Source organism: Notamacropus eugenii, chromosome 2 (assembly GCF_028372415.1).
Source record: "Notamacropus eugenii isolate mMacEug1 chromosome 2, mMacEug1.pri_v2, whole genome shotgun sequence".
Lineage (NCBI taxonomy): Eukaryota > Metazoa > Chordata > Mammalia > Diprotodontia > Macropodidae > Notamacropus > Notamacropus eugenii.
Window position 1 is genome coordinate 116,400,364 of NC_092873.1, and position 144,179 is coordinate 116,544,542.

The 144,179-nt window shown below is 37.4% G+C and overlaps 1 protein-coding gene across 1 annotated transcript; it reads left to right on the top strand.

Annotated features, from left to right (window-relative positions):
* The first annotated feature begins 10,645 nt into the window (after window positions 1-10,645).
* TFAP2D (transcription factor AP-2 delta) lies at window positions 10,646-94,302 on the top strand. Its single transcript, XM_072638430.1, has 8 exons — window positions 10,646-10,684; window positions 11,768-12,265; window positions 15,712-15,772; window positions 28,520-28,685; window positions 28,869-28,987; window positions 54,437-54,578; window positions 63,725-63,838; window positions 94,083-94,302. Exons 1-8 carry the CDS (start codon window positions 10,646-10,648, stop codon window positions 94,300-94,302), a joined length of 1,359 nt encoding a protein of 452 aa, XP_072494531.1.
* The last annotated feature ends 49,877 nt before the right edge of the window (window positions 94,303-144,179 follow it).

Consider the following 144,179-nt stretch of genomic DNA (forward strand, 5'->3'; position numbering starts at 1 on the left):
AGAGATTCAATTCGAATGCTGCTTCAAGGTGGGCCTCCTATATTTAACTAGAGAAAGAAGTTGCTCAGTCTAACTGCTGGTGCATAAATATATGAAGAGTAGATTGTGTTCAATCATGCTGTATTATTTATTGGAATGTCTGCATTTATTATAGATAATTCTAATATTAGGTACATCTTTAATACATCATAGCCTACAGATGTTTCCAGCTTCCTGTACCAGAGAGGTCTCAGCACTAGATACTGTCTCAAATCCAATGGAGACAGGGAAAATCTTTTTTTTTTTCCACATCTAAGAAATGCCTGGGAGGGAGGGACACCTCCACACCTCTCTTCTTAAAACAATGACCCTGTAGGGTCCATTCTCTGACCTCCACATATTTCTAAGGTAAACCCAATTTGAAGAGTCTAAAAGGCAAGTGGAGATTCTCTTGAGGGTTACCGCTTTATTTCTCCAGCTCCATCTGTCAGCTGAGGTGCTTCCTTAGTGAGTAGACAAAGAGATTTGTTTCATGGAGTTGGCAAGCCAAAAAGAAATTTATAGAAATTATAATTATAACTACAATAGGTAGTATTTATGCTTTAAGGTTTGCAAAGCACTTTACAAACATTATTTCATTTGATCTCAGCAACTACCCAGGGAAGTAAATGTTATTATTATCCTCATTATGTAGATGAGGAAATGGATAGATAGAGATAAAAAGGCTTTCAAAGGGTCAGGTAGACTTTGAACCTAGGTCTTTCTCTGACTCTAGGTCCAGCGGTATTAACTGAGTCACCTCGCTGCCACTGAAGGGTAATGGAGCTGCAGAATGGATGGAAGACATTGAATGATGGAGCTGTTTCTGAAATTCTATCCCTTTTGACATTTTCTGAGGAGGAAGAAAAATGGGGATGGTATGTCACACACTCCAAGTTTGGGTAACACCAAAATAGGAGACAGTGGACACATAAGATGAGAGAAAGAGCCAGCCTAAATTAAAGAGGAAAGACAGTGGATTAGGAGGTCCTTGACATGAGAATCTGCAGGAATACATGTGGCAAAGGAAAGAAAGAGGGAGCAAGCTAGCAATAGAAAGCTGCTATAAGGTAGCAGCTCCATGCTCATCATAGAACACTTTTCTTATTGATTCTTAAGGCTGATGTTGATTAAAGGAAAGCCAGCAGCTCTGGATTAAATATCAGAAAATAATAATAGCAATGATGATGAAAATGATATTAATAGAGATATTCATCTGGAGATGAGCTCATTGACCCCCATTGGCTACAATTAGGACCAAATTGTTCACCTGCTGAAAAGGCCCTCACTTTCAGATGATATATAAACAAGAGACAGAGTAGTACAAACAACTGCACTAGGATCTGAAAAACTGGGTTCTGGCCCTAAATCTGCCACTGCTCTATGATCTTGGTCAAGTCATTTCACTTGAGCCTTGTTTTTTTTCACAAGCCTAGCAAGATTTGACTAGATGATGTCTAAGACCTCTTCCATTTCTAGCATTGTATAATTCTATGGTGGGGCCCAAGTAGGGAATATTTTGGCAGAGGAGAAGGGGGGAAATGAGGTGTGAGATATGATGGGGCATTAGGTAACCCAGAATAAAAAGAATGGTTTCAAAAAGATCTAGTATATTCAGAGGCATTCTGGATAGCAGACAGCAGGAGAGACTTGAAGAAAAAGGTTAAAATGGATGGGCCAAAAAATTTCAAAACACAACTATTCAAGGGTAAGAAAGACAGACGTGAGGTCTAAACAGCATTCACAGAGAGTGAAGATTCGACAAGAGTACATAATGAAGTCAAGAGAGTGTAAAAGAAAATACCAGCACAGCCAAGCTGAAGAATGAAAGGGCAATTGCACCAGAGATTAAGATAAATAAAATAATAGGATATCATACCAGTACACAAAGAAGTAGAGGTCAATGAAAAAAATAAAGGGAACCTCTAAGAAGCTATTAAGATAATTGACTGCAAAGTCAGGAAGAGCATTTTAAATATCAGTATCTATTTATATATATTTGAAACATTGGTTGACCCCTCCCCCAGGTCCCTAAAGAGAGAACAAAAGAGATTTAGAGGCAGGACAATTCTTTAAAAGTATATCAAGGCCCTAATCATAGTGGCAAGCTGTTCTAAGAGTAAACTAAAGAGAAAAGTTTCTAAAGACAGGCAAAATTCACATATATCCCCCTCATGGTTACCTGAGAAGCTTCCAGATGTCCTGAAGCAAAAAACAATAATAATAAATAATAATAAAGATGAAGGGAGTATGGGAGGAAATCATTTGGCCCATCTGATCTAAAGCTCAGTTCAAGATAAGGGAGTAACTCTGTTACCAGAGGGCATGGAAAATCACAAGGGAAACCAGTTATAGACCTGAGGCAGGCTGAGACACAGAATGAAGTTAGGAGAGGAGTGTATGTAAAGTATGGGATGGGGGCTTTCAAATATCATTCTAATATATTCAATCCACTTGAAATAAAACAGACCTCTATTAATTAAAGGAGGAGGGTAGGATTTATCAATCTTATCACTTTCCAAAACAAAGGTTATCACATAGCATTCAATTGTTCTGTCAGATTAGTCACGTGTTTTCAATACCAAGATCACAAGTTTCATCCCCAGAAGGACCAGTGATTTTCTTTCTGGACCACCAGCTACAGACTTCACCCTTAACTCCACCAACTTTCTTATATACATGGATGTATGTATACACACAGTCTTAATTAATTCACTCCATTACCTTGACTGGGGTGAGTTCAAAGCTCACCTCTTGATGAAGGGGACCTTAGATTAAAAATCAACCAAATCCAGACTTTTTCTTTTACACATAAGGAAGCAAAAGAGTAGAGGAGTATGTGAGTCAGGGTAGAATCCCAGATTTCCGGTCAAGGATTGAAATCCTGTCTTCAGCATTTATTAGCTGTTTGACCTTGGGCCACCGTTCATTCTCCTGCAAATGGGAAAGAGGAGATAAAAAAGTGGATTAGATGGACTCTGAGATCCTTTCCAGTTCGAAGTCTGCATATGATCCTAAGGTCTATGACCCTAAGATGAATGACTTTCTCAAAAATCCTAAGGAGAGAAGCTAGAATTTGAAGTCAAAGTCTGCACACACACACACACACACACACACACACACACACACACACACACACACACACTTAGTATTCCAAAGAATTCCACATTCTGGTTTTCCCTAATATAGAAGTAAAGGGGAATGGGAAAAATCATGTTTTAGTCACCTGTGTGTCCCTCAGTGCACATAGTAGGCTTTTTACTAAGTCTCTGTCCTGGTGAATTTACCTGGACCATCCAGGAGGGTCAAAGGAAGATTCCTTCAGAACTAAGGCAATTAAATCCAAACTGACTAAAGCCTGCATCAAATACAGGTCTGGCCAGGAAAAAAGCAGGGTCACAGGGATAAGGTTCTAAAGTTACTTGCTTTCCTCTTTATAGTCATGCTCTGGAAGCAAGAAAGGAGAGGAGGCTTGGACCAAGGAGGCTGGATTTGTATAAGTATTAAGAGAAAGGAGTCCAGATGGCTCTCAGAGCAAGGCTTGGGAAAAAGAGATTGTCCTGAGGTGGAAATCACCAGAAAGCAGAGGAGGCCTCTTAATATGGAAGGGGGAAAGGGGGGGGGGGGAGGGTCAGAGGGCAGAAAGTGGAAGAGAAAGAACTCGTTTGTACAGTTTTCTAGAAACCAGAGGATGAATTTAGCTGACCTCCCTATGCCCAAGGATCTCCCAGGAAGGCAAATTACTTAAAGAAGGCATAGGGGAAGGGGAAGGAGAACGAGAACCCTGAGGACAGTGTCTGTTTGCAGAAAGATATCTACAGAATTTTCCCCTGGAGAACCAACACCCAAGATCAGGGTTACCCCAGCGGGGTTGAATTTCTGGAAAAATGGTCACGAGGGCTTCACACCCCACGTCTTTATTTTAGCCCGCACCTTCTCTTCTCGTTTAAGCAAGCCTGGGAAATACACATGCTAGCTGAAAGGGGAAGGAGGTTGTACACCAGCCCTCTGGGCTTTTCCAACACCCGCGCAGGCCCACCACTGAACCAGACCCTCTTCTGTGCTAGGCCTGCCGACTCCCTTTAGCACCAACCAGCTTTGCTCTGGCACAGCAGGCTTAGACTGGGCCTCGGCGCCTAAAAGTTCTACAGTTATCAAAGAAATTATTTCAGGCACGAGCCTGCCGCCCCCATTTAATTTTCTACTAATATATTCGTAGCTCTTTTTAATTGGTTGCAAATGCATTTTCTTTGGACCATTACTGAACCCGTGTTGCCGCTCGGCTGCAGCGCTAAAGCGGAATACAGATCTAAGTTAGGCTTCTGACAGTCAGACTGGAAAGCAGCATTGGACAGAGCAGGCATGCTTTTTGGAAGGGGGAAGGAGGTGGGAAAAGAAAGGAAAGAGGAATTTAAAAAACCAATGACAACTCAAACAGAAATGACTGGAAAGTCTGTCAGAAATGTTAATTAGCACTAAATACCTTAAAGCTCTTATTAAAAAAAAAAAAGCCATCTACGTTCTTCCATTAGCAATTAAGGGATGCTCTTGTTTCCCCGCAAAGTTCTCTGTCTGTCGCAGAAGAATCGGGATGAGGGCTAAGAAGATGGGGCCTGTCACATTATCAATGGGAGATGGATCATTAATATCCCTTCATATCAGGTGAAGGTTATCGTCTTCGAAAGGGACATCATCAGTCTTTGCTTTAAGTTCCCGGTCTGTTAGAAGAGCGCTGCGCCTTTCCCTAGTCACCTTGAGCACATAAACGTCCACACTTTCTCCTACTCCAAACGCCCTAGCCCAGGGAGCCCTGTTACCTGGATTTCTAGCCCAAATTTACAGACAGACTTCTCGAACTTACAACAAAATTCCGATTTTTAGTAAGATTCAGAATTCGACCCTGACAACTATCCTGACTTGAGAAGGAGGTTTAGGTACAATCAAAAAGGTTCGGCCTGGGTTGGGGTCGGGGGGTGGGAGGAAAAGATGCTGCATACCTACCTAGTTTCCTGAGGGTTGACTTAAAAAAGCGGAGCCAGTGAGTTCCCACTCTTGGAAGAGTGTTGAGAACTGTTTGGGGGCTTTAGAGAACACACATGAAGCCTAGTTGAGAGAATGGATGAAGGAATCCACGATTCTTGGATATCATGGTAGCCAAGGAGAGAGGGAAAACACTTCTCTCATACTGGCCCCAGAAACAAACTCCTGGTTCTTCACGATCATTTCTCCCCAAGGATTTCCCAGCGGGTTGAGATTTCCCCCCTCTAATCTCCTGTTTCGTTTGTGAACTCTAGTCGTCCAACCTGACTTTGTATTCATTTGAGCAATTGACTTATCTCTCTCGCCAAACCACAAACTCCTTGAGGGCAGGGAGTGCCTACCACAGTGGCCTTGCATGTACCAGATATTCAAATTTTGGAATTAATATAGTTCTTTCTGTATAACTGCTTGAGCAAAAATATTTACTTCAACTATTTGTTAATTTTGTATGCTTGTATTTACTTTTCTATACCTGAATGGATTGTGAGAAGTCTTCCAGGGTATTCACTGGTTGATGAGATTACCCTACTGGAACACACATTTATTTACATAATGTGAAAGAAGAAAAAAGATGCTGGAGAAATGTGTTTAGAGTCTTATTTGATATTCCTGTTCCTCAGTTGATTACATGAATATGAAACATCTAGGGCTAATATCCTGAAGCTTATATTTTTAAGGTCTCACTGATCTCCTCAAAATGTCACTAATGTAAGGTTTTGGCGAAATTTTCTTCTCTTATTGTCTAAACTTATGTGTTTAAGTCTGCCTAGGTGATCCCATGTTCACCCCAATACATTAAATTGTCACAAATGACATAGACTCTTGTAAAGTAAAGGCACATGGAGAAATCTTCCAAGAGTTCCAAAAGGAATTCTGAGACACATTTCAGAATATTTCAGAGTGCTAAAGATTGGTATGGGGAGGGTGTTTGATTTTCCTGTATTATCCAAATAATTACCTCATTTCTCTATTTCATCTTGCATGCTTCACATAACCACAGTATGGATGAAACATGTGGGTTTAAACCAAAGTGAAAAATATTTGGAGAAGAAAAAGTGCCTCCAGTAACTAGGAGGGCAAGGAGAAAAAAATGTATGCCTAGTGGAAGTGACTTGAAAGAAGCCAAATGTATTGGTGTGGATTGGACAGCTAGTCCAATCTAAGGGTGGCAGACATTTTTTCTGATAAGGAAAATATGAGTATCTTTAAGACATCATTATGTCTGTCTAAAATAGTTTAGCTATGGTCCTTCCTGGAAGGAAGTGTGAAAATGGGCAAAGAACTGAAGCCTTCCAGCTTTCTCCAAGGTACCTTCTAGCATCAAATCTTATGATTCCCCAAGTGATGAAAATCAGTCGCCCACCAGCTCCATTGACTATGAGATCTGAAAGTTCTTCCAATAACCTGAGCAACCCCAGGTCTAATGGAAGCTGCCCTCCCTAGGGAGGTACTAGTAACAGACCATCTCAGACTAGGAAGATCTCCAGCCCAGCTCTTATCACCCCACTAAAAAAAACCACCAGTCACAACACAGGAGCCATTGCTCCGGAATTAACCAGAGGCTAGCCAAGAAGAGGAGAGTGTCTGGTGAGGGTATTATCCTTGGGGCAGGAAGATTATCAAATGATTTACCTAGTGAATTCAATTACTCCACGTGTTCCCTCCCATCTGAGTGGCCAGTCGCTCACAGGGAGTGAAGAAGAGAAATAGGAATTAACTGCTGAAAAGAAAGGCCTTTGGATTAATTATAAGTGCAACCCAGATTGACTCAGGCTATTAAATGAAGGGGTGGGGGGAATCTGAAAGACACACACACACAACTGTCTAGATGCTTTTGGGGGGGGGGGGGAGGGAAGACCTAAACAAACATAACGACAGATGGAAAGGAGAACTGACCAGTATGTGCATATGGCATGACTGATTTCCTCAACTTTGTTTCAGACAGAAACAGCTTTTTTTTTTTTTGATCAGTGTGGAATGGGGAGGGAGGAGTTGTTGGTGATTAGATCCTATTTCCTCTCAATTTCCACATCGTTTTTATCCTTCTGGAGCTGGCCAGGAAGACGGGGGCAGGAGAGGGAAGTGATGTGTAACTGCAAATGAATTGTGGGTGACCTAGCAAAAGGAAATCCTTATATAACTGTGTCCCCAATTTCAGTTATAACTTCAATTATCTCCCTGTCCTTCAAGCCTTCGTCCCTGCTTCTTATTCCAAAAGCATGAATCCAAGTCGTTGTTTATATTCATTTACCTTAGGTACTCCAGGACCACAGGTTATTCTCCACCATCCTTTGTAAACCTAAGAGCTTCAGAACCCGAGTCAAAATAGAAAGGGGATCTTAAGGAAAAAGTCAAAAGCTAATGGAGACTGTTTGCCTTCCTATCTGAGCACTCACTCTAAAAGGTGTTTTTTTTTTTCACTTTAATTTATGCCAGTGGAGGGAATTTGACTTTATTTTTGTTTCCTATGGTCCAGACAGAAATCTTGAAGGTGAGAACTTAATCACAAAGGTATCACTAAAATGTCTGATTCCTTAACAGAAGACAACATTCACTGTGAGAACACAAGCATGTAGAAGATGCTTAGTTCTTGAAATAAATTGAATTTGATTTAATCAAATAAATTGAATCCAGTCTAAAGAGTTCCATCCTTTTCTTTGTTATAATCCCTGGAAGTCTTTCAATACCAAAGGATTATATTGTAGTGTAAGTAGAACTAGACTGAGAAAAAGAAAACTTGAGTTCTAATACTGGTTCCTTTGCTTAGTGTCTGGTCATTGCTAAATCACTTCATTTCCTTTTTTGCAAAATGAGGAGTGTTGGAGTAAAGATTGTTTTAAGGGTTCTCCCAATCTAAAGTGCTATATGCTAAGAGCAAAATGGTTTGCTGGGGGCCTTCAGTGGGAGTAAGTCTGAGGGGCAGACTGATGTAGTGTAGTTGGGTCTGTGGTCAAGAAACTGGGGTTTGAATCACCTGCTAAGTGACTCTGGAGTCAACCTGTCTCAGTCTCAGTTTCATCATCTATTTAATGGATACATTTATAACACCTGTCACTCAGGATTTGTCATGAGAACTGGAAAAGATAAATGAGGATAAAATTATTTATACATTCAAGGTATAATTATGTTGGGACTATAAAAATGAAGGTGGGTCTAGGAAAAGGGTATATTTTGGCTTAATCTGGTGACTTCTAGAAAGTTCCCTGAGGGGAGAGATTATATTGTCTTTCTCTTTGAATTTTCAGCCTTGACCACATATTAGATAGACTCTTACTAAGTGTTTGTTAAATATGACATTAACTATCTGGCGATTTATCTTCATACACCTAGGAAAGACTCAAAGCAGAGATGTCAAATCTCTTGTTTAGTTATAGTTTTTTCTACCTTTGGAGAGGAGAATAAGTTGACCAGAACATCTCCTTTAGACGGTTTCAATGAACTCAGAATTCTCCTGAATGGAAATGGACAAGAGTCTTCACTCTTCTGTTATTTATTTACTCCTTTGCTTGATGGCTTTGAGTAAGGTATCCATGTAACAACCAAATGTAATCAGCAGAGGAGCTCAGAACCACTTCTGGAGTACAATTCAGACCCTGGCAAACAAAGACCCCTTTGCAAATATTTCAGAAATCATCTGATCACTGTGTAGCCCATAATCCTCACCACCACCATCCCCAATCAGTCTCCCCTTTGCCTTTTGAAAAATGTTCTTCACTCTTCATTCCTTTTTTAAAAAGATAAGAGTTCCCTCTTCCCCTCCCATTCCCGCCCCCCCCCCCCCCCCCCACACACACACACACTTCTCTGTCTTTATTAAGCCAAAATGAAGTGGAGTGGGGACCAGGAGAGGGAAGGGAAGTAGAAACTCTGCCATGATAAGAGGTAGCAAGTGTTTGCTGCTGACCCCTGTGCATGGCTGGATAATCGCAGTTTTCCATTTCAGACAATGCATTTCAATTCTTGCCGTGTGCCTTTGTCCATCTGTATAAAGAAAGGAGTGCTGAGTGACAGCTCCGGTTAGCCTGCATGAACAGATACCAATAAACCCTCCCAACCTGGACCTTTAAAAAAAAAAAAAGCCACATGCCTGCTTGCCCGCGGCTTATTATTAAGACACCTTCACAGCTTAAACACTTAAAAGCAAACCAAATTAAATGGCAATTAAGAGAGTGCTAAACCCTTTCATATCTACCAGATTAGAATTTGGACATAGACAGCTTTTATCAGTTAAACTTGGTCTGAAGATGCAAAGGGAACTAGTTCTCAGTATATAGCATAGATATATTTCCCCTATGATCGTCCCTTTCCCCAGCCCCCACCCCTCAGGGGTGCTAGATAACTCAGTGGAAGAGAAGTTAGGGGGAAGAGAAGTCGAGTTTTGAACGAAATCGAGCTCCAGTGTTGTTTGAAAATAGATAAATCCATCTAGAAGATGGATGTGGACGTGTGTTCTCTCCTCCTTGCCCCTTCTTTGAAAAATGTGACTTCCAGCAGCTTAAAGGTTATTTTGGTTAATGGTGTTCACACACCGTGTGTCAGCGCTAAATGGTCTCTACGAACCCCCCAATTCAGCGATATTTCAAAAAAGGCAAAACAGGAGAACACAAAAGAAAGGGAGAAAATGGGTTGGGTGGGGAGTGGAAGACAACGTTTTACCTAAATTCAGGCTCTTGTCATATGTCTCTATTCTGATTGTATTAAATATATATAGAAAGATAGATCTCACCGGTTACACTATTTTTTTATGATGAGAACTGGGGACTGTCCATCAGGGCTATTTATTTTAAAAGCTGCCTCAAAGTGTAAGCCACTGTACCACGTTGCCTTTCAAAAGGGGGGAAACCACCCAAATTCGATGTAAATAAGGAAATACCAACATTGTCTCCACTTAGGCAGAGCCAGCCACCCCAAAGTGTGTAATATTGGTTTGGGTGCAGCCCGGAAAAGGGAGCTTTCCAGCTCCCAAAGAGTATAACCAATCGGAACGAACACTTACCTATGTAAAAGGACGCTTTAATTAATATATATATATACTTCTATCTCTAATATTCACGTCTCTGGGCTAGATCTCTATCTTCACAATAAAATGTGTGCAAATTCTCTTCGCAGAGATGAGTCCCCACCATAGACTGTATAGAAAAGCATGATAAAGGTTGGAAAAAATGGATAAAAATGTTGAAAGAACCTACAGTTCCTTATTAGGCGAAGATACAATATTTATTCCTTGTCTCCTGGGATAAATCTCTTCTGCCTATTGTCCTCCCAGTACTCAGTGCTGATGCTTAATTTTCAAAACTTCTATATTACCAAGGGACCTACGACATCAGCCAAAGAAATACTCAGCAAGTACAAAATCTGTTCCAGGGAGCTGCTTTTGTGCAGAGGGAAAATTTTGTTCCTACAGGTTTTTAAGTGGGTACAAGGCAAGGAGATATCTGATCCGGGCAAAGCCATTACAATTTAGATCTCTATCTATAGATCATTTTTTTCCTTTAAAAAAATTGGAAAATACAAGAAGTTTGGATTTTTTTTCCTGATTCATTTTTGGAGAGGGAAATTGCATCGTAAGCTTTCGGAGAAACCCAACATGTCAACTACCTTTCCGGGACTAGTCCACGATGCCGAGGTATTATTACTTTTTTTTTCCCCTCCTTTTGCGCGCGTGTGTGTGGCGGCTGCGGCGGGCGGTGGCAGCGGTGGTGGCAGCTTCCCCTGTCTCTAATCTATATTGGACCGTTAAGTTTAATTATAATCTGGCTTTGGGGTGACTTAAAGAAGGAAAGGGGAGAAAGTTCGTTATGACATCTGTCGCCAGGAAGGGCAACTCACGGACACGTTAAGAAACAGTTGCCATAATGAGAAGGAAGGGGGAAAAATAATCCTAATAATAAAAGAATGGGGAGGAGGGGTGGAGGAGAACAAGATAGAGAGAGATAACGGATAGCCAGGAAGGCAAAGTAAAAGGACTGGTAGGGGGGGAGGGGGCGGTAGGTGGACAAGGGGTGGGAAGAACGATCCCCTTTGGAATGGGTTTTTCAAGTAGGGGGAGACAGAAACAGAGGGACTGGTTTTCTCCCCCCCTCCCCACCCCCCCCAAAAAAGGCATAGAAAGTTAAGCGTTTTGCATAGATCTTTTTTTTAAAAAAAGGCATATACATAAATGGTGATTTTTGAGTACCACTAGCCAAATGGCCTTGGAGGGCTCTGCGAGGGCTTTTATCTTTAAGTCTGGTCCGGGAAGGTGAGCTGCCGGCTAGATCAGGTCTGTTGGAGCGGGCCAACCTCGCTTGCCGAGGCCATAAAACTCAGGAGGAATGGACTTGTTCCAGACTCCCGACTTTGCTGCGCTTGAGGCGGAGCGCGTTTAGAAGGGGCTGCGCGCGTGTGTCACCCGCACCTATATAGGGTGGGGTGTGTGTATGTGTGTGTGTCTGTGTCTGTGTGTGGTGTGTTTTTTTTTCCCTCTCGACAGAGGACGTGGCCGCCCACCCCTAGTTCTCCAGCTTTCATGGGCTCGATGGCACAGTCGCCTTGCCCTGGCTCTCCCTCTAATCGTTGGCTAGGTGGCTATATAGATATCTCTCTCTAGCCCCATAATTACATCTAGATTTAGATGGATGGAGAGCGGGGCTAAGGGAGAGTTGCGCTTTGGTTGAAAATGACAAACCTCAAGTTTTTTTGCTCTCCTTTTTCCCCCTCTTCCTTCCAGATACGTCACGACGGATCAAACAGCTACCGTTTGATGCAGCTCGGGTGTCTGGAGTCCGTAGCCAATTCCACTGTCGCCTATTCCTCCTCCTCTCCTCTAACTTACTCCACCACTGGCACTGAGTTCGCTTCCCCGTACTTCTCCACTAACCACCAGTACACCCCGCTCCACCACCAATCCTTTCACTACGAGTTCCAGCACAGTCACCCGGCTGTGAACCCCGACGCCTACTCTCTGAATTCTCTCCACCACTCGCAACAGTACTATCAGCAGATCCACCACGGGGAGCCCACCGATTTTATTAATCTGCACAATGCTCGGGCGCTCAAATCCTCTTGCTTGGACGAGCAGAGGAGAGAGCTGGGCTGCCTCGATGCTTACCGCCGCCACGACCTGTCTCTTATGAGCCATGGATCCCAGTATGGGATGCATCCAGATCAAAGACTCCTGCCAGGACCCAGCCTGGGGCTGGCCGCCTCGGGAGCAGACGATTTGCAGGTAAATACGCATGCAGAGGATTTTTCTTTCCCCTCCCCCCTTATTCCCACCCTCTCCCTACCCCCCCCCCCCCCACCGTCCATTGATGCCTCTTCAGTAACATTAGGATCTCGTTTCTCTCTCTCTCTCTCTCTCTCTCTCTCTCTCTCTCTCTCTCTCTCTCTCTCTCTCTCTCTCTCTCTCTCTCTCTCCTCCCCCCGTCTCTACACACACACACACACACACACACACACACACACACACACACACACACCCAAACACACGCAAACTTACTGAAACTTTTATCTAAACAATTCTAAAAGAAATGAACCCTTCCAGTGCTCCTCATTGGACCAAGACATTTCACCTGAATTTGTGCCCAATTAAACCTGCCCTTCTCTTCAGTACGAGTAGGATGAATTTGTGAACCTACATTTACTCTGAAGCAGGGGCAGAGTGGAAGAAAAGGTCTCACCTGCTTTCCTCCAACAGTACCCAAAGTAAAACTAGATTAATCAACAGTCATCCAAGCTCTAATACCTGTGTGTGTGTGTGTGTGTGTGTGTGTGTGTGTGTGTGTGTGTGTGTGTGTGTAAGACTGTGTGTTTTACAGTAGTCTCTGAAAGCCTTGAGATTTATTTGGAGACTAACACTCTCTGAAAATATATAGGCCAGAAAACAGTATATATGTTCTACTGTAACCTTCAGCTCTGTTGAAACTCTGGTCAAACATTATAAATTACTCTGAAAACTCAAATTTTACAAAGGATACTTTAAGACACAAGACTTTAAAAAAAAAGGATCACACCAGAACCCTTCACAAGTTTGTATAGCTGTAAACATTTTCTCTATTCAGACACCAGGGAAAGGACTTTGTATCTTGACTAGATACATAATTTTTGTCTTTTTTTTTCTAGATGGATGTCGATTTCAATCCAGATATATTGCTATTTCTAATTAAGAAAAAATAATTTTTTTAATTGTGTGTGTCACTCGACCATTCTTCCCTTATTTCTTTTATTCACACATATGGCACATGATATTATACTGTATATCCATTGGAACGCATGTCATCTATCTCTCTATGTATATAGAGAGACAGATAGATAAAATACATGAACATATTAAACCACTCAACAAAAAAAACCCTACAGTTTCAACATCCTTTAATGGATGCAACTACTCTCTCTCGTTTTTGAACATCCGATTTGTTTCTTTCATCCTCACAAAGCTCTCCAAAGTTTCCATATCCAATCCATGGACTGAAAGTGTAAGAACAGAATTTTGGAGACGTAGGAGATCCCTTGTTACGCACTGAATAGCTTTTCCCCTCATTTACCTCGGAGTAAGGGAATATTTTAAAATTAAAGAAAAAGCCCTTGCTGTCATAACAAAAGAATGTTAGCCCTAGGATCAGCACGGTGAAGAAAAGATTTGGCTTCATAAACCTTGACTTTCTACATTTAAATTCACTAAATAATTTTATACGCTCAGGACGTTTTTTACATTTTTCACAAGGATCCCCTTATGTCTCAGGGAGAAAAAAAATCTGCCATTCAGTGCTTAGCTCAACTAAAACCTATTTACTTCTTTTTATAACCACGTCTGCTGCTGATTTTTTTGTATCTGTACAAATTTTTTTTCTGTGACAGGCACAAAGCCTGGCATTTTTCAAAAGAGGGGATTAGAACATTTGCAAGCACCAGACAAAGAGCGAATCCTGTGCAAAAGGACACCGTAGTTTATCCAATTTTCGACTTAGTGCCATTCAACTGGTCATTTATGCAATGTCATCCGACCAAACAACATGTTTTACTGGGAGGGGGGAGTTTGTAAAGCTGAGAGATCCAGATTCGTTTCTTCTAAGAAAATAAACATCTTTAAAGACTCTGTTGGAGACCTTCTATACCCTTATTACCTTATACATTTCGTACACTTGGACTTGTCTTCTTCCCCCTCCCCACCTTTATATATAGATATATGTAGATATATATATATCCTCAATCTCCCTTCACTCATTTCTACTCCAACTGGGACAAACACAGAGATACTAAAAGAAGCATAACCTATATTTCCTTGTTCCCATGGAAGCACGTTTGTGCAATCTGTCTCCTTCCTTCCACCCTCTTGGACTTTGTTGACAGAACAGAAAGAGAGGGAGAAAAAGAGTCATAGCTACTTTTAAAAAGAGAAAGAGAAGGGGGGGGGGGAGACCCAGACTCTCTCTCTTTTTAATTCTTCCTTTTTAAAACGTTCATCAGCATATGCCTCATTTCAAATGCAACAAATGTAAATATACTTTTCCCTGAACAGAATTTTAAGTGAAAGTCCAATAGTTTGCAGGGAGGTTTAAGTCTGCCTAACAGATGCAAACAGTCTTGGGGCTTCAGTTCCATCTTTGAGTCCCCTAAAAAGATTTGCTATGGCCAACAAAGGAAACTGTCACACCTTTTCCCATCACCGCTTTAATTTATGCTCAGTCTCCAAGTTTTTTTTTTCATATTGATTTGATAATCACTTTAAGGCAGAACATTTAAAATAAGAAAGAGCTCGGCAGTGGGTTGAAAAGGGGGTCTTACAGGCTTGCTTCAATATGGTGAAAATGGGAAGGCAAAGAGGGAGCCAGGACTGTAAAGGTTGTTTTGTAAAGTGGGTTTTTATTATGCACCGACTCTCTCCGCATTTACTTAACTCTTCACGGGCTGTTGGGTAGGTTAACACCCTTCAAGGCCTCTTTCATGTCCAATACCTCGTTTGTTTGTAAAGGAAAATGAGCTTTTAACACATTTCCATTGAGCAAAAGTTTTTATTTTATTCTGAACCTAAAATGAGGGGGGGGGGGGGAACCCTTTCCTTATTCCCAAAGCAAAAGGTTTCTCAATCAGGAAGGGATCCCAGACAAATGGGCAGCTCTGGACCATGTGTCTGTGCCTTCTTCCAGAGACACACTTCTGTTGCTTCTCAGGGTTTTCCTGCCTCTGGGGCGACAGAACCAATATGTTCTGAATGATCTGCATGTGATATTTTCCTTTGAATCCCCCAATAAGGGTGCATATTATCAGGACTTGGCATTGCCTGTGTCATTTGCTGAATACAGAAGGTGCATAATATACAAGTTAGGTGTCTGTGTACATGATGTATGCATAGCTAGGACATTCAAATAAAAGAGACCTCAGTGCTGAGATAAAAGAAGGCATTGCTCTTACAAGGCTTAGCTTACATAGAATCATAAAATGAATTCCTTGAGATTTAAAGAATTGTCAGGTCCCCTTTTTTAAAACATGTTTGCTGACACTCATGATTTTGCTACTCTTTTGCTGCTACTGTTAAATGTTGCTGTTAAATGTTCTCCCCTCCTCTAGAAGGGGGGAGAACGCTGATTGGTGGGGGCTGACAAACCACTTGTGATATCTATTTGTGTCTGTATTTGATTTCTTTCTTTGTTTCTTTTTTCTTTCTTTTTTAAGGGATCAGTGGATGCCCAGTGCGGGCTTGTTCTCAATGGCCAAGGTGGGGTGATAAGAAGAGGTAAGGATAAGTCACTCCTTCATGATCTCCACTTAATTATTTTAAATGCCTCTTTCATATCAGATTAAATGATTTTTTTTTAAAGAAAAGAACCCCACTGTGTTTCTGATTGTTTCTGAGGCCAGAAGCCCCTACCCACCAAGAGGAACTAACATTTAAAAAATCTCCTATGTATTTCTTTGAAAATTTTTATTTTATTCAATCAACAAAAATGCTTCTTCTCTCCCTCCCTCGCAACATGAGAAATAACATAAAACAAAACTCTTGTTATCAACATGTATAATCAAGCAAAAAATAACTTCCACATTGGCCATAAACCCCCCTCTCCCCCAAAGTATGTCTCATTCTGCATTTAATCCTTCACCTCCCTAGCAGGAGGTGAGGACACTCCCATGGATTTCAGCTGTTCTCCCTCTCTGAAACTAACAGACAAAATACAATCTGCAGGAAAAACATGAAAACTGAGACTGGGAAGGGGGGTGGTGGTGGTAGAGAAACCCACCATGATGTCCTAATGGTTCGCCAATAACGCATGTCACAGTGACAAAAATCGAAGTTCAAGGCGAAAAAACTTCTCACACCCTCCGCCCCTCTGGAATACCACCTCCCCAAGCAGAATTTCTGGTTTCATTTAGTCCCAAATGTGCCAGCCACCGCCTGTAAGATTTCAAGCAATGGTGTTAAGTTGAAGCTTTGAGGGTTTGTATAAAAGGTGTCCAGGAAAGCTGCAAAGAGGGTAACAAAACGCCAATATTGTAGCCCCCCCTATTTTCCTAAATGTTCTGAACATTTCTTTCGTTAAAGGAGGGAGAAAAGGAGGAGGGGGTGGTGTTAACTGTACCGGATAAAGCTTTCTTGTTCCCATCTGTTAACAAAAACATCTGAATCCAGAGTTACTCAGCTCAAAAAGAAATGGGGTGATGGAGGGGGAGAGAAAGGGAGGTGTAGAATTGAATGTGCCCTTCATGCATTGTTATGGGTTCATATCTCTCCATCACAACAAAAGGGAGTCATATAAACGGTTTCCTTAAGACCCTTAGGATTTGATAGTCAAAGATCATAGCTGACTGTACTAGTGGTCTGAGCTTATCCTTCCAATGATCTGAATAACCCAAGCCACAGACCAGAGAGGGGGACCAGCTGTTATCCCAACTTCATAAGAATTAATAAGACGTAGTCTATTCACCAAGACTAATTCCGCTTCGTGTTGCAGCTCTCTTTAGTAAACCGAATCGCTATTATGTGCTGGCTGTGCCAAAGACTAAGTCATTTCTCCAACTGTCATTAAATGTACTTAAGTCACTTACTAACCCTTTAATGCTCTTTGAAAGACCGGATACTTTTTGTGAAAGGGAAATGAATTGGTAGAAATGAGTTGGGTCTTCAGTGTTTGAACTATAGGCAGCATAGCGCAAGTGGGCTGAGGTCAAGTAAGAAATTTGGTGATTCAGATAGGCCTACACATCGTTACCACGGATAACTTATTTTTAAAACTTTTAGTGGTGACCAAGAAGGTGTGAGGATGAGAGGAGGAAGGAGCAGGATGTCAGCATTTATACACTAATTTGTCAGCTAGGCACAATTCCTTATCTATGTAGTAGTGCGTAAAACTGAAATATGCCGGAGGATAATGACAATTCAAAGATATATGTACACATCCGTAGAACCTACGGAAAAGCTAGGAATTAGTGACAGGTAAAATGTTACGAATAAAGCCAATGGGGACTGCATCATTAAAGGTAAGATAGGCAGTTCAGAGAGACAACCGGCTTGTGGAGGGTGCAGATGGTGCTGAAGGACAGCGCCACTAATTAGACGCCTGTACTCTGTTCCTTGGAGGACTTCTTGTCATTGCTAGTATAGTATTTTAGTTTCCTTCTCTACATTTTTTTTCTAAAATTTATTTCAAAATGCCTTAAATGGGGCCATGGTGAGAGAGAGAGATCAACTTCTGTAATGGCTAGGAAAAGTTACTCAAAAGAAAAAGTGAGTGAGGAAAGGAATTAGGAATACTCGAAAGGGTGAGAGGAAAGGATGTGAGAAAGTTATGTCATTAGTTTGGATTAAGTAAATTTAGATTTAGGAGATCCAGCCTCATCTTCCTAGTAGATAATTTAGTGCTTGGAGGAGAGGAACTGAGCGCAGGCTCCTAAAACTGTGTGCAGAGAAAATGGTTTTCATAGGTGTGTAATTGTGTCTCTGCTGTTAGAATATGGTATTGTTAATTATACCTGGTAAAGGTTGTCAAATCTGAGATTATGAACTCCAATTTGACCCTCCAGGAAACACTTCAGTCTTTAGCAAAGGGAGAGGAAGGAAATACGTTGGGGTTCCTGTACTGGCTAAAATTCATCTCGCGTTTGAGAGGATTCCGAGCTTTCGATTGTCTCCTAGAGACTTTATTTCATCTCTGAAGCTCTGATTAAGCCTTTCTGATTTCTGCCATAACCGATTGTAACCAGAGTGTGTGCGTGTGAGCGTGTTTTCCTTAAGAGCGATCAAGGTTTTTCGAGGATGTAAAGATTGGTCACAAAAGAAATACACTCAAAACTAAGAAACTTTTCCTGCCTTATTCAGCTGCAACCACTAATTTCACCGTAAAGCTAGTGTATCTTTTAAAGCTATTGCTTTAAATTTAAAATGTGGGAGGAAATATGAACATTTTTCCTGTTTTCTGTGGGGGAAAAGACAACCCTTTCTTTCGGTAACTAAGGAGCTGCAGGAGTGCCCCACGTCAAACGTTAGGTTAACTTTTTTTTTTCTTCTCATAGATCAGGTGACAGATGCGAACTACAAGGTGGGTGAAACACTCCAGTATTTGGGGACAATTCATATTTAAATTGCTCTTACTATTTCATCATATACTTTCGCGTTACTTTCCACGTGTAATCCAAAGGTGACATGAATTTGGGCTGCGTAAAAGTGCGCAACTTTTTCCTGATTCGTCCTCGTCGCCCATTAAGTCCCCTCAGATCATCTGACCTTCTTCTTTTCTAAGCTGAAGGAATAATTTTTTAAGCCTAAATTTCTTTCAGAAGACACTAAATATCATTTGACTCTCGGTTTCTAACCTTGGACTTATTGTTCCTCTAAAAGTGTCATTTCTCTGCTCGCCAGGTTTAGCAGTTGTACTTAGTTTTCCTTTCCTTGTCTGTTATCTTCTGTCTCTGTGTGTATTTTATTTCATCTCAATTTCTAAATGGCTTTTTCTACCTCTTTCTGTCTCTGTTCGTCTCTGGCTTTGTCTCTCTGTATCTATCTCTGTGTCTCTGTCTGTCTTTGTCTCTCTGACTCCGTCTGTCTCTGCCAGTGTCTATTTCTCTGTCTTTCTGTCTCTGTCTCTACCTGTGTCTGTCTGTGTCTGTCTTTCTCTGTCTCTGTCTCTGTCTGTCTGTCTGTGTTTCTGTCTCTGTGTGTCTCTCTGTCTCTCTCTGTCTGTCTTTCTCCCTCTTTCCTTCCCTCCCTCCCCCTTTCTTCCCCTCTCTCTCTCTCTCTCTATTCCCCAAGAAAAGAATGACATTTCAGGGTCTAGCTGATACACGGGGCAATTAGTTTGTGTTTGCCTTTAATGAGGGTCGGAAAGTAAAAGAATGTACAAGGAGACAGAGGCAGTAGCGAGGTAATTACTATCTAGATAAAATATTTGCCACCGAATCTGATGCAGCTATCCCTGTGCTATCACTTTCAGTTAATGGTGTGCAAGATTTCGCCCGGAGCTCCGCCATTCTAACCATCACAACCAATAATCTTTACTTTACCCGGGCGCTCTCGTATCGATAGCTTCTCTAGCCTCGGGCGCCTGCTTTGATATGTTAATATTTCTGAGTACCAAACTCTGCAGAGATCATATTAATGTTGTACATACAGAGTGGGGCTTTGCCTTAGTTGAATATTCAGATTCCCAGTTTCAAAAGACAGCTCTTGAAGAAATGAAGCTCCTATTTACAGGAGTCGTCTGTGTTTTTAATCATTAAAAAAAAAATTCAATCTTTTTTTTTCCTCCAAGAATCTTCTCGGTTTCTTCCTTTCTTTTCTTTGTTAGAAAGTCACACCTTTCATCCCCCAGTAGACGCATTTAATAATAAAGGAACTATAATAATCCTAACACTAACTGTAGTGATCTTGATGGGTTCTTTCATTTGAATGGTAGGATAAGGGATCGGCCTCAGTTGGGGAGGTATTGACTAAAATGGAGGTATTGGGGGGAGGGTGGGGGGGAAATGTAGTCTTATCTATAAATATTTGAATTTTTAAAGGCAACATGGTGACATTTGGCCCATGTATCTCTATAAAACTCAGCTGGCAAAATCCAAAAAAAAAAAAAAAAAGAGGTGGGGGTGGGGAAAGAGCTCTTGTTTCACTTTGTGATCCTTCTGCCTTCCTGCCCCAGGCTAATTTCAGAAGCTTAAATACCGCTATAGCCTCTGGGCCACGAAGAGAGAGGGCCCAGGCTACCGGCAATAGCTCTTTCTCGATTGCCCTTGGCAACATAAAATACAAACTACTTTGAATCAAAACATTTTTGGGGAATTAATATGATCTGAACTCTTCACGTTTTAAGAGCTCTTGAGTTTGTCAAATCGCTTAGAGGTGACTGACATGCCAAGGCTGAGGCGTTAATGCTCCGGTACAAACATTGTCAGATCTTATTTAATTAAAAAAAATCCTTTCTTAAAAGCAGTTCAATATCAGTCGCCAAACATCTGCCAATAACGTCGTGTGGTCCAAGCCGCTAGCCTCCTAGGCTCTTTTTTAGGGTGTTGACTAGTGGAGCTAGGGAATATAGGGGGTGGAGGGGTGGTGAATAGGTTCCCACTTTCTAAAATCCTTCTAATTTTGCTCTTGGAAAGAGCGCTTGGAAAGAGCAGTGTGTGTGTGTGTGTGTGTGTGTGTGTGTGTGTGTGTGTGTGTGTGTGTGTGTGTGTGTGTGTGTGTGTATGTGTGTGTGTGTGTGTTGCTCTATGCAACTCCAGGCTGGGCAGAGGTTGGGGGAATGGGGGAGGCGAAGCTTTTACATACCCTGTGAAGCGGATGGGGAGGAGAGTGCAGAATGAAGGGGAGGAAATCTTTCCTTCCTTTTTTCTTTGCAATATGTACCCCAGAAATCAGACTTCTCGAAAAGCATCTCTGCATTAAGTTCCCCGCACAGAGTCAAGTAACTATCTTTCACCTGACAGAATAAAGGACACAACAGAACGAGAGACAATTTTATCTAGGTTAGAAATCCATAGGGATGGTTGCTCTGTTCTAAGGCTCCTAATATACGTGACTCTGTTTGCTGTCTCTTTATCAGAGGATGGATAAATGACCTTAAGTCATTCACTTCTTTCTCTGGGCCTGTTTTCACACTCGCCATTTAAATTGGTTGCATTAGATGGTCTCTAAATTCCTTTCCCGCTCCGAAATTCTATGCCTAATTCTTGCCAGACTCTTCCCACTCAATTTCCCTGTACGACAAAAATCTTCACACCCATAGGTGTGCATAGAGCACGGGCTTGGTAGGCTATGGAGTGCTGATCTTCTCAAGCTGTGTTCGGGTTTCAGCTCACACCAATGGCAATGTAGACCACATGCTCTCCATTGTGGCGTGGCTTCCAACGGGTGGGGAGATTTCAACATCAGCTACACACCCCGCCCCGTAGAGTTGGAGACAACCTTCCATCTCTTGTTTCCCTCCTTTTGTTCTGCTTTTACCCTTCCTTACTAATGAGGAGGAGCTGGAGTGCGGGCAAACACACAGAGCTCTCCTAATCCGGTAATACCTACATTTGCGCACCCCTCACAATTTAGCGCAATTAAAATCGTTGTCGCCTTATCAAGAGCCCATAGGAATCCAATTAACCCACCCCTCCCCCCATTGCTCTTTAATTACAATTAATAATTGCTGCGGTTTCAAGAGAGGGTGTGTGGTGTGTGTGTGTGTGTGTGTGTGTGTGTGTGTGTGTACGCGCGCGCGCGTGCATAGGGAAGAGGGAGGGTTAGTGGGACAGGGGGAGAATGTACGGAGCTGGAGGGAAAGAGAAACTGGGAAGAACCTCATTTGGAGACCCAGCTCATACAGCTGAACCTCCTGCAAATTCAACTGTATAACAAACAGGGACAGGAAACTCCAGTAATCGCTTACACATTTTTAATGTGTCAGAGAAAACGAGCGATCACTGGAGATGAAGGGGGATGGGGGGGCGAAAATCCCTGCCGTTTGTATTTCTTTCATTTGAATTGTAAACATCTGTTTGGCTGTAAGGCGAACAGAACATTTATTTTGCTCTCAAGATTTTCTCTAATTATGTCAACACCGACGCCACCGCGGCACAGACTGTTGGGAGTGGGGCGATTTTTCTTTGCAAATGCTGCACGGAGATCCAAGCTCGCTGGAGCTTCGAAGGAAATATTGATCTTGTCTTGGAAAGGGCGAGGAGTGGGGCTGTTTGTTGGGGAGTTTTCCTTAGAGGTAGAGAGAACCGAGACGCTTGTAGCTCAGGGACAGCTTCAGGAGAATTGGGATCCCATTCCTGGAAGGGAAGGCAAGCCTGCAGTTTCCTGAACCCTAATTGCTGCGGGGAGAGGAAATTTAAAAGGACAGGATCAACTATTCTCTGGGGCCAAAGCTGCAGAAGATGGGGCTGAGGCCGAGGTAGAGACTGAGGAAGGTAGGGTACCACAACTAGAATGTAGTATAGAGTGTATCTGGCAATACATTCAGCCCAATCCTAGCTCCAATTTATACTCCCCACACTCGTCTAAAGGGATCTCATCTATAAACCTTATTTACACTACTCCACAGATTACTAGTTTACAGTCCTAGATTTTTAGCTTTTCCATTTCAAAGGCTTAGTCACAGCTCTTGTAGACGCCAGACCAGGTCTCCCCTAAAGCCTCCTCTAGCCTCCAGGGTATTAAATAGGTTCTTATGACTTCATTCTGGAGGTGATGTCGCATCTTCGCAACTTATTCCCTTAGCGCAGGTCTTCCCTCATCTGTTGGAAAGGCTACTGTTTGTGTATTTCAACCAAGCAAGGAAGGTCAAGGAGAATCAGACTTGAACTAGTCTAGGGGAGGAGAAAGTGAGACGGTGTGTAACAGGTGGGGCTCACCACAAGATTTGAATACTTTGCGCTTCCTTAGAGCTATACTTGAGAATCTGTAATGTAGTTTCAATTATTCAAGAATTATCCAGTGAACAATTGAGCTGATCCTTACAAAGTACACAGCCAAAAGGATACTGGACTTGGAGTCAGGAGATTTGGGTTAGAATCTTCACTTTGACGCCATTTGTGAGACTCTAAACTGGTAGATAATTCATAATCTCTGTGCCACAGTTTTCTCATGTGAAAAAGTGAGAGAGTTGGAAGAGATTATTTTTTATGACTTCCCTCAGTATGAAATAACCCCTTTTTAGTCTCTTTGCATTTCTTATAAATGCAAATAGCACACTGTCTCACAGGATTGCAAGTAAAGCAATTTAAAAATATTAAAGCACTAAATAAACGTGAGTAGTTATTATAAAGGTATGATAACTCACATTTGCATATCACTTTACAGTTGACAGTGCTTTCCTTGAAACAAGTCCGGGACTGTGTAGTAGGTAATGCAAATCCTATTATTTCGGCTTTACATATGAGGAAACTGAGTCTCCGAGAGTTTAAATGACATGCTTGGCTAAAATGCGGCAGAGCCAGAATTAAAAGAACCTTTAATTACAAGTCCAAGTGATCGTTCCCGTGTCCTATACCGCTTTGCCTCTCCTATGTATTGGGACAGTTGAAATATATGATCTCTAAGTTCCCTTCCATCCATAAATGTATGATTTCCTGTTCCTACCTATGTTCCAGTTCACTATACAGTTTAGCACTGTTGTGTATTAGAGAATGCAATGAGATCCACTATATGTCTATGTATGGTCTTTTTAGAAGAACCAGTGTGGAGGAATAATAGAGAGCAGGACTCAAAGCCAGAAAAACATTGTTTCAGATCCTACTTCTAAAATATTGGATCCTGACCCTGGGCAATTGACTTAACCCCTCAGTACTCTGGAAACTGCAGATACCAATGCCAGCATGAAATGGTAGAGGGAATTCCTCACCTTGGAGTTCCCTATATTAATGAATTCACAGGTCTAGTCCCTATTTATTATGCTTTCAGAAAGAATTATTGTATACACCCAGAAGATACTTTTTTCCATCAAGGAACTCAGCTACATATACTGCTGGTGAGTCAGGATTTGTGAATTGTGTTGGGTGTGTAAGCACTGATCTGCAAATGATTGCTTTAGACTCCCTTTTAGGAAGAACTCCTCCTAGCCCAGGTATTCCGGATATTAACAAGCCTTAACACAAGGTTTTTTGTTTTGTTTTGTTTTTTTGTTTTGTTTTGTTTTAAGGAAACCAACAAGCTATTTTCTTCTAGCACCCTAAAAATTGCTGGAAGGAGAGATTTCAGATTCTCTATGTTGCTGCAAACTCTACAAGTTGCCAAATCTTCAGTGGGGGTAGGAGAGATCCCCAAAGACTGAAAGAGTGCCAAGTATCAAAGCAACAGGAATTCCCTTTAAAGATGCTGAGACATTAAAAAAATAAAAGAAAAGAAACTCAAGTTGATGCTAATCCTGAATACAAAGTAAATCCTCAGGCAATATATGTGTGCATAAAAGTATAATCTTAACACAAATATATAGCCCATACAGCCCGCCCAAAAAGTACTAGCTTACAATGAAGTAAAATGTAAGCTTCTATTGGGATGGAATTAGTTTTGTCTTTCATCTCCAGGACCTAACACAGGGTCTAGCACATAACAAATATTTAATAAATACTTGCTGAGCTAAAACTGAATGAACTAATAGCAGGCAACCTGAAGTTGTCACTGTATCCTTTTTAAGGAATAGGTAAACACATATTATAGAGATTTGTGAAATGTTAGCTTTTGCAAGCATAGCGACACACTTGCCAGGTAGTAGGATTTTATTTAACAGAGTTCAGGATGCCCAACAAAGTAAATTTCTAGTAGAAATATGAACTCTTTACACACACACACACACACACACACACGCACACACGTATTTTTTCATTTGAATGGAGAGATGAGAACTATTTGACTTTTCCAAAATTGTACTAATACCTCAAAGAAATTTGGAGGAAATGTTTGAGACTGAAATCTCCTTTTTTAGATGGTAGCTGGGCAAGTTTCATAGAAATTTATCCTCCCCCAACCCACATCAAACTTAACAGGAGCAGTCTTGTTATTAGTTGAGTTCACATCTCTGCACATACATGTAAGCTTGAAAGAAAATGAAGAAGGGTGTGTGCCTATATTTTCCTGTACATATGCACTTGAGCTGTGTTTCTATTGATGTGTAAAATTGTGTGATGCATGTAAATCGATTTACAAATTGTAAAGCATTATGTAATTATCAGGTATTTTTATTAATATGGTATGGAAAGGAAAGGAAAGGAAAGGAAAGGAAAGGAAAGGAAAGGAAAGGAAAGGAAAGGAAAGGAAAGGAAAGGAAAGGAAAGGAAAGGAAAGGAAAGGAAAGGAAAGGAAAGGAAAGGAAAGGAAAGGAAAGGAGAAAGCGAAAGTAGGAAGATAAGGGTCCGTGAAGAAAGGAGAAAGGAGAGAGAAGATGGAAAAGAGAGGAGAGGGAAGTTTAGGGGAGAGAAAGGGAAGAGATAAGGGTGAGAGAGAAAAGAGGAGAAAAAGGTAGGCAAACAGCACTGGAGAGAGACAAGAGGAAGATTATATTTGTGGTTTTAAGATTATTAGATTTTTAAAACTGCAAGACCGGTTCATTTAATAACTAAGTATTCATATCCAAGGATGATTATAAAGACAATGCCAGAGAATGAGTTTAATCTTTTTTTTTTTTTGCTTTGTCTCTGGTATCACTTAAAAAATTAGGTCCATAAAATGCATTTATTGTTCTATAGAAACAAGTGTATAGGATTCTATAGGATTGAGTGAGAGTGCAGAGTAAAGACTTAAAGAACGAACTTCTCTCCAAGGAATTTTGGAACAATTTCCCTCCTTTTTGGGGAAGAATGTATTATAGAGAAAGGATTGAAGACTTCTTCAAGTCAGGCAAGCAGATAGAAAAATCATTGCATTATTCCTAATGTTGGATTCTAAATTAGTCTTTGAATCGAAGACTAATCTAAGTTTGGGAACTAAGGGCAGATCTCCATATATGATCCTGAAACAGGGTGTGTAGGTTCATTTCTTTGAAGAGGAAATAACAGCACTTTGGCCTGAAGAGAAGGTTGCAGTAGGTCCCTCTGGTGCACCTACAGACCCTCTCCGTATCCACTGCACCCAGCTAGCCCTCTCTACTGTCATTCTCCTAGTCCTTGTCCCTAACGATTCTTTAAGTGCCATCCTTTTCAAGGAAACTGAGAGGGAGGACAGGGCCCAGGATACTTATGTATGAATCTCTGAAAATACAATCTTTAAGAGCTTCAGGATTTGATTCCTCCCTGTTAATACAATTTCTCTGCCCCAGATAGGGGTGATTCTCTGGTCTACAAGTCCCTTTTCATGCTCTTTTCTACGTGCTCAACCCCCTACAAGTCTAATCCTTACATCCTCATTCACTTACTCATGCATATTATTGTGAAAGGTTGGGAAGAGAGAGACGGTAGTGAAAAGAACCCAGTTTTAGGATTTTGAGGACTCTGTTTCAAATGCCAGCCCAGAAACTTATAATCTCTGACCTTAGTCAAATCACATAAACTGTCTGGGCATCTTGCATAAATTGAGACGAGTTGGACTGAATGACAGCTAAGGGCTCTTTCAGTCATAAATCTGTTATTTTTGCTATCTGCTGCAATGCTTCTCTTTCTCTTCTCCATCTTATTCTTTTATCTGGCTTCTCTATCCTTCCTCCTGTCCATCTAAGAAAGGGGTTGTAGTGTGTTAAGAACCTCACTGATCCCTGGATCCAGACACTTCGTCAGGATCTTACATGCAGAATTTGAATCCGAGAAGGAATCCCTAAGCTCTGATCTCAGGTGACAACATTTTACTTTGTAAATTTGTGATTAGGATAACCAAGAATCCCAGAAATGGTCCAAGCATTCAGATTTTTTTTCTTTGCTAGCCCCACCTTCACCTTAACCTTCCAATGTTGGGTGTGTGATAAGGATAGAATTATAGTGGTAAGGGCACAAAGCTTTGCCCTCTCACACAGTCTGCTGGACGTTTGTCAGGGGCTAGGGATTGTTGTCTGTGGCCAAAGAAAAGCTAAGTTAAAGAGCAGGCTTTGTAAACCTTGAAAGAAATGGGGTTCAAATCCAAGGAGATTCCTTGGACAGTGTTTAGAATGAGTTACTACAGTCTCTCTCTTATTTTTGCCACCGCAAGTGTGTGCGTGTGTGTGCCAGCTTGCAAGTAGATTTACAGAATTTTCATGAGCGTTGTGCCTGAAAATGGGCAATTGATTCCTTAAGAGAACTATAGCTTTAAAGAACTGAAGAGGGTGGGAGGTAGGTCAGTGATCCCACTAGCACTTGTTATGCTCCTACTATGTGTGAGGTATGTACTGAATGCTGGGAATAAAAAAAAAAAGCAAAAACAAAATGCTGCTTTCAAGGAGGAAAGGAATAAACAAACATTTATGTAAAGCCTACTGTGTGTCAGTGTGTGCTCATCCTTCATTGCTGAAGAAGACACGTTGGGGCAACTAGGTGGTGCAGTGGATAGAGCACCAATGCGGGAGTCAGGAGGACCTGAGTTCAAATCCCACCTCAGACACTTGACACTCACTAGCTGGGTGACTTTAGGCAAGTCACTTAACCCCAACTGCCTCATCCTGGGTCATCTCCAGTCATCCTGATGAATATCTGGTCAATGGATTCAGATGGCTCTGGAGGAGAAGTGAGGCTGGTGACCTGCACAGCCCTCCCTCACTCAAAACAAAGTCAAGTGCAAGTCATTTCACCATTTCTCTGATGGCATGGTCTTCTTTGGCAATGAAGGATGAACACACACTATGTGTCAGACTTTTTTATAAATATATTATCTCATTTGGGTCTCACAACAACCCTCTCAGGTAGGTGCTATTATTATCCCCCTTTTATAGCCAAGGAAACTGAGGTTAGGTGACTTGCCCTGGGTCACAAAACTAGTAAACTCCTGAGATGATTTGAACTCATCTTCCTTGTTCCAGGTCCAGAATCCACTGAGCCATCAGCTACCTCAGGGAAACATATAGTCTAAAGGGGCACACAACAGGAAATAAGCAATTCAGAATCAAAGTAAATGCAAGATATATGGAGGGTGAATAGTCAAGGCTGGAAGGCACTAAGATTAAAAATGACTGGGAAAGATTTTTTAACTAAGGTAGGACTTTAGCTGACACTTGAAGGAACTCAAAGAAACCAGGAGGTAATGAAGGTGAAAATGCTCAGAATTGGGAGATGGTATCTCCCTACTGGAGGAACGGCAAAGGTGAAGGGCAATAAGGTGTATACTTACTCATTATCTAGTCATAGACAGAGAAAGAGAGCTAAAATCAACTAGGGGACTGTTGGGGTTTTAATTTTTAAAAATTTGAAAGTTTTGCAAGTATAGAATGAGAGAAAAGAGTCCTTTCTGGTCCACTGAGTTCTTGGGATGTTAATTTTGTTAAAAATGAACAATGTAACTTGCACCTATGACCTCCGGTGCAACTAACAAAAAATCTGCATGTCACTCATGTGTGCTTCACTTTGACACTAATATATGGATATCTTTTTTTTCCCTTTCTTTCTTTCCAAGGTGGCACTTGTGTGGTTAACCCCACAGACTTGTTTTGTTCTGTCCCTGGTCGCTTGTCACTACTGAGTTCCACTTCCAAATACAAAGTGACCATAGCAGAGGTCAAGAGGCGCCTCTCACCTCCTGAATGCCTCAATGCTTCCCTCCTGGGAGGTATTTTGAGAAGGTAAGACAAAGCTTTTTTTGTGGTATTCAGGGTCTTCAGTCCTATCTGCTCATTTTACACCTCTACTTTATGAACACCTGCTGGGTGAGATTCCTTCCCAAATGAAATTATTTGTAATCAGTTCTTTCTGTGGATTAACTCAGGTGAGTTTCCAGATATTAGTTTTGTTTTGTTTCCTGACAGAGCAAAATCCAAGAATGGGGGAAGATGCTTGAGAGAAAAACTGGACAGGTTGGGCTTGAATCTGCCAGCAGGAAGAAGAAAAGCAGCTAATGTCACCCTCCTAACTTCCTTAGTAGAAGGTAGGATTTTTGGTCCTGAAAGTTAATGGTGTTCTCTGGAGACATAAGTGGTTGACATTTTTTGGTAACATGTTATTATACATTTTTGTGTCTTTTTGGTTGTTTTACTGTCAATTTTGAGTGCCATTTAATTCTATATCCCATTGTCCTTTAACTGTAATTGGGGTGGATTTCCCATTTAGGGCTAAAGTTTTCTTTCAGTCAGTAAAGGGAATGGGGGGAGGAGAGAAGTCATTAAAAGGTCAGTGTATACTGAGCTCCCAAAATAATTCTTTCGGTTGTAGATTTATCACTGTTTATTTGATAGCTTAGATAAAACTAATTTTAAATTATTTTCATTACAAGTAAGCAATCCACATGGTTAAAGTAATGCCTTCTAAAGGATTATCAGGTGCATTGTAGAAAGATTTTTCTTAAATTTCAGTAGTCATCTCTTGCTGCACAGTTGAATTTTATGGCATTATGGAAAAGGAAATAAGAAGTGTTAAATTAATGGAATTCAGTAACAGAATTATAGAATCTCATCTGCCAAATCATTCAATGCCCTGAGATATAATTTGTTGAGGCCTGGTGACTTGAATTCATTGAAGGCAGTTAAGGAACTTTCTTACTATCACTTTACTTGGGTTTCAATTACCCACTACTTTTATTCTCTCTTTTCCAGTCCAAAGATCTTCATTCTTGGCAGAGAAAGCAGAAGCAAAAATAATAATAGCAATCAAGTAGTTTGCCCTCACTTCATCACCCAATAACTACCCTGGTCCTTCTGGGCAGCAATCTTTTATCTTCTATCATCTTCATCTTCCTATGGGGCAGAAAGAAAACTTATTTTATATTCAATTATCATAATCTATTCCCTTCTCATAAAAATCATTGAGACCATTAGAAACAAACAAAAAAGTGTCTTACTCTTGGTGCTGCTTTGGAGTTTGAAAGAACAAGTTAGCACAATATATCATACTCTTGGTCTATGTTGCGCTCTAGAAAGATTACCAAAAATGTATAAGATATAATAGTGGCACAGGTCTTTTCCCAAAACCTAATGCGAAGTCTTTTTTTTTCTCCTTTATTTATATGTTAAGTAGCTATTGAGTCCTCTTATTGCAATGAGTAGATGGGGAAAACACCCAAATCACTTGTTTACATTCTTTTAATTGTTAGCACACGAAATTCACTTTTTAAAAAGCACCTTGGCTTCTTTGGAATGGCAACGAACAATAGTGATCATACTTTGTAAAAAGAAACTCTTGAAGAACAACCATGTTTCACATTTCTTTGATGATTTAACCACTAGGATATTTTGCTATCAAGAATATACACACTGGTACATTCAGAGATGATGTTTTGTGTATGTGTATATATACTGACACTGAAATGGTAAAGGTTAGTGCTATGCAAGAGGGGCTAGGGTCAAAATTAAAGGAGAAGCGGAAACAGGCCTTCTTCTTGTTGCCATCTATGACAAACCCCCCTCCCCCCCAGCTACTCTTAGGCATCAAAGGGATATTCCACAGTTATTCTTATAATTATGTGTGTAGCTCTCTCTGTATAGATATATAGATGCATGCATACAAATATATGTAGACATATACATAGAGATATTTATATAGATATGACACAAAAATATTCTTTAAGGCTGTATTTATGAAATATCGGCCTGTATCCCAAACAAAATTAACATTCAGACCTTTGCCTTTGTCACATTTCCACCATTTCAAGGTACTTCAGGTTGCATACTTTGATTCCTATTTCATGTCCTGGGGTAAGGTTTGTTCTTAGTTACTTATCAAATAAGTCTTAGGTGTTAAAGCTGAGGGGGGTGCTCTTCAGGGGGCACCATTCAAATGAAAATTTTCATGATACAATAGTAGGCTGTCATTCGCCATGTATACCAGGATTGTGGAGGAGATGTCTGATAATGAGGGGACCTTTTTTTAATTGTTATTCTCATCATACCCCACAAGCAGTCACCTATTTTTAAGGTCACACTTTATGTTTCCTGTGGGCCATTTTAGGAAAATGGAAATGCTCTAACATTTGAAGAGCAAGGAGATGACAAGTAAAAATGGGCCAAAATTTGGTAACATATTAGAAGAAAAAACATCCTTCACTCTTGTTGACTGTTCTTTTGGAATCTTTTATGACCTGGGTTGGGGTTCAGTTAATAGTGACAGTGTGTTGCTTCTTTCCAGACAAAGAAGCTGCCCCTCCTTCTACCTTAGGTTTCTTGCTGTTTTTCAGTCATTTGGGGTATCCGTGGCAAAGAAAACCACTGGTTTTCTAGGTTGCCATTTCCTTCTCCAGCTCCTTTTACAGATGAGGAACCTAAAGCAAACAGGTTTAAGTGACTTGCTCAGGGTCACACAGCTAGAATTAAACTCAGATCTTTCTTTTTCCAAGTCCAGTGCTCTATTCATTATAACATCTAGCTGTCTAACTTTATGCTTACAGAATTTAAATTCCTATATATGACTTTGGATATACACAGGATAGCAGTAGAATGGATATGATTTATTGATCTTCTAGGAAGTCAGAATTGTCATCCTTCCCGTGTTATGTGACTGAGACCTAGTTCCTTTCTGAAGTACCTAAATTAGATATCTTTAAATTGTATCTGTTTGATTTCTATCCATTTAAAACTTTCATAATTATTACCCATTTTCAGATGAATCATTTGAGTGCTAAAGACATCCAAAGACATAACTTCTAGAGATAGCTATTGAAATTATCTTGACTTGCTTATGATTGTCTCTCCTTAAAATCATAGTATCTAAAAAATTCAAGGGAATGGTGAGATCAGTAATGAGACTGGCACTGCTTGAATATCTCTCAGCTTATGACCAGTATCCACACATGCCCAAATTTAGAAAGATGCCAAAATTCAAGATATAAGAATATTAGTTTTTAAGACCTGGATGGTTCTATTTTAATTTATAGAGAACAGTTGTTAAGCACTTGTTTTGGGCTTGTTCCCTGGCCCCCATCCTTATTTTTGTCCTTCCATAAGCTTATTGTAAACTCATCTCCACCTTGCCTAGGTCAAAATTTGCTACATTTTTATTATCCTTGCTATTGTGGCAGAATTGCATTATAATATTTGTTCATGGATAATAAAAATAGACTTTATATGGTAAAGTGGAAGAGCTCATGGATGTGCAAGAGACACTATTTGATCTAATTAAACTAAATCCAGAGAATAGCAAAGCACTTTATTAATGCAAATTCATTAATAATAAAATTTTTATCATTTTACTCAGTTTCTCACTCTTTTATCACTTCACTGTTACTTTACTGAAGCTGGGAAGCATGGTGGAGAGAGTATGAAAGAGCTGAGTTCAAGCCCCACCTCTGGCACACAATGACAGTGTGATCTGGGCAAGTCACTTAACTTCCTATTGCCCAGAAAACTCTTTAAGAATAAAAATTACAGAGAAGATGTTAATCTGCATTGGTGAAGAGAATTATCTCATTGCAGGACCCTGTACAAATGAAATCACACATCTGTCCAAATACCTCTGTCCCCCAACCCAAAACTCAATTCATACGAACTTGGTCCTAATCCATTAGAGCAGCACTGATTCACTTAGGAAATCTGTTGTTGGAAGAGCAATTTCTTGAGATAGATAGATGAGAGATAGATAGATAGATAGATAGATAGATAGATAGATAGATAGATAGATAGATAGATAGATGGACAAGTGTGCGGAAGCATCACTTAATTGTAAACTGGTACCAAGCAAGATAGATCCCCATTTCCCTATGATGTCAAATGTTCCTAAAAACCTTTCTGGTTGCTGAGATAATAATTAGCTTTACTTTAATGTTTTTCATCTTTCACATTTGCTGTAAAATTTGTCAGATAAGTAAATATACTTTTAATGTGTCTATTAAGTGGGATTCTTTATTACTAAATTCTATTGTATTGGTATTTTTATCAAGTAGTAATATATTTTCCAGTAGCATTTATTTCCTAAGGGACTTTTAAGTGCCCAGAAAGTTCTTTTAAATCATTTTTGGAGTGCATTAAAATAATTCACAATATCTTTATAAAATAAGGTACTCCAAAAATATTAGTGCAGTTTTAAGTTTTGGTAGATTAAACTGTATTAAGATTTTTGGGACAACCCTTCCTAAGCCATAATAAACACTGAGTCCAAAGGCTATATCTTTATATCTACCAAATACTTAGTACAGTGATCAACAAATATTTTTATCAGATTAAATTCAATATCTGAGTGTTAAATTCAGTTGAATTGGGGGTTTAATTTAATCCTCACTTAGCTTAAATCTATACATATACCCTAACAATCTACATATATAATTAATAATAATGATGGTGTATGTGTTTGTTTAAGATTTGCAAGTGCTTTACATATATTTTATTTGATCCTTGCCACAGCCTTATTAGTTAGCTATTATTTTCCTTATTTTTACAGAGAAGGAACCTGAGGCTGATAGAGGTTGTAACTTCTCCAGGGTCACACCACTAATATGTACTTGAAGCAGGATTTGAACTCAGTACTTTCTGATTTGCACTATTCACTGTACCACCTGGCTGCCCAAACATGTGGTTAAAAAGGAGGAAAAATTTGTAAAATCTGCTTTGTAGATTTTGGTAATAGGATTTTTAGTTTAAGTTATTTATTTCATGAAATTATCAAGTTACTTAAATGAATTGATGAAGCAGACTAGTTAGCTTCATAGAAAACATTAATGAATCAAAACAGAGAGAATAATCAATCAATAAATTAAAAAACACTTTTTAAGTAGCTATTGCCTGACACTGGGTCCTAATATCTATAGTCATCTGAAATCCTCTTTTACTATTATGTCCTACAGCATTTCCTCCCTTGTTGATAAACTGATTCTATCCTGCAAACAGTACTTAAATACTTCTAACCACTGGAACAGGGCAGAGAGTACTTTTAATGATTGTCCTTCTGTAACCCTGAAACTTTAGTCATTTGACCTCTTTCCTCCTCCATCGTATTCCACTGATTCACCCTTTCCAAACTAGAGACTGAAATATCAGGAAGTAGTGCCAGAGTCAAAAGTAAGGCCAGAGAGCAACTGTAAAGATACAGGGATAGAGGTAACACAGAGAGAGTTAAGATATTGGCAGAGTTCAAAATTGGAACCTTGGGAGAAGTTTAATTTTTAAATTTTTAAATCCAAATTTTTAACTTTTAACTTTTCATTTAATTTTTTATTCTAATTAATTTTTTAAGGGAATACGGAAGAGACTGGAAAAGTACTTGATTCTCTCACTTGAACAGAACTGATCGGGGTCTTTAGCCTGAATCCCTCTACTCAGCAACCCCTCCCAGTCCAGAAAACTTGTGTCTCTTCTCCATCCCCAACATTCAAAGCATCGATGACATCTGGGTTCTGGTGATAGCATAATAGTGTTCATGTACTATAGTTCTGCTCTGTCAGTGCCTGCAGTTGCCACCTCTGACTTGGTATAGTAGAAAAAGCATCTGAATTTACATTCAGGGGATTTGCATTCAATTTCCCATTCTTCCTCTTACTAGTGTGACCTTAAGCAACTCACTTAACATCTTTGGTTTTCAGTTTTCTCATTTGTTTAAAAAATAAAAGGGATTAAACTAGATAACTTCTGAGATCCCTTTCAGCTTTAATATGATGTCCTTTTTTTTGAGTTGGTGGTTTTTAAAAATGTGAGTTCATGAGCAGGCATTCCATCTGTAACTCTCCCCTTTCTGAACGCCTTTGTTTACCAAAATATACGTATATACATAGACATGCTCACACACACACACACACACACACACACACACACACACACACACACATACACATCACTGAGATGGGTGAACCATGAAAGAATGTTTGAAAGAGAATCCTCTTCCTGAGTCCCAGCCTCCCAGGAAATATCCAAGAGTATGCTGCAGTCAGCTCTAACTAGCTGTACAGACCATTGTTAAAATGTAAGTGTGAGGATGTATACCTGGAAAAGTAACAAATGCTACAGATTAGGGCACGATTTGTTGCTTTGTTGACTGTAGAGACTTAAACAAATGATGGAGAAAATGTTAATAAGGCAGATTCAATTTTTAAACAGGATACAAATACATTTTCCCCTGAGAGCCCATTGTTAAACATTTACCAGCACATTCCTGGAAGGATATGTCTGTATTTAGAATGACTTTTTTTCATCAGAGGTCAGACACACTGGTCAATTGAGTGATTCCTTATATTAAAGACTAAATTCCTCATGCCTTCAGCTAACTCTCCCATCCCTAGGATCTGAAAGTATACCCTTCAATGAATTGCCACACCTCCACCCCCAGTCCCAGTTTTTGAAGCATAAATTTCTACTGGCTATAATCCTTCGCTCAGACAAACACAACATGTTCTTTTGTTCACTCAGTTTTCAGTTCTGAGTTTTTATGACTCCATTTAAGTTCTAGGCAAAGATATTGGAGTGGTTTGTCATTTTCTTCTCCAGCTCATTTTACAGATGAGGAAACTGAGGCAAAAAGGGTAAAGTGACTTGCCCAGGGTCACACATCTAGGAAATGTCTGAACTCCAATTTGAACTCAGATTCTCCTGACTCCAGGCCTGACATTCTACCACTGCACCACCTAGCTGCCCCACTTCTGGATTATTCCAGTGCAACAGAAGTCATTATTAAGTGCCTATTATGTAGAAGTAATTGTACTAAATACTGGAGATGAAAAAACTAAAATTTAGTGGGTACTTGCCCTTTAGAAAATAAAAGTCAAAAGGGAGAAATAGACATGTGTTTAAATTAGTGTCACTTAAGATAAGAAGGGACGAAGGAGATGTCCAAAAGTTCTATAAGAAAAACTTGAGAGCCAATCAACATGAATTTATTAAGTGCCTATTCTGAGTTGGGCACTGAGTTAAGTATCGAGTATACAATGACAAACATGAAGTAGTCCATACCTTCAAGGAGTTTGTATTCTATCAGGAAAGAGAACATGTATTCACATAAATATATGGAATATATACAAAATAAATGAATGGTTATTTGGGGGCACAAGCATGGTAGGGGCTGGGGGAAGGATTAAGAAAGGTTTCTCATTGGGAACTGGCACATGAAATGAACTTGAGAAAGAAGAGGTCATTTTTCATCTAGGATGAGGGTGGAAGGGTGATCAGGGAGAACTTCTTGGAGGAAGTAGTAACTGACAGGCATTACCATTATTACTTTAAAATAGCATTTCTAGATGACAGCATATTAGCATTTCTGGGTTGCAGAATTTGATCAAGGGAAAAACTAGGGGGAGAGGAAGACGCTAGTGCTTGAGATGTAATCTCTGCCTTTATTCTGGATCACACTTTATCATCAGGAAACCCAGGAGAGCTTTAAATGGCTTTTTGCTCAGCAGAAAGGTAAAGAGACTGCTTTGTTCAGTGGGCCTCTCCAGGTCTGCATCCAACTAGTCAATCCCAGTCATTTTCCCTTTCAGTCAAGAAAAGTGTCTGTCAGTTCATAGACATCCAGAGGAGGGAGAGCTGTCATTCATCCCTGTTTTCTCTGTTTTAGAAGCCTTACCCATTAAGCTGAGTTTAAGCTTATAAAAAGAGAAAAGGCAACGCCTTCAAACCTTTTCTCTCTCCTCCAAATCAGAAATTGGATGGAATCTGAATTAAATGAGGCAGGAAATTTATGTTTATGCAAATTAATAGGTGTCATTCCTCTGAACATTTTAGTAACAATAGCTGATATCTCATGTAGCACTTTAAGATTTAAAAATGATTATTATAAAATTATCTTAAATTATTTTGAAATGATTATTTTTTTAAAAACTATCTCATTTGAGTCTCACAATAATTCTGTGAGAGAAGTATAACAGATAATCGCTATTCCCATTTTACAGATGAAGAAATTAAAACACAGAAAGGTTAAGTGATTCAGTTTAAAAGAACATCAGACTTTAAACTGAGGTCTTCCTATCTCCAGCTTCAGCATATTATCTACTCCCCCCCAGGCTAATGCTCTAAATGTCACTCATTGATTGGATGTGGCCTTCTTTATTTCCATAAAAATTTCCTTTACAAAGGATAACTAGTAACAGATTTAAAAAATAAATTTTTTGACATAAAATTGAGATTATTTTCTAGTAGGCCTCTCCTTCCTCTCAGATTTCTACAAGTTAAGAAAATGACTTTACTGTAAGTTTTATGTTGAATATATCACAGCTATCAATACCAAGAGGAAAAATATATAATATTAATAGCCTATAAACTCAAATAGAAAGGAGGACCACTGAACAATACATGAGAATTCTTCAGGCCAAATCATGGCTAGGAGACCTCATCATCTATGTTCTATTTTATTTTTTATTCGTTAAGTAGTTCCCAATTACATTTCATTCTAGAGCACACCTTAGTGCTATGCACCATGATGAGGCCCAAGGGCCTAGTGTTTGACACCTCTGCTATAGTAACTAGTATTCCAAATGCTGGTTATGTCCTTAGCATTGATGAGTGCATCCTTTCTGGTGCTGCAATCAGTCAACAAGCATTAAGTGTCCTCTTCATAACCAGAACCATGGTAGGTGCTACAGGTACAAGATCAGCAGTGAAACAGAGCATTTCCTCAAGGAACTTATAAAGAGTTTAATGGGAAAGATCACATATCTTTTAAAGGAATGACTACAAGGTAGATTTTGCGAAGAAAGCGTTAGCATTTAAGGAAATGGGGAGGGAAGCTTTCCATAGAAGGTAATGCTTGTTGGTCTAATGAGACAACCAAGGATTCTAAGTGGTGGAGATGAGGAGGAAGTACATTTCAGGAATAGGGGATAACCAATGCAAAGGAACAGAGAGCACGGTGGGTAAGGAACAGGAAGTAGGCCAGTGTGACTGGACAGGAGAGTAAGTGATATGGAAAAAAGTATGCAAAGACTACAAAGGTAGAAAGTAGCCAGATTGTAAAGGACTCCAGGGTTGCATTTAGGATAACTTGGCAGCTAGTGAGGCATCTAAGTGGTGTACACTAGGATAGAGAGCTTTGTTACCTGCCTTCAGGAAAACCTGAATTAAAATCTGGCTTCAAATACTTCCTACTTGACCCTGGACAATCAACTTCTGTTGGCTTCATCTTTCTCATTCGTAAAATGGGAATACCTACCACTGAGAGTGTTTGTAAGGATAAAATGAAATATTTTTAAAGCAATGTATTACATGAATGTTAGCTATTAAGATTAATGAGATTTTAAGCATGCTACAAATCCTACTGTCCAAAAATCTCAACTCCCCCACTCCCATCCTCCAGTTTCTGAAGTTCCTACCTTAACTGAGTTAACATACTAAAATGAAAGTGTTGTAGAGGGGGGAGTAAAACAGAGGACCATTGTCATCACTAACACTTTCAGTGTAGAGTTATCCCTTCTGCACTAGAGACTCTCCTCATGATGGTTTCAATATACATCTCAAGTGTGCATAAAAAATTAAATGGAAATCTTGGGGGAGTTTCTCAGAAGCCCGTAAAGGCCAATAGATGACATAGAAAAAGTTTAGAAACTCAGAAATGCATAAAATATATGTATAGCATTGTAAAATATCAACATATTTTATCTTTTAATACCATAATTCAGACTTCTGTGGTACAAAGGGAGAGCCAAAAATTTTATGCATTTTCTAGATTGAGGGGCTTTATGCATGCCCCTAATACCTTCGACGTGGAAGGGATAATTGTAATTAGTTTTTCATTTTAGCACATTTTCTTGGTGGGCTCTGACAGAAAGGAATGAGTTGACAATTATTTATTGGGAGTTAGAAAGTATACTGCACAAGATGAGAGACTTGCATGATGCACCTAGTATGGGTCGGGGCTCTCGAGAAACACTTAAGGGCCTTACATAGGGAAGGAGGATGAACTTTATTTAAATTGCCTGGTGCCAGCCTTGCCTGGGGGAAAAGAGCTAGCCTCCTCTAATTTTCCTACTAGGAATCTTTTTGATCAGGGACTACCTTTTCTGTTTGTTTGTTTCCTAGGAGACAGCTCTACCTGTGCTTACTTAAGAGTAGGCCTAGGTGCTGATCTTCTCTGGAGTACACAGGAACCTGGCACAATCACTGTTTAAATGCTCCCATTTACTCCTTTTTGCTTTGATTAAAGGCTACTTAGGATCATAGCACTAAAGCTGAAAGGGACCTTGGAAGTCATCTAGAGAACCTCATTTTATGCAAGAGAGAAAGACTGTGGGGTGGGGTGAAGAGACTTGTCCAAGGTCACACAGGTCATAAGCATCCGAAGTGGGATTTGAGCACAAGTCCTCCCCTCACCCCACCGTACCTGGTAGGGATTGGTGTTTAAACCTTTCCCAGCTCATTCCTCTATTGCTCTATAAATTTTGTTTGAACTGGCCAGGTGTAGGATAGAAAATCAAGGAGTCAAGTCATCACCAAACTGGAGATCTAGTGGATGTAGGCTGAATTACAACAACTGCAACTCACATTTACCTAGCTATCGAAGGCTGGCAAAATTTTTTGTTTCCATTCTGTCATTTGAACCGTACTGTACCTCTGCATTTAGTGCAAAATAAGGTAGCAATGTCCCTTCTTGGCTTCAGGGAACATCTACTCTTTGTTCCAAGACTGAGTGCAAGGTGTGACGTCACAAGAGCAGCACTGACTCTGCAGTAAGAGGGCCTGTGTTCAGCTCCAGACTAAAAAAAGGAAATGATTTTTATCATCATTAGTAATCCTGATAATATTAACAGAAAAAAAGGAATTTACCATTTACAGAATAATATGCTCAGTCTTGAGGCAGGTAGTGAAAATATATAGCTAGGTGGCTCCATAGTGCACAGAGTCCTGGGCCTGGAGTCAGGAAAACTCCTCTTCCTGAGTTCAGATCCAGCCTCTGACACTTACTAGGTTTGTGACCCTGGGCTAATTACTTAAACCTGTTTGCTTCAGTTTCCTCATCTATAAAATGAGCTGGAGAAAGAAATGGGAAACCACTCCAGTATCTTTGTCAAGAAAACCCCAAAATGGCGTCACAAAGAGTTAAAAATACTGAACAACCACAAAATGAAATTCTGAATATTTCTTTATTGCATAATAAGAAAACAGCTTAGAGGTGTTAGATTCTCTCAGGCTCATACACCTTGCATGTACAAGAATCAAGACTGAAATCTAGATCTTCTGACTCCTTATTTACCCTTCATTCACTGGAGTCTAAAGGCCTTTTGGCCAGCGTGAAAATTTCGTGAGTCTGACTCAATAATCTTATTGTGATGTTTTGCTTACATAAAATGCTTTATTAATATCATAAAATATATTTTCACAATCCTCTCAAAAGATGGTTTATGTCCATTGTATTATGGACATAAATAGATGCTATTTTGTAGCATCCTATAAATACTCTCTTTATTTGATTTCCTCCCTTCTTTCCACCACGACTGTCAATATGATCTTTCTTTCTTGAATACATGACAGGGAGAAAGGCCTCAAAAATCAGATCCTAACTTAAATTTTCAGTCTTATACTTTCCAGTCAGGCAAGACTACGTGTCAAACCCAGCTGCAGACAGCAACTCTCCTGCATCTTCTTATCTAGCATAACCCTTGTCCATGACCTTCCACAAATTCTTCATAAGGAACCCACCCAAAATTGGGGATATTCCTCTGGGCCTTTTGACATTACTTGAGTACAAGGACAGTATTTGGTTCCATCAGTATACTGCTGCCTTCATTTTCTGTTTCCATGTTTTAGCTCATTATAAATTCCTGAGCTTATCATGATCTGACATCTTACCTTCATAAATTACTTTAGTCTTTTTTTGGTGGAAACCAGTTTTACAATTTCATTAGATGTTACCTTTGAAAAAACTCTCACTACTATAGATCAGCTACTGAAATAAGATTTATAGTCTTAGCAAGTTGTCTGGGACATTAAGAAGCTAAGTGATCTACCCATGATCACACAGCTGGTATTTATATGTAACTAATTTTATACAGCTAGCATTTATAAAGTCCTTTAATGTTTGCAAAGCATCATAACTGTATTATTTCTTTTTATCCTCACAACAATTTTATGAAGGAGTTTGCAACCTTTATCCCACTTTTCAGATGATGAGGCTTAAGTTCAATCACTCACTCAGGATTAGTCAATCAGAAAATATGAACATTAAGTGCTTATGCTATGACATGATAATATAACTAGTGAATGTCTGAGAAAGGAATTGAACTCAGGTTTTAATGACTCCAAGCTGTGCTATTTCACCTAGCTGTCTGAGGTAGAATTTGGAGATGATCCTGACTCCAAAGCCTTTCTCCATCCATCCTACCACCATATATCTTTATACTTGACCATTATTTATATTAGCCTTCACAATGCTCTCATCTCTGTCAATACCCCCTTCTTCTCTTAAAACCTACCTCATCCATGACTCCAACCAGATATAGTCTCTCCAACCTTCAAACTCCCATGATATATGCCTATATCATATTTAATCATGTTCTGTTCTATAGCATAGTTTTTTGTGTACAAGTATAAAAGTTCTTCAGGGCATCTATATGGTACAATGGATATAGAGCCAGGTTTGGGGTCAAGAAGATCTGACTTCAAATCTAATCTCAGACATTTACTAGCTGTGTGATCCTGAGAATGTCACTTAATCCTGTTTGCCATAGTTCCCACATCTATAAAATGAGCTGGAGAAGGAAATGGAAAGTCATTCTAGTATCTTTGCCAAGAAAAACCTAAATGGGGTCACAAAGAGTCAGACACAACTTAAACAATTAAACAGCAAAAAAAAATGTTCCTTGTGGGCAGAAACCATATGTGTGTATGTATTTGTATACATGTACATGCTTATACGTGTATATATATATATACATATACACATGTGCATATATACATACACACATATACATATACATCTTTGTTTCACCAGCAGCACTTTGAAGATAATAGTTGCTCAATAAATGATCAGTTTATTAAAACCTTTCCTTGTAATCTATAAGAAAAGAAACTGAATGGAATATATTTCAATTACGGTGCCTAGGAATACCATCCCTCTTAGACCAGAAGTGGGCAAAGTATAATTGCATTCCAGTTTTTTTTCCTGAAATCTGGTTTTACTACATAATACTTTGTTTGACTGATTCATTACTTCTAGGGAGAGGAAAGTAGGATAAAAACTTTGTAGCATTTTAGTGCTGTTAATAATAAGTAGGGCATAGGCTGACAATAGTGGATAATCCTTAATTTCTCCCAAGTAAATCAGTGTCAGTAGGATCATAGACCTAGAGCTAGAAGGAGTTCGAGAAGCTCTCTAGTCTGACTTCCTCAAAATTGAGATCAAGGAAAGTTAAATCACTTGTCTGAAGTCTCATAGATTGTATCAAAGATGCTGCTTGAACCCAGGTTCTCTGACTCCAGAGTCAGTGTTCTTTCCATTGTGCCACACTGAGGGAACAGAGCAGTGAATGAATGAACCTTTTCTTTTTTTTGAGACAATTGGGGTTAAGTGACTTGCCCAGGGTCTATCCAGTAAGTGTCTGAGGCCATATTTGAACTCAAGTCTTCCTGACTCCTGGGTCTGTGCTCTATCCACTTCATCTTCTAGCTGCCCCTGAATGAATATTTTTAAAATCCTGCTTATGAGCACCAGAATACCTGAGTCACAAAGATGAATGTATATAAGATCATTTAACATGTTAGTAATAGACTAAGGACTAATGCAATTAATACTGCTGTCCCTAGAATATTGCCTACCATCAAGTTCCTTACTATAAAATACTCAACAAAACATAGATTTTCTTTGCTCTCCTGGGGACAAAGATGATTTACATTTTCCTTAATTTTCTTCATTTACAACTTATGCTTCAACAAATCTACTCCCTAAACACACTTACTGTTGTTGTTCAGTCATTTTCAGTCATATGGGTCTCTTTCTGACTGCATTTGGGGTTTTCTTGGCAAAGACACTGGAATGGTTTGTCATTTTCTTCTCCAGTTCATTTTACAGATGAGGAAACTGAGGCAAACAGGGTTAAATGACTTGCCTAGGGTCACACAGCTAATAAGTGTCTGAGGCTAGATTTGCACTCAGAAAGAGGTGTCTTCCTGACTCCACACCCAGCCTTCCATCCAGTGTGTCATCTAGCTGCTTAAATAGGTTTAACACAACTTATCTCAATTTTTGAAATGTTTAGATTTTCCAGAGAAATTGTGGACAAAAGTATTTTAACTTCTCATGTCTAATAGGTAGCATGATGGATAGCGTGCTGGACCTATCTATCTATCTATCATCAAAATACATATATACAGTGTTTATGTTTGTATATGAATATATGTATAAAGCCTAGGAAGACCTTAGTTCAAATCTTGTCTCAGGCACTTGCTTAGGTGCTTAGGTGCAAATCTCTCAACCTGTCTCAACTTCATTTTTTTCTTCTGTAAAAGTGAGGATAATATAATTATCTTTATAAATATGAAACAAACATAATACTTTATTTGCATAACAAAAATAAATATAATCTATTTTATAGTATTAAAATAAATATAATATAGCACCTATCTCCCAGTGTTGTGAGGACATAATCAGATGATATTTGAGAAGTGCTTTGCAAAATATTAAAATACAATATAAATGCTAGTTGCTATTATTATTATTATTATCTTTAGCTAAACAACAATAGAAATCAGTCAATTCTATATTTTTATGCTTACATTAAGGACGTAAGATTATGATCAGATGGGAAAAGTGTGCTTATATTGCTTATTTTTTCCATTTCTTTTCACATTCCATGTCTGTCAGTCCCTTTCTACATTTTTCTAAATTTTTACTCTTCTTGTGAACCCCAGAAACATAGTATATTAAGCAAAGATTAACAGAGCAACAGTTCCTAAATTCTAGTTCTAGCTCTAAAACTAGGTTTTCTTAACCTTGTATTGATCAAAGGTAGAGGTCATGAGAGGTCATCTAAAGGTGATGAGAATCAAATGAAAAAAATTAAAAACCCTCTTTTCCATTTAGGAAGGACTGAGTCATAATGAGATTGAAATGATCTTCAAAATTGATAAATACTACAATGGTAAATTCAAGAAGATTGGAGGACCCCCTTCACTAATTGCATTTAATAAAGTAGGATCCATTCTTATGTGCCCGGGGTAGATTTGATATAGTTTTATCAGAAGGCAGAAGATCAGAGAATCAAGGAGTCTCCCAGGAAGCTGTTAACTTGTTAACTATGCTAGTTAACATTTTTGTTGATGACTAGGACAGAGGCATAGATGATGTTCCTATCAAATTAGCAAATAACACAAAGTTGAAAAGAATAGTTAACACAGTGGATATCATAGAAAGATTAAAAAAGATCTCAAAAGGCTCAAGTATTAGGCCAAATGAAATAAGTTTAAACTTAATTGGGATAAATATAAATCTCATTGTTGTAGTTGTTCAGTACTACTTCATAACTCCATTTGCTGTTTTCTTGGCATATTGGAGTGGTTTGCCATTTCCTCATCCAGCTTCTTTTACCAATGAAGGAAGTGGGGCAAAGAAGGTTAAGTAACTTGCCCATAGTCACATAGTCAGTAAGTCTCTGAGGCCCGATTTGAACTCAGGAAGAGGAGTCTTCCTGACTCCATGCCCAGTGCCCTATCCACAGCAGAATGTAAATCTTACATTTGCATTACAAATCAACTTGATCAATACAAAATGGAGGAGTTAGATGCCTAAATAAGAGTTAGTCTAAAAAAGATCTCGGAGTCTTAATAGACTGCAAGTTCAATATAATCACAAACATGATCCTCATTCAACTGATATATAATATCATATTAATGCAGCTAAACCTGCTGTCATTGCAGGTAACAATTCTCCCTCACCTTCTGATCCAGCTTGACTCTTACCCGTATCCTTCCGTAAATTTTCATAGGGAGTTTACAAAAAGGCTTTCCTCTAGATCTGTTGATATTGAATGGTACCAGCATAATATTTGGTTTGTCCATTGATATATGATAAGTCTACCTCCTTTTCTTTGATGACATCTTTTATATCACTTAATGAGCATTAACTGTCACTGGTAACTTACTATAGAGTATTAACAGCCACAACACATCTTTATTCACTGCCCTTTGGGTGATTCACAATTTTGAATATTTAGAAGATTGATTTCATGATAGATAGTCATAAAACATTCCCAGGAGAAGTTTAGTGTTAATGAAATGGAGTTTACTTTCAAGGGGAAGCTTGGGATTATTGAAAGCACTGTCTGATTTCCCAATGAGATCTGTTTCTCTCATTCCTTCTATTTAATTCTGGACACATCTATCTCTAATGTCTATCTATGTACTGATGAACCAACTCAATATACTATCTATCCAATTACATGTAATAGTCTGGATTCTGGGGTGGTTATGAATCTTTTTTTAGAAGTCTCTGTAGTCTTCTAAAGCTTAATACAATCCTCACAAAGTCATTAGCTATCAGGAGCATCTGAAAGAAGTCTTAACCATGCATAGGGAACCAGTTTGGACTCTGTTGAATATTCTCTATGACACTGACATATTGTAAAGAAACAACCAAAGAAAATAATACAATCTTAGCTTGATTTAGGAGGGGAGGAATGTCCAGAATGAGGGATATAATGGTCTCATTTTACTTAGTATAGTATATACTTTTTACATGTGTGTGTATATGTATATATATATATATATATATATATCGTCAATATATATATAGCATGTGTATATGTGCATATGTATGTATATGCATACACACATATACACACATATGGAGTGGGATCTCTCAGGAGGCAGTCCCCATTAGATGTCTTCAGGCAAAAGCTGAATGACCACTTGAAGAGAGTTTTTGATAGGAGATGAGTCGGAATAAACTAACTATTAGACTAGGTTTCTGTGAACAAGACTGTTCAGATTAACTACTAAAAAATATTTTTAATGCTTGGAAGCATGGATAGCTATTGTTTTGATAAATAATGCATTAATTTAGCTTAGATAAATATAGTGCTGTAAAGCACTTCACTGTAACAGATTTGATTATATTAATTCTGCTATATAATGATATAATGTTATATATAAGCTTTCTGGTTTAGAGACATGTTGGCCTTATGTCCACAAATCAATGTCAAAGTAAGATTTTTCCACATTCTAAGCAATGTCATTTTTATATAACTCATTCAAGATGATAACCTATCAAGGGTAAGAATTTACTTACGATTCTGGTTTCTGATTGCACACTTCAGGAACAATTGGTTACATAAATATGAATTGTTATTTCCCATCTACATCCTTGAAAAATCAAGATCACGAACATATGATTTTTAGAACAAACATTTAAATGAACTCTGCTGATTTTAAGCACATATTAATTTGTACTAATTCTCTTTGGTAGCAGTGGAAAATTGATAAAATTGTCCTATTGAAGTAGCATCACTACCATGACAGTTGTTAAATATCCTAAAATTGTTGCTATTGAGACATTCTCATAGGGTCATGGGATCGTAGAACTGGAATCATCTAGTCAAACTCCCTATTTTTACAGATGAAGAAACTGAGGACTGATTTGGTTAAATGATTTGCCCAGAGTCATATCGATAGCAATTAATGGGGCCTTCCAATGTATATGCTAAATTTGGTTAGGAAGCATTCATCCAAGTCTTTTCTCCCAGTACTTAGAATGAAGTATAAAAACAACACCCCCTCTTAAAAAAACAAACTAAGTGACTATAATTTCGACAACCAAATAAAATTATTATAATTTAGTCTGTGAAAGCATGTGAACATCTATGATCTCAGGACAGTTATCATTAGCTCCATTTCCTTGCTTCTATTTCCTTCCATTCAGTCTTATTATAGTATCTTAGATATCTTACTACTATCTTGTTTGTCTTACTATAGTATCTTAATTTCTAATTAAAATGAGAAATCTTGGTTTCTACATGCAATCATTTACCCAGATTCTTCATATTGGATTTTAGGATATACAATAAGAAAGCCTGTAGCTCCAGAAAGGGGACAAAACTTTCTGCTTAACAGCTTTTCAAGTAGTTTACATTGACTGGGATTCTACCCATCTTGTACCCAGAATCCAGTTAGATAATTTTTATAATACTCTTTGAAAATCTTTAATGTCAGCTGTTATTGAAAGGCAGAATATTATAGCATCTAGAGCACTAGAAGGAGCAGCCAGGTGGTGCAGTGGATAGAGTGCTGGCCTGGAGTCAGGAAGACTCCTCTTCCTGAGTTCATATCTGGACTCAGACACTTACTAGCTCTGTGACCCTGGGCAAACTGTTTGCCTCAGTTTCCTCATCTGGAGAAGGACATGGCAAACCATTCTGTGCCAAGAAAATTCCAAATAGGGTCATGAAGAGTCAGACATGACTGAACAGCAAAGAGTTTTAGAACTGTACCCAAAAAGCATGAGTTGGAATCACCTCTTAGTCACTTACCAGCCCTAAAACCAAGACACTTAGTCTCTTAGAGACTGATTCTTCATCAATACAATGGGGATAAATTACATTTCTACCACCTGCCTCACAGGTTTTAAGGAAAATTCTTGCAAAACTTGTTCAGTTGTTTCAGTTATGTCTTATTCTTCAGGACCCCATTTGGGCAAAAATACTGGAGTGTTTTGCCATTTCCTTCTCCAGATAAAGAAATTGAGTTAAGTGATTTGCCCAAGATCATACAGCTACTAAGTGTCTGAGGCCAGAGTTGAACTCAGAAAGAGGGGTCTTCTTGCTTCCAGGCCCAGTGCTCTGGCCACTATACCACCTACCTGTCCCTCATGCAAAGATTAGAGTGCTTACAAAATATGAATCGCCTGAAATGGCTGATTTCTGTAGCTGTTGAAAACTTTTCCCTAAACTACCTGTTGTCATTTAGGAAAGACTTGAACTAACAAAGATGTGACCAAAAAAAATAAGTATCGTGGCACACATCCATTTATTCTGCCTCCCCAATGTCAGTATTTGAATGAGTAAAAAAGGAAATGAGTTGTGTATTGCATTAGTGGATGATATTAGAAAATGAGATGGCTTATTATCAGGCAGAGCTTTTTTTCAGCAACCCTTACTCTTAGCCTCTCCTAATAAGTGGGAGTGACTCCCCATCTCATCCTTTCCAAACTAATCTATGCATTATCCACTCAAATCAAAGTCAACTACTAGTCATGTCATCATCTCCTCGATGTTATGGTCTTCTTCAAGAATGAAGGACAAACACAACTTGTGAGTAGGCTAAGCTGCCTGGATGGGGGCCCAATCAGCTGGCTAACTCAGCTCATCACCTCTGCTTCCACCTCTGCTTCCGCCTCCACCTCTGCCTATGCCTATGCCTATCCTGTCCAAAGGAAGATGAATTTTGGTGGCCCAAAGCTGCCTAGTTAACTTGGTTTTACTGGCTAAATCTTTCTCAAAGACCAAGACTTAAACCCATTTCACTCTTGAACAGCAATAGGTTACTGCCCAAGTACCACTTAAGGGATATTTCAGAGTGAATGTAAATAGTAGCTGTTTCTCTTTTGGCCAGCCATCCTGAGGATCTTTCCCTCCCAGTTTGATTTTTTTTTTTTTTTTTATCAAAGGGGCCATCCCTTGACTCACTTCTTAAAGAGACCTATTCACTGAATGAGTACTACCTCACTCAAAATGAGAACCTGAAAAGACCTTATCCTGAAAGGGCTAGGTTCTCCCATTGCATCCTGGGTCATCTCCAATCATCCTGATGAATGTCTGGCTACTGGACCCAAATGACTCTGGAGGAGTAAGCGAGGCTGGCAACCTTGCACAGCCCCCTCTCCCTCAAATCAAAGTCAACTGCAAGTCATGTCATTGTCTCCGTGATGTCACAGTTCTCTTCGAGAACAAAGGACAAACACAAGTCTATGCATTCAAACTTATTTCCTTGAGCATATATAAAGGGAGGTATTCTCTCCTCTCCTTGCAAATATGCAGATTTTCCTTTGCATGAGAAAGCTAGAAAGCACAGTAGATAGAGTGCTGGGTCTGGAATCAAGAAAACCTAAGTACATATCCAGCTTCAAACACTATCTGTGTAACCTAGGACAAGTCGCTTAATCTGCCTGCCTCCGTTTTCTAAACTGTAAAATGGGAATAACGATAGCACCTAAGTCTCAGGGGCGTTTTGAGGATTAAATGAAATGATATTCTCAAGTAGCTTGCCACAGTGCTTTGCACATTGTAGGCACTTAATAAAAACCTGTTTCTCTCATTCCTCCTCTATTACTATTTATTGTTTACCCAGTTCATTTTGTCCCATGGTATAAATTAAGATAGAAATTCTCCACATTATCATGCAAGTCAACTCTTGTTCATTTTGCTTCTCTTGGAAGGAGTGCTTTCTAAATCTTTGGGTCAGTCTTTTAAAAATTGGCAGCAGTGGTTTAATCATATCTTTATCTTGAATATCATGGATGACTTTCATTCACTCATTCATCATTCCATTCATTCATTCATCCATCTATCCCTCCTTTCCTCTTTTTTCCCCCTCCCTCTCTCCATTCATTCCTGAGTCCTTATACCCAAAGCTTATGTGGCTTGATATACACATTCTAACTACATATCAGTGTGTCTTCACTTGCCATTCCATTTGATGCAGCATTGCTGAACATCCTATAACAATGTTATCTCACAAGCACAGAAAGCAGTAAACATAATTGGGGGAGGGAAGGATCTGGCTGTCAGTGCAAATGTAAATAGCAGCTGCTCTGTTCAAACTGTTTTAAGAGACACCGCACGGTGAGATTGTTGCATAAAATAGACCAGATCTCCAGGAAGCAGATTTTAGCATGAAATTTAATAAAAATGCTGCTCTCCTCCTGTTTGCACCGTTTTTCTTCTCTCACTATTGAACAGATCAGAATAGGGACAAACAGCAGAGAAAAATCTAATAATCTTCCTGCACTCCCCTCCCCCCCAAACACCTTTAAGTTTTTGTTCTCATGTAACTAATACAATATGTAGCTGTGCATATGGGAATAATTCAATTTATTATTGAAATATTAGTATAATAATACAATAGTAATAGAGCTATCAGGTGGTCCAAAAGATCAATGTGGGACTTGAAGTCTACATGAGTTATAAGGACAATCTGCCTTCTAGATTAAATAAAATTATCATTTTAGAGATGGTTGGGACCTACATTATGTAGTGGAACCCCCTCATTTTATAGATAAGGAAAAGACACCTATAGATATTGTCACATAAGAACTAAATGGCAGAATCTGAATTTGAATCCAGAGTCTTTCACTCGCTTTCTACTGTTTGGCATGCAGTCTGTTAAAAGTTAGTGTCTGCTAGGTTAAGGCAGCTAGGTGGCACAGTAGATAGAGTGGTAGATCTGGAGGCAAGAAGACTTCTCTTCCTGAGCTCAAATCTGGCCTCAGACATTTACTGACTGTGACCCTGGACAAATCATTTAATTTTTGTTTGCCTCAGTTTCCTCATCTGTCAAATAAGCTGGAAAAAGAAATAGTGAACCAGTTCAGTATCTTTGCCAAGAAAACCCCGAATGGGGATCATGAGGAGTCTGAACAGCAAAAGGTGGCACAGTGGATAGAGTGCTAAGCCTGGAGTTAGGAAGACCTGACTTCAAATCTATCCTCAGAGACGTACTAGCTGTGTGACTCTGGACAAGTCACTTCACCCTTTTGCCTCAGTTTCCTCATCTGCAAAATGTGCTGGAGAAAGAATTGGCAAACCACTCTCATATTTCTGCCAAGAAAACTCAGAATGGGGTCACAAAGAGTCGGACACAGCAGAAATGACTGCACAACAACAACATTATGTTTCAGGTGCAGTGCTAAATGCTGAGCGACAAAGAAAGGCAAAAAAAAAAAAAAACCTTTTCTACACTCAAGGAGTTTATTGTCTAATGGGGAAAGGCAGCAAGCTGAGAACTCCATATAAACAAGCTCTATATAGAATGATTGGAAATAAACTCAGAGGGAAGGCATTAGCATTAAGGGAGATGGAGAAAGCTTTTTGTAGAAGGAGGGATTTTAGCTGGGATTTTAAGGAAGCCTAGGCACAAATGAGGAAAGAGTACATAAGGCATTGGGGGAAACTACTGAAAATGCCTGGAGTCAGGAGATGGAGTGACTTACTTGAAGAACAATGTAACTGGATCAAAGAAGAGAGTAAAGTATAAGAAAACTGCAAAGGTAGGAAGGGCCAAGGCTATGAAGAGATTTTTTAAATTAATTTATTTGTTTTCAATTTCCTACAATCACTTCCATAAATCTTAGATTTTTCTCCTCTTCCCTTCTCCCTCCCTCCCTGAGATGACATGCAATCTTAAATGGGTTCTACACATACATTCTTATTAAACACATTTTCACATTAGTCATGTTGCATAGAAGAATTAAAATGAATGGGAAAAACTATGAGAAAAACCCAAACAAAACAAAATATAACACAAGAGAAAATATTCTGCTTCATTCTGCATTATGAAGAGATTTAAAAGCCAAGCAGATGATTTTCTATTTGAAATTGGAAGTCAAGGCAGCCACTGGAGTTTGTTGATTAAGGGGGAGGATAGTACGGTCAGATTTTCGTTTTAGGAAGATCCGTTTGACAGGTGAATGGAGAATGCTCAGTAAAGAACTGAATGTCTTATAACTATGGAGAGCCTAAGAAAGGTTTTTTGTCAGTGACTGTGGCTTTTATGATCTTGCCATTTATGTCTCTTCCTCTTTTCCTTGAAAGCTGCCAGTCATCTGCGCTCACATTAAACTAGCCCCTTTCCAATGGCCCCACACAGTCACTGCACAGCATCAATGGGTACTTACACACAGATTGTGTGTATCATGCTTAATAGTGACCTTGTATTATTTCTTCTGCCAGGCATACTCTAATATATTTTAATTCCAAAACCATGTTACAAGACTCTAGGAAGAATAATTTCTTTTTATATCAATTTATCAAAATGGCAGCTTTATCACAAAGCTTAAACATCTCAGATTAATTTATTGTAGGTAGTTTCCCTTCACCATATAACCCTTTTAGGTAAAATTGTTGGGGGGAGGAGCATTTCATATAATATGTATGTTATGTATTATCTATTAACATCTGCTGCTAATTCCCTATATGAAAGAACAATTAACGAATCCACAAATTAGGGCCCATTTACTATCCTTATTTCCATTTATTTGCTTATATTCCATTTTTTTCTTGCCACATAGAAGTCACAGTATGCCAGTAAATGATAACTTGTGTGATTTGTATAAATAGACTTAAATTTTGTCCTTGAGTTTTGCCCCAGGGAGTCAAGTTCAGTTAGCAATTTCACATACTTAAACATCAAATCTTAAGAACAGAATAAAATATTATTTAAGCTGCAATGATCGATGTTTTTGGTACAATGATAAAGAGAATGTAAATTCACAGTTTTTTACTTTTTTTCTATAAGCATTAGTCCTAAAAGGTACAAATATGATTGTAGCAATAATAATAATTTACAAGATTTTTGCTTACAAGAGGGTTGTGAGGTATTATTTCCATTTTTACACATGGGGAAGCTAAGATTCAGGAAGACAAAGTCACCACAGTCTCACAAGATAGTTTTAAAGGCAAGTCTTCTAAATCTTCTAAATCCAGTTCAATTTCCCCATGAATGAATAAAGGACTCAGCTTAAATGCTGATATTTCTTACAGCTATTTTGAGTGCACAGCCAAAAAATATTCAAATTGAGCTAAAATCACAAGGAAATTATTTTCAAAATGTTAAGAGTTGAGCTGTAGAAAAGGAAATGAGATAATCAAGGACATTTAAAGGGAAAAATCTACTTCCAAATTATCTTTTCTTGGATCCTAAGTTGTTTTCTCATTTGGTGTTTTCTGTAATTAACTTCATCATTCTGCATAGAAATTTATCAAATACTACTCATCCCAATCTGAAACTGTGAGATTTGAGTTGGTTGTTCACTTGTTTATGAAGTTTGTTCCAAAATTTGTTTTAAAACATTCACTCTTCTGTAACGTCTCTCACCTGTCCTATACTATATCTCTTCTGTTTTCTATTTGTATTATTAAGTGTTCCCTACTTCATCCCTGAAATCACTCTCTATTTCAATTTGTTTTTATGGCAAAAAGTAGTAATTTTTAAAAAATCTCTGGTGTGAGATGGTCACCCTTTAATTGACTTGTTTCCATGTGGTTGGTTACATTTGATTACAGCTATTTGCTTTTCTTAATAACCCATAGTAATAATGTCTTCTTTCCCTAACTCTTTTAACCTAAACTATCTGTACTATTTTTTCTTATTCTATGGTTAGTTATCTTTTCATGTGATTGTCCATCACCAACAAGCATTTGTAGACACTAAGCTTCATGTGGTCAAGGATGGTGTTACCCAAAGTGTCAAGTACTGTGCTTTATACATAGCAGATACTGGTTATTGATTATTCAGCTTACATTACCATAAAATGGTTCATTTGATCATATCTTAGAAACATGATTTCTGTCTTCCAGTAGTGTTCCCTTACGATAAAAGTGTATCTTTTTGACATTTCATTCTTACCTGATTTTTAAAAAGAAGAATTTCATATTTTTATTACTTTAGAAGGTTTATAATGAGCTCTATAAAAGCTTTCATAGTTCATTGAAGCTTTCTTGAAAGGAAGACAATTATATGCATAAATAAACACATATTATAATTAAGCCATGTTCTTTCTTTAATGATGTATTATCATCATATTGAAAGTAATTTCATTTATTATCCTTTCCACAGTACATCACATTCTTCCAAAAGTCCTCTGGTACATTTATCAAACATCATTAATAGACTATGTGTTGATATCACTTGGAAATATTAACTGTTTGGAAGTCTAGGGGGAAGGGGAGGTTCAACATGGTCTTAAATGGAATGCAAGTAAGGTAACAAATCTATAGGCCCTCTTCCCAGGGTAAACTTCTGATGAGTACATCAGGAAAGTAATTGGTCCAGTGGCTAGAAACTTTGATGGGACATTGAGAATTTTGGCTTCTGTTCCTGACTCTTTTACAAGTTTGCTGAGTAATTAGGCAAATAAAACAACTTGACAGTGTGGTGAATAGAACTCTGGGCCTTGAATCAGAAAGATCTGAGTTCAAATCCAGCCTCAGACCACTTATAGCTATGTGACCCTGGTCAAGTCACTTAACCTTAGTTTCCTCATTTGTAAAGTGATGATAATAATAACATCTACTTTACAGAATTGCTGTGAGGATAAAAGGAGATAAGAAATGTAAAGGGCTTAGCACATAGCAAGTGTTGTGTAAATGTTAGGACTTAGTATTATTACATTAGAATATAATATCTCAATCTCTTCCCATAAAGAATTTATGGAAATGAATGGGAGAATGCCCACCTGGGCATACCTCAAGATGCATAACATTTTTAAAAATATACGTAAGATACTTCTGTTGAGAATTTATATGAGGATTGATTTTTTTTTTTTCTGTTAACAGGAGAAGCTTTACATTTGGCTCGGGATTTTGGCTACACTTGTGAAACAGAGTTTCCAGCCAAGGCAGTAGGAGAACATCTTGCCAGACAGCATATGGAACAGAAAGAACAGACAGCAAGGAAAAAGATGATTCTAGCTACAAAGTAAGTCAAACGGGGGGGAGACACCTGGCATTTTCATAGTCAGTATTTTAGTGTGTTTGAATGAGGGAAAACACGCTAGGGATGCATCAACTATTTTGAAAGAGATCTTTGTGGGATCAAGTGGAGGCTGAAAAGCAGCATTCAAGCATAAAAGACAAGAAACATAAAAGGAGAAGTGTCCCCTTGACAACATAGACAATATAGCAGCGTTATTAACTGCTTTCAGTGAGCTGTGGAACTACCCTTACCATTGATGAGAGTTTCAGGAAAGATGGTTCCTAAGCAAGCAGGAAGGGTTGAAGAAAGGGATTTTAGGAGAGCTAAATTCTGATAACTATGCCACTGATTCAGTTAGTTGTTTCTTAATAAATGTTGATGTGATTCTCAAAGATTTTTAAAGGTGATCAGAAGTCAGAGGCATTGCGGTAAAATGGAAAGAGCACCACAGTAGGTTGAAATCAACAAGCATTTATTAAGCACCTACTATGTGCTATTGCAGTAGTAAATATTGGAGATATAAAAAAAGGCAAAAATTATATTGCTTTCAAGGAGCTCACAATCTAATGGGAGAGATAACATGCAAACAACTAGGTGGCTAGGCGTCACGTTGAATAGAGCAGTAGACCTGAATTCAGGAAAATCTTAACTTGAATCCTGCTTCAAGGCACTTACTAGCTGTGTAAACTGTAGGCTTACTAGCCTATGTGACCATGGGCAAGTCACTTAACCTTCTCCTGCCTTAGTGTTTCATTGACAAAATGGAGATCATCATAATATCAGTTTCCCAGGATGATTTTAAGGATAAAATGAGATGACATTTGTAAAGCTCCTTGCAAACCTTAGAACATTATACACCAGCTGCCACTATTATTAGCAAGATACAGATAGGGTAAATTGGAGATAATCAACAGAGGGAACAGGATGAGGAGTTTTGCCACTAATTTGGGACAGATTATCTATAACATAATTGCTATAGATTGCTATTTCTTCACCTGCAAAATAGGACTGATAAAAACTATTTTATCAGTCTCAAGAAATGTGAAAACACTTGGATGAAAATATGTTCTGTGAAGGTAAGATGTTGTACTTTGATTCCCCCTTTCCAATTTAGAATGAAAAATATTATGAAAGTAAATGTTCTAATCAGTGGATGACAATTCATTGGCCTGAGAGAGTCAAGAATGTTACTGATAACTAGAGAATAAGAAGATGTAAAGATAAGCCTTTCAGGTTCAGGACCTCCTCTTGTCATTTTGAAATATGGTGGTGACTTTTATAAGTATTCAATAACATTGAAACAAATGTCCTACTTTATATGTGCCTCACCATGACTAAATTAAGATTTACAAATGAGTTTCTCTAGTTTAAAATGAAAGAGAAAAATATAAAAATGAATATGGGTTGCTTAATAACTCCTAATGCGTACTCATATTTGGTCTATATTAAGCTTTAATATGCTCTTGAATATGGATACTATCACTCATTTAAAATAGTTTGGATCTGTGATGTAGATGAAAATGTTGGCCCTTAAATAGAATTACAGTTCTTCTCCAAATAATGTTTTAAATAGCTATAAAAAGTTATAAGGGTGACCCTGAAGATTTGATCGTCATACATAAAAGAAAAGAAACTCAAAGTCACTTTAAAAGAGATACTTTTTAAACATCACCTGGTCTAACTTCCTCATTCTATTGATGAGAAAAGAGAGGTCCAGAGAGTTTAAATGGCTTGTGTAAATTCACACAACTAATAAGGAACAAAGTCAACATCTGAGCCAAGGTCTCTTGCATTCAAACTGTGTACTTTTCTCTACATGGTGCTGTTTGGGTGGAGTATCTGCTGTTGATTATATCATACAGGTTAGGTCAATGGAAGAAAATTTTCATCTAACCAAACTGCCATCTCATCTCAGAGAGAAGCAAAGAGAAAACAGGGACCAAAAGACAGATAAGGAATGGGAATGAAAGAAATGATTAGTAATAACCAAAGATTTGGGGAGATCTAGAGTTCCCCTTTTTCTAAAGTCCTCATTTCAAGACTCAGCCTCTGTGGGACAGGACTGATGATAACATATGGGATTAACATTTTCCTCAGTCTAGATATTACTAATACGTTCAACTTTATAAGAAATTTATTCTAAGGTAAAACTCCAGTCCATTGTCTTCTGTTCAGGTTTGGATGGGGGATAAAGATCCTTTGTCTAGAGTTCTCCAAGTTGGGGGTGATTTGACAGTAAAGAACATGATCAAAATTACATCTCCCAGACACTCATTAGAATAGTTCACCTCTTTGTAATATTACTTCTTTCTCACCAATCAGAGTTGATTGTCGCCCTCAGGAACACCCACTCTTCCAAGGACATACAAGCTTTGAGTGGGTTCTGTAAGGGCTCTTTGACATTCAAGAGTATCACTGATTTGTTTTATTGGTGATACATTAATAATAAATAAAATGATAAATTACCCAGAAATTATGTCTCCCAAACTTTTTAAACATCACAGGAAAAAAAGGGAAGTAGGAAGAGGTTGATAGATATTGGAAAAAAGAAAAAAGAGACAAAAAAGAACAGAAAGGAAGAAGGGAGATATAATATCTGAGCTTATATTGTTGGCACAAAATAATTGTTGTTGAAGCTTCTGAAAAATGTGCTAAAGGAAAGGACCTAAACTATTCCTTAGCAAAGATCCATGAAATGATTTGAATATTGGGTAACTCCACCACCCCTGGCTTTACTTCTACTTCATTCCTTTTCTCATTAAAAAAAAATCTATATCTTTCTAACTTCCCCAGACTGGAAATACAAAAGCTATTCAAGGGCCGATCTACTGATCAGTTTGGCAACTTTGGCTTGTTCCATTTCTAACCTGACCTGGTTTATCCTTCTATAGGCAACCTGGTACTCCCCTCAACCTACTCCCAGGAGTTTCCCATATTAATGCAACACTTAGTATAGGTTTGCAGTTAGCCTACTCTGTGAAAGCTCAGAACTCCCAAACTCAAGCAATCTATCATTCTCAGTCTCTCTAGTGGCTAGGTTTTACAGGTATGTGCCACTACATAGTCTACCACTGTGCCTGTTTTCTATCATTTTGAAACAATCCTTCTGGCATTCTACTTGGAGGAATCATTACAGAATACATCTCATCTTCCTCTAGGAATTAAGCATGGAAGCAAGTGATTTGAATGTACATAATATCACCAGAAAAGAAATAGCAGATACTGTTATTCTACATTGAAGAGAAGGGACATAGTGATGGTTTACTAAAGATCCTAAAAGGAAATTGCTGATCGAGCTACAGGGAAAATATGGACTCAAAACCTACTCTCAGTGAAATCCACTATACTAACTTCCCTCCCAATAGAATTTTAAAAAATAATCTCGAGCAGAATTCAAGTCACCCAGGAGTAATATGGCATATGAAGTATTATACCTGCTAATCTCATTCTAGGGATACCATCAGGAAGTATTCTCTGGACTATTATCAACCCACAGGACCCCTGTGGAAGGATGAGGGGTGACTTTATAACTCATTTTCTTCCACAAGAAGTTCTAATTCTAAAAAAAAAAATTGGTGGGGAAGAGTTATGAGTACTCTGATGATCTCTTTGAATTCTTTCATTCTTAATGTGATCGTCTGCATCACCTTGCAGTTGATCAGAACTTCTAAGAGGAACTTAAAGGTGATTTATTACCTAGAATTGCTCAAAATCTCAAGGTTAACCAGATAAAATAATGAAAGCATTATGATGATCCCAAATTGAAAGAAACTCTACCTGAGTGCCATCATGGGATAGTCCCAGAACCCAAGAGTTCACAGGTACAAGCCTGCAGTATAATACTTATTTAGGGTTGTTCTGTATCCAGATGGCTTGGAGGGACTTGGAGTGCAGCCAATTGACTGGATGCCAGCTTTCATCATTACATTGGTGGGCATTAGATATCCCATTCCAACAGCTGAATTGAACTAAAAATACAAAACTTTAAACAATAGCGTTTTGTTACTGTAAAGCCCCTCTGTGAATTTTCCTAGTCCTAGGAATTCTGTGACTTCTTTCATAAGTTATTGCGTTTTTTTTCAGATTTCAATTTCTAGGTGAATTTTCATGATCATTGAATATTGGATTTTTAGCATCATGACCAGTCACATCATTACAAAAGTTTACCTGAAATTATGCAAGTAATTATTCGGTGATATTAGGATACAAGGAAACTTATTTGTACTAGAAGCCATAAAGAGAGGGTAGGTGGTAATATTAAATTATTAGGTACCGTGTGTATGGCCTATTTAAAGTAAAATACACACAAAGTAGTGTGTCTCTGTGTGTATACATAGGCATACATATACATAGGTATAAATATATATGTAGTATTTGGTTCATGTTTTAGAGTTGATTATATTATATATTAAGATAGAGATAACTAGTCAGGGAAACAACTCCACAGCCAATGAATTTTCTTTGTGATGATTATTTAACATTTCTTTAGGGTCAATAAAGTGTTGGAGAATGTGATATTTATATAGCCCTGACCAAAATTTAGAAAGACCCAGACATTTTAAAGATCAAAAGCAGAGATTCAGAGCTAGAAGTGAGCTCAGAGGTTATTTAGTCCATCCGTATTTTACAAATCGAGAAACTAATGCCCAGTGAAGTAAAATGATTTCTTCAAAGTCACATAGGGAGTAGGGACAGAGATGTGATTTGAACTCTGGTTCTGGGACTATAATCCATGACTCTTGGATACTACTGTATCTGCACTATGCCTGGTCCTTTAATTCCCAACACAAAGAATTAAAGAATCTGAATAATCAAGGCTAAAAAAAATTACACAGCTAGCCTCCCTCCTCTTGTACAAATAGCCTCCGTATACTTACTTCCCCCAATGTGTGCTAAAGGAATGGAGGATGGTCCATCAGTCATAATCCCCTCAAAATGTGTGACTCAGAGCAGAGCAAAGGGCTGAACAGGAGAGCAAGGTCTAATTCTACTTGAGTTGAACATCTGAAATGAGTGCAGCATAGTTGTGATCCACAGTTTCCCAGAGGATTTCTGTAATTTTATTTGGCTTAATCTGTACTATGGAAATAGTCATTCTATTCCAAGCCCTCTAATCAGTTTAGGAAAGATGAATTACTTTATATACGCATGGATTTCTTCATGTGTGTGTTTTCCTTCATTGTCAAAGAAGACCATACCATCAGAGAAATAATGGCATGACTTGTACTTGACTTTGTTTTGAGTGAGGAAGAGCTGTGCAGGTCACCAACCTCACTTCTCCTCCAGAGGCATCTGAATCCAATGACCAGATATTCATCAGGATGACTGGAGATGACCCAGGTTAAGGAAACTGGGGTTAAGTGACTTGCCCAAGGTCACACAGCTAGTGAGTGCCAAGTGTTTATATATGGGAAGAAGGGGGAGTCATGACAACTTGATGACAAAGAGTCATTGAGTTCATTCAGGTTAATAAGAAGGTTATTATAGGACAGGTAGATGTTGAAGAAGATAAGGGAAGTTGTTCTTAAGAAAGTGGCAAAGATGTTCAGGGTGAGCTCACTCAATACAGAGATGTCTAGTAGTAGAAAGATAGATACACACATACATATATAAATATATACACATATGTATATTTATTTACATACATATTCACATATACACATATGTATGTAAATATATACACATATATGTTTATATCTTCTTGGGTCCTAGTAAATGACCTTTGGTTTCCAAATATAGTGTAGCAAATTCTGGTTTAATTAAATGAGCAAGAGCATATAATTTTATGGTCTTCAATCACAACCCAGGTCTGATTTTTTCTTAAGATGAAATTTCAATTTGGACATCATAGCTTAGAGTTTGAAGAAGGTTTTAAAAAGTTCCTTTATTATCCCTTTAGGAAGGTACACACAAATTCCTGTAGACCACAATGATAAAAAAAACGAAGGTACGAAGGTCCATGTATAAGATCTGAGCCTGTATTGTTGGGATAAAATTGACACTGCCAAAGTTTCTGCATACTGTTGGAAGAAAGGACCTAAAACTATTTCTCAGTAAAGATCCATTGAATGGTTTATCTCTTTGTCCCCCAACCTTATCCAAGTTCCTTCCTTGTCTCATTTTTACATAACCCTGGGTCTCTTATTTAAAGAAATTATTACAAGCCAAGTCTCAGTTTCTCCCAGGAATTAAACATGTGTTTAATGTTCACATTCTAGACGAAAAGAGAAATAGTCATGGGTCATCCACTCAATATCAAAATCAATATCTATGATCAACATACATTACATAATATAATCAATAGAAATACATAATAAAATTATGAATGTGTAAAAGTAACATGCAGTTTTTGCAACATATGAATGCATAACACTCGTAGACCCAGCATGTGTTCTCTGAAACACTCTGTTATGAGTAGTTTGCAAAGTCCTTCAAAGGTAGAAATGCTGAATATTTGACCAATTCACATACTCAAAGTTGAACTCAGGAGTTTTTGAAATCCAGCACTTACCTCACCTGTGTTTGTAAGACTGGGGCATTTGAGTCTAAAGTATCATCTCCCAGACTCATTGGCTTGCAGATTCAGCTTCTGATTTGCATTGGTAGCAGATTGGATCACATATTTATTTTTCACCTCAGCAAATAGCAGATTCAGCTTTATACAATTATATTGCCAAGTATATGATTGTATCTAAGGCCCATCGATCTGGGCAGTTAGTCTTGTATTTCCATTTTGTTTCCAGTATGTTGTTGATGAGATAAATATTTTGGTGTAATTAAAACACATTTTTAGGAGGGAAATAGAAGCTGAGTTGTTTTTTTTTTTCTTAATTCTAAAACTGCTCCTAAGAAAACATTTGTATACCAAGTTGCATGAGAGCTGTGTGAAGACACAACTATGCGTGAAGAGCAGGCATGGCCTCTTCTCCATTTAGGACACTGTGATTTTGCACTTTGAGCAAACTAAAGCGGAGTAATTAAATTCTACTCATGGTCCTTCATTAGATGACAGTATGGTATCGAGGACCAAAGCAACAGATCAGATTTTCAATTCAAACATCAGGTAGGAGGCAGTTCAAAGATGTGTTTGTTATGCTATCTTAAGACTTTGCCTCGAATGTTTTTATCCATAAAGACAGATTTACAAACAGTAACATTTCAATTTGTAGTTCCTCAAAGATCATTTTTATCCACAGTATTTCACAATGGAATACTTCATATAGCAAAAAGAAAGAGGGATGTAAAAATAAATCTGACAGCATTATAAATTGTCATAATTAGAAATGATTTTTTAAATACTGTAGGAAGGTCACATTAACTTCCTAAGATAATTGTGTAGTCAAGAAAAGAAAAGGGCAGTTCGATGGTTTGAATATCAAAATAGAACTTCGAAAGTGGCATTCAAGGTGTTGTAATGGATAGAGTCCCAGGCTTACAGACAGGAAGACATGAGTTCAAATTTAACCCCAGACATTTACTAGTTTTGTGAACCTGGGCAAGTCACTTAATTCTATTTGCCTTAGTTTCCTCACCTGTAAAAATGAGTCCGAGAAGGAAATGGCAAACCACTTCAGTATCTTTGCCAAGAAAACCTCAAATGGGGTCACAAAGAATCAGACACGACTGAAAATGACTGAACAACTAGCCCACTCAAGCTTCTTGTGTGTCATGGATAATTTCTTAGAGTTATCAGTTGAGAAGTCTCTATGTGTTTTTTTTTCAAAATATTCCCTTCATAAAATATCTTGATATCCGAAAGCAATAAAATCTGAACTTAAAAGAAAGCTTGAAGATTAAAATAAAGGAATTTGACTGAAGATTTGTATTACTAGGCTATAAAATGTCCACTTGCCTTTCTGGCACTGTTCGATGTTAGGAGCGGGGCATTGTTGCTTTCTGGTGGTTTTCATTAGTAGCCTGAAAGATGATAGTATAAGTTTTCAGGGTCAGGTGTTTCATTTTCACAGAAGTTCTCTGTTGCTCAGAGGCCAATTTCTTTTTGGCCTTGGATTTGAGAGCATGCAATAATCATTTAACTGGATGAATCAACAGGGACAAAACAAGTAGAACAATTTTTAAATCTTTATATTACTCTAAGAAGTTAAAATTCTACCTTGTCAATACAATAAGAACAAAGTAGAGAGTTAATTTAAAACCAGAACCTACTGGGAAAAATAACTATCTCCATTTCCAGGAAACACAAATTTACAAATGCAAATGTAGCATGCTAAGGAAACATTTGGCAAGGGAAAACATTTTAAAAAATAAGATCTCACTTCCTTTACAGTGAATAAGGACTAATTTTTTCCATTTCTCCTCTCTTTATCTACCACCACCACAACTGCTCCCCAAGAGAACTGTAGTGAAGACTCTGTGACATTGCCCCAAATCTAAATGCTGTTACTGACTGTAGTGTGCGAGAGTTTTGATTATACCCAGGTTCTTTATCTGTAAAGTACATCACAGATGTCCTTTAAGGGAATGTTAGTTTTAAAGAATGTAATAAGGGACTTGGTCTGGTTTTTTTAACCTCACAAGAAAATATTTGCATTTTATGATGCTCAATTACTGGTTAGTTCTTTAATATATAAATAAAAATATTGTCTCACTTTAAAATGGTGAGTTTAATTTACAGAAATACCCACAGCACACAGTACACAGCAGCAATTGCTTACAGTGACTTTCCCTGTTTTTCAATTGCCTTTCATACTGTACAGTATTGGCCACAGCTGTAAATACTGTTAATTGCATCACAGTTTACAAATCCATATATTCAGGTACTCTTCAAGTGTATTGGTGATAGAGTCTAGTAGTGTTCTAGACCAGTGATTACCATAGTCATAAATCAAATTAGCCATGAGACCAGAGAACAAGATTTAGTTCGTAGACACAGCTCACATTTGTTGTAGGTTGAATGTCAATACAGCAATGATTTTTTAAATGGAATTAGTACTTAATATACTATAGAGACCAAACTTCATACTTAATATTCCATTGAGCAAGTTGTGATAGCACATGTATGAAAATCAAAGAATTCATAGAATTAATGTGATGTCTATGTAAGTATCTGATTCATTTGGACTCAGACAGGTAAATCAAAGCCTTTTCACTGGGGTCTAATTTCCATTTCTTGCTTTGTTTTATTTTAGACAGATTTGTAAAGAATTCCAGGACCTTTTGAGTCAAGATAGATCACCACTTGGATCATCCAGACCTACTCCAATATTAGACCTCGATATCCAGAGACATTTAACACACTTCAGGTACGGTCTTATTTTCTTTTCCATTGGAGTGACAATGTTGATGCAATTAGATATTCTACCAGTGTCTTTCTACATTATTCATTGCTTCTTACTAACACATCAAATTGTATTCTGCTATTGATGATAAAATCAGGTAATCTTATTTCACTGAGTATATCACTTGTTTATTGACATGATGGCTACCTTTTAAAAATTCCATTCATCCCAGATTGAATTGGAAGAAAAATAATAAGATAATACATTTTAGATGGAAAAGTGAAAATCACTCCATTTTAGTCTTTAGCATAATGGATAATGATGATATTCATAAAAACTAATGTAAAAATTTCAAAGAAGATATAACACCTTTCTATTAATGTTCACAGATCATTTAACAAACTCTCTCTATTTTGTTGTTGTTGTTGGGGAATGATTAAAAAAAAAGAACACTGACTTCAGTTAAGTCACAGTCTTAACAGATATTTAAGACCCCAACACTCCAAGAATAATCTCATTATTATCACCCAATGATATGGTCACAAAAAACCATAATACATTTTATGCATTATGCATCAGAGGCAATGGATGTGTCAGAGGATATTAGATTAGTCACCAAAAATAATTTTCTGGAAACTAAACTCTATAAACCTTAATATGGTTTATTGGGAAATTTTTAAATTCTTTAAGTTAAGATTTATATAGAAAAATAAAATAGAGTTCTCTTTCCCTCCCTTTCCCCCCTTTGTCAATTTGGGTGAGTTCTAGTCTCATAGACAGTGGGTGATTTTTAATTCTCCGGGTCATTCCCAAGGTTAACAGACTTAATATTATAATGGTTCTTATCAACTGAAGAAAAAACTGCTCCATCAAGACATTAATTTTACAATTGTCTTTTGATAAGATTAGTGGTGAAGACTTGTAGCATATTTTGTCAAGGGAGCTGTCCATCCTGCATAGTAACCTATGAAGTAGGTAAGAATAAATCCCATTTTGTAAAACGAGAAAGATACTAGGCTTTGATTTCCCCATGCCAGACAGTGTTATGCAAAAATGGAGAAATAAGTTAAAATCTTACGTAAGAGGTGATGCTATTTAATGGAAAGAGTACCAGGTCTGGTTTCAGGAGACCCGAGTTCAAGCTCAGTTCTACCATTTACTAGCTCTGTGACTCAGTATAATTCACTCACCTTCTCTGAGTTTCACTTTCCTCATTTATGAAATGGAGGTAATGGTGCTTTCACTAACTACCAGAGTTGTGAAGGAAGTATTTTGTGTGCTTTAAAATATTATATAAGCAAATCAAAGCTATTGTTATCATTGTTACCATTTTCTAATGTGCCACATGGTTGATAATGCTTTTTGTGGTATTTGTTAAATTGTGAAATTTAGCCCTGGGGATGGAAATTAATTTTTAAAACTCTGTCAAGAATTCAAGAGAAACTCGAAACACTCAATATTGGTTCTGATAGCTAATAAGATAAACACCAGTGACAACACTCATAAAATTATAAATTAAGTGCTTGAAGGAAACTTAGAGATCAGATAGTCCAATTTCCACATTCTAGAAATAAGAAAACTGCTGCTCAGATGGATTAAATATCTGGTGTAGGTAACACATTTTTTATCAGAAGCAAAGCCAGGATTTGAACCCATGGTCTCTGAGTATGAAGCCATTGTATTGGGTTTGAGATAGCTGATGGAACCACAAATAGCCATTGACTAAAATCCATTGCCAGACTATATTCAGGTACTTGAAATTCAAGCTGGACATGTATTTTGCTTTCACATTTGTGATACATATTTTACACAAATTGTAATTGACAAATTTCAGTTCGAAAGTGTACTGGAGGAATTTTGAAATTAAGTTGTGGAGTCATACACACAACATGACTTTGCTGAGCGCTGCAGAATTTGGAAGCTATGTGTCATAGGTTTGTACCCGCTTCTGCCAGCCAGAAGACTGAGTTCCTTCAATCATATGCGCTATAGTGCTCTCATTAGACAATGAACAATATTTTGTCAGACTGAATTAGGGAGGTCTTGGAAAGAATAACTGATTAGTAAAACACAACAGCACCTTGTTCACCTTAGGCTTGTTCAGAACTGTTACAAGAAATGGACATTTTATTCTTGTCCTTCTGTATTATTATATGACTCCTGAAAAAATGCTCCAATAAAGAGACATGTGGTAGACAAGATAGAGAGCTGGTCAAGTCCTGTCTTTGACACATTCTAGCCATTTGAACCTAAGCAATTCACCTAATCAGCACCCCTAGGCCACTCTCTAAGACTCCATGTGGCAAAGCAGGTACTGGGCGTCTTCCTTTAAATTTAATTCTTTTAATGGTTTGGTCTCTTTTTCTCATTTGGGTTGGAAGTGCAGAGGTTACTCATAAGCACAGACCCCCTCTGATCAGTAGAGAAGTTTTGACTTGCCCTATTTATGACCTGAGCCAATTTGCCTCTTCTTAGGCTATGTGTTCTCTCCCTACCTCCTCTACCAGCTTACCCCTAGCCCTCCGAGGGGCTCATTATATTAATACCAAACTTAGTGCCAAATATTCAATTGGCACAGTGCTCTGCAGCTCAGAACTCTTGGCCTCAAGATGTCTACCAATGTCAGTCTCCCTGGTAGCAGGAATTATAGATTTGGGCCTCAGCTCTCTGGCACTAATCCTGTTAAATAACAGGAGTCATTTCATTTGGGAGTCCTCTCTACCAATGAAATCACAAGTCAGGTCCCATTCCCCATCTCACCCCCAGCAGCTATGAAATTTCCAGATGAACAAATATCAATGTTTTAAGGAACAATTTTATGCTTTAAAAAACTTTAGCACTGAAATTCTATTTTGGACAGTATAAAAAGGAAATGTTCTGGGGCTCATACGTGGCTAAAAATTTAGGTAAAGAGAGCAGCTTGGTGACACAGTGAATACAATGCCAGGCCTGGAGTCAGTAAGACTGAACTTCCTGAGTTCAAATATGGCCTGAAATACTTACCAGCTGTGTGACCCTGGGAAAGTCACTTCACCTATTTGCCTCAGTTTCCTCATCTGTAAAATAAGCTGGTGAAGTAATTGGCAAAATACTCCAGTATCTTTGCCAAGAAAATCCCAAATGGGATCACATGAGTGAGACATGACTGAATAATAACATCACAGGTGATGCTGGCCACAACTTTTTTTTAATAAAATAAGTTCATGAGAATTAAGAGTTAGAAGCATTTTTATCATTGTATCTTAGCTCAATAACCTCAATAATAATTATTATCTCATTTTTCAGAGACTATTCTGTTGATTTCTTTAGGGTATAGGGAAGAAAATAGAATGGAAAGCTTAGTGGAGAGAGGTCTAAAACAAAATGAATCTGAGTTTGCCCTTCCTTTAAGCACTCAGATGAACTTTCCAGTAACTGCTTCTTCATTTTGATTGTTGAGGTCTAGAAGTAGGTGATAGAATTATAGATTTAGAGTTGAAAGGATCTTTAGAGATCAAGTCCAACAGTCCCATCTTAGAGGTAAGTAAAATGAGACTCAGAGAGGATGTGACCTACCCAAGATCACATAGATAGTGACAGAGCCAGAATTTGAACCCAAGAGCAAATCACTTTCTACAATACCACACTGTCTTCATTTGGATATTTTTTGTGGTTGTTCAGTTGTATTTTATTTATGTCCATCTCTTTATGACCTCATTTGGGGTTTTCTTGGCAAAGATATGGAAGCGATTTGTCATACCCCTCTCCAGCTCATTTTACAGATGAAGAAACTAAGGCAAACAAGGTTAAGTGACTTTTCCAAGGTCACATAGCTGGTAAGTGTCTGATGTCAGATTTGAAGCCATCTTCCTTACTCCAGGTCCAGTGCTCTAGCCACTGGATCAACCAGCTGCCCTAGATTTGTTTATGTAGGTGAGTATTTTGAATGACTCTAAAGAAGAAATAGTTTAGTAGTAGTAGTGATATTGCAATGGGAATAGGGAAAGAGGATAGGGAATGAATGGACTTGTGATTTTATTAGTGTAAAGAAGTTCCAGACGAAGAAACGTCTTCCAACTGTAAACAGCAGAGCAGTAATCAACATGCACTGATAATTAATCATAGGATCATAGATCTAGAGCTTGAAGGGACCTGAGTGGACATTGGGTCCAGGTGTAACCCTCTAATTGTACTGATGAGGAAAGTGAGATTGAGAAGTTTTAAGTGATTTACCCAAGGTCCTAGGCAAGACTTGAACCCAGGCTTTCCTGACTCCAAAGCTAATTCATTATTCACTGTGGCATTCTGTTTTGCCAATTCTCTCTCTCCCTCTCCCTCTCTCTCTCTCTCTCTCTCTCTCTCTCTCTCTCTCTCTCTCTCTCTCTCTCTCTCTCTCTCTCACACACACACACACACACACACAGTCTCAAAAGTCTTAGTGCAGTTTAATTTTCTATCAATAAGCATTTATTAAATACATACTATCCATGTCTGAGGCTCTATACTGCAAACACACACACATACATGCAAGCACACATGCACATGCACACACCACATCCCAGATATACATTAAAATAGTAAGAGGTGATATTTATATAATATAATATTATAGAGGATAGGGACTGGACTTTTGAATCCATTGGTATAGGGAACTCCCAGAGGAAAGCCCTTCTGCCCAAGCGAGTTGACTGGGTCACTGAGAAGTGTCTTGGCCAGGGTCTTACAGACAGTAGGTGTCAGAAACAGGACCTGAACCTTTGTCTTCCCAGCTTTGAAACTGACTCTGTACCCAATACACCATGCTGCTTCAATGTAATAGTACATAGAAGTGCAATATTAATGATTTGGATATGATAATAGGTGACATTTAGATAGGACTTAATAGCATTTAACTGCAATGTTTGTAAATTATTTTACACAAATTATCTTACTTGATCATCACAACCATCCTGGGAGGCAGGTTCATAACATCATAGACTCAGAGACAGAAGGAATCTTAGCTGTCCCTTCGTCCAATTCCCTCTCTCTTTTCGTATCTAAGGAAACTGAGACCCAGAGAGTTCCCCAAAGTCATGTAGCTATAAAGTAGCAGATCTGGGATTTGAATCCAGTTTCTCTGCCTCTATAGCTTGAGGTCTTTTCCACTGTACTAGGAATAAATATCATTATTTCAATTTTACAAATGAGGAAATTGAGATTTTATTTACCCAAAACCATACAACTAGGTGGTACAGGGAATAGAGTACTGGATCTGGAGTTAGGCAGGCCTGGGTTTAAATATTGATAATTATTAACTGTGGGATGCTAGATAAGTTATTTAACCTCTGTGTGCCTCAGTTTCCTCAATCGGAAAACATGGATAATGATAGGGTTTTTGTAAGGATCAAATGCAATAGTATTTGTAAAGCATTTAACGCAGTGCCTGGTGCATAATAAGAGCTTAATAAATGCTTGTTTCCTTTTGTCACTCCTTCGTGAAACTAGTAAATGGCGCTATCAAATATAACCACCCAGATGTTCTAATCCGAAATCCAGAGCTTAGAACACTACACCCTGTGGTTTCACAGCTTAAGAATGATTGGGTCTGACAAGCCACCGGTATTACTTCCAGTTGAGTATGCCAGTTGCCATCACAGAGCTTTAACAGAAATAACACGTATCACACCGAACCCCTGATGATCCATAGATAACACAAAAAGCTGCTCATCTCCATCAAAATGACAAGAAACAGATATTCATTATTTATGCTTTGCTGAGCATGGTCAGAAAAAATATATATTGCTCTCCAAAATGCATCAGACCACATCGACCCAAAAAGGAAAATTGACTGGATTGAAATATACAGAAAATGTCACAGGTTCCTAAATCTCAAAAACAATAGTACATATTAGATGGAGAGAATACTGGAACACCAAAACAGACACACAGAGGGAACACATAGCCTTTATTTTCTAGATATAGCTTTTGAAAATTCCATAAAATCATCACAATTATTACATCACCAGCCACCTCCATTTTCTCTCCAGTCTCCTGCAGAGGAGTTGACTGAGAAAGTCCATGGTGAAGAGAACAGTGTTGGACTGAGATCCTGGAAAGTCTGGGTTTGAATGATGCCTTAGATCCTGGCTAGCTGTGTGAACTGAGCAGATTACTTGATCTTCCTGACCCTCAGTTTCCCCATCTGAAAAATGAGGATAATAATAGCATTCAACCGCACAGGATTGTTTTGAAGATCAAATAAAATGATACGGGTCAAGCGCTTTGCAAATTTTTGAGTTCCATATACATGTGACCCATTATTGTGATGACTTGCATTCTCTCTTTTCTCTTTGAGGCACAGAAGAAGTAAAGTTAGGTAGAAGACAGTGTGGTATAAAGAAAAGCACATTGGCTCTGGAGTCAGATGACCTGAGTTCAAATTCTTTCTCTGACACCAGTGGTGGTCTTTTGAAAGTCTCCAAACTTTCACAGGTCTCAGTTTTCTCCTCTGTACAATGAAGGATTTAGACCCAATGGTTTCTGAGATTCCTTCCAAATATATGTTCAGAACTAGCTAGTAAGATGAGTTAAAGTAGTCTTAAGAAAAGAGTTGGGAATTCTAAACTTAGTTGAGATTTTACAGAAAGAATATTAAAACTAATATTTATACAGTGTCCCAAAAAGTCTTAGTGCATGCAGCATCAAGACACTTAGAGATTAAAACTATTTTTACTAGATAACTACTAAATTTTTACATAAACTACTATGAAACTACTTATAGTGGAGCAAAACCACTTTTAAAGCTAGTTTTAAGCTTGTAGAGATTAAAACAATACTAAAAATTTTGGCTCATCTTTTATAGCACTTTAAGGCAGAATGCATGGCAGCTAGGTGGTACAATGGACAGAGCACTGGGCTTGGAATAGGGAGGACTCTTCATGGGTTCAAGTCTGGCCTAAAATACTTACTAGCTGTATGACCCTGGGCAAGTCACTTAACTCAGTTCCTTGTCTGTGAAATGAGTTGGAGAAGGAAATTTCAAGCCACTCCAGTATCTCTACCAAGAAAACTCCCAAATGGGATCATGAAGAGTCAGATAGGACTGAAACAACTGAACAACAACCACAACAAAGAGTTTAAACATTAAACCATTTATTTGTCACAAACAATCCTAGAAGTTCCAAGCGATAGGCAATATTATTCCCATTCTACAGATGAGAAATGGAGGTTTAGTATTGATGGACAGCTTACCAAAGTCACTCAGCTAGTATCAGAGATGGAGATTGCACCCAAGTCTTCTGGGATCAAGGACCAGTAGTGACTCTTCTATTCCTGTTTCATACTAGAATAAACTAGGAGAAATTCGTGAAGACATGCCTTCCCTTCTTCACTTGAGGTGGAATGGCTATACTCTATAGCCTTTCTGCACTTACAGTCCCTAGATCTGTACTAACTTCTGGTGCTTAATAGGGGAGGAGTAAAGGAATGTAAGTAAAGGAGTAAAGTAAAAGGAGCTGAAGTGCTTAATTCCTCTTTTTAAATAAAGGAAGTTATTGGTTCTATACTTTCATCATCTAGAAAGGGAAAAGACTTGCCTTTAACTAAGTCATCTTTCAGGACCAGGGAATACTTACTATCCCCAACAGCTTGATTGGCTGCCAAAAAAGGAAGCTGTATCTACCATTCCCACTTAAAAGTGAGGGTAGTTGTACCTTTCTAAGAAATTTACTTTATGCCTTCCTTATACATTTCTCATTCTCTCATTTGTATTTTAGTTATTTGTATGCAAGTATTATTACCCTTATTAGCTTGTAAGTTTTTCAGGGTTAGAGATGGTATCTCCATTTATATGAATCTCTAAGCAACTTGACTCATGTATGGATAGATTGTCAGGAAGTCTGGGTTAAAGTTCTGCCTCTGATTCAGGCAGGGTGTGACCCTAGACAACTCATTTAACTTCTCAGAGCTCCAGGCAGATCTCTCTTTCTGTTGTAGAAAAACTGGTAACATATTGAAAGAGATTGTTACCCTACCTGGGAATTCCTTATACCATTGAAATCATAGCTCCAGTCCCAATCCCTTTCTCTAATGCCTATGGGTTATACCAAATACAGAACTGGATTTAAAGTAGGAAGACAATGGCTCATGTCTTATCTCTGACATGTACTAGCTGTGAGACTACGAAATAGACACATCAATCAATCATGCAACAAGTCTTTGCTAAGCACCTACTATGTTCCGGACACACTATGAATACAAATAGAAAAACAAATAAATAATACCTGCTCACAATGAACTTATGTTGAAATGTAGGAGATAGCAAGTATGTATGAAATCTGGAACGCATAAATAGAAAGTTAATAAATACAAAGTAGTTTGGGTGCTAGAGCACTAGAATTTGTAGGGATCAGGAAAAGCTTCATGCTCCTAGGAAACTCCCTGTCTCTCAGTTAAAGACCACCATTAGCATCAATAAAGAGGATTTCTATGTTTGGAAGGTGCCTTTGTGGATGAGATCACCGATCCAGATAAACACCTCACATTTCTCCTCTTCCTCTCAGAAAAAAAACCCTTCAGTGCCTAGCCTAGGGCCTAGCACAAAATGCTTGATATTTATTAAATGAATGAACAATGAAATCTCCTTGAGAAGACTGAATATCCCATCCAATATTTTGCCTGGTACATAGCAGGTACTTACAGCCTTGTTAGTTGATTGAACAGGGGAAAAAAGCCCTATCACTATTCCTGGTAATCCCTTTTAGGGCGATATAATCAGAAGACTATAGTGGCAGAAGGAACGTCATCTTTACAACGACCCCCAAAACAGAAATAGGCCAACGGCTTAGCACCTGTATTAAGTGCTTTCTAAGTTCTAACTCAGGTCTTAGCCATATTGAATGATCAACCTGTGTCAGTATTGCATCGGGCAGGGCATAACTAGATTCTAGCCTACCCTGAAGAACATTATGCTGAGAAGGGATCCAGAGGCTTCATCAGACTACCAAGAAAATCAAGAAAAAGTCAAGAACCCGTTACTCTAAGATAAGTTAAAAATGAATTCATGAGTTTTACCAGTAGAGGGAATTTTCACATCATGGGTGTCCAATACAAGCCTACACCTCCAAAATAAAACAGACTTGGACTTTGAGAAAGGAAAATAAATTATTAAATGTCATGAAAAGCTCCCTAACCTAGGCCTCATGAGAAAACACTTTTCTTGTGTTTTTTTTTTAAAAAGACCTAAAAGTGATCATTCTATCCAAATAGAGAAGTAAGATTTTACCCCCAAAAATGAAGTAAAAAATATGACTGTCATCATTCAAGTTTATAGCCAAGGGCCATCTGAGAGAGGAATATTTTGTCAATAAGAATAAGAAAAACTGATTTCTGATTCTTAGCCCCAGACCACACACAGCATTTAAAAAAGTGATCTAATTTTATAAGGAGGAAGGGAGAGAGGGAAAAGACTAAAACACTTTACAAATAGTATCTGATTTGATCCTGACAACAACCATGGGAGGTAATTATTAACAAGTCAGCAGAGAGAGAATCTCAACAGCTCAAATTTAGAAACAAGTAACTGAGCTAGGTGACTTGGTGGAAAGAGTGCTAGACCTGGAGTCAGAAAGACCTGAGTTCAAATCTATTTCAGACATTTACTGAATGTGTGACCCTGGACAAGTTATTTATCTTCCATTTGCCTTAAACCATTGGAGAAGGAAAGGACAAACCACTCTAGTATCTTTGCCAAGAAAACTCCAAATGGAATCCTGAGGAGTCAGACACAACTGAAACAATTGAATAGCAACAAACTACAGATAGGAAATCTGAATAGAACTGCTTTAGGAAAAAAAAATTAGTAAGCCTATCATAAGGCTGAATTGCTCTCTGGGAAATGACTGGGATAAGGGTCTAGGCCAGGCTACAGGTATAAGCCCTAGGAAAGTGATGTGATACAGTGCATAGAGAAATGGGCTTGGAAACAGAAGACTCCAGTGCCTGACTAGACTACTGACCAGCTGTGTGATTTGTGGGCTTGGAGTCAATTATTTGTTTGTCAAATGAGGTTGACACTTTCACTACCCAACTCTTAGAATTGCTCGAAGAGCAAAGATTTGAGAAGCCATAAAACACTTTCTAGACGAAAGCTCATCTTATTCTGATGAGTGGAGTGAACTCTGCTGTGTAAGATGAAACTTCTTTTCTTTATTACAAAGAAGGAAAGAGAAATCATGGAGTAGTAAGGGGAAATAGAACCCACTGGAGCAGACAACTTTCCAGCACACCAACTGCTAGTGACATTGTTCTAACAATAATAAATGTTGTTTCCAAAAAATTATTTAATCCATTGGTCATGTTTTAGAAGAAAAAATGAAAGGACCATGTTAAATAATATCTCTTCACCAAGATAGGATTAAGCCCCTCATTCTAACTCTTTCTCTGGGATCTCTGAGTAGCAAAGTAGATGCTCAATAAATGTTCATTGAATGATAAAAAAAGAATAAGGAAAACCTCCCCCACCTTTAAATGACATCTTAATATAACTAAAGAATATGATGAGACAGAATGCACGGCAGTAAGTCAAGAATACTGAGTGACTACTACATTCGTAAAATGAAGCAATAACTGGGGAAAATACAACTGAAATAAAATATCCCCTAAATGTAACCCCCATTTATTGGTTTTGACTTGTGAGATCAACTCTCAAGAGCCTCTTTCAGCTCAAAAGACCTAAACCTGATGGCAGCTTTGCCCAATTCCAGGCTGCAAACCTAAACTTGTAAAATGTTGCCATACTTCACACCTTGTTATAACTAGACACATGAAATTTTTATTTTATGAAATGTATAAAGTAGGCACAGAGTTGGCTAATAATTCTTTTACATAATTTTCATGTTTCCTCCAGCTCCACAAGTAAGGGTACTTCGAGGGGCAGTTTACTATGGAGGGACAAATACTGCCTGAAAGTCTGGAAAGTCAGGCCTAGTCGCTCTACAAACATTTATTAAGTGTCTATTATGGCCAGACTCTGTGCTAGATTCTGGGGATAAAACAAAAATTAAATCATTGCAGCTTTCAGAAAGTTGACATTCTATTAGGAAAAATAATGTGAATTAGGGGAAATAGCACTGACTCGTGAGTCAAAAGACCTGAGTTCATATCATGGTTCTCCCTTTCCATCAATTTTTCCCTCTGTAAAATGAGTAGGTTGGAGTAGACAATCTATAGAAGTTATTAAGCTCTCCTATTTCTTCATTTATGAAAGCATTTTGAAGGTATCTCAACTGTGTCTTTCTTACCTTTGTGACCTTCAATATTTTCATTGTAAGGAGACAAAACCTTCTAAAAGTGAGAGCCAGAAGCAGAATCGAAACAGAGATGCCCAGGGATGGGGAACCTGCAGCCTCAAGGCCACATGTGATGCTAGATCCTCAAGTGTGGCCCTGTTTGGACTCAGTCAAAGGCCTGCACTTGAGGACCTAGAGGGCCACATGTGACCTCGAGGCTGCAGGTTTCCCACTCCTGTCAGCTAGATTACCATATTAAAATACACGGCTTTCTTTTTTTTTTTTCAACTGCATTGGAGCATTCTGCAAGTATAAACAAGGATTGAAATTTTCTTTCACTGTTCCTGTTGCTGAAGGAAGTAATCATCATCGTCCTCATCATTTTGAGGTCATCAGCATCAACACCATTTAGCAATTATATAGTGATTTAAAATTTACAATTTATATAAATTATCTGATAAATTGCTCACCACTCCCTTCAAGATGAGGGAGCACTTCTTTCCATAAATATGTGAAATAAACATTAAAATTAAATCTATAAAGTAAAAAAAAAAAGTCCTTAAATGCAAATGAACAAACATTTATTAGGCATAGAAATAGGAGCCAGATTTATGATTTCACTGACATAGGGAAGTTGCACATGAGGAAACTCTTTACCAATGCAAGTTGTCTTTGATTGTTGTCTTTATCAATCAGTATATTTGTATTTTGTATTTATGAGAATAAAGAGATGAAAAATGACCTAGCTCTCAGGTAGTTTAAAATGTACTGGGGTAATAAAATGTATTTAAGAAATAAGACTAGTACAGGACAGAATGTGAAAATAGTAAAGCGGAAAGAGGTCTAGATAAAGTTTGACATGAAAAATGAGAATGACAAGATTATTTTCAGCTGCAAGGAACTTGGAAGGTTTCAAAGAGGTACTAGACCTTTAAGGAACAGAATAATTTCAAGAGGGAAAGTTTGGATTGAATCTGTCCTAGTCAAATGCATAGAGATGCTAGAGGACAGAATGAGATTAGAGAAGAGGTAGTAGTCTATTTTCGATGAAAGAGAGAACATGAAGGAAAACAGAATGAAATAAAAGCAGAAGTTAGAGACAGATTTTAGAAATCCTTAAAGGTCAAGCTAAGGAATTTCCATTTGATACTGTAGGCAATGGATAGCTGATGAAAGTTTTTGAGTAGGTTGGTAATCCAGTGACACCTAGGGGCTAGGAAGATTGCTTTATTAGCTCTGTCGTAGATGGAGTAGAGAGGTAAAGTCTAGAAGCAGGAAGGTCAGTGAAGAAACTAGTGTTATAGTCCAAACAAATGGTGATGGGGAACTGAACTAGTGTGATAGTGTAGGCAGAGGGCAGGTGATAACTACAAGCTATCTGGTTATCCCTTCCACATCGCAGAGTAGGAGTACAGTGCCCCCACCAGCTGAAAAATCTAAGTAAAATTTTTGGGTCCTCCCTTCATACCTGTGAAGTTTGACTGTTTTTCTTTTTCTTTTTATGGAATGTTTACAATACCTTATTGTAAAATTTCGGTTAAGCATTTGGTCGTAGGCTCTGTGTCATTTGCTGGCCTTTATGTGTCATCTGTGACTTCTGTAAAACTCCTCCCAAATTCCCATTTAATTTCTTATGCCAACCCACAATATATCGAAACTGCAGTGGGAAAAGTCTCAATGTGGAAGGGATAACAGTATTTTGGAGATGGAATAAATAAAACTTGGCAGCTGATGGGGTGGTTAGAGGAAGAGAGAAGAGTCAGAGATGACTCCAAAGATTTAAGACTAGGCAACTGACACTATAGGGGTGTCATCAAAAAAGCAGAAGAAGAAGGCCTTGGTAGAAAAATGATGAGCTCTATTTGAAACATATTGAACTTGAATTTGTAGAGGGACATCTAACAAACAGGCAGGAGAGAGTAAAGGAGGTCTGGACAGTGATTAGGGATGGACCTATAAGGTATTTTTTTAGGATAGTTATTCTGTTTTCAATTCACATAACAAAACAAGCATTTCCATAACATAGTACAATAGATTAGACGATCGCATGTGAAACTGCAAATCTAGCACATGCAACTTGTTATTTTCCCCAAATATACAACAAAGTTACCATGTATTTTTTTCCTTTTCTTCCCCCCTCCCTTCCTCTCTACCCTAGAGATGGCTATCATTAGACACAAATATATATATATACACACACATATATCTACATATCTACATATATACATGCATGCATATATATGTAAAATTATTCTATACATACTTCTACTTATCAGTTCTTTCTCTGGATGCAGATAGAGCCTTTTTTTCATATGTCCTCTATTTTTAATTTGTGTATTTATAATAGTCAAAATGACTAGATTGTGAGTCAAGTGCATAGAGATAATTATTGAAGCTGAGGGAGTAGATGAGATCACCAAAAGAGGGTATATATAGTTAAGGAGTAAGCCAAGGACAAAGCTTCAGTAAATAACTTCACTCAGCAGGCAAGAGGAGGAAGATTTAAGTAGTGAAAAGAGTCACAGAGGATAAGAGGTCATTGAGATAGGAGAAGAGGGAGAAAATCCTAGGGATTTTCAACAGTAGGTCAACAGTAGGTCACTTTCTTCACAAAGCCCAAGAGGACAAGAATTGAGAAAAGGCCATTTGATATGGCAAGTAGAAGATCACTGGGGTATCTGGTAAAGAAATGATCCTAACAGAATCAGATTGGGTCAGAGAATAGGTTCTGTGTATGGGACCTAAATTGAGGACTATTAATTCTTAAGCCTCCATTTCTTTATTTACAGGACTTAGAGGTCAGGGATAGTAGATCAGTAACTGGAAAGGAGCTTTGATTAAGTTAACCACTATCTTCCCTTGTTTAATAAAATAATTGTATTACTCACCTAAATAAATAAGAAAAGGACTTCATAGGATCTTAGATTCTGGGTTCTTTGGGAGGCAGGGGGGAGGGAAAGAGTGCCATAGAGGGAAAAGTACTGGTAAAGAGGAAGAATGGGTTGGAAACCTGGCTTAAATTGGCATTGATGAAAACAGATTTATTAGCTGTCATTTTGACTTTGATCACTAAAGTCCCATACCTAAATGATATGAACATGTGTAGAGTGGACAGAGTACAGAGTTAGTATATTTGGTTCAAATCCCATCATTGATATTACATCCTTGGTCAAGTCATTTAATGTCCCTGGCTCTCAGCTTCCTATCTGTATAATTAGACCAAATCAGGAATAGGGAACCTACAGCCTTGAGGCCACATGTGGCCTTCTAGGTCCTTGGGTGCAGCCTTTTGACTGAGTCCAAGTTTTACAGAACAAATCCTGTTATTAAGGGGATTTATTCTGTGAAGTTTGGATTTAGTCAAAGGGTAGCACTTGAGGACCTAGAGGGCCACAAGTGGCCTTGAGGCCAGAGGTTCACCACCTCTGGACTAGATGGATGAAGCAAGTGAGCTGGAATTTGAACCCAGGTCCTCTAACTTCCAATCCTTTCTTCTAGCTACACCATGTTACCTCCTTGCATTGGCTATAGGAATGTCTAATCATTTTACATATATGCAAGTTCCATTTCTCGGTGGGTTTATAAAGAAATGGAAAGAAAAGAAAAAACTACCACTATGGGAGAGGGGAACTAATTATGTAGCTTTAAGTGTGTCTAGAGTATACTCAGTCTTGAGTGAGCATTACCACTGGCCCTTTGTCTTGGGGGAAGGGGTAGGTAGGTATTAGGTCTTGAAGGAACAGTTTCCAAGTCTGTAAAATGAAAAGGTTGGATTTCACCAAATGGCCTCTGAGTCCTCTCTAAGCTCTAAATCTTTGGCTGTGTCAACTTAATTAGTCGCTACTTTTTATAATAAGCCAATGTTGCAACTTTGGAGTTATGAAATCCATTCTGTAGTCGTTTTTATTCAAGTCTGACTCTTCATGACCCCATTTGGAGTTTTCTTGGCAGAGATACTAGAGTGGTTTGCCATTTCCTTCTCCAGATCATTTTGCTGATGAGGAAACAGAGAGTTATGTGTCTTGCCCAGGGTTACATAGCTAGCAAGTGTCTGAGTCTGGATTTGAACTCACAAAGAGGAGTCTTCCTGAATCCAGGCCTAACATTCTGTGCACTACCCTACCTAGCTGACTTCATAGAAATCTGTAAGCATTACTTAACCCATTTGTTCTTTGCCCTGCTTTTCTCCCTTCCCCTACTCAGTGTACCAGCATAGACTATGATAAAGCTAAGAGAGCAGCAAGGAAGGAGGGAAGATTTTTTTTTACTCTTTTCCACAGGATAGAGAACATGCCATGGTGACTTATACCTAAGTATTGCGCATCTTCTCAGTGATGAGAGGCCTAACCAAACCCCTGTGCCATTGGTTCTAAAAGAGCGTGGCCTCATAGGAGCTTCTATGTTCCTCCTCACTTTGTACCACTGCATTTTTGGTTTGTTTGTTTTTTTCTTTTTCTTTCCCTTATATTTTATAGTAACAATTTTGCTGACAGTCACTTAAAGCTATGTGGTTTGAGTCTCTAGCTACAGCTGGACATAAGACTAGCTGATCCACTTAGAGAAGTAGAGAATGATTCTCCTGGTATTACATTATTGTGCAGTACTTGAAAGTGAAAGATAGCCAGTGACAAAAATTCATTAGACTGCTGCAAAAATAAGCAGAATTCTATATCAGGATGTTAATAGTGTATGTCAGTTTCATTTACATAAAAGGGAAATTAAAAAAATCAATTGCCAACAGCAAGTAGACACTTTACAAGATAAATTGTTTTAAATATAAAAAATGAACCACATGCTCTTAATTTTTCTCAATTTTGTAGACATTTTTCTTAGCCCAATAACACCACCACCTCCAAAAAAGATTTTAAAAATTTAACCAAATTTGACAAAGATTGCTGTGTGACACAATGTCCAATGGAAAGCATTGGTAGAACTTTCATTTCCTTTTTAACGGATATTAAATTATTAATGTATTCATTAATACATGGCAAAGGGACAAAGTAACTCTGTCAGACCTGTATGAAAGAAATTCAGGTGTGCTGAGGAACCACAGGAATTTGTTGGCTGACATGTTGCAGAAAGTTAATTTAATAGTTTTAATGATTTAATTTAAAGAGCTACGAGACGATTCACTTGGGTGGATAATAAAACTTACCCAACAAGGAAAATCAGCAGTATCCTTGAAAGAGCTTTATAGCATCATGCCATGATCCTTTAACAAATCTCATTAAATATCCAAAAAAAAGTATAGAATAGGGAAAAGGAATAATAATTTTGGCCTCTTCTGCCAAAGGGAAGAGCCTTTCATTATATAAGATGAATTATGTGCTGAATAGCAGGTTTGGAGTTTATAGGTAAACACAAGTTCTGGATCACAGACTCTTTAGTTTTGGGTTGATTAAAAAAGTAAAAGCTCCCAGAAGACCTAAACTGAAAACTACAGTGTCTAAAATTATAAGTTGTTTTTAAGTGGAAGTTTGATAATGTGATGGAATAAGTTGAAGGTAGGAGATAAAGGCATTGGTGCTTTGTTTATAACCTAGCGTTGAATTTAAAGAACAAAATTACAGAACTCTTAGTTGCAAGAACTTATAGGTAAGAGAGGAAAGGAACCCACATTCATGGGTGTGTATAGAGAGAGAATCAGATATGCAAGCATTCTCTGGAGGTGAGCATCACCATTTGCCCTTTCTCTGCTTTGATGGAAAGTTTGGCCATTTCAAGGATTCTTAACCTTAGGTACATGGAACCCCAAGAGGTTTGTGGATAGATTTCAGAGGGTCCATAAGTTTGGTAGAAAAATTACATCTTAATTTTCAATAACTTCTCATTTAAATTTGATATTTCCTTCAATTGTGCATGTAAGCAACAATCTGAGAAAGGGTGGGGGTCCTAGACTTCATGTCATCCAAAAAAGCTGAAGGCATCTTATTTTATGTGGAGCAGCATTTTAACTAACTGTTCTAAAGTTATGCTATTGCTTTGTGATAAAAACAATGCATAATTAAGGCTCACAGAATTGTAGATTTAGAGCTGAAAGGGACCTCAAACATCATGTAGCTAACCTCTTCATCTTATGGATGAGAAAACCATGCCTTCAAAGCCCAGCACATCCATCTTCCTTTCAAGGGAATAGTAATGTTCTCCCCAGGATTTGTTGGCATAGAAGGACACAGCCTCTTCACAGTCTATGGAACACTTGTATGTTGTTATTCGTTTTCTTCTCCTGCAGTCTTCCTCTTTCCATTCTTTTCTAATTCCACTGAGGTGGCAGTTGTAGCTGCATAAACAATATGGTTAAAAACATTTTTAAGAATAGGTTTATTTTCCTTGAATATGAAGTAAATTATCAGATGGCTAATACACCAATTATTCAAATTGGGTATAAACTCATGTAGCACACACATATGTATAATGCTTTAACAATTTTCAAAGTCCTGTGTCCATGAAGATAACATACTAAGTGTCAAAACAGCTCTCCTCACTCCAACACAAATTCAAGGAGGCAGCGTGTTATAGCTGGCAGAAAGCATGTTCAATTTGCAGTGGAAGGATTAGGTTCAAATACCAGCTGTTACTTGCCTCCTGTATAAACTTGCTACCTTTATAAACAAAGTTCTTCCTCCCTCTGGACCTGTTTGCTTTTCCGTAAAATAAGGAGACTGAACTAGATGACTTGTGTCTCTACCAGCTTTAGAACTATGATTCTATGAATTCACTTTGGCCAATCCATCTAAACAGGTAGCAAGGTTCATCACTTGTCACTTGATTTATTCTAAAAGATGAGAATCAGCCTCCAAAGTGACCAAGTTGCTTGTTTCATTGGGTTTACCAATGTAACATCCATGTATAGACATATACAAAAGAGACTGCTATTTCCAGCCTCTCAAAAAACTACAGCTCCACAAGTTAGCCTACAAGAAATCACTTTTTTAAAAGTTCTTTTTCAAATATTTTAGAAATAGACTTGCTTTGCCTGAATCCAAAGAAAAAGTCAAAAGTATTCTTGTGTGATGAATAGTAAATTAATCATTCAAATTGGATATTACCCAATATAGCACTTGTACAGTTTCAAAGTACTTTATAGATGAAGATAAAGTAGCTGGATATGCTGACTACAAAGCCAAAGACTTTTTTACTACAGGAACCATAGTCATAGATTCTTAGTGACTTAAATTTCTGTGTATCTATTTACCTATACATAATGCCTGATGATGAAAGACATTCTGAAACTGAATATACTTTATGTTCTTTGTACCACTATGACACTTTCCCTTTAAAAAAAGGCCAGTCTTATAACTATTACTTTAATAAGTTTAACTAGTCCAAAAGGAGTTAGAGATCCATTTCGCACACAAAAGAGAAATATCTTAAGGGTAAAAAAGAAAGATAGTTGCATAGTAATTTAGATAGAAATTCCTGGTTCAGTCACTTCTCTCCGACATCTTTCTCACTGACAACTTAGGAAAAGGTGCATTCTGTCTTCCTGCAACCACGCAGAAATTAGGAGGTACACCTTTGATTCTAGGCTATCCCGGAACCGCCCAATGAAGCACAGACAAAGGGTGTTTAGGGAATCAAAATTAAACGGATAATTACCATAATAGTTATAAAAGTAATGACTAAAGAAAAAAAGACTAGTGTTAAATGTAAATCATATTTTCTGTAAAAATCATCAGATGTCATAAAGTGTGGTTCATCTCAGCAGGTGATTTTATTGCTTTTCATAATTTCTCAGAGTTTTCCTACTCCTTGGTGTGACATTAATAATAAGAAAACGAAATCAATGAGCTGGAATTCAGAGGAACAGAGAGAGAACAGAAAGGAAAATTAGGGGCAATGGTTTTTTGTATTAAAAACAAAAAGCAAATTTGCTTTCTAGACTTGACTAACCTTAAACTTTGTTTAGTTTAACCAAATTTCACAAATTTGTCAATGTAGAATTATGAGTTTTTCTGTCTATACACCTTGGTCCGGTGCCATGGTTCAGTTGTATCCAGCTCTTCATGACCTCATTTGGGGTTTTCTTGACAAAGATAATGGAGTAGTTTGCTGTTTCCTTTTCTAGGTCATCTTACAGATGAGGAAATGTAGGCTAACATTAATGACTTGCCCAGGGACACACAGCTAGTAAGTGTCTGAGGTTAGATTTGAACTCAGTAAGACGAGTCTTCCTGACTCCAGGCCCATTCTACTCATTGTGCCACCTACCTGTCCATGTACCTTGTTCTATAACTATTTTTATCAGTCTCATCATTCACCAGAGCTACAAACTAAATAGTGGCTTCTCTGTGCAGCTCATGTGACTTTGACTCAGTCTATTCACTTCTCTGAACCTTAGCTCTTAACCTGGGCTGAGAAGGACAGTAATCTGTTTAGTTCTAAGTATGTATTTTGTAGATTTCTGTGTCAAACTCTACATCCCAGGTTGGTTTCCAGGCCTTGCCACCCTCCAAAAAAATCAAGGTATAAAACTGCTTTTCTTATTAATCTATACAATTAAGGGACTGTGACTAGTCTCTGAGGTCCTTTCTAGCTCTAAATCTAGTAAGAATCTATTTGACTCTAGTAAGGCAAACCAACCATATTAAAATTATCTGGGAATTTTCTACTGCTTAATAGGATCATTTGCTTTATGTAAATTCATATTTTGAAAATTTGACTTTATATAAAGAATTCTGAAAAAAATCCAAATTTTAGAAACATCCCTATCTTTTCTTTACTGTGCAGTACTATGCTCTCTCTATCTCTCTCTCTCTGTCTCTCTCTCTCTCTGTCTCTCTCTCTCTGTCTCTCTCTGTCTCTGTCTCTCTGTCTCTCCCTGCTTCTGCCCCTCAACTAGGTTCTCTGCAACCTCCCACCCTATACCACCAAAAAAAAAATGTAAAAAGTGAAAACAGAAGACCAGACTAAGGAAAAGACTGTGTCTCCCAGAGTTGGGGGGCTCTGAGAGAGGAGACCTTTGCCCCACTGTGCCCACTTGGCTACCTCTCAGGTCCCTAGGGATCTGTCTTCCCTCAGGCTGAGCCTGAATATTTGTTCCCCCAGCTCCAATGTGTTCCTCTTCCTGCTTTTTCATTCTCTGTGCATGATCCTCATGAGTCCTTGAACCATGTGCCATTCTCCTTCCTCCCTCCATCTTTCTCTTCCCCCATGTCTGAGGGCAAATTTGCATTTGGTAAAAGTTGTTTTAAGTAGAGGTCTGTAGAACGGTCCACTTACATGAAGTGAAAACTATTTGAACAAAAAGACAGACAGACACAGAGAGAGACAAAGAGATAGAGAGACAGAGACACAGAGAAAAGAGAGGGACAGAGAAAGATATGGAAGGGAAGGGACCATCTTGTATAAGTCCCTCACTTTTACAGATGAGAAAACTGAATTCCAGAGATACAGATTTTTAAATAACTTGCTTAAGGTCACTGAGGTAGTAAATATTGGAGTTGGGAATGAGATTAGCTATACTAATATTTACCTCAATCCATGTGAATATTTGAGAGTTGGTTTTATTATGGAAGTTAGAAGATACCTAAGTTATTCTCTGTTTAAAACTACAATTCTCCTCTCTTGTTTCAGTATATTTAGTTTTCTTTAATGACAGACATGACAGAAAAGATCTTACACATCCAACATGCTCATATGTGGTTTTTCCTCCTGTAAAATGAAGAGAGCTTATGATTTCTAAGGTCCTTTCCAGCTTGAGATCTGTGATCTTGACTCCAGGCATGGTGCTCTATCCACTACATCCTATCTCTCCATCACTGCATGCCATCATCCCACTAAACTTTGCTAAGCAAAGCAATATAACCAAGTAATTCACTTCCCCTTGGATAACTTTCTGATGATGAGGATTTCCAAATGGTTTCAGAAATGTGACGATTTCCTAAATTATCAAGAGAAATCACCTAACAGAAAGAGAAACTTTCATTGAACCTGGACTTGAAGCTGAAAAGTCCTGCCAGAGCTAGCACTCTGTTAACATAGTCTTGCAGAAATCAGAATTACCTTCAGGCCACAAGGAGTAGATGATATTAGTAGCTAAGAAGACTAAATTAGCTGAATTCATATAACATTGTATTTCAAAATCAACTGCCATGTAAGAAAAAGGCAGTGTGGCATAAAAGATAAAGGGCTGGCATTACAGCCAGAATGACCTGACTTCAATCCCTGTCCCTGGAACATCCTTCCTGTGTGACCTTGAGCAAATCACATAACCTTTCAGTGCACCAGGAAGCTCTATAAGATCCGTAGAGGGAATTTCATCATGAGAATTTCCTGTATCAGTAAAATCACAGGCCCAGTCCTTTTACCTTTAGACTCAAAGATAATACTACTTAATGTGATTCCTGTGTAGGATAGTCCATGGTCAGCTGAACTTTCTTTGGTCTAGACATATAATTTCTTTAATGTAAGGAAGTTCCCCCTATCATTAAGATCAGCAACTTTTTTGCAACTTAAATTCTTAGGAATTAAATTGTTTAATTTAAATTCTTAATGCATTACAAACTTAAGAGGTTTGCCTGCAATGACATGCCTGGTATGTGTTGGGTCAGAATACGAACCCAGGTCTTCCTCACTCCAAGGTCAGGTTAACTTCTCTGTACATAACCTCATGCTACTTCTTAGCTGGTTAATAAGTCCAAGATAAATTCTCTTTATAGAGATATATGGTGTTTGAAAATCCATATAGTATTTGTGTCCATGCCCCATGTCCATGATGTTTTGAAAAACATCTTTTCAAGCCCATTTATATTTCATAGAATCTTAGTGATGGGGCCTTGATAGTCAATTTGGTTCAGCATGCACTATTAGCCTCATTGTGCTAAGTGCTAGGAATATGAAGACATGCAAAATTCAATTCCTTTGTCAAAGCTAATAACACTCAGGCTTAAAAGAGTAGAATATACACAGTTAAGAAGGAAATGAAATCTATGATGAGTGAGAAAAAAGGAAGCGAAGATTTAGCAACTAAAAATGAGTCCCTCCCCTGATATGGGTGGATTACATTCTAATGGACCAAAAAACACACTGATATGATTAATGGAACTGTTAATATTCTCTGAGGAATAGAAGTGCCAGAAGACTGAAGACAGACAAATGTACTGATTAGTATGGGGTTTATAAGCTTGATATGTATATATATATATATATATATATATATATATAATATATCTTATATCTATCTATCTATACATATATATATATACATATATATATATATATATATATATATATATATATATATATATACATTCCCTATTTTTAAAACTTGTGAATAACGGAAGAAAAAAAAAAGTGGTGATAACTCCAGGACACAACACTGGTTGACTAAAAATATTATGTCAAACTAGCTTAAATTCCCTTTTTTTGATACTACTACTAGATTGGTAGATCAGAGAAATGTTGTAAACATCATATGTCAGAGTTTCACCAAGACTCAGAGTAATTTTGTAGAGCTATGTTTGTATATACATATGTACATGTATGTATGTATACATATATGTGTGTATATACATATGTGTATATATATATACACATACATCTTTATGTATGTATGTATGTATGTATGTAGCATGGTAGCTTGCTAGGCCTGTAATCAGGAAGACCTGAGCTCAAATCCAGCCTCAGACAGGTACTAGCTATGTGACCCTGAGCAAGTCACTTAGCCCTATTTGCCTCAGTTTCTTATCTGTAAAAAGAGCTGGAGAAGGAAATGACAAACCACTCCAGTATCTTTGCCAAGAAAATCTCAATGGGGTCAGAAAGAGTTGAAAATTACTAAAATGACTCAACAACAGCAGTATAGATATATACATACATAGATACACATACACACATGTACACAAACAGATTTGTTACTGATCAAATAAGAAGACAGATACAAAGATTAATAGATTGATATCAACCTGCAAAAAAAAGTCCTTATTAAAACAGGTATTTCAATATTTTAACATTGAAAGGAGTTCTAAGACTATCTAAATCCATCCCTTGACTGTTCACATAAGGAAGCTGGGGCCTACCAAGGAGGCTAAGGAAGCTGCCCAATGTCCCACAAAGCCAGCTAGACAGAGACTGGAGTAAAACCAGCCTTTGACACTGAATCTATTGTTTGCTTGATTTTGTCTTCCATATTCTATGCTACTTTCCCTGATTAGGTTTCTGTCTTATAGCCTAACTTTTCAACTTTTTTAAAAAGTCAGAAACTTTAGCAGGCTTAACAAATCTGTGGATGAGAGAAAATTGGGAAGGAGACATTGGACGACAGAATGACAATCCTAAGATATCTGAACTGAAATTATGAAACAAATCTAACAAGATAAAATCCAAAGCAGCTGAATGTAAAGTTCTATGCTCAGGTTTAAAAAATATCCTCAGCTGAAGAAGTATAACATCAGGGAGTCACAACCAGACAACAGTTCATGTGAAAGAGCCATATGGCTCTTCCTTCAGCTATTTTAATTGGCTATAAAGTCAATACAGGCACAACAGTGTGCTGTAGCAATCAAAAGAAGCAAAGGCAAACTTTTGTTTCATTTTTGTTTTCTTCTGAGCTTTTTAAAATTAAAAACTATTTTTTAAAATTTCTCTCACCATCTTTCTCATTGAGATGGGGAAAAAGAAAAATGTGCATAATACTCAAGTACAGCAAATTGTGCCTGTCTAAAAATGAGCGTCTTCTTTTACATCTTGAGTCCATCACCTCTCTTCTAGGAGGAAGGTAGTTTCTGAATTGGTCTTCTGGAATCATGGGCAGTTATTGCATTGGTCAGAGTTCTTTAAAAGTGGGTTATCTTTAAATGTTGTTCTGGTATAAATCATTCTCTTGACTCTCTTCACTTTATGTTGCATTCTTGAGCTCTATTAATAGAAGCAAAATGTCCAAAACAAAAGAAAAATAGTCCTATTCTTCTTAGACTTCTCTTAGAGTATTATGATCAATTCTGAGTGCCACATTTTAGCAGGGACATTGACAGACTGAAATGTGTTAAGAAAATGGAGACTAGGAATACTGAGGAGACTCAAAGCCATATTATATGAGTAGCAGCTGAAAAAAACCTGGTTATCTTTAGATTGGAAAAGAGAAGATTTAGTGGGAATATATAATAATAGCTTATAATCATAACACAAGCCTACATTTCTAAAATATTTAAGATTCATAAAAGACTCTCTTCTCAAAAACCCTGTAAAATATGTAACACAATTGTTGCCACCTTCTCTTACTTTATAAGTAAGGAAACTGAGGGTCAGAGAGATCTACTGATTTTCCCAGAGGCACATGGATAGGAAGTATCAAAGCAGGGACACAAGACTACTATCTTCAAATATCTAGAAAGTGGTCAAGAGTAATGAGATTTTTCCCCCCATGGCTCCAGAGAGGAAAATTTGAACTACGTGGAAGTTACAGAGAAGTAGATTTCAGATCAATTTAAGAAGAGTCTAATAATTTTAGTTATGTAACAATGGAATGAGTTACTTTTGTAGATAGTGAGGTTTTCTTTCAGTCACTGGAAGAGTGTGCTCATCCTTCGTTGCCAAAGAAGACCATGCCATCAGAGAAATGATGACATGACTTGCACTTGACTTTGTTTTGAGTGAGGGAGGGCTGTGTAGGTCACTAGCCTCACTTCTCCTCCAGAGCCATCTGAATCCAGTGACCAGATATTCATCAGGATGACTGGAGATGACCCAGGATGAGGCAATTGGGGTTAAGTGACTTGCCCAAGGTCACACAGTTAGTGAGTGTCAAGTGTCTGAGGTGAGATTTGAACTCAGGTCCTCCTGACTCCTGCATTGATGCTCTATCCAGTGCACCACCTAGCTGCCCCAGTCACTGGAAGCATATAAGCTCAGACTGGCTGATTTTTCAGCAAGAATGTTATTTCTTTTTATTTCTTTATTTTTCCTGACCAATGATTTCATTGGTATGGTTAACTCCCAGTGTGGCAACTCCCCCTACCAAGAGACATCAGCAACTGTTCTGCAACATAAAGTTTTAGGGAGGAAGACAGCGCTTCTTAAACTTAAACCCTATTTGGGGTAAAAAAAAAATCTTTAGAAGCAATAAAAGGCTTCTAAACACGTAATGATGAAAAATTAGTTAAAAATCAAATGCATAGTGAATCCAACTGTTTGTGGAAGCACTTGCCCATGTTACATTGCCCAACTTCACTGCAGCCTTGGTTCTGAACACAAAGCATGTGCACTTTGTAATGCACATGCTCTCAGGCCATGGAATGCCAACAAATATTGCCAAAATGCAAATGGGATATTGAGTGGAAAAGTTTAGGAAGCCCTAACTTAGAGCACTGAAAAGTGTATGAACCTGCCCAGGTTCATACAATCAATATATGTCAGAAGTGGGACTTGAACCCAGGTTGTCCTGACTGTGATGATAGTTGTCTATCCAATATCCCACATTGTTTCTAATAGAATCACAGAGTATAGTCAATAAAGAGTGTCAACCTGAAATCTTAATGCAAGAAAAGTAATATAATCTCTAACTTGGTAGTATGACATTCATCAGTGGAGTATGACAAAAGAAGGTTTTATCTTGTTGAAAAGGAACAGGTTAGAAGGAGTTTCACTGTACAGAGGAGCTGATTGAGGCCTAAGTGTGTGAAATGGATTGTACCTCTTCAGTCAGCAGCAGTATAGAGAATAAAATTCAGCTTCCAAGCTATTCTGATAGTGACAAATACAGAGTAGCATATATCATTAATATGGAACTACAAATCTGTCAGTAATTGTAACTTCCACTTGACAAGATTTGCCCAAATCAGAAGCAAAGTTTTATTTTAACATCAACCCAGAATATTAAAACAAAATGCAGGAATGGGCCACAGTCATACAAACTCTAGATTACAAACTCGGCTCTTGTCAGTTATCTTAGATCCTGGGTCCCAGGATATCAATGATATTCAACAATAAGTCCAGTATGATGCCAGAAATAGATTCAGACAGAGGTTAAGTTGACTTGCCCAGGGCCACACAGCTAGTAAAGATCTGAGGCTGGATTTGAATTCAGAGTTTCCTGACTGTAGATCTGGTGCTATATGCATCATGTCACCTAGAGTGAAGTAAAATTCATTGTAACCCCAAAAGAGGCAGCTTGTAGGTGCACTGACTAGAGTGCTGAATTTGGAAATAGGAACACCTGATTTCAAAGTCTGCTTCAGACACGTAATTAGTTGCACAGCCCTGGCCAAGTCATTTAAACTCACTCTGCCTCATTTGTAAAATGGGGATATTAATAACACATACCTCAGAAGGTTGTTGGGCGGATCAAATGAGACAACATATGTAAAAGGGCTTTACCAATCTTAAAGTGCTATATGCCACCATCATCCACCATCCTCTCTTGAATGAATGAATAAATGAATGAAAAACATTTATTAAACACAGTGTGCCAGACCCTTTGCTAGGCACTGGGGTTATAAACAGAAAATCAAAACAGTCTCTGTCCTCAAGGAGTCTAATAATCAGGGTTGTTAAATTGGGGTCCATGGACTTCCAAGGAATCTGTGGAAAGATTTCAGCAGGCCCAGTGAATTTGGACAGGAAAATAACCAAATATTATTCACTAATCTTTTACTTTAATTTAGCATTGGCTTTAATTATTTAAAAATTTATTTGAGAAAGAATCTATTTCATATCATATTGCCAACATAAAAGGCTGAAAACCTCTGTGATTGAGCAAGACAACACATATAGAAGAGCGATGGTCAGGGAGGGGTGTTTTGGTCTGACAAGTCCTAGAGGTGGTGAGTTGAGCCGTAGAACAATTAACTCACTTGTACTTCCCAGCAGTGATGGTATCGATTGATTACTGTTCCACAGCCAGAAGAAGAAAGGGATGTGGAGGAGAAGGAGGAGGAGGAAGGGAAATAAAAATGTCTAGAGCAATGCTTCTTAAACTGGGGGTCATGACCTCATGTGAGGTCTTGAAAAATTTAACAGTAAAAGGTTTCTGAACTTACAATGACAAAAAATTAATTAAAAATCAAATGGGTAAAGAATCCAAGGTGTTTCTGGTAGTGCTTGCCAGGGTTGCATCACACAACTTCATTGTAGCCTTGGTTCTGAACACAAAGCATGCGCACTTTGCACTGCTCATGCACTCAGACCATACAATGCCAACTAACACTGCCGAAACAGGAAAAGAGGTCGCAAGTGGAAAAAGTTTAAGAAGCGCTTGTCTAGCAGCATTTTATTCTGGGTTGAATTCGATGTTGAAAACCAGATCTAAATCTTAAAGTGGAACTAGACAGCATATCATGAAGTTTCTTGCTTTAAAGCTCATGACACCTGTCTAATCTATTTGGTACCTAGATTCACCACTTACTATATTAGAGATTCTTCAATCATTATTCCAGACCGGAAATGTGATTGTGATCAGTTCTCCCACATTCTGAAAGGAGTGTCCATTCTGCTCTGAATGACCCCTGGGGGACAAAGTCATGGATGTAGTCCAACTAGTTAGTATTTCACTAACATTGATTCTGTGCAACTCCAAGTACAGGACCATCTTGTTTCCTGAAAAAAATGAAAATAACACAGTTATGACATTTTTACTCTCTAATGATGGGAGATTATGCAGGTAGGTAGGTATGTGTGGAATAAGTATAATTGATTCAGAGAAGGCCAGAAGCACAGACTGCCACCTACGTGGGGCTTGGAGATGATTTCAAAAGGATTCCAAAAGGTGTCCTAACCAAAACTATCTTATCTATCACGCTTAAAATTCCTAGCTTAAGGGTTGCTCCTTAAAGAATTGTTCTAAAATTATTTAAGCAGAAAATAGTAACATGTTAGCTAGCTAACATACTAGAAAAGAGCTAGACTATCTCATTAAAACTACTATGATTCACTGTGACTTAACAGATAAATCAATCTCTAGAGCACAAGACAGGGAAATAGGTTATATCAGTTAGTCAACAATCAGGGGAAAGGGAAAACAAGAATTTATTTTGTTATTGTTGTTCAGTCATGTCCAACTTTTTGTGATCCCTTTTGGGATTTTCTTGGTGAAGATACTAGAGTGGTTTGCCATTTCTTTCTCCAGCTCCTTTTTAGATATTAAGCAACTAAGGCAAACAGGGTTAAGTTCCTTGCCCAGGTTCACACAGATTCAAAATCAGGAAAAGAAGTCTTCCTGACTACAAGCCTGGCAGTCTATCCACTGTGCTATCTAGCTGTTCAAGAATTTATTAAGCATTTACTATATACTAGGTACTGGGCTAAGAGCTTTACAAATATTATCTTGTTTAATCTTCACAACTACCCTGGAAGATATATGTTATTATGCTTATTTGGCATTCAAAGAAACTGAGGCAGGCATAGGTTATGTGTCTTGTCCAAGGTCACAAAACTAGCAAGTGTCTGAGGTCTTAATTGAGCTTAGGTCTTTCTGCCTCCAGCCCCATTTCTTTAGCCTATGTACCACCTAGCTTCCTCAGTGTTCAACAAGTATTTAATTAGCACTTAGTCAGTGTGGCTATGCATCAGGGATATAAAAAAAAGACAGAAACAGGACCTTAAGGTCCTCAAGGACCTTAACATTCCAATGGAAAGCTGGTAAGATATTACAGCAGAAAGATGGAAGCAGCCAAAGAGAGGGCAGTAGGAGTTGAAGGAGAGAAATGACCAGAAAAAAAGTAGTCAAATGAATAAAGGAAAAGAATCAAAGACAAAAGCTAGCTATTTCTCAATTTGGCTTAGAGTCCAAATAACCAAACTGGGAATCAGTTATGGAAGGAGTAGTCTAGCCCTTCAGCTCTATTATCTACTACATGAAAATGGCTCAGGATATGCAACATCTTCATATTTCAGCTTTCTAAACTGAAAAAGATATACAACACAAGTGAGGAATAGGCTCCCTACCATGAGCTCCCACATGCATACATAGATACAAATGCACACATGTATATCTACTGTTGGTCTTCATTCCTGTCTGACTCTTCATGGCTCCCTTTGGGGTTTTCTTAGCAAAAATACTGGAGCGGTTTACCATTTCCATTGCCAGCTCATTTTTACAGATGGGGAAAAGAAGCAAACAGGCTTAAGTTACTTGCCCAGGGTCACGCAGCTAATAAGTGTCAGAGGCGGAAAGAGGAAGAGGAGTCTTCCTGACTCCAGGTTCAGTGATCTATCCACTACTTCACCTAGTTGCTGTATATGTATGTGTGTGTGTGTATGTATGTATATATGTGTGTATATGAATATATATAATATAGATTGATAGATATAAAGAGATACGAGATAGGTATAGATATACATGTATACATGCATTACATATGTGTACACATGTATATGTGGATATGTGCATATATGTATGTGTGTGTATATTCGTGTGTGCATATATGTGTATATCTACATAGGTTCAGATATCTATATCTATATAAAACATTTATATTGATACATAAGTATGTGTTTGTGTACATACACACACCCATAACTATATCTGCATTCATATACTTCAGTGAATCCATGCTTTTCTCAATGTGGGTATTCCTTCACCATGGCAGATTGCAATGTATCCATACCTTAACCACTATGATTTTTGTCTTATGCTTCCATAAATCTCCCATAAAATATCCACTAATGGTTTGGATATTTTGTAACTATTATGCGTGTGTTGTATATAAGCATTATTCTTACTTGTAAGTATTATTATAAGTATACAAACATTATTCGTATAGAAGAGCTCAAGATGCTGTACAAATTTAAAAGTGTTTTCACTTTTTCCACATCTGAGATTTTTTTTTAGTTTCTTCTCAAATGAAAAAAAGATAAACATGCCTCTGAATAATTACAAATACATCTAGTCTCCTGTTTTCTAAATAGATCATAAACTTCTCAAGAACAGGCCTTTTCTATTTACTACAATCACTAACAGAGTGCTAGACAAAAGTAAGAAAAATGGCCAATAAATGCTTATTGATTTGGACTTGTTCAATGGAAAAGGGGGACACTGATGCAAAATCCTTCCACCTTAACCCCTCTTCCCTTCTTTTCATTTCTAGCTTGATCACTCATGGCTTTGGGACTCCAGCAATATGTGCAGCCCTAAGCACTTTCCAAACTGTCCTTAGTGAAATGCTGAACTACTTGGAAAAACACACGGCACACAAAAACGGTGGAGCAGCGGATTCTGGCCAAGGACATGCCAACTCGGAGAAAGCCCCCCTGCGGAAAACTTCAGAGGCTGCCGTGAAAGAGGGCAAAACAGAAAAGACAGACTAGCTACATCAAACAGAATCTATTTCCAGAGAGTCTTGCTGCTGATTATTTTTTTCTAATATATATATATCATTGAGGGTGACTAATCTTCAGTGGACCAAATCTCTTCCCTCCCTTACCCCTCTGAAAAAAAAAAGGAAACAAAACAAAAAAAGGACAAAACAAACAAAAAAAACAACAAAAAAAGGAAAACAGCAGTGTAATCGTGTGATGAAATTGTCACCTTTTTTTAATTTTATGTTGCGATAGACTCCTTTTGTGCACGTATTTTATTGTTCCAAATTATCCTCATCACAGTTTTAAGCACTTCTGGACTTTGGAGAGGCAACACGTGCTTTTTCAGAAGCTAACTGATGCACTTTCTCAACCAAACGTGTAGTTAGGGATCAGGAAGCATGTCCAAAATGGGAACCACCACCAGCTTTTATGGCTCCAGCAGTTCTCTTGACTTTAACCTTGTAACAATAGAGTGCCTCTTTCCATGAAACAAATCAAGCCAGCAATCAATCCATCAATAAATGTTTTGGAAACCTGAAAAAGGAAAGTCATGACGTTTTCTGTCCTGTGTAATAATAGCACATCTTTGGAAAGTGTGGTCACCTCCAGCAATCAGTGCCTTGGTGGTATTTTTAAAATTCCAGAGATCTAGGCCCCTTTTACCTCTTACCCAAAGCCAGGTTGAGATTCCAATAGCTTGAGATGAGAACCACACAACATAACGCTGAAGTAAGAAGGAACCTCTCTCCCCCACTACTCAAATCACTACCTAACAAGTCAAGAAAATGCCCCACAATTAGTAGGATTGGAGTAAAGGTTAAGGATAAGGCAAACTCTTCATACCCAAGAGTTAACATACAATGAAGTAGAAAGTTGTAGTATTCCCTTCTCTAAAAGTATTCAGGAATGTGATAGGCAAAAAAAGAAACATACAGAGACAATTGCTAAGAGATATGGGAATGCACTTGAAAGAAGGTGTTCTCTGAACATCTCTTGGAGCCCAGTAACTTAAGATCATGGTGAAGATGAGAGCTCATCCCTCTTTAACCTTCGTCCTTCTACGTCCATCCTACTATCTGAGTTCCCACATTGCAACAAAGCCTTCATAGCCAACAAAAACATTCAGGTCTGTGTTCAGAAAAGTCAGTAACACTATGATTAGAGAGACCTTATGCTTTTAAGATGCTTCCTTTTCTTCGTAGCTTGTTCCTAAATCTTCATTGGCCTTTGGTTAAAATAAACAAAGAAAAAGCCAAAAACTAAACAAGACAAAAACTCAGAACACGTTCCTCAACCAGCTCTATACCAAAAGGCAGCGTCAGGGTCTGTCAGCTAATAGAAAGAACGTCTGGCCTAGATAAGCCTAGGCTTTTAGAAACATCTGATTGATAATATATTAGCTCTTCTGATGTAAACATTTTGTAGACTTCCAGTGTAATGAGAATGAAGACTTTCTTCATGTCAGCAAATACATGGATCAGTTTCAGTGCATCCAGAATATATATATATAAACAGTAGTTTAGCCTGAACGCTCACTTCCCTTAAAGACTTCTTTTAAGTGGTATAATAATAGCTTACATTTAAATAACACTTTAAGGTTACAAAGCACTTGATAATATCTCACTTGATTTTCTCAACAATCCTGTCAGGTAGATAATAAAAGCGTTACACCCATCTTAAAGATGAAGAAATAGTCTGCTATTTAATTAAGATAAGCTTACAAAGGGAACATTTGATCTTAGCCAAAAATAAAGAACAGACTCATTCACCAGAAGACAAATGTATATGTAATAGAAAAGAAAGAAGACTTAAAAACATAAATTAATCAGCTGTGAGATCCAGAGGGAACCATTTTACCAAGGCCAGATAGCTAGTTAGTGACACAGGCAAGGCTCAAATTTGGGAGAGGAGAATAAACATTCCATTAAGCACTGACTTTGTGCCAGGCAGTGTGCTGAGTCACAAATATTAGGGTTTATGATTTCAAGGTCAGTCCTTTCCACTCCACTGTGTCCACATCCCATGCTCCCTCCAAAAGTTCATGCTCTGTTACTACACCCAGGGTTCTTGATATAATCTAGGAAGAAACTGCGCAGCATTATTAGCATCAGGGACACATACTAATATTTCTTAAAGCCGTTTACCCCTTTACAATTCATCTTGCATTGAAAATGGGCCACACAACCAAGTGAAATTATATATTTCCCAATTACCCAAAGGGCCACAAAGGAGAGAGTTTGAAATATAGAAATGCTAAAACAAACATTTGTGTGGCTCCACTGTGTGTGATTCTACCTTGTTCTTTCCACATCCTCACTCTCACTTTTTTTGTTTAATTTTATGGCTTACAAAAAAAGTTATGGCTTTAAAAAGAATTGATTATTTTTTTTCCAATTAAACGGGAAAAAGCAAATACATTCTGCTGCAGCTCCAAATTTCAACCCAAGGGTAAATAAAGACTGTCATTTTTCCCATGCTGAAAAGGTATTTCAGGAATTTACAATTCCCACATGAAGCAAAAATGAGAAATGACTCAGTGTAATTAATGACTATAAAATGCATATATTATGTAGATTTCTAAGTATTGCCATATACTTTAATTTCCCCTCCTGCTAACTCTGTTAAAATTTTATATTACAACATTTCATATGCATTTGATATGATAAATGTGAAACAAATGTCTGATAAATATATCTTCTGTCAAAAATCCACCAATTATACATTATAACAGACAACAAATTAGTAGATTATACTTGTGTTGGCACATCTGTTTTTGGTCTGATGTTTGCTTTAGTGAACTTATAGGTTGCTGCTCTTATCATATCTTAGCCTATCAAAGGACTAAAAAAGTATTAGCCTTGGGTACAAAAGATCAAATATAAATACAATTCTACCTGTCAGATATTTTTACTCAAAGTCCCTAATGGGGACAGGAGTTGTCAGCAGCAGGACATGTTTGATGAATTGGGGCCATAATGTTTTCAGTCATTCATTTTTTTATTATCACAATTTAGTAATCATTTTTATTATATTCTCACCCAACTACAACCAAAGGATTCTTTAATTCTCTAAGTTTTTCTTATGATTTCGATATATCTGACCTGCTTATTCCATTATATTTTTAAAATTTTTCTTCAGTAAGGAAATATTATAGCACACTGATTATGAATAGACAGGTAGACCTACAAAAGAAATGCACACACAAACACAAATACACACACAACAGCAGAGGTAAAGGAACAGACTCTGGAACTCAGTTCCAAATGCATATTTAATAGAAAAGGAAGATAATTTAAAAACACAAATTGAAGTTCTACTTGTAGCTACATTGTACAATTTTTAAAATATTTTAATAAGTACTATAAATGTTAAGAAAATTTTCCCAATGTCCATTATTATTTGCCCATCAAAAAGATGTCTAATCCTATTTACATGAACTTAATATAGAAAAATGAATATCACTTTATTTAAATTCCTTTTTTCCAAGGTCAAGAAATATTCATGCCTGTATGTAGCAATATCTATGGTGGTGGCTTATGCTAAGAATATTTCAGTACTCCTTTTAGAAATCACTGTCCCAGCTACTCTGCATTGATACATTTTGACATGTTTGGTGAAAGAAAAGCAAGCCCAGACTTTTAAATTACTAAATATTTATTTGTTCTTGGTTGGGAAAGAACAGGGTTCTAGAAAGAGGACCAGTCTACACACCTCCCTTCCTTTCAAATGCCTTAAAAAAATAATAAAGACAATTTTGCCTGGCATCCTGATTCCTTTTCCTCTTCTCTTCTCCTTTAGGAATAGGTTTTCTTCACCAGCCTGGACTGGGGCTTTTGTCTCATTAGCAGCAGTAAGATTTCTGCTCAAGGTTTGAAATTGACTGTTTGTCACCTGGATATTTGAAGGTCAAATGGTCATGTACATTTGTATCAATAATAATCATTATTATGAATAACTAAATTAATAAAATGTTTCCCCAAATTCTTTCCTCCCATTTATTGACTCCTAACAATCTTCTGAGATAAAAATATATTCAACAGGTTCAACATTTGCCCATTTGTCTTTCCTTTGTACTTGTTTAAATTTTTGATTGAAAAAATTAACTCCTGAAACCCTCAAGGTGCCATTTTTACTATCAAATTCACCTCTAGATGATCAAACTAGTTATCTCTTCCACAGAGAAAAAACTACACATATATTACACACATATACATATAGATCTATGTATATATTTGTATATATACACTTATACATATATATGTTATCCATAACACATCTATATCTATGTCTATATTCATGTAGATATGTTTAAGACTAGGTCCCCTTAGATAACCCAAAATGAAATTCAGGGGTTACTCATGGGGCTAATCCCATTTCTGATTGGAACAAAAGTTTTGACTTGCTCCATTTCTGACCTGGACCCATTCAGTACTCCTTAGGCAGCCTGGTAACACCCCTTCTCCACCCCACTCCTGTCCCCAGAGTCTTATCATATTGATGCTAAACTTAATATGGATACCCAATAAGTTGAGCCCCGTGCTTCTTAGAAGTACCAAGCTCAATATATTCCCCAACCTCAGTCTCAGCCATGTGCCTCCCCATTCTGACTAGTATAGCTATTTTTTTAAAATCAGTCTTATGATTGATGCCTAATAATTAGATCTGGACAAACATAGAGAATTTCAGGGCTTTCTCAGAACTTAGGCAAACCACTTTTATCTAGAAAACACTTCTTGACTTTTTCAATAATTTCTCTTCTCTTCAACAGAAAATATTTTGATTGTATCTCAACCCCTTACCACTGAATACACAGTGAAATTCACAAGACCAAGATAATAATGAAAATCAGATAGCAACAGAGCAAAATGAAAAAAATATAGAATATTGAAATAAAATTTCTATTGCCAGATAATGGTTATTTCAAATTAGAGTCAGGTTATTTCATGTTCCAGACCTGTTAGCATTATTATCATGACTTATTTGGGACTATCTCTTGCAAATTAAGAGTCTTATGCTTCATTAGAAATTCGATGAGTGCTTTTTAAGGCTTATTATGAGAAAGTAAGAAGTAGTGGGATGAATTTTCCTACATTGACATAGAAAACCTTTAGAAGTTTGATTTCCAGTGTTTAAGTCCTTTGAATAAATTGATAAACAATGGTATTTTTATACGTATATATGTGTGAATGTGTGTATACATATAAAATATTAATTATTAATTATTTGCTATTAATTAATTAAAAATTAATTCATTAATTAAAGGTTTTCTATGTCGATGTAGGAAAATGTATATGCACATATGTGTATGTGTGTATCCATATATCCATATATCTATAATATATAATGTTATAATGTTATTCATATATCTATATCTCTATAACATATAATAATATATAATGTTATAATGTTATTCATCCTTTATTTTCAAAGAGGACCACCAAGAGTGGTGGTCTTCACTTGAGTGTTAAGTGAGGCAGAGTCACACAAAGTCATCAGCCTCACTCTCTTCAGAGTCATCAAAGTTCAGTGGCAAGACAAAAGTCAGGATGACTGGCAATGGCCTGGGATACAGTGGATGACCTTGGCATCTCTGATAGCTAACCAAGCTTCAAGCACTCAGTAGCATCTGCTTCAGTCCCCTTCATGGCTTTTGGAACAAATAGTTCTCATCTGCCCATTAGGCTGGGAGAAGTCTTCATGTGTTTTACAAGCATATCCCCCTAACCCACTGATGAGTTTGAGATCCATTGGTCACCCTCAACCTGGTTTAGCCTATTTGCTGAGACATTTTACCATCTCGGAGTGTGGCCCCTGTGCATTCTACAGCTTCTTGGATCCACATGTGAGAGTTGAATAAAAGGTTGGGCACCAAAGGTGGATAAGCAGCCCTGAAAAGGGTTTGGCAAGCTTCAAAGTCTTCCCTTAACATTCCCCACACACACACACACACACACACACACACACACACACACATGCACACACACAATTGAAGAATAAAAAAGATTGTGGAGCTCCTAGTCTATAAACTAGAAACCATCTTTATAGATTCTGTCAAACAAGTTTTTTATCCGTTCAAGCTGGTGATTTCATCACAGGGAGCCTCAAGTGTCTCCACTCACTTGACAGTTACAGATTGTCAATTCTCTGTAACTTAGACAGTTGCCTTTAGACCAAGCTCCTGACATGAGAGGCTTGAATGACTTGCGTCTGGTCACATACAAGACCAGCATATGACAGAGGGAAGATGTGAAACCAGCTCTCCCTAACTGCAAGACAAGACGACTACCCATTATATTTCTACAATTCAATAAGATACAGATAACTAAGTCTGCAAATGTGCTAACTAGAACACTGAAATGAGTGGAAATGTGCTTTGCTTACTGTTCATATTTCTTCCTTTGAATTCTATTCATAAACATAGTCAAAAGTCAGCACTTTTTTAACCATAATGCCCAAAACTAGTAGCAATTCTTTCCCTTTCTCCCTCCTCTTTCCTTTCTTTCTTTCCTCTCTCTCTCTATCCCTCCCCTCCCCCCTTCTTTCTCTCTTACTGTGATTCATTGATTATAGGGTATTCCTTTTGAGCAAATTGCCTCTACTAATTCAGATCAGGGCCTCTTCCACAACTCATAGTTTAGAAAATTGCTTAGAGCACTGAGAAGGAGTACAAATGCTTTAAGCAACCACTCAGTTTCTGCACTCTGGAATCAAACCTTGATCATTCCACTCTTGTTACAATTCTACCTAGTAGCATTAAGAATTCAAGTTTAAAATGGCCCCTGGGAAATTTATACACAGTATCTATCTGGAAAGAAGATCCCTGCTTGGATACTATTCCTCAAAATAAATTAAAAAAAAAAAAAGATGGATTACAGAAATTACAATCTATATGGAAGACTTTCTAGCAGTGTCCTTCTTTGTAGGTTAAACAATTCAAACACTTGAAATTCTTTTACTTCTTTGAAGGAAAAGGGCCATGTAATATCATATTAAAAGCTCAAGTCAGATGAATATCTTATATTAAAATCTTTCTCAGAGAACGTACTAATACCTATTTTAAATCTGGACTCATACTGAGTTTCCATCCTTTTCAGGTCTTTCTTTTTGTCAACCATTCCTTTCCCACCCACCCCATCCCCCAACATCGCCCAGAAGTTCCTGAGTAACTACTGACAGCTAATATTGTCTGTCTGACAGACTGCTTCTTGACCATATCAAAGAGAGACTCTGGTGGGTAACAAGTAAATCCTTGATTTTTAAGACCTTCCTAATTTAATTAATAAAGTTCAAGGTAAAGATTTTTTATATCTAGAGTATGGTGTATGTGTGTATAGGTATAGATGTATGACATTTGCATGAGTATTGGAGGGAAGATATGCATCAGTTGGGTTGTCTGTTGGAGAGCTGGTCCTCACTTCTTTCCTCTATATTTTGTTCATATGTAAAATTAGAAAGCTGGGATAAACAATCTCAAAGATCTCTTGCAAGTCTTAAAGTTTTACAAATCTCTGATCCCCAAAACATGAGAATAAGTATGAGATACTTCTCCTCCTTGCAAAAGTTAACGTTTGGACCTGTGATACAATCTTCTTTTGTTCAACCAGTCCCTTCCTACAATAGGACCTTTCTCTTTTCTCCAATAACTTCCTCTCTTTTGTCTCCTTTACTTTTATCTTTATGTTCAGATTTACTCTACCTGCCTATTTACCTCTTCACTTTATCCTGTTGTCTTCTCTTCTCCTCCTAAAATTCCTTAGGAAGAGTCTCCCACTCAGTCTCTTAAATACAATTTTCAACTCCTTCAGTATGACTTTCCTGCCGACCATTCTACAAAAACTTTTTGCCAAAGTCACTAGCGGTTTTTGACCCCATTGATCACTTCTTATTTCTTGACACTCTTTGATCTTTTGAATTCAATGAAACTTCTTTCTCCAGATTTTGCTCTTACCTCTCTTTTGGTCCTTTGCCATCTTCTTCCTTGGCTCCAACTTCTCTCATCAATTGAAAAAGGAATCTTTGTCTCTCCTCATCGCTAAGCCAATCTTTGCCTTTGGCTTTTTTTTTTTCTGGTTTCTACTTTCTCTCCCCTTGGTGTCATACTCACTTTCAAAGATTCTGTTATCAGCTTTTTGAAGATAATGGTGGTATTGAAATCTCCAGCCCTGACCACAGTCCTGAGTTCCACTACCATATTTCCAAATACCAGCTAATCATCTCTACGGAGAGGACTTGCTAGTGCATCAAGGACAACATATTTCAAACTGAATTCATTGTTTTCTTTCCCCACCTGCCCTTTCTCCCTTAATTCTCCATTTCTGGGAAGATATCAATGCCATTAAATTCAACCAACATTTATTACTACCATTCTCTCAGTTACTTAGGCTCAAAACATTAGTGGTCTTTGACTCTTCATTCCGTCCTCTTCTCCCAATTACATTGAATCAGATGCCACATAGTGGGTGAATTGTTTATGAAGACACTTTGAAACCCTAGTAATTACCTAAATGCTAATTATCCCAGGGAGATATATAGAATTAATGGAAGTCTTAACAGCTGTTCTTCTGTCATATCTCTACTATCTCCTTTTCACACTCACTGCCACCAGTTATTTGAGCTTACATTACCTCTTTCCTGTACTACTGCAGTAATTTCCTAAATCTTCTGTGAGTCCCTACTGCTTTCCATTTCTAATTTCTTTTGGAGAAAGAGGAAGAGGAAAAGAAAGAGGAAGGGGAGGAAGAGGGAGAGAAGAAAGGGAAGAAGGAGGAATAGGCGAAAGGAAGGAAAGAGTAAAGAAGGGAGAATGGAGGAAAGAGAAATACAGAAAAAAGAAAGATGAAAGAAGGAAGGAAGGAAGAAAAGGTCATGAAAGCATTTTTTTAAACTCATGGTTTGTTAGTTGTCATACTTCATTCTCAAAGAGGACCAAAATGACATCACTGTGTTAAAAGTCAAGTTACAGTGTATCTGACTGTGGCTGATCAGACCAATACAAGCTCATAATGCTGTACCACAATTTGAGCACAATCTAAGTTGGCACATCTCAAGTTTCTTTTGAATTACTTCAATTCTCCTTTTCCTATAGACCACAGCTCCTTCTTTGATAAATACATGGATGGTGTGTCAGTGACTGATGGAGCACCTGTGTTTTCTTGGTACTAATTGTTGGGCCAAGGTTTAACACAAGCAGCATACTTTGTTGCATCTCAGCTTCAGAGGCTACGCTTAGTGCACAAAAATTTGCAAACAAAAAAATCAAACACTAACTCTCCCTCCACTTTAGTCTTGGCTTGTAGCCTTTTTAAATTAAATAATTTACCATCAGTGTGGTAGCTGACCTTGATGCTGTGTTAATCCTTACTGATAGTGTCTGACAACACTGCTGAAAAAAAACATACTTTAAAGCATGAGAGTGGCTGGGAAAACTCATAGAACATAACAGAAGGAAGGTTGTAAGGAAAAACAGCAAGTAGGACATTTTTGAAAATAACATGCTGATGCCAGGTTCCAGGAGCTAAGATGGTAGATTAAGCAGTAGGTCATTATCACTCTCCCTTTTTTACTTCTTAAAAAAGGAGAAAATAGCACCCCAGAAAAAATCCTGGAACATTGGATTCAGCAGAAAGATGGAATGGAGCAGTCTCTTAGCCTGGAAAACTTGAAGAATCGGCAAGAAAGGTCCATTTCACTAAGGTGAAAGAGGAATATATTCCAGGACAGGAAGTTTCCCAGCAAGCCACAGGCAAGACCCACCTCAGCAAAGCAGCAGGAATTCCTGAATCCCAAGGTGACAGTGCAAGCAAAAGCAAATAGAAAAGAAATTAAAAAAAAAAAAATAAAACAGGACCCCCCCCCCCCCCCCCACACACACACACATACCTTAGCATATTCAGGGGAACCAGAAGACTCTTGCTCAGAGAACCATCACATGCACACAACCCAGGGGAGACAGGCATCCCCCAGCAGCTGACTTCCATGTATTCAGCACAGTCCCAGGTGGGTAAGTGTCCTCCAGTGGCCAGATCTCCTTCTGTTCTGATGCAACCCTGGATGGACAGGCATCCTCCAGTAGCAGACCTCCTCCTATTTCAGCATGGCCCCAGGAAAGCAGATGTCTTCCAGTAGCCAAATCTCCTTGTGCTTCAGTGCAGCCCTGGGGAAATGTGGAAAAACCCCACCTCACCTCAGCACATGTCAGACACCATGACTAGGACTACCATAGTAGGTAAGCTGCTAGACCCCTACAGCCTCCAGCTGCCAGCACCTGAGGCACCAGCACACAAAGCCAGTGACCAGGCCCCTGACCCCCAGCACAAGAAGCTTGGGACAGTGCTCCCTGTGCTCAAACAGGACAGTTCAGCTTTAAAGGTCAGAAAATAGTAAATTATGAGTAAGAAGTAGAAAAAAACACTGACCAAAGAGAATTATTATGGTGACAAGGAAGATCAAAACACAAACTCAGGAGAGGACAACATTGTTAATATACCTATATCTGAAACCTCAAAGGGAAATATGAATTGGTCTCAGGACCAAAATGCCTTCTTGAAAGAGCATAAGAAGGATTTTCAAAGTCAAATAAGAGAAGTAGAAGAAAAAGTGGGAAAAGAAATGAGAGATATACAAGAGAGAGTCACCAATTTGAAGAAAATGCTGTAAGTAGTTGGAAAGAAACAATTTAAATATCATGGAACTACAGTCAGGATTATTCAGGACTTAGCAGCTTCTACATTAAAGGATTAGAGGACTTGAAATATGATATTCCAGAAGGCAAAGGAGCTTGGAGTATAACCAAGGATCAACTACCCAGAAAAATTGAGCATAATCTTTCAGGGGAGGAGATGGATATTCAATGAAAGAGGGGACTTCCAAAACTTCCTAATAAAAAGACCAGAGCCCAACAGAAAATTTGATCTTCAAATACAAGACTTAAGAAAGGCATAAAAAGTTAAACCAGAAAGGAAAAAAAAAAAACAAAACATGTTATTGAATAAGGGTAAATTATTTACATCCCCACATAAGAAGATGATACTTGTAACTCTTGTGAACTGTATCCTTATTATAATATTTAGAAGGGGTATACATAGACAGAGGGTATGGTATAAGTTGACTTTGATATGATGGTAAAAAATTAATTATGGGGAGAAAAGAATTATTGGGGCAGCAGAGGAAAGGAGGAGATAGAGAAAGGTAAAGTACATCACATGAAGAGGTGCAATGACCTATTACAGTAGAGGGAAAGAAGGGAGGGAGGGGAGCATTGGTTGAACCTTATTCTCATTGTATTTGGCTCAAAGAGGGAATAATATACACACTCACTTGGGTATAGAAATTTATCTTACTCTATAGGAAGCAGGAGATGAAAAGAAAAGGAAGGGGTAGATAGAAGGGAGGGAAGAAGTATCCGGCAAAAAGGGAAAGAAAAGGGAGAGGGGCTGATAGAAGGGAGGACAGATTGAGTTGGCCAGAAGCAGAATATTTGTGAGGAGGAAAAGGGAAAAAGGAGAGAGAAAAACATAAACAGAATGGAGGGGCAGGAATATGATAGAGAGAAAGGCACAGTCAGTAATTATAACTGTGAATGTGAATGGGATGAACTCTTCTATAAAATGGGATGAACTGTCCCATAAAATGGAGGTAGATAGCAGAATGGATTAAAATCTATAATCCTGCAATATGTTGTTTACAAGAAACACATTTGAAGTAGAGAGATACACACACACAGAGTAAAGGTAAGAGGCTAGAGTAGAATATGTTATGCTTCAGCTGAAGTAAAAAAAGCAGGGGTAACAATCCTGATTTCAGACAAAGCAAAAAATAGATCTAATTAAAAGAGATAAGGAATGAAACTAAATTATGTGACAGGGGAATCAAAACACAAATTTATTATTTTATAGAACTGAAAAAATAATAACAAAATTCATGTGGAAAAACAAAAAGTCCAGAATGTCAAGGCAAACAATGAAAAGAAATGCAAGGAAAGGTGGCCTAGCCATAATACATCTAAAATTGCATTATAGAGCAGCAATCATCAAAATTACTTGGTACTAGATAAGAAAAAGAGTGGTAGATCAATGGAATAGGTTAGGTACATAAGACACAGTAGTCAATGACTATAGCGATCTATTGTTTGATAAGTCCAAAAACTCCAGTTTCTGGGATGAGAACTCATTATTTAACAAAAAATGTTGGGAAAACTGGAAAATACTATGGCAATTAGGTGTGGACCAATATCTTACACCCTGTACCAAGATGAGGTCAAAATGGGTACCTGATTTAGATATAAAGGGTGAGACTATAAGCAAATTAGGAAAATAAGGAATAGTTTATCTGTCAGATCTACAGAGAATGGAAGAATTTATGACCAAAAACGAGATAAAGGATATTATGAAATGCAAATAGATAATTTTGCTTACCTTAAGGTAAAAAGTTTTTGTACAAATAAAACCAATGCAACCAAGATTGGAATGGAAAAAGAAAGCTGGGAAACAATGTTTACACTCAGTGTCTCTGATAAAGGCCTTATTTCAAAAATACATAGAGAATTGTGTCAAATTTATAAAAATACAAGTCATTCTCCAGTTGACAAATTGTTAAGAGATATGAACAGGCAGTTTTCAGATGAAGAAATTAAAGCTATCTATAGACATATGAAGAAACGTTCTAAATCACTATTGATCATGGAAATGCAAATTAAAATAACTCTCAGGTATCACATCATACCTATCATATTGGATAACATAACAAAACAGGAAAATGATAAATGTTGGAGAAGAAGTGGGAAAATCGGAACACTAACGTATTGTTCGTCTAGTTTTGAACTGATCCAAACATTCTGGAGAGCAATTTAGAACTATTCCCAAAGGGCTATAAAACTGTCCATATCTTTTGACCCAACAATACCCCTACTTACTTGGTCTATATCCCAAAGAGATAATAGAAATGGGAAAAGGATCCACATGTGCAAAAATATTTTTAATAGCTCTTTTTTTAGTGGCCAAGAATTGGAAATTGATGGGATGTCCATTAGTTGGGGAATGACTGACCAAGTTTCAGTATGAATGGAATGAAATGCTATTGTTCCATAAGAAATGATGAGCAGGTGGACTTCAGAAAAACCTGGACTTATATGAACTGATGCTGAGCAAAGTGAGCAGAACCAGGAAAACACTGTACACGGTAATAGTAACATTATTCTATGACCAACTTTCATATACTTAACTCTTCTCAGCAATACAAGGATCTAAGATAATTCCAAAAGATTCATGATGGAAAATGCTATCCACATCCAGAGAAAGAACTATGGAATCTGAATGCAGATCAAAGCATACTATTTTCTCTCTCTCTCTTCTCTCTCTGTCTCTCTCTCTCTCTCTCTCTCTCTCTCTCTCTCTCTCTCTCTCTCTCTCTCTCTCATTTCTTCTTTCTTGTGGTTTTTCCCTTTGGTTCAGATTTTTCTTTACAATGTGACTAATATGGAAATATGTTTAATATGATTGTACATGTATAGCCTATATCAGATTGTATGCCATCTTGGGGAGGGAGGAGCAGAGGTAAGGGGAGAAAATTCAGAACTTAAAATCTTATAGAAGTGAATGTTGAAAACTAAAAACAAAAAAGCTTTAAAGAAAAAATATGCTGAATATATTATATGTGTTTTATGTCTGTATAATATTTTTAAAAGCAAGTTGTAGGTAACGTTCAAATTCTCACATAAAATGTAACTTTCTTGGTCTCCTTTATATCCTTTACATATGAGAATATTCTTTTTTAGTGTTCATTAAAATTAGGTTAAAAATAAAATGAATAATTCAAGGAGGCATGATCTGGTACAAAATGAAATTAAACTATATACACAGAGACAAACTTTATATACAAAGACTACACTAGTGCAAATGGAAGGAACAACAATTTTTTTAAAAAATTTGAAATTTAACATTCTACAACTATAGTTGTATCAGCCTGGGTTTTCTTTTCTGAGTAGTTTATAGAGCCCTCCTTCGCATCTCCTTTCTCTAACACAGCTCAGTCCTGCCTTCTCTTCCTCCTTTTCATGGTTGTTCCTCAGCCCTTTCACTTAGCTCGCTTCCTGACCCTTAAAAACTCTATCTGGTTCTGAGATAGCTCCTGCATTTTACGCAAATTTCTTACAGCTTGAGCAAGTCTCTCACTGAAGCATTTTGATTCATTCAAGGAGGTCTACAGGCCCCATTCACACTTGGTTTTGATGAATTCAATCAATGTAGAATATATTCTTACCTAGCAAAGGTAGGTACCTTTTAAATGGGTGGAATAATCAATGGAGCCTCCAGGCAAAACTTTCAGTACTTAGTCTTTAATGAATCTTCCTTGAATTGAATAGCTGGTTGGAAGAATAAGGAGTTGAAATAACTCTTCAAATGTCCTAATGGGTCCATAAAGATATCATATTATTGGGGGTGATGCGAAACAGTGCTTTACCAGCAGTAGATGCAGTCTTAGTCCTACCGTTCCACTCCTAGCCAAGCAAAAAAGAAATCTCTTTGCCTCTTCTCTCATCTGACAAATGTTAAGGCTCAGAAAAATTCAATCCATCAGGCATTTATTAAGCATCTACTATGTGAAGGCATTTTGTTTTACACTTGGATACACAGAAAGTAAAAATAATTATATAATAATTACCATGCTTTCTTTCCTGTTTTCTTTCCTTCTTTCCTTTCTTTTCTTTCTTTTTTTCCTTCCTTCTTTCTTTTAAATTATTCATTTCCCTGAGGGAGGAAACCCTAAAATGTAAAATTTTGCCAACCAAAATAGAACAGAATCTAAATAAACAGATTTATCCTTAAAAAAAAAAAAAGACCAATAAACTACTCCAAGCTATGTCATCATCTAATGGACAAGGATATGTTGAAGGACCTAAGAATGAGTAGCTTTGAAAAGAAGAGAGAAGTGGAGGGAAATCAGAGAAAGTGAGAATGGTATATACATTCTTATTTTCAAATATGTGAAGAGTTGTCATTTGGAAGAGCAGTTAAACTTACCCTGTTTGGTCCCAGGAGCAAAAACTAGGCCAGAAAATTGTAGCTATAAGTAAAAATATTTCAATTTCATGTGAGAAAAATCCAAATTATTAGAGTGATACAAAAGAATACTGAATTTTCTCAAGGCATAGTGAGGTCCCCAACATTGAAGGTCTTTAAGCAGAGTTTATTTAGGTCAACATTTCTTATGGTGCTTGGCATATAGTATCTTATTAGGTAGCATTTATTAATACTTTTCATTCTTTCTTTCTTTCATGTTATAAAGGAAATTCATTCTTCACTTACCATTAAAATCTGAGGCTCCAACATTCTATATACCTTGCTCAGAAACCTCAGAGAGATTTCCTTTCAAAATGTGAGATTTGTGTTTGTAGCAAGTTGATCAATGACAATGTGTATTCTACTGCCCTCTACTGGAATATTATGAGTGTCATTCCAACTTGTCTAAGGAATTCTGCAAGAACAAGTTAAAAAAAATGCTATTATGGATGCTCTGCAAAGAAGTCACTCTATAGTAAGTACAGGCCTTTCATTTGTGGAGTTCAGTATCTTCAGTTTAAATCACGATGCGATGCTGCATTTTTACATATTGGAAAGCTGTCTGAAGTGTAGCTCATCTATTCAGTACCAACGTAAGAACTTATTACAAAGCTAACTTAAATTTTCCTGGAGATGAAACCAGAACTAGAATAAACAGTAATGTATTCTTTCCTTTTCTGTAGCCCACCCCCACCCACCCCACCCCACTTCCCCAAATCTCTCTCTCTCTCTCTCTCTCTCTCTCTCTCTCTCTCTCTCTCTCTCTCTCTCTAACTATATAGAAAAATGGAAGCTCCACAGTTTAGATTTAGAGTATTAGATAAGAAGACAAGTGAACTGGTAGTTAGTTCCTGGATATAATCTTGAGTAAGTAATTTCATGTATCTGTACCTCAGTTTTCCAGCTGATAAAGTGAAAATTCCTTTCTCTCTAGAAAGAAATTCTTGGGAAAAATAGGGGAATAAACAAATGTAACTGGAGTTTCTTAATGTGTGGGGTCTCTATATGATTTTACATCATCCTATTTAGATGATGGATTTAGCCTCAAGTTTGTGAATGTTTACTATAAAATGTGAATGGCTTAAAAATTGAGACTGCTTTGTTTAGCCCATGTCCACTGTTGGTTAACTTTGTGATTTTGGTCTTCAGTTTTTTTATTGATATTTATTTTTATATCATCTTTATTTACAAATATACCCATCCCTACTTCCTTATTCACCAAGCAGACTTGCTAAACAAAACAAAAGCAGGGAAAGAGAGAGAGAGAGAGAGAGAGAGAGAGAGAGAGAGAGAGAGAGAGAGAGAGAGAGAGAGAGAGAAACAAAGAGAATTAGTTCTGCAAAATTATGACATACATCAAATAAATCTGAAAGGATCCTTACATCCATAGTTCCTCCACTTTAGCAATGAAGGGAAAGCCATTATGCTTCCAAATGAATCTTTGCAAAATGCCCCTGTTCCGGAGATAGCCTTTCTCAACAGTACTTGATTCCACTCCAGTTTGTGGGTCAAATCTTGAATAACTTCACTGTTTAGTAAATTCCCATCCCCAATCAAGATACCTCATTCTCACACAATAGCAATAACAAAATCTAAGAAGAAAAAAAAAAACAAATGAAACAAAAACCCATCCTGGTTTCCAACAAATCTGAGTGGTGATCAAGACAACTGTTATCTTATAATTTTATTGTACTTCAAGGACAGGTAAGCACAGGCAAATTTCCTATTTCCTTTCTTCACCCAATTACCTTGAACATTCCTTGGCTTCCTCTTTCTAAGAGGAACTCACTCCAATTTTCCTTCTCCTGTGATTTTTTTTGGAAGAAAACTACCCTGAAACTCAGAGCAAAGGTGGATAGATGGCAGCAAAGGGCAATTCTATACCCAGGATCCCCAGCAAGGATTATGTTTCTTCAATCTATCTCTATCTGTATCTCCCCCCAATTCCTTCTCTGATCTCTCTCTCTCTCTCTCTCTGTCTTTCTCTTTCCTTTCCCTTTTTTCTCTCCTTCATTTCTTTCAATGCAGATCTTACCTCTATTTTGTAGCAATAATTCAGAATGTTTATGTTTGTTGCCTTGCCATGTAACTTTTTAAGGAAGAGTGACTCATTCCACTTCCTTAATTTGAGGCATGACATTTTAGAGTCCCAGTTTTAACTCCAGTCTGGACTCGAAGTAAAGCAATCTCTGTGGAAACATCAGGGTTTTTTTCTGATTAGTAACACTCATTTCCTCTACTAACATCCTTCTAAAATGTCTCACGCTGGCATAGAGGTACCCCTAGGCTCTTGGAGGTTTTGCCAGCTGAGCAGAAGCCCTGGCAAATACTATCAAATTGGAAAGGCTTCAAATATAGGCCAAGGATGACCTGATTGTTTCTTGTTCAAGGACCAAGCTACAGTAGCTAAATACAACATAATGTGCTATACTAGAAAGACAAATGGGTTTACAGTCAGAGAACCTGGGATCAGATATGAGTTCTGATGCTTATTAGCTGTGTGATCTTGGACCAAGTCTTCAACCATACTGGGCCTCTGTTTCCTCTCCTATAAAACCAACTGAGTTATATGACCATGAAGCTCTATTTCAACTTGGGAATTATAATTTGTTTTTAGCACTGCAACTCTCAAAGGATCTATCTTTAGAAGATTTAAGTAAACAAACACATGGCATCAGTGAAAAAAGGTAAAGGCAATAAGAGACTTTGCAAGGCCTTGCAAAAAAAAGCTCCCCACCTCTAGCCAATGTTCTTTAAAAATGAGAAGAGGGATAAAGAAGGAAAGATGGAAATTCCAGCCTCAAAGATTGCTTTAGGGTGAGCAGGGCCTGGAGGCAAGGAGGAAGTAGAGTAGGTGATATAGCTGAGCAATGGAGCCCCATGAGAGGGGGAGAGGGAGGACTAAGGGGAGAAAAGAGAAAGCAGAGGAATGAATGGTACTCTTTAACAGGTGTGGGGAACTTGCATCAAAGGGCCACACTTGAGGAGCTACAGGGCTACCTGGGGCCTTGAGGCAGCAGGTTCCCCACCCCTGCCCTAGGTTCTTACAGCTGCTACATTCCCAATATTTCACCCTCTCTATGACCAAGTGATTAGGTGCATTCTCAAGAAGTCTTCCTTTCCAAACCCTCAGTTGAAACTGTAGGCAAAGGAGTTGTAGTAAAATATTCTCTTCCTTCCAAAATGCAGCAAAGAATTTAATGATTTCAAGCTAGAAGCAACCTTAATGAAGATGTAAACTAATATTCTCATTTTACAGATGACTAACTTGAATCTTAGAAAGGGCAAACCTATGATCACACATAAATAATTTTCAGTGGCAGCCAAGAGAAAAACAAGAAAATCAATTTTATACCAACTTTCCCCTGCTTCCAATTCAATAAACATTTAAGTTTACTGTAAACAAACTTAATAAGTAAACTATGTGCACTTCGCTAAGAGCTAGACTTTCTTAGTGCTTTCCTATTTAGGAGACCAGGAGAAGAGCACTGAATTTGGAATCTGAAGCTCTGAGTTCAAATGCCAGCTCTGCTACCTACTATTTATATGATCTTGGACAAATCACTTCATCTTTCTAGATCTCAGTGTTCTCAGCTGTAAAATATATGCTTTCTAAGGTCCCTTTCAATTTAAATCTAGGATTAAAAGATAATTGTGTTGACTCAGTCACAGTATCATCGATCCTTCCTCACATGGAGAATGGATTCACAGGATTTTATAACTCTAAGAAGTTCAGCTGCTTTGCAATCCATATGTTATTTCATTTATTTCAGTTCCCCTTATCTGCAGCCCCCTTGCCCTTTTGATGCCCACTCCAGAAAGACATCATGAGTCCTTCAGTATAAACTCATCACCTAAAATGTCATCATACATACTGGAGATTAATTCATCATGGCCTCAGCACCTCTCCCCTCTGATTGGAGGGCTAGAGGGTGGAGAAATGAGTTCCTTCCAAAGTCTCACTTTATAGAAGGGGAAGAATTTTCAGCTAGCTCAACATTTCTCATCAGCTGCCCAACTTGGTCTCAACTCCACAAATATCATGCCCTTGTACTAAGTACCCTCTGACAGTCTCCCCCCCCCCCACCTATCCCTACACACATACTTTTCAGCTGTTTTTTGTGTATTCTCTTCCCCCATTAGGTTGTAAACTCCTTGAAGGCAAGGATTGTCTTTTTCTTCTTATTTATATCCTTAGCACTTAGCACAGTGTTTGGCACATAGTAGGCAGTTAATAAACGTTTATTGACTATTTTATGTATTGACTACTGACTAATTTACTATAATTACTATTATTGTTAATAAACTATTGACAGTTTAGTGAAAAAGAAAACTGAGGCTGAGAGAGGTGTCATGCCTTAGTCAGTGCAGAATCAGATCCAAATATCCCAACCTCCAGGACAGTACTTTTCCCCCCACTAGTTCATGCTTATGTCCTCCCTTTCTGAAGAGGCCTGGAGCGTGTGAATATCACCCTGTGTGATGCTCTTTAAAAAAATTAAGGAAGTAGCTAATACCTCAGTGAAAAGGCAAGGATGGAAGGTTGCTGCCTGATGCGATTTCAAAACTTTCAGAATCGTTAAGTCTCCTTCAGTAAGGATTAGCCTTTATCTGGATATTACTTTAGGAAAGAATTAATACTCTCATTAAACTAAGAAATGCAATTATTGTTCAGTATTTTTTAGTTGTGTCAGACTCTTCATGGCCTCATGTGAGATTTTCTTGGCAAAGTTACTGAAATTTCCTTTTATAACTCATTTTATGAATGAGGAAACCTAGGGAAACAGGGTTAAGTGATTTTTCCCAAGATCACGCAGTTAATGAGTGTCGGAGGCTGAATTTGAGCTCAGGTCTTTCTGACTCCAGGTCCAGCATTCTATCCAATGTGTTAACTAGTGCCCCTAAATGAAGGAATACATAGAACCTTAACATAGAAGTAGAGGGGACCACAGAGACAATCTAATCCATCCTACTCATTTTACAGATAAAGAACCTGAGGCACAAGGAGATTAATGAGTAAGACCCTCCATTAGGCATGCCTGGAAGCAGGTGATCACCAAATACCCGTTTGCTCCCAAGATTAGACCCTCATTGGTATGTCTCCCATTACACAAGGCTTAGTTCTTTCTTTATTCTTTTTAAGAGTGGGGAGGGTAGAGAGTTGGGTCTTAGTGATGGGATGAAACCCCGAAAAAATGAAATAAAATAAAAGAGGGTCATTGACACATATTTTAAAATCATAAACAAGAAGAGAGGAATATCAGAAGGAAAACGCGAAGCAAGATGATTTTGAAAGTTACATATTTATTATATGCTTTATTTATTTATTTTATAAGCATTTATTATATCTTCTTCCCACTGCATCTATCTCCTGTTAAACAATAAAAACCCTCAAAATAAATACAAATAATTCAGCAGCACAAATTGCCTCATCATCCAGATCCAAAAATCTGTGCCTCATCTTGCATTCTCTCTGGCAAGAGGTGAGCAGCATCATTCAATTTCCATCACTTGCATTGAGCACAATTCTAAAGTCTTCAAACTTGGACACTGTCATAACACACATTGTTCTAGCTGGGCTCGGTTCACTCATTAGTTTGTAGAGGTCTTTCCAATTTCCTTCGAAACTGTACATTTTGTCATTTCTTTTGGCATAATAATATTCTATTACGTTCACATACGCTAATTATCTAGCCGGTCCTCTCTAAAGGTTGTGAGCAACAAAGGTGCTCCTTAAGTTTCCAGTTTGGACTACCATGAAAAGAACTGCTATGAATATTGTTCTACAAATAAATCCTTGTCCTCTTTTTTTGCTGTCTTTGGGGTATACTAGTGGTGGCATAGTTAGATAATTTACTACATACTAAAAAGGAAAAACAAGATACATAATAATGATTCATGGTTTCATGTAAAATCCTCTTTTTCTATGCTTTTTGTACATAGAAATGTTCATTATATTTGATGTCTGATAAGTTCAGAATTTTTAAAAATGTAATCTATCCCTGGAGAGTCTCGGTGATAACCTAAGTGTGTATTATGTTGCTTCGCTTGTTTGCCACAGTTCTCATTGCTTTTTATTTCACTGCTGAATTTCAGAATAAATAGAAACCTTTAAACATAAAAAGGGGAGGTAGCTATTTTATTCAGCTGGAAATGTTTATAGCTGACTCATGGAGCACTCTCAAAAAGTAACTGCCTCCTGGTTTTCTCAGCAGTTTGAAGGACTAGGATCATATCTCTGGAACTGAAAGGGGCATTTAAGGTTGCTTAGCTCAGTTATTTCGCCTTCTAGATGAGGAAACTGAGACCTAGAGAAGTTAAGTAACTTGCCCAAGCTTACTCAGGTACTAAGCATCAGGGTTGAGATCTGAGTCTATGTCCTTCATCTCCAAATTCAAGGTCCTTCCCACTGAGCCTTCCATAATAAAGTTTTCCAAATGTTTCATGTGGTTCATTTAAATTTCACAACTCTATGAAGTAGATTCCACAAGTGTTATTATCCTCTTTTCACAGATAAGGAAAGAGGCATACATTAACATTGCCCAGGGTCACAAAATTAGCAGGCATCTAAGAGGAAATTGAAACCCAGATTTTCCTAACTCCAAATCAACTACAGCAATGGTGTCAAACTCAAAAATGGGGGCCATTAAACCATACATATGAATTCTTGCAAGCTGCATATTGACTTAGAAAACCACATATTAGTATCATCTATGTTTTACTGTATTTTTAATTTTTTGTTACACATTTCCCGATTACATTTTAATGTGGTTGGAGAAGCATTCTGGAGTGTTATGAAATGCATGGTTCTGGGCCACGTATTTGATGGTTCTGCAGTACAATATTCATTAAACTGAGCTGGAATTACTTTGTCTCATTACGCTCCCCATTCTTTACTCTCTTCTGACTATTGTACCAAGTTGTGGGCAGTGTTTGAGGTGATCAGAAGTAATCTTGGATAAATCCACATGCACACAGGAACAGGAGAGGAAGCTAATGAGAAGTGCCTTTCACACACTCATCTCCGCTCCTCCTCCTCACATAATATAATCTGATCTGAAGAAAAGGAAAGGAAATCCAAAAAGGCACAGTGCTACTGCCTGACTTCCAGGTCCTCTCAATCCTTTCTATTTCCTTGATGCTCCAACAGAAAACTACAGTCACCCAATTGTCCACAAATCTTCTATGTACAGAGAAGGAGCAAAACAGATACAAAACAAGGAGGCAGGCCAGCAGAAACCTGAAGGGAAATTGGAATTTGAGAAGGACCATAAATGAGATGCTAGTTCCAGCATTCTTGCAGAAAATTTTTTATATGATGTGCAATCTTTGGAACTTAACTACTTTCTCTCTCTCTCTCTCTCTCTCTCTCTCTCTCTCTCTCTCTCTCTCTCTCTCTCTCTCTCTCTCTCATCTATCTATTTCTCTTCCTTCCTTCTTTTTTATTCATTCAAGAAAATTTATCACAATTTTAAACTTATGATTAACCACTATTTGCAAAAAAAATTGTTGATAGCCACTTTCTGGGATTTGTAACCTAAAAATTTCTCAGATTTATAGCTGGAGGCTCAGGACATGCAAAATATGAACCCTCTCTCCCCACTTCAACTGGGAGTGGGGAGAAAGAGAAGAAATTTAAATAGTACTTTTTGTTACAGATAATCTTCCATTCAGTTTCAGCCATTTCTATTACTTCTGAGTTTTCTGCTCTAATATTTTTACCAAATTTCTTTCTTCTACAAAATGTCTGCATCCTTGGTTGTAGCCACCATTTAATGCGGCCCTATAAAAGAATAATTTTTTTCTTTAACTGTTTCCCTCTGAATCCAAGCTGTCTGAGCAAAAGCCAGCCTCCCTCCCCTTTCCAAAAAAAATCCCCCAGCATTCATAGGAAAACATTTTTAGTATACTTTATCTGTGAGTCATAAAATTTCATGGTACATATTTGAATTCTCTGGTTACTCAATCATTTACAAAACTAAATTGAAATATAAGAGAATTTCCATTCACCTTGAAATCTATAATCCTATAAACTTTGGCCCAATTTCCATGGAAAGAGTTATATCATTCAGCTTGGCATTCTAACTGTATATGGTACTCCTTATTATTATAAAAAACAAAAATGGGGGGGGGAATGAAAAACAGTTAATTAGATGTCTGTGCCTAAAATTTTATTCCAAATTGACCAGTCCATCTTTTTTTCTATCATACATTTCCCTGATAATTACTTTTACTCTTGTTCTTTGAAGTTCCTCATTATTTACATTCTATAGCCTACATATATTCAACACATTTTCTTGCCTTTTGTGTGATATTAATTTTAAATTCTTTGAATGTTATTTGTTCAATATCTTAAAGCCATGCAACAATACTTAATGCATAACAGTATTGAGAGAGACAAACCGACAGACACACTAAGAAAAAAAAGGATCTCACAAAAAACTTGAGGTTATTAAAGAGAGATTCACCATTTTTGGTGGCAATCCAGCCTACTTTCTGTTTAATTCTGAGTCCTTACATACAGTTCTGTCCCAAATATACATACTCATAGATAAACCATTGATTGTTCATCCAAATGCACATCATTATCTGTGGCATAGACATTTTTCATCTACGTGACCTTTTTGGTGTGAGTTTTTAAGGTTTTATATTAAAAAATAAAAACCAACTGATGGCTGTAATGTTGTTGGTGTGTTTTATTTTTACATTATAAAGTATTTGCGAATTATTTTCATTTTGAAAGGGGAATGTGGGAACAAAATGAAGCAGTTAAGTAAGGCTAATAAGACAGTGATCTCATCTGAAAGTACAAGCATACAAGAAACATTTCACATATGTAGTACCTTCCAAATCTTTCTCTTTCTCTCTGTCTCTCTCTCTGTCTCTCTCTATCTCTGTCTCTCTCTCTCTCCATATATCTAGACAGATAGATGATAGATAGATGTATATATCATATATACATACTCACATTTGCTCTCTCCCAACTCTCACCTCAGTTTTATAAAAGAGAAAAATTTTAAAATAAATATGCATTCTAAGCAAAACAAATTTCCTCAATCTTGCAAAAAATTATATACAATAATATATAAAATGTCTATATTTTATTCTGCAACCCAAATCTGTCACCTCTCTGTAATGGATAGCATGTTTCACCATCAGTGCTCTAGAAGAGTGAATAGTCATTGTGTTAATCACTTCTTACTACGTTCAGAGCTGATTCTTTTTACAGTGTTTTTATTACATAAATGGTTCTCCTGGTTCTGCTCATTTCATTCTTCATCAATTTATCAAAGGTCTCTAACTTGTTTGTTGCTAATGTTGCTGTTCTAGTACAAATTGCTCTGGTTTTATTTCCCTCTGCATTAGTTCATGTATGTCTTTTCATGTCTTTTTGAAATCATCTGCTTCCTCATTTCTAACGTGGCAATAGTATTCTGACACATTCATATAACACAACTTATTTGTCCATTCCTCAATTGATGGGCATCACTTTAGTTTCTGGGTGAGGAGAGGGATTTGCAACCAGAAAAAGAGATATAAATGTTTTATGGATAAAGGACTTTTCTCTTTCTTTGGTCTCTTTTGGCTATAAACCTAAAATGTTATGACTGGGTCAAAGGGCATGTACTATTAAAAACTTTTAATGTACAATTCCAGATAGCTTTCTAGAATGATTGTACCCATCCACAAGCCCACCAATAATGTACCAATGAGCCTATTTGCTCATAGCCCCACAATCTTTATTGGTTTCCTTTTTTGTCGTCATTGACCCTTTGTAGTTGTGAAGTAGAATCTCGGGATTGCTTTAATTTTTATTTCTCATTTGTGGCATTTTTTCATGTCTATAGATAGTCTGGGTTTTTTCCTTTGAGAACTATCTGTTCATATTTTTGTATCATTTATCAATTGGGAGATAGTTACAGATATCTCCCAGGAGATTCTCCAGTGATTTAGGGCTTGATTCAACTAGAACAATGTAATCTACTAATAGGATTATCTGAAGGACCTCACAGTCCACAGGGAATACCTATTTCACTTGGCCTTTGAGCTAGATCTCTATCATAGTGCTGAATATTTTTCATGAGACTGTTTTATGACTTACCTGATAGTTATGACCATAGGGTCATCGAATAAAGTTATGTCTATTATTACACATTTCAAGGAATCTTGCAAACTTTGATGTATGGGTGGAACATGCCTTTTGGGAAGAAACCCTTTTAGGTGGGGTTTTGCGATGCTGAATCAAATGCTTTTTTTCACAATCAACAAAGAATAAGCATATTGTGATTTTGTCTTTTCTACATCTTTTAGCAAATTGCATAATGATAAATATGATCCCTGTTGTAAAGTGTGATTTGTAAAAATCTGTCTTCTATCTTGTATTAAGCATGTCCCCAATGCATATAAATATTTTGTGTAGATCAGAAAGTAGATATGTAACTGTAGATGTTATATCTGTTGACTTTTTTTAGTATTAATATGGAGTGAGATGTTTCCCCACCTTTGGCATCTTCTACTCCTTCAGATGTCCCTATAAATCTGTTTCTTAAAATGCTTACAATTGTGTTGCTATGCATAATAATTTACGTCCTCTTTTTATATTTGGTTCAATCCATCTGCTTTCCAAGTCACTTTACAATCATTTACTAATCATAATGCCTGTTCTCCAGCCATAATCTTCATTTCTCTTCAACCATGGGCCACAACCTTGGATTCTGCTCGTGGATTTCTCCTCCTTCCCCATAGGTGACGTCCTTACTTTAGCCAGAACCAGGCTGCTGCCTTAATTTCCAGGCACCAGTCCCAAATCATGATTCTATATGCATACTCTTCTCATTTTCCAGCTTCCTTTTATATGTGGTCTTCTCTCACTGGAATGTAAGCCCCTTATGGGGCAAGGACTGCCTTCTTTATTTGTAGCTGCAGCTAGGTGATACAGTGGATAGAGTGCTTGGTCTCCAGTCAGGAAAACTCATCTTCCTCAAGTTCAAATCTAGCCTCAGAACATTACAGGCTATGTGACCCTGTGAAAGTCACTTGACTCTGTTTGGCTCAATTCCCTAATCTGTAAAATGAGCTGGAGAAGGAAATGACAAACTGCTTGGGTTACAAAGTGCTTTCTCTGTCTTTGTCTCTGTGTCTCTGTCTCTCTCTCCGTCCTTCATAAATACATCAAAGACTAATCTGTTGTTTTCCTTACCTTTTCATCCTGAAACGCCATTGTGTAAGTATGTGAGTGTGTGTGTATGGATATGAATGTGTGGCCATGTGTGAAAGAATTTTGTAGTGAATAAAGACCATCCTCCATGTCAAGATTCAAGTTCTACATCTAATACATTCTGGCTACAGGAAAATATACAAGTCACTAACTTCTTGGTACACTAGGCAGATCCCTAAGACCATCAACTGCCAATCTGCATTATAAGAATGAGTGACCTTTATATCAAGGGTTATTGACCTAGAGACTTTAGAAAAAATTTTAAATTAGACAGATAGAAAGAAAGAAAGAATGAAAGATGGATAGATAGACTAAACTACAATGTAATCAGTTTCCTTTGTATATCTATGTATTTTAGACACTAAAAACATTATTCTAAGAGAGAATACCCAGGCTTCATCAAATTGCCATAGGAGCCTATGACTAAAAAAAAGCTCAAGAACCCTTGTTTTAGACTGGTGAAATTATAGGTCCACATACACTGATATAGAGAAAGAGAGACAAAAGACAGGCATAAGAGATAGGGATATGTGTGTGCGCATACACCTTTATCTCTGTCCGTCTCCATATGTATGTATGTATGTATGTGTATATATATATATGTGTGTGTGTGTGTGTAGTATGTATGTATATGCATATATACACACATATATATCTACATTATACATATGTATAATATTTTTCTATTTACTTCTCTGTTTATCTGTTGTCACTACCCTGTCTTCCTCTAAATTAACACAATGTAAACTCCTTGTGAGCAGGTTTGTTTCATTTTGTCTTTGTATTCCCAGTAGCTGGAACATAGTAGGTACCCAATAAATGCTTACTGAATTGAAATTAAAAAGGGAATTGATAAAGGAACCAGAAAACTTAAAGGCTATTCCGACCAAGTATTCAATGCCTGATTCCACATTGCCAAGTCATTTCATTTAATCTGTGCTCCTCAATTTTCATTTGCTCAAAATGAGTATTCATAAATCTTGTCCTTTCTCACATTAGTTATAAGTTTTAAACTGGTAACATATCAGCAATACATGAAAGCTCTCATGTTCTTAGAATAAAGGTATGATGTAACCCTAAAGTTAATTAGCCTATTTCTCTAATATGAAAGTTAGAGAATGGTCTCCTATAAGCCTACAGATGGTAATCAAAGATTCATAAATTGTCACTATTAGAAAGGACCTTAGAGAACATCTAGGATCATAAGATCTTAGATTTAGATATGAAAGAATTATTATAGGCCAGTTAGTCCATCTCCTTCATTTTACATTTTGAGATAGAGGGTACCTGTTTCAGAATGATAATGGGAAGAATTAATCAATAAATATTATTAAGTGGCTACTCACTCTGTGCCACATCCTACATTAAGAGCTGTAGGATAATATAGAAAAGAATATAAGAAGTTATAATCCTCATGGAGATTACAACTTTGTTCAGGAGATAAATATTACATGTAGAATACAGAAAATAATTAGAGAACAATTAAGTACTAAACCTACAGTACCTACTGTAAATGTAATAGGAGCACAGTGAAGAGGAAAAGCAGTATGGGCCACATTAGTCAGATAAAGATTCAAGGAGAAAAAAGAATTTGAGTTAAGCCTTGAATGGTGGGTAGGATTTTGGTAAAGAGGAATAAGAACATTTCAGGAGGAGCAAAGCCCTGGAAATAGGAATTAGTATTCAGGAGGTTAGACTTAGGGATAATGATAAAACACATGTACAGATTTATAGAAGATCAGGGCTGGAAGGAAACTCAGCAAACACAAAATTAAACCTCCTTATTTGGAGGTTGAAGTAGAAGGAGTATTTGGAGAACTAACGAGAATTAAGCCTGAATAGGTTGTTCCCCCAGTGGACAAATGGTCAAAGGACATGAACAGGCAGTTCTCGGAAGAAGAAATCAAAGCTATCTACAATCATATAAAAAAAGGCTCTAAGTTACTACTGATTAGAGAAATGCAAATTAAAACAACTCTGAGGTACCACTCTATATGCTTCAGTTTGGCTAATATGACAGAAAGGGAAAACGAATAATGTAGGAGGGGATATGGGAAAACTGGGACAATAATGCATTATCGGTGGAGTTGTGAACTGATTCAACCATTCTGGAGAGCAATTTGGAAGTATGCCCAAAGAGCTATAAACCTTTTGACCCAGTAATACCACTACTAGATCTATATCCCAAAGAGATCAAAGAAGAAAGAAAAAAGACCTATATGTACAAAAATATTTATAGCAGCTATTTTTGTGGTGGCAAAGAAATGAAAATTGAGGGGATGTCAATTGATATCAATTGATATTTGAATCAATTGATAATTGAAGAATAACCAAACATGTTGTGTCTTAAGATTATGAGGGAATATTATTGTGCTATAAGAAGTCTTAAACATGATGCTTTCAGAAAAATCTAGGAGGATATATATGAACTGATGCAAAGTGAAATAAGAAGAACCAGGGGAACATTGTACATAGTAACAGCAATACTATTCCATGATCAATGGAGAATGATTTAGCTTTTCTCTGCAATCCAGTAATCCAAGACAGTTTTAAAGGACTTGTGGAAAATGCTATCCATCTCCAGAGAATGAGCTTATAGTGTATGAATGAAAATTGAAGCATATTCTTTATTTTTTATGTTATTTTTGTTTTCCTGCTCTGTGTCTTTTTCTGCAATATGGCTAATGTAGAAATGTTTTGCATAACTACACGTGTATAATCTATATCAAATCCCTCATCTTCTCAAATAGGGAAGAAAATTTGGAACCCAAAATGTTAAAAGAAATATAAAAAAGGCTTTTTTATGTATAGTTGAGAAAAATAAAATGAAAATTAAATCAAAATAAAAAGCTAAATAGGTTGGCAGAAAAAAAGCCAACTCTAGAAACTTAAAAAAGAAAGTTTAGATTTTATGCAATAATAAACCAATTTTGGTTCTTGAGCAGAGGAGACATTGCAAAAAATGTGTTTTAGGAATACTGAATTCCCATAACGGGAAAGAAGCTGAATTATCTGCTGCATTGAACCAAGAGAACAATTTATACGAGAAGTACATTATAAAGCAAAACGCTGAAAGACATAAGAACTCTCTGATCAATTCAATGACTGACTATGCCTCTAGAGGACCTAATTTAAGCAACATGTTGACCAGTTTCTGACAAAGAGGTGATGGAGGTGTAGAAAAAGACATAAATTTTTGGACTTGCCTACTCTGTGGGTTTATTTTGTTTAACTATGCTTATTTGTTATAAAGTTGCTGCTGTTGTTAACCTTTCCCCCTTCTCTATAGTAACTGGGAACAGACCATTCAGAAAGGAGAAGGAGTTAGCAACAGTGATGCCAAAAAAAGGAGGAGGTCTTTGAACATTTTTTTAAGGCACAGATGATAAGAGAAGGAAGTTCAGAAAGAAATACATGCAAGGTTTTGAACTTAACATGTAGAATAGAGCCAAGATGAAGGAGTAACAGCACAAACTTCCTAGAAAACTCCCCCCAAGCCCAATCAAATGCCTGTAAAAAATGGCTCTAAACAAATTCTGGAGCTACAGAACCCACAGAATGATGGAGTGAAGCTAATCTCCAGCCCAAGACAGCCTGGAAGGTCACTGGACAGTGTCTATTGTTCTGCGCTGGGAGCACAGCACAGATCAGTGTGGGCCAGCATAGAGGGGACCTGAGCAGGTCTTGTGAGGACTGAATCTCTCACACCTGCAGATGTTTCCAGATTTCATGATCCCAAAATGCTGAGGACAAGTTGGAAGATCAGTGGAAAAAATCCTGTGGGACAGGTGTGAGAGAGTAGAATGGTCCAACCTTGGCTCTAGCCCCAGGTCAGGGGAGGGGGTGAAGGAACCCAGGACATCCACAGCAGTAGTAGGAGCAGCTGCAGCTACTGTTTCTGGAGCTCTAGGTCCACAGATTGTGGGGGATCCACTAGATGACAATGCACCCCCCATCCCCTTTGGAAGCAGAGAACACCTTGACAAAGAGCTCTAAAGTCAAATAAATGGCAGGGGAAATGAGCAAAAACCAGAAAAAGGATCAGACTATAGAATTTTACTTTGGTGACAAGGAAAACCAAAACATGCCAACAGAAGATGACAAAGTCAAAACTCCTCAATCCAAAGCCTCCAAGAAAAAATATGAGTTGGTCTCAGGCTGTGGAGAAGCTCAAAAATGATTTTGAAAATCAAGTAAAAGAAGTAGAGCAAAAATTGGGAAGAGAAATGAGAGTATGGAAGACAATCATGAAAAATGAGTCAACCACTTGCTAAAGGAGATCCAAAAACTGCTGAAGAAAATAACACTTTAAAAAATAGACTAACCCAAATGACAAAAGACATTCAAAGAGCCAATGAGGAGAAGAATGCCCTAGAAAGCAGAACTGATCAAATGGAAAAGGAGGTCCAAAAGCTCACTGAAGAAAATAATTCTGTAAAGATTAGAATGGAGCAGATGGAAGCTAATGACATTGTGAAAAATCAAGAAATTATAAAGCAAAATCAAAGGAATGAAAAAATAACAGACAGTGTGAAATAATTCATTGGAAAAACAACTGACGTGGAAAAGAGATCTAGAAGAGATAATTTTAAAATTATGGGACTACCTGAAAGCCAGGATCAAAAAAAGAGCCTAGACAACATCTTTCAAGAAATTATCAAGGAAAACTACTCTGATATTCTAGAACCAGAGGGTAAAATAAAAATTGAAAAAATCCACTGATCACCTCCTGAAAAAGATTCCAAAAGGAAAACTCCTAGGAATATGGTAGTCAAATTCCAGAGCTCAGAGGTCAAGGAGAAAATATTGCAAGCAGCTAGAAAGAAACAATTAGAGTATTGTGGAAATACAATCAGAACACAATCAACTTCTACCTTCAGGGATCACAGGGCTTGTAATATGATATCCCAGAGGTGAAAGGAACTAGGATTAAAACCAAGAATCACCTACCCAGGAAAACTGAGTATAATACTTCAGGGGAAAATGGTCATTTAAAGAAATAGAGGGCTTTCAAGCATTCTTGATGAAAATACCAGAGCTAAATAGAAAATTTCACTTTCAAACACAAGAATCAAGAGAAGCATGAAAAGATAAACAGGAAACAGAAATCATAAGGGACTTACTAACATTAAACTATTTACATTCCTACATAGAAAGATAATATTTATAACTCTTGAGACTTTTCTCAGTACTAGAGTAGTTGGAGGGATTGTATACACATAGAGGGCACAGGGTAAGTTGAATAAGTGTGGTATGGGGGGAAGATAGAAGGGAGGGCAGATGGGAGGAGGGGGCAATTAAAATTAAACACTTTTGAGGAGGGATAGGGTCAAAAGACAGAATAGAATAAATGGGGAGCAAGATAGGATGGAGGGAAATATAGTCAGTCTTTCACAACATGACTTTTATGGAAGTCTTTTGCATAACTACCCATGTATAACATATTTCAGATAGCTTGCCTTCTCAGTCGGGATGGATGGGGAGGGATGAAGGAAGAGAAACTGGAACTCAAAGTTTTAAAAATGAATGTCAAAAATTGCTTTTACATGAAACTGGGAAATAAGATGTATATCTTATTGGAGTATTCAATGGGGTGTAAAGATCTATCTTGCCCTACAAGAAAATAGAGAGGATAGGGATAAGAAAAGGGAGGGGGTGTGATAGAAGGGAGGGCAGAATGGGGGAAGTGGTAACCAGAATGCATTCTGTCTTGGGGTGGGCAGAGAGGAGAGATGGGGAGAAAATTTGGAACTCAAAAAAATTTGGAACTCAAAATTGTGGAAATGAATATTTAAAACTAAAAATTAATTAATTAAAAGTAACAAATACTATTCAATTGAGATTCGTGATTTTATTCAGAATACTCTTTTTTGGCATTCTGCTGGGTATTTGGAAATACCCCCCTCTTTATTTTTGGTATTTAAGTTCAGAATAAAAAATTTTTTTTTAATTATCTTCAGCTTTTCTATTTCAGCTTCCTGTTAAGATGGTATATGCCCCAAGCATGGTTGATCTTTTCTCACCTGTATCTTTCCTTTTCCTAGCTTGCTTCCCCTCCCACTCTAATGTGTATGTTCCTCAATTCAGGGGAGAAAGAGAGGTTCAGATATATCCATTCTGCACTCCTCAGAGAGAGGGGTAGCAAAGTAGAATTATTCTGCTTCCTAAATATTGTTAGCTACAGAAAAATTATTTTTGCATTCAACCTCTAAAACAGAAAGTGTAGTTTATATCCAAAGTCTTTGTTCCTTCTTATCAAATGCTAGCTACAAAAATACCATCACAAATACTATATAATAAACAACCCATTTATCTGAGCTGATGATAAATAGAAAACAGAGAAGTTGTACAAATTAGATTAGAATATTTCAATCCAGACGAGAGAGATTGAGACTGAGATACAGAGACAGAGAGAGAGAGAAAGAGAGAGAGAGAGAGAGAGAGAGAGAGAGAGAGAGAGAGAGAGAGAGAGAGAGAGAGAGAGAGAGAAATTGAGATAAAGTAAAGACAAAAATGGAATTTTCTAACTCAACCAAGAAGAAATTCCTTTAAATTTCTAGGGAGACAAGCTGGAAATCAGGGACATGCTGTGTTATTGACTCCTCTACATTTCTGTAGCTTCCCAACATGTTTTCTTTTTTATATCTCTCTCCAGATTTCTCCCCAAAGACAGTCTGGAATCATATGTTTCTTTTGAAGCAGAAAACAAGGTTTTACTTCTCTCAAGTTCTGGCAGTAATCCCACCCTTCACAAAAGCACAGAGGGTGAAGTCTTCATTTTCTCCCTGAGTGAGGAGGGTCTTATACAAATGATCAAAGTATAAACCCAAGGTCATATACACATACCTTATTAAATGATGACTGTCCTACTTTCAGGGTCAGTTAGAATGGATTTGCTATGTTAGTGTTACTCTTGTTTACTTTGAGGTACTTTATCTGTGCCTTATTTTTTTCATTTGGTATTCCCAGTACTGCATGGTTTCAGGGAGTTTTTTTGAGTTTTTACATTTTCTCCAATCACTTCAATATTTTAAATTTCAAGTATTATTTTAAAAATCTCAATTCTGGTAAAATGTACTTCATTTTCAGCTCTTTTTGTGGTGGCAAAGAACTGGAAATTGAGGGGTACCCATCAGTTGGGGAACGGTTGAAGAAGTTCCATCAGTTGTGATGGAATACTATTGTGCTATAAGAAATGATGAAGGCAGTGGTTTAAATAAACTTAGGGAGACTTGTAAATACAGATGCTAAGTGAAATGAGAAGAACTAGGATCAACTCTGAAATACTTAGCTACTCTGATAAATACAATGATGCACAACAATTCCAAAAGACTTATGATGAAAAATGTTATCCATGTCCAGAGATAGAACTGATTGACTCTGATTGCAGATTGAAGCATATTTTTTCGCTTTCTTTATTTTTTTGACAACATGAGTAATATGGAAAAATCTTTTACATAAGTTCACATATATAATATGTATAATGTTACTTGCCTTCTCAATAGGTGGAGGAAGGAATGAAATTTGGAACTCAAAATTAAAATAATGAATGCTAAAAAATGAAAAAGATACTTGCTTGTCATTGAAAAGGGAGATGTAGTCATGTGGGAGTTATTCTTGAAAATGGCATATTTACCAATGGTTCAGATACAAACCTAGTGTTACCTCCACACCTTGATGAGACATCAGAGTAGGACTTTTATAACAAATCCAAAATCATATAAAATATAAATCCAAATCCAAAATCATATAAAATATAAAATTTAAATGAAGGGGAAAATGCAATTATTACACTGTCGATTTATCAAGTCACTGAGTAGTCCAACTAATTTACTCAAAACTACACTTGTTCTTGATTAGTTGCTACCTAACATGCCTTTTACACATGTTCACTACAAGTTACAGGACCATAGATTTAGAAGTGGAAGTTACCTGGAAGGCTAGCTAGTCTAATACTCTCTTTTTATAGATGAGGCAAGAAAGTTTCAGAAGGAATAAGGGCTTTGTCCAAGATTGCACAACTAGAGAATAGCTTAAGAAGGATTTAAATCCAGGTCTGCCTGACTCCAAATCCACTGTTCTAACCACTAAGTCAGTTAGATAACTAATAAAAGATCTGAGCTTCTCAAATAATCATCCTAGACATTCAAATATAGCATAATTGTGATTGGAAAGAATGTAATTGATCAGTCATGCTTTGCTTGGAATATATTGTGGAGAAAAGCAAATTATATTAAATCATTTAACATTACCCAAGAAATCAAAGAAGGAACCAAATACTGAAATAAGGCCTTCACTTTTGCAACCTCATTTCTGAAACTTGTATAAATGAGATTTTCTTTCTTTTGTAACATGTTTAAATGATTCAGACAGAATAGTCTTTACCCCCATTCTTCCTGCATCCATTTGTTTTTGCTAAATAATAATAAAGCACCTAGGAAGTTACTATAAATATTAAATTCAATAACCTATATTTCTTCTATATATTCTACTGGAAACAGAGAGTACATGAAAATCTATACATCTTCATCCATCTTATTCACAGGTCTCATAAGTCTTTATGCCTCCTTGGAATATATGTGACAAGCATTTTATTAAATCCTCCAGAACAACTTCTGCAAGGAAGAAATTCCTCTCTAAGAGAGGATTTGGCTTCTCTCCACACCAAAGGGTATGTAAGTTAGTGTCTTCTTAATCTCAAAAGAGAGAGTTAACATCATTGTTTGTGATTATTAATATAAGTTAATGCCTCAATCAAACCAAAAAGGAAAAAGTTATTAGTGATCAATATTTAAAGAGATACATCATATTTTTTCTTTCCCTCTGAGTATCCAAAATGTGCTATTGATACTATTTGTTACTGAAATTTTTTCTATATTACTATTATAATCCTATATTTACAGATTTGTTCTTTTTATTCTTTGGAATTTTTGGTTTTTTAATTGTCTGAGAGTAATCCAGGCCACAATTTAAATTATGTGAACCACCATTTCCTGGTGAAACTCGGGCTAAATATATACATACATATATACATACACATACACACATATATACATGCATATGAATATATACATATATGTATATATGTAACTTCTTTCTTTATCACACTTATGTGTTACATTTTATTGCTATATCATGGTTTAGTCTGGAATACGTGCTTTAAATTATAGATCTCATTTGCGCCATATTAGGCTCATTATATTATGTTTTTCTTCAAATTAGCAAGATCTCCAGTCCATAAACAAGAAATGTCAACAGAGTCCAATAATTTCCTTTTAATGATTAAGAGACAGTGTGATTAAATTGTTCTTGGAGTCAGATGGGTTCATTTAGTCTCCTGAGTCTCAGTTTCCTCATATTTAAATGAGAGACTTGGATTAGGTGACCTTGAGCTCCTGTCTAACTCTAAATCTATAGTCTTATTACAAGAATAGTGAATGAGTAAACAAGGCAAGTGAAACAGGGAAAAGTTAAAGAAAGTAGAACAAGCAATCGGTGAATCAGTAAATTCAAATAGGAACACACTCATATAAAAGGAACACTTTCAAGACAGGGGCATCTACCATCTAATGGAATAGATTATATATTAAGTCAATTTTGCAGTTGACTTAATACGTGACCTTGGATCAGTCACTCATTGTGTCTCACCTTCTCCTTATGGGGAAAAAGTGAGTTTAATTATAGTTCACTTAATTGTTTCACATAGATGTAGGGAAAATAAATAAAACAGTGGACTTTATATATATATATATATATATATATATATATATATATATATATATATATACACATATATATACACACACATATATACACACATATACACATACACACATATATACACATATATTATATAATATATATACATATATATTATTCATATGTATAATGAACACCACATACTTCACTTAGATTTTATAGTAAATTATTATTTTTTCTTTTTCTACTAAATGAAAGAGTGTCTTCTCTCCCTCCCACTCTCTTTCTTCTCTTCCCATATTGAGGAGGAAACAAAAAGAAAATCCCTATTACATTTACAGACAAGCCAAACAAATTCCCACATTGGTTATATCCAAAATACATATATATATATACATCTCAATATAGACTCTGAGCCTATCATCTCTTTCTCAGGAAGTGGGCAACATGCTTGATTATGAGTCCTTTAGAATGATGATTTCTCATTGTAGTGATCAGAGTTGCTATAGACTTTAAAATTAAAATGAGAATTATTGCTTTGCAAATGCTTGTAAAGTTTTTGTTGCATCTTCATCCTCAATTTGAAGTGTTAGTATAAAAAATAAATAAAATATTATTAAAAATAAAGGTGGTGCTATTATTCTTTTCCCCCATTATATAGGTTCCTATACAACTTGAATATATTTTATTCATTCACTCATACATTTGTTAATTTATTTAAATAAACTGGCTGGAAGTACAGGGGATATTTAGCAGCCCCATCCAGATAGTTGGTAATGTTAAACAACTAGTTCTCTGAAAAACAAAAATATGCACTTGACATGTTTTTAAGTTTAATCTGAACTATTAACATTTTCCTCCTTAAGTATATATGATCAATACCACAATAAATAAAGCCATGATCTAAAGTGCTTGCCAACTTCTGAAGTGTGAATAAATGCTCACACTAAAAATGTAATGACCAGTGCTCCCCAACAATGGGGAGCTGGCTCTAGCACAACCCTTATAACTAGTACTCATCATCCACCACTGATCAGCATGAGAGCTTTGACCTTCTCTTTTTCCAACCTGAGCTAGTTGACCCCTCCTTAGGCAACCTAGTGGACTCCACTTCAGGGGCTCACCATATTAATATCCAAGTTAGTGCACACATCTGATTGCATAGCTTGTTGCAGCTCAAAATTCCCAAACTCAAATGATATCCCAACCTCAGGCTTTCTGGTAGCTGCAGTTACAGGTGTGTGCCATTATACTTGGCTTGAACACATTTTATACCCTAACACACACATAATAATGGTGATTTGTAAATATTTTTATTACCAAAACCTGCTACATAGTTATTACTAGTGTTATCATAACCATTTTACAGATCAAGAAACAGCCTCAGAGAGATTAAGTAACATGCCCAAAGATTACAGTAAATGTGTTATACCCTGAAAGACTAACAAAACTAGAACCCAGGGCTCTTGGCACTAGTTTCAGTGAGTTTCCTGCTAACCCATGGTGACTCTCTATATGCAAAAACTTATCACTTGACTATTAATTACATAATCCTATATATTACCCTAGCACTTGAAGGAGTCAAACTGTTTTACATTGTACTTGTGAATCTTGCCTCTCTCCAGGATCATGCCTAAGCAGAAGAATAAATCACTTCAGTCAGGGAGCAAATCATTTACTCTCTAAGCATCCAGCAGGTGAATGGGAGGATGAATTCATTTCAATAAATGTCTGTTTTCCTGTGGTTGGATGAATGCAGCATCCCAATCTAAAAGTTACATTCTTGGCAGCCATGTCTGGCTTCAATCTTGGCCATATTCCAGTATGGGTTTTACATAGAGGGATGTTTTAGATCAGACAGAGGTCATATGTACCAGATGCAGGGTTGTGGGGTGTAAAGGGTAATTCATAAAAGAAAAGTAAGCAGAACTAATTAAATTCTCCCCTTATTGCTGAGTTGGCTTCAGAAATAGAGCTTCTAATGTAACTAAAGAAAAATTCAAATGCAGAAACATATATCACAGGATCAATAACATGGTGCCTCAACTCACTGAATCACAAAATTTTAGAATTGAGAAGAATCAAAGCTTGGTGGCAAATCTCATCTAACACGTACATGAAGAGAACTTCCTATATGATGTGCCCAACAATTAGTCATCCAGCCTTTGTCCAGTCATGGGAGCACCAGCTACCCAAAGGCTGGTAGAATGGATAGAGAACCGAACAGGGAGTTAGATTAGGATCCTCTCACAGACACTTATTAATTAAGAGAACCTGGTCAAATCATTTAACATCTCTGACCCTCAGTTTCTTGATCTGAATAATAGCATCTACCTCACAGAATTATGAAGGCTCAAATAAGATAACATAATTAGCACATTCTGAAAACCTTTAAGTAATTTGAAAATGTTCATAATTAAGGTGACTATTAATTACTGAGACAGCCCAATTCTGCCATGGGATGGTTTTAATTGTTAGAAAGATTTTCTTGGCATCAATCCTAAAACGTCTTCTTTGTAACAATAATGATAATAATTCATAATATCACGACTTTGGAATTGAAAGAAACTTTAGAAATCATCAAGTTTAAAAGGGTCTAAATCACTACCTCTTGGCTATAAGAGGCTGCAAAACTCCCTAGTGCAGCAAACCATATGAAAATGTAATTGGGAAATGTTTAACAAAATAAATAAAAATATAATACAACATAGATAATGCTACTTTGTGGTTCTAATTGATACTCATATGGCGTGTATATGAGGTCCTTGTTGCTTCCTGGTTTTTCTTTAGATTATCAATTTCTTTCCTAAATTGTTGTAGCCAGAATAGTGAGTATAATACCTTTGGTGTGGCCTTACCAGGGCAAAGTGTAGAAAACCCACCTCCTTATTCCTGACATATCCTTCTCAACACAGCTTGAGATCACATTAGTTTTGTTAACTCCTGTAGTCCCATTGTTGCTGCATACTTAGTTTGTGATTCACAAAAGCCCCAGATCTTCTTCAGAGGAACTGTAGAACTAAAGCAACTTTTCTGCATCTTGAACCTAAGCATAAGACTTTATATGATTTGGCCTATGTGGTTCTAAACCATCAAAATCTTTTTTGATTTCTAATTCTGTGAACTGTAATGTCACCTCCCTCATTTGTGATATCTACAACTTTGATAATTATGCCATGCATTCCTTTATTAAATAACTTATTAAATATTAGATAATATAGGCCAAATGACAGATTCCTGGCATAATCCACTGAATTGTAACTGCAGTCCTGGCACCTCCATATTCCAAGTTGTGTGACCTCTTCCCAAGATAGCATCTAAATAATCTATATGGGATTATTACAGCAGGGAGGAAATATCAACTAGGAGGACAGAGAGAAGCTTCTTGTGGGAGATGGCATATGAGCTAGTGGTTCTAAAAAAGTGGAGGATAAGAGGACATTCTAGGGATGGACACCATCTGTGCAAAGTCAGGGAGATAAGAGATAGAAAATGGAATATTGAGATTAGGGAATAGCAAATAAAAAAGTTTATGTGGAGTATAATGTGAGGGTGAACAATGTGAAATATGCCTGGAATGGCAGACTGTTGTATTGTGTTCATCCTTCATTTTCAAAGAGGACCCTGACATCAGAGAAATGATGACATGACTTACACTTGGCTTTGTTTTGAGTGAGGGAGGGCTGTGCCAGGTCACCAGTCTCACTTTCTCCTCCTGAACCATCTGGAGGCAGTGATCAGATATTCATCAGGATGACTGGAGATGGCCCAGGATACAATGGGAGAACTTGGCCTTTTAGGCTAAGGCCTTTTCAGGTACTCACTTAGAGTGAGGTAATGTCCATTCAGTGAATTGGCCTCTTTAAAAAGTAGTAAGGGGATGACCCCTTTAAATAGAAAACTAAGTAAATAAAGCTGGGAGGGGCAGGAGCATCTGTAAGTTGTGGTCAAATTGTGAAGAGCTTTAAATGCCAAATAGAAGAATTCATATTTTATTCTAGATGAAATGGGGGGGCAGGCATTGAAGGTACTTGAAAAGAAGAGTGACGTGGTCAGACTTGTGTTTTGGAAAGATTATACTTAAACATATTTTTGTACATGTAGGAATTTGTTTTGCTTGACAATGGATATTTATTATACCAATTTTGTTTTTCTTTCAGTTTGGGGGTGGACAAGAGGAAGAGAAAAAAACTTATTGGTTGAAAAAACAATTTTTTTAAAGCCAAAGTAAAACAAAGTTTATTAGAGATTCATCATATTGGGTTGACTCTTAAGGAGTCTAAGCATTTGTAACGCTTGTATTCACAAGCCGGCCAGATAGAATCTCAGCTAGGGAGAGTCTGAGCTGGATTAAATCTGAGCACCTTCATGGAGGCAAAATGGAACTTAAATACAGAAAAGATTGTGGGAGGGATCTGGGGGTAGTCTGGTCGTCTAGGGTGATGGGAGGAGGGGTTTAGGGAGGGTCTTAAGGAGGAGTCCAAGGAGGGGGGTGACTGGTCAAGGGTTGGAAACAGAGGCAATCAGGAGATATCAGACAGTGGAGGGTTTGGGTGAGAAGAAGGTGGGGCAATCCAGAGGTAACAGACAATGGAAGGCCAGGCTAGGCCAAGGACAACAGATTTTGAATATGTAATGCCAGACTAAGTGGGAAAACTCAAGGGGAGTTCAAGGGGGTTCCCAGAGTCTGAGCCCCATTATCCCCTCCTCAAATGGATTGGACCCAAGTTCTTTTGGAGTAAAGGGCTAAGGTCTCAGCTTCTGAAACTGCTTCCTTCTGGCAAGGGGCGTAGAGCTGTCCCTGCCTTGATGGATCCTGTTCAAGGGGTATGTAGCCTGAGTAGTCATCTGGAAGTTGATGGCTTATACTGTGGAAAAAACAAACCTTCCAGTCTTGGCAGAAGAACTTGAGATTAGCAGTTCTTCCTGGTAAGGGAACCATAAATGTTGAGGTTTAAGGGTGCTGGGGGACCCCAAAATGCCAACATGCTGGATCCTTCTTGAATGAATTTGACTCAAGCCTTCTTAAAGACAAAGAAAGATAAACTTTATTTGGGTTGACTCTTAAGGAGCCTAACCATTTGTAAGGCTTGTATTCACAAGCAGCCCAGATAGAATCTCAGCTAGACAGAGTCTGAGCTGGATTGAATCTGAGCCAAAAAAATAAAATTTAAAAAAAAAACAAAAACAAAGGCTATATTCAGAGGCATGTAAAAGGTGAATTTGAGAGGGGAGAGCTCATAATCTTTGATTCTGATAGGAATTTTTTATTTTGATTCTGAAAGGTAATGGAGGCCTGAATGAATGCAGTGAGGAAGGCTTAGGACTGAGTCTTTGAGTATATCCACAGTTATGGTGCTTGACATAGTGATACAAATGAGACTAAGAAGTAGTGGAGAGAGGTAGAAAGAGAGCCAAGAGGCACAAAATCCAGGTCATAAACACAAATCTGGGCATATTTCTCTCTTGTTCAAGAACCTTAGCAGTTTCCTGTCCCTACACCCTTTATTTTTTTTTCTGTCTGGACCCAGACCTTGACCACCCTCAGCACAAAGAAAAGTAATGGTAGCTCAAGTTTAAGCCCAGATTCAAATAGGATTAATAATGATAAAAGGAAATGGTGGGTGAATAGAAAAGCCCAGCCTCCAGAACACTATTACAGATTGGCAATTCATGGCCTAACCAGGACCTTATTAGCAAGGATATTCAAATTAGTAAGCTATCAGACTTGATACCATCTTCTTGTCAAAGGTAAACTCCTGGGGAAAAAAGGTATATGCATTTTTTGTCTCTACTTCCTCTTTTCCCACTCACTTCTCAACCCCTTGTAATCTGTCTTCAGATGTCACTACTCAACTTAAACTCTTTACTATAAGGTTATCAAGAATATCTTAATTGCAAAATCTAAAGATCTTTTCTCAGTCCTCAGCTTTCTTGACTTCTCCAAAGCTTTGGACGCTATTGATGATCTCCTACTTTCCTCCTGAATATTCTTTCCTTGGGCTCTCTTGCTTTTCTTTTTTGAACATTTCTCAGTCCCTCTTGCTGGATCATTACCTGCTCCTTGCCTCATGATCAAAAGGTATCCTTCAAGATTATGTTTTGAGCTCTCTCTCTTCTCTTCTCTTCTCTCCCTTTCTGTCCCCTCATCCCTCCTCTCTTCTCCTCTCTCTTTCCTTCCCTTTTTCTCTCTTTTTCTCTCATCTCCTCAAATCTCATGGATTCAATTATTTCTGTCTAGATGACTCCTGATCTCTCTTTCTCTCTCTCTCTCTCTCTCTCTCTCTCTCTCTCTCTCTCTCTCTCTCTCTCTCTCTCTCTCTCTCTCTGTCTGTCTCTTTCTCTCTCTCTCTCTCTGTCTCTCTTTCTCTCCCCCCTCTTATACTAATCTCTCCTGAGCTCCCTTGGGTGTTCAATAGACATTTCATCATGTCCACAATGAGACTCACTATCTTTCCTTCTTAAACTCACCCCTCCTGCAAACTTCCTTATTTTTATTGAGGAGTCAATTATCCTTCTAATTAAAGTGGTTCTCAACTTGGTTTCAAATTTGACCTTTCCTCTCCCTTCATCTCAACCTCCTATCCAGGCAAGGGGTAAGTCTAATGGATTCTACATATACAGAATTTTATTGCCCATAATGTTTCTATTCTCATGACCACCAGCATAATTCAGGCCTTTATTACTTCTTACATAGATTACTGTACAAACTTCCAGATTCTAGTCCTTCTGCTATCAAATCCACCATCCACACAGCTTCCAATATATTCTTCCTAAAGCACAAATATGAGCATGTCTCTCCCCTTCTCAAGAAGCTTTAGTGGCTCCCTATTTCTTCTAGGATAAAATACAAGTTCTTTAGAACAATATTTAAATTCTCTCCCAATCTGACTCTAACTTACTTTCCCAGGATTATTTACATGGTCTATGTTCCAGATAAATTTGTCTGTTAGCTGTTTATGAACTCAGAAATGCATGTTTGCCTCTCTCAGTTTGCACAGCAGTACCCTATGCCTGAAATGTATTCACCTTCATTTTTTTTACAGTTCTTAGGTTCCTTCAAATCTCAGTTTATGTACATCTTCAAAGGAAAGCCTTTTCTGATTTCCCTACTTTTTATTCCTTCCTCCTTTCTCAAAACACCATGTATTTAGAGACAGCCATACTGCAATGGGGCTGGACTTGGACCTGTGATTTCATGGGTGTAGAGAACTCTCAGTGAGGAAATTTCCTTTACCAAAGGAGATTGAGGTCTATTTGGTAGGAAAATAGTCTTGCAGAATTGCCTAGGAATTTCTCTAATGTCTTATTTGTTTTGTAATTCCCTCTGGCTTTCTTTCTGCTATCTTCACATTTTGTGGGGAGGGAACTCTATCTCTAGTCAACAAATTCTTTTTACCTCCTCTTCCCCTCAAACAAAAAAGAGAGGGGAAAACTCATGTAACAATTACGTACAACCAAACAAAAATGAATTCTCACATTGGCCATATCTAAAAATGTATGTCTTATTCTGCCTTTTGAGTTCATTACCTCTATGTCAATGGGTGAGTGCCATGATTCATTATCACTGAATCTGAAATCATGGTTGGTCATTGCACTGATGTGTTCTTAATTCTTTAAAAGCTATTTTTTACACTGTTGTTTGTAGTTTATAAATTATCCTGCTACCAGTTGATCTTCAGGGATAAAATTCACCTGTTGTCACCTAACCTGACCAGTCTGATGTCTCTCCACTTCAAAACTGTGGGGAACTTTTTGGTTTCTTTCTGTATGTGAAAAAAATTTGAGAGTTCTGAGACAAAAGCTAAAAAGTCTCTTCCTTGGGAAGTTTAAAAACAGAGACTTTGGATAGAAACAGAATCTGGAATGATAAAATCTGGGAACCACCATACAGTCCTTTTTTTCCCACCCTTACTTACCCTCTCACTCTCTGGTTAAGAAGAAAAAGAAAACACAGAAGAGAAATTGATCCTGTGGCTAAATGTAATAACATTACTCCTGACAACTGGGTTGAATGTATTGGATTATTTATAATTAAATGTAAGTGATTCCATTAATAAAAGTTAAAATAATATAAAATGTTGTTTCACTTTAGGAAACACAAAGGTTAAGGATGACTTTGAATGGTAGAAAATTGTGAGACTAAAATCTCAAAATTTTAAATGTGTTAATGAAAAAATTCCTAACCAAATGGATGAGAAGTGATAGGTAAAATTGACCCATCCATTATTTTGTCATCAAAATGCTGATTTTCTATAATGGCTAGACCATAAATTTAAGTTTAAATTCATGCAATTAATATAAAATGCTGTGCAAAAACATGTTTTATAATTACTTTACCAGTATCCATGAAAGTTTTGCGAAGAATAAGAACATCCCTTAGCTATTAAAGGTGGTTTTGGGATGCATGAGTTGGATCCCCTTTCAACTGTTTAAGGATTCTGACAAGTTCCCAAAAAATAGCCTTGCTTTGAGCTCAATCATTATATAAATTCTCTATATTTCTCTTGTCATTTAAATAAATATCTCTCTCAAGTGGATAAAAGGCTTATAAGACCCTCTAGTCATGCAATCAATGAATAAAGTCATTCTTTAAAGTCACCCATGAAAACAGTTAAAATTAATTAAATAAAACTATTTAAATAAATTAAAGTACCAGTTGCAATAAGTAATAACCAACATTTATTTAGTGCCTACTATGTTCCAGGCACGATGTTAAGCACTATTACAAGTATTTTCTCATTTAATCAATCCTCACAACAATCCCAGGAGATAGATGCCATTACTATCCACATTTTACAGTTGAGAAAACTGAGATAGATAGTGAGAGAAGTGACTTGTCCAGGGTCATATAGTTGGTAAGTGTCTGAGATTGGATTTGAACTCAGGTGTTCCTGACTCCAGACCCAGTGCTTTATCAACTGTGCCACTTAGTTGCCCTGTTATCATTATCATTACTATTACTTTATTTATTTTATAAATGCTTATTATCCTATCATATTATTTCTATTAATTCAATAGCAAAAATAAATTGAAAATGGCAAAAATAGAACAGAGAGAAGTTGGGATACTAATATTTGCCTATTAAAATATTGACCATAATACATTTGCAAATTGTTCTCTATAGGTAGATAAATTATGCTTAATGTGAAACTGTAAGCATAGTAACTATATTAAATTGCTAAATATAAAATAGTGTTAGTGTCTAGAGTACTTTAAAGTGTTATATTCTTCCATGCAGCTATAAAAATGACAACACTATTTAATGACTGAATTGTTAAATTAGTAATGTGGAATCAATCCAAATAATTAAAATCAAGAAGAGTAATGACAAGAGAATCTTAGGATTGAGCAGTTGGAAGGGATCCTAGAGATTATCTTCCCAACATAAAGCATGAATCCTCCTTACAGCTGTCCTGAGAAATGGGTCTTCATCTACTTCCTGACTGCTTCAATTAATAGGGAGCTCACTACTTTTTGTTGTGTCCATTGTAGACAATTGTTCAAGAAGCAGCATGGTAAAATGAGTAGAGAGTCATCCTCAGGAAGATCTGGGTTCTGATACATGTTAGCTCTGTGAGACTGCTCAAGTAGACAAATTTCTCATTGCCTCCAGGTAGCTCCCTAAGAGTTCCATTTCTCCCACCTTAGGAACATAATTTGTTGCTGGCAAAATTCATATTGACAATTCTCTCAAAGCAAAATGCAATTACCAGGTTCAATGAGACAAATTTCTATATCTCTTGAAATTCAAAGTTGACATCCATTGATCCATAATATTTATTGAATTGAACTTTTAATGCAAAAACAAATAAATAAAAGCTAAATAGAAAAGAAATTGATGAAGATGACACAAGTTATGTTACATTCAAGGGTATGAGAGAAGAGAGGGAGACTTCTAAAAGGACTAGATTTATATACTTAAAAAGAAAATTCCTATGTAATAGAGATGCAGATTCACATACAGTTCTTTTTTTAAAAAAAATTCCTGTAATGTATATTCACATTGGCATCCTATGCCGATGCCAAATTCAAAATTAAAATTATGGAGAAAATTCCCATCTGTAAATACCAGAATCCACCTTTAACTTCCTTTTTGAAAAGAAGCACAGTATTTGTCTGGTTCCCATCTTTGGCACTCCTCCCATTCCCTACTTTTTCTCCCAGATTACCAATAGTGTTTCCATAATTGTATTGATAAGTTATTTAGGAAATCTGGGGTTCGATCCAGTTCAACAACTACTGGTTGGCTATTTTGTAAATGTTATTGTCTTTAGTGCTACAGGAAAGAAAATGTTAGAAAATGTCTGGAACCTGGTCAGTGCTCACAGAAAACATTGCTATTGTGGGGTGGAAATAAGACAAAAAAGCTATCAACTAGAGCATGTCTGTAATCTGAACTTAAGGAAGGTTAAAATAAGTATCATAACAGTATACAAAGCATTACAGAAATTCACAGGATAGACAGAGTTCATCTGGTCAGTCTTAAAAGAATTCAAGAAGGAGGTGTCTTTTGCACTGGGCATTGAAGGATGAGTGCATATACAGACAAGTTGAAGGAAGAGAAAGAGTAAAAGCATAGAGGAAAATAAAGGGAGTATTTCAAGAAACAGTGAATCATCCTGTATGGCTAGGTACAAAACAAGTGGGTATGGAAATTTGAAATGGCTAAGTATTCTCTTGGTATTTGTTAGTATTGCACCATCTTTTCTCAGTTGTGGTATCATTCTGTCCTTTCACAGAAATAGATTAAAAGACCTTTCTGATGTCTTAAGCATTTTTTAAACAAATTTCTAAACTCAGTTAGCCAAAATGATTTATTCACAATTTATTGAAGATTTATTAATCTTCATTAACTGAGATTTTTCTTGGAGTATATATTCAGAACTGTATTTAAGTTAGCATGAATCACTGTGGGAAAACTGAAATAATTTATTTTTAATCTTCCATGAACTAGCTACTAATGAGCATATTACATTATGAAGAACATTTTCACCATAAAAATTATTTTTTTCTATTTTTGTTAAAATGTTTCCAAAAAGTCATTCTGATTCCTCATTATGCCATAAAGGAGATCCTGAGTTCTTGAAGGCTATATTAATAGAGGACAAGCTCTGGATGGTACCACCATGTTGAAAATGTTTGAGTACAGTTCAACAAATGTATTCATACTTATGTCCAATTTCTGGAGACCAGCCTAGGTGAGTATGGAAAGGTTCATCACCTACAGGCTATTGGCTTGGTGATTAAGGCATTGGCTATAAAAATCAATGATACAAAACACCAGTAAAGACAAATTGACTCTCAGTCCTATATTGCCTCTTTCTACTTCTATAGTGATAGAGTGGTTCAAAAGCAGAGGTTGCTGAGAATAGGACAGTTTTAGATCATCTTTATCTTTAACTCAATTGTTGTCATTCTAAAAATGAAATCTTGGCAAGCAGCCAATGAGTGGACATAATGAGAAATAAATCATAGTGATCTTGATGTTCTCCCTATCAATAAAACCAAAAGAAAAACAGAAGAAATTACAGCTGAATGGAAGGATGGCTCAAAGTTTCTCCCTGGAGGAGCAAGTAAATGAGTTGGCAGTGTTAGTTTTGTCATGAAAGGCAATGAGAAGCACAATTTCATAGGACACTTTATTCATCTTGTTTTTACAGTGTTCATGATATGCATTTGTAAGAAGACCACTTTGAAGATAATTACAACTTATGCTACAACATCTGTCTCAAAGGATGAGAAGGCAGAAAAATCTGATGAAAAATGCCTTAAGACAACCACTCCCCCCATACTAAATCAGTATATGCTTTTCTATTCAGTGACTTCAATAGAAAGGTGGGTATCATTAAAGTAAAAATATCTTCCCAAACAGTGTTCAGAAATAAAAAAAAATGAGAGAGGCCAAAAACCTGTAGACTACAAAACTCACGACTATATCTCATAAATACTTTCTTCAAGAAAAGAAGGCATTGGAAATGGTGAGTTCAAATATCACCACAAAAGAAATGAAATTCATCACATACTGAAAGAAAATATGGGAGTCAGTGACTCCCATATGATCAGTGACCAGTCATATAATCAACATAGAATAGTAGATTTCAATCTGGAATTAACCTCAGAAACCATCTAGTCCAACCCTCTCATTTTTCAAATGAAAGAGTTAAGGTCTAGGAAAAATAAGTGAATATTGAATATTTTACATGGGTAGTAAAGCCTCAGATGCTAGCACAAAAATCAATTCTAAATTATAAAAAGGAATATAAGTTAAAAGAAGATAGAAATATAGTGGAGAGAACTCTAACATGCCCTACTAATCACTGATGCAGGATAGGTGAGGGGAAGAGGGAGATCAGTCGGTACTAATGTTTTGTTTTCAGAGAGGGTCAATGACATCATGAAGTGCAACTGATAAATAAATCACTATGATGAAGAAAACAAAAGAGTGCAGGGTCCCCCTTAACCAGTAAACACTTGGCCTCCATTCAGACCAAAAATATGTGGCAACCAGGAATATTTATTTATAGAATTAATTTGTTCCTAAAACATGGAGATGATAAGCTGCATTATCTCATAAGTTGATGAGAAATGGTAGACAGAAAAATAAATTTATGGAAAATTTGGAAAGAGAACTAATTAAACTATATCATCCTGTGAACATTTAAGGTTGAAACTAAATGGAAGGTGACAAAAAAATGGAAAAAAAAGTCAAGATTTCTCTAACAAATTAACCTCCACCAATGGTGTAGCCATCACTACATCATTTCCCCCAGCCTGCTACATGAGGAAGAATAAGTGTCTCACACACAAAAAAAATAAAGATGGGAAGAGCAGCTGAAATAGACCAAAAAGACACAAAGGAAGCGTGGGCTGATCAGGTAGTAAAAACAAGGAATGGTGGGTGGATAGCATTAATATTCCATTGGTACCCAACCATGCCAAGAGATATAGAGGAAGGCCTCCAACATACTGGGTGACACCCTGTAGAGGAATTGAAAGAGGATGTGGACAAAAATTGTCTAAGATGAAAAAGTGCGGATGGGCTTTAATTATTGCCAGAGGCAGTGCCCATTTAAGTGACAACACAGATCCATCAAAGTATGAGAGTTATTAATGTGAGAATGCACATACAATGAATATGAATGAATTATCCATATCTTAGATCGTTTTCTATATACTATACTTTCCATGTAAACTCACAATTTTCTCAAAGAATCAATTAAGAAATTCTATTTTGATTATGTATATATCACATATGTTTAATCATGCTTTAAAGGTTATATTTCAGCCCTACATTCTTTTAAGAGTTTACTTCCCTTTTGTTATTGCTGTTTGAAGAGTTTTTTTGGTCTATTCACAGAATCATAGATCAAGTGCTGTCAGAGACCTCAAAAACCATCAAATTCCCAATCCCTTCATTTAAGAAAAGAGAAAATTGAAGCCTAGGAAAATAAATGAATTGCTTAACTTCACTAAAGTATTAGAGACAAGATACGAACTCAGATCCTCAGACTCCAGAACCAGTGTCCTGTTTTATCATACAATATTTTCTATGCTATATTTTCAGATTTTGCCCCCTTAAAGCAATGGCTAAGAGAAGTTTGCAGTATGAGTTTGCTTTGGACAATGAACCTATCAAATCCAAAGCTAGACCAAAGCATTTACAGATTCCAGGCAAGGGTTGAAAATTTTGTTCACTGTGGATTACTATCTACTACAACTATGTGTAACTTAGGATCATAGGTTAAGAGTCACTTTAGACCTCTTTGAATCTAATCCTTTCATTTAACAGATGAATAAACTGAGTCCCAAAAAGATTAAATGATTTGCCCAAGGTCACACAAATAGTAAGTCATGAAACCAGGGTTTGAGCTCAGGTGCTACAAATAAAACCTTTCCCACTATCTCAG

Coding starts and splice junctions, on each gene's coding strand:
- TFAP2D (XM_072638430.1), top strand. CDS start 10,646: ATGTCAACTACCTTTCCGGGACTAGTCCACGATGCCGAG. Junction 12,266..15,711: donor CGGGAGCAGACGATTTGCAG/GTAAATACGCAT, acceptor TTCTTTTTTAAG/GGATCAGTGGATGCCCAGTG. Junction 63,839..94,082: donor AGACATTTAACACACTTCAG/GTACGGTCTTAT, acceptor TTTCATTTCTAG/CTTGATCACTCATGGCTTTG.